Source organism: Pseudophryne corroboree, chromosome 2, assembly GCF_028390025.1.
Source record: "Pseudophryne corroboree isolate aPseCor3 chromosome 2, aPseCor3.hap2, whole genome shotgun sequence".
NCBI lineage: Eukaryota > Metazoa > Chordata > Amphibia > Anura > Myobatrachidae > Pseudophryne > Pseudophryne corroboree.
Window position 1 is genome coordinate 345,545,954 of NC_086445.1, and position 144,179 is coordinate 345,690,132.

Genomic DNA, 144,179 nt, shown 5'->3' on the forward strand with positions numbered 1-144,179 from the left:
GTACACACAGTTATACCCCTTTTCCACTAGCTTTTTTAAACACGGGTAAATGCGCGGGGGCGCGCATTTACCCGTGTTTTTCCTTAGTGGAAACGGGTCCCCCGGCAAATTCCCGGATCAAGTGATCCGGGAATCCTACCCTGGTAGCTAGCCGGGTTGAACACGTGTTCACCCCGGCTAGCTGTCTAGTGTGAACGGGAGCCGTGTCGAGGCGACACGGCTCCCGTTCACAGTGCATAGGGAGGGCAGCGCTGGGAGATCATGTTTTGACGGGTTGGTGAGCGCTGTCTGCAGGGGGCTGTAGCACGGGTCGCAGCCGTGTCAGGCGACACGGCTGCGACCCGTGCTACGCTAGTGGAAAAGGGGTATTACACTGCACACACCATAGAGTGCTAGCAAACAGGGTTACACCGCACTGCTCCAGCACACACAGGGTTACACCGCACTGCTCCAGCACACACAGGGTTACAGCATACAATGACAGCACACACAGGGTTACACCGCACCGCTCCAGCACACACAGGGTTACAGCATACAATGACAGCACACACAGGGTTACACCGCACCGCTCCAGCACACACAGGGTTACAGCATACAATGACAGCACACACAGGGTTACACCGCACTGCTCCAGCACACACAGGGTTACAGCATACAATGACAGCACACACAGGGTTACACCGCACTGCTCCAGCACACACAGGGTTACAGCATACAATGACAGCACACACAGGGTTACACCGCACTGCTCCAGCACACACAGGGTTACAGCATACAATGACAGCACACACAGGGTTACACCGCACTGCTCCAGCACACACAGGGTTACAGCATACAATGACAGCACACACAGGGTTACACCGCACTGCTCCAGCACACACAGGGTTACAGCATACAATGACAGCACACACAGGGTTACACCGCACTGCTCCAGCACACACAGGGTTACAGCATACAATGACAGCACACACAGGGTAAATCTGTACAGTGGCAGCACACACTGTGGAGACCCACAAACACTAGAGATGTAAATAAATCATCAAGGTCACATACATCTCTGAATAAGGCCCTGGTGTTCTTAAATTACCATATGCTGCTCTGCAGACAACTTCAGGGATACAACCACGTAGGGAAAAAATCAGTGTACAGTAGTACTCACTAATCCTGGGTTGCAGAAATACAAGGCTGTAGTTGGTCCAGGCTCCGGGGTATCAGGTACTGGGATTAAGTTCTGGTGTAGTCCAAATGGGTCACACCAAACCATAGATTCTTTGGATGGCTGGGTAAGGGGTGGGGTGGGCAGTGCAGAGCTATATAGATCAAACAGGGGGCTCCAACATTGGTGACTGACACAGGTGAACAGGGGTGGAGTTTAGGGTGATTGGGAGTGGAGCTAAACACAACAAGGGGGCTCCCACCCACATGACACAGCTTCAGATGACTGGGGGAGGAGCTTAGCGTGGTCAGGGGGCGGAGCTTAGAGCAGTCTGGGAATTCCACACTGGTGACACTGCTTCTGATGGCCAGGGGCGGAGCTTAATGTAGCCAGCAGGCGGAGTTTAGCACCTCCAGGGGGCAGAGCGTAGAGCAACTAGGGAGTTCCACACTGGTGATGCAGCTTCTGATGGCCGGGGGCGGAGCTTAGTGCGGCCAGGGGGCGGAGCTTCGGGCGGCTGTGTTGAGGTGATCGGCAGCTGGGGGTGGGTGTTCAGTGGGCACTGGCACTGCTGGCAGTGATTCGAGCAGACAGGCTGCCAGGAGAATCATGTGCTGGCCTGTGCTGTTGGTCAGTCACAGTTGTGACAGTAAAAAAGTTTTTTGTTCTGTCAACACTGGCTACACTGCAGGGAATCCCATGGGCCTATTTTCAATGGGGGGCTTGGAGCTGCAGCTCCATCCGCCCCATTGTTAATCCGGCCCTGGGGGTGGTACATCCCTGTATATCCTGGGTACAGCTGTGACCGTCCATACCAGGATCGTGGTGGAGCAAGGGCAGGAGGCGTCAGTGTGGCTTGTGGTGGCGGATGTTGTGTGGTTCACCAGCGTGTTGTTGAGCTGGCTCTGGGAGCTTATCTTAGATCATCTGTAGCGTTGTTGCGATGATCTGGTGGCTGGATGCGGAATGTTGTTGGCTCTCCGACATGTTGTCACCGCTGTGTGCCAGGCATGATGTGTTATCCACCAGCCGGTTGATGGATGTGGTCAGAACGTGAAGGATGTCCATAGTCTCCCTGTGATCTTCTCGTCTGGTCTTTTGCGTTTCTGCCGTGCTGTTGGCAAGAGCCTTTTGCATGTCAACCAAACCGTTTGCCATTTTATCCATTGTCTTCTCAATGGCATCCAGTTTGGTTCCAACGACAACCCGAAAACTATCCTGGCTGGCATTCATCTCTGCTGCCAGGGTGTTTACCCTCTGAATATTTGAGGGATCCTGCTCTTGCTGTACGTCTGCCACCAATTGCATTTGTGAAGCTGAAAAGAAAATTAGAAATTAGTATACACATTCATACATTTGTTTGAAGGTTCACAATTTCATAAATACTCACACAGGGATGTAGAAACAGCGGACTGCTGCACTTCCACCTCGTCGTCCGACGAATCCTGTAGGAGATCCGGCCTGAAGAAGGGACCAATCCGCGACGCAAGTCCACTGCTGGTCCGTGGCACCTCTGTTTGCAAAAGAAAAAAAATAAAATAAAGTTAATAAACTATACAAAAATGGCTTCCTCCTGCGACTGATCCTCTGGCTGGCTTCTTGCCTTTAGGGATAAAAAAAAACATGCATTTAATAAGATCGGTATGTACCTGTGAGTGTGTCAGTATCCCTGGCAGTGCGCAAAGATACCTGTAGGTGTGCATGGCAGTGCGCAAACTAGGGTGTGTCAAGTTGGATGCTATTGTGTCTGCAGGTGTTGTCAGTATTTACCTGTCTAGGCCTTTTCTTTTTCTTTTGCTTCTGTCTTTGGTCCCTTGACGACCGCGGCTGGTCACTGTATGCCTGGTCGGTCGTATCCTCCTCCTGGGTCGGCTCCCACTCCTCATTGCTGTGCAGGGAAAATGCTTCTGAGGGGTGGGGGGAAGGGGGGGGTCGGGGCCGCTTGTCCCTAGACATCTCTGTTGTAAAAAGAAAAAAATATATTTTTACAAATTTCACACATAATTACATGCAACCACACGTCGTGCTGCTGGGACCCCAGTGCTCAAGCAGGACCAAACACAACCAAGAAAAAATGAAAAATTGAAAAAAACCTCAGCCAAACAAGCCAAAACCCCCCGTACAAGCATCCCTGCATATGCTGGAGGTCAACCAGTGCTAAAAAAGGAGCAAAAAAAATGTTTTGGAAACAAACTACAGCACATCGGCCACATGGCAGATACCGACACAGTCAAAGTCAGCCCAAACAAGGCCAAAATTACCTCCAGCATGTGCAGGGATGCACCAGTGCTAAAATAGGAGCAAAAAAAAAAAAAAAACATGTTTTGGGAACAAACAACGACACATGTCGGCCACATGGCAGATACCGACACACTCTAAAATCACCCCAAAACAAGCCAAAAAGCATCCCTGCACATGCTGGAGGTCAACCAGTGCTAAAATAGGAGCAAAAAAACATGTTTTGGAAACAAACCACATCACATGTCGACCACATGGCTGATACAAACACGATGAAAATCACCCCAAACAAGCCAAAAAGTACCTCCAGCATGTTTAGGGATGCACCAGTGCTAAAATAGGATCCAAAAAAAACATGTTTTGGAAACAAACGACGTCACCTGTCGACCACATGGTGGATACCGACACGGTCTAAAATCACCCCAAACAAGCCAAAAATCATTCCTGTACATGCTGGAGGTACACCAATGTGAAAGCATGACCCAAAAAAACATTTTATGAAAAAAAAAAACGTGAAAAACTACCCCCAAATACAAAACTCCAAAAAAAAACATGCAGCAATACAAGCAGGAGCTATATACACATACCTGCACACATATACATACCCCAAACACCCCAAAGCAACGCCATATGTACACCTCATGGCACCCCCCCACTACACAAACACATACATGCAACGCCAGACCACATGTGGTACTTACCTACAAATGTAGAAATCGCTCCAAAAACGACTCTCCTCCAGGGTAACAGGTATCCTCCTGTCCGTCCTGGATTAAAGCCTGCTGGGTGTCCAAACGATACCACAGCAAACAACCAATTTGCTAGCTCTGCAGCACCTCCACTCCACTCTGCAGGTTCACAAAATGGCTGCTGAGCACGCAGCAAACAAGCCCTATAAAGGGCTCCAAACGGCGGGAAGTCGAATCCAGGACGCCCACTACTCGACGATTGGTCCGTTATTCGACAAGGGGAGTGTCGAATGTGTTTTGTATTGAATATGTCGAATTCATGGTCCCGGGTGGAGGGTTTCGGCTGTCGAGTACAGTCGAATCCTAAAACGGTCGAAAAAAGACGCAATTCGGCCAGAATTGCATATACACCATAGTATCACCAATAAGGATCCTTATTTGGAGATCACACACAGCCATCTCAAGGATCTCAATCTCAATCTGTAGTTTCTGCTGTTCTTATATATTAGTGCCAACCTTACAGAGATCACATACAGGGGTTTATTCAGATGTGTTTGGAGTTGTTTTGTATGGCGTAATGTACAGATTATCAGTACTTTGCGCATGTACAGGACCCATTTTGCGCATGCACAAACAGGTTCTGAGAAGTTGGAAGCAGTCCTGCATCAGACTGTCAATGATATCCAGTCTGATGGTGTTTGGGGTAGGGAGGGGGCAGCGATAGCCTGCTTTTCTCGAAACTGAGGCGTATTGCCACTGTTACATGGGAGGGTTGAGGCCAGGTTCTCCATCAAAGGACAGAGATTCCCTGGCCCATAGGTAGGACTTCTGGAGGATGGCTTGTGCAACCCCATGGGTCATGCAGCCGGCCAATGGTGCCAGGGAAGATACAATTCTGCATCCTTGGATGCAGCTCGGATCAGTAATACAGTAAGAGGCATTATGCCTCCTGCTGCATTTAGATTTTAGAGCTATTGCTGCTGCTTCTGTGTAAGCAGCAGCGATAGCTCCTCCATCCACATCCGATCAGGCCCATAGTGTTGTACAAAGAGTTGCCAATCACAAACATCTTCCATATTGCTAAATCTAGATGATAAATTAAAATAAAGTACTGCAAGAACTCCCTCGTTTCAACTTCCTGCTGAGCTACAGTATCACATTCAAAGAGAAGGGTAACTGGAGAACTCTTCAGGCCTTTGATTTGTTACATGGATTAAGAGCCCTTGAGGATTCCAAAACTGTCCAGTATCTCCTCCAAATATGAGTAACTTACCAAATACTGCCCTGCACCACACCACGTGCCAATTGCCAATATTGCAGCCTACTTAGTAAAATGATCAGATTTGACCTGTTTTATACTGCTGGGATTACTCCTCTCCTCATTCCAACCATTTTATATTATTTACTGCCCAATGCTTAATACTGTTTCTTCACAATTTCACTCATTTGTCCAAATTCAAGGGGCAGGATTTCTTACTGTTCAATAACTGCTAAGTTGCTTATCTTCTTTATAATTATTTTTATTGGGACTACTCTGCAGAGTGAGAGTTATCTTTTACAATACTGATAAGAGATATTTTTCAGTGTAAAAACCCCACGATTTTGCAAGTCAGAGATTTATTAAGGGTCTAATCGCATGGAAATCGCATGTATGTTGAAATAATTCCAGTGGGAAGACCATGGAGTTTGAGGATTTCAGAGATGAACAGCTGGGATAACTGCAGAGCAGAGGGAGGACCAACCAATGTAACAAAATTAGCCATTTTAGAGAAGTAATCCACAATTACCTAAATGGTATTATGACTAGGGATGTGCGCCGGCCCAAATCTTGTTTTTTTGGGTTCTTGTTTTGGTTCTCTGTATCTCCTTCGTGTTTTGGATCTGTATTTGTTTTGCCAAAACCTCCCTTGCAAATTTTGGATCTGTATTTTTTTTTAATCATAAAAACAGCTAAAATCACAGAATGTGGGCCTGTTTTTGTACCTACAGTATTATTAACCTCAGTAGTATTCATTTCCACTAATTTCCAGTCAATCTTGACCACCTCACAATATTGTTTTCGTCCGGTTTAGGCCAAAAGGTTGCACCAAGGAAGCTGGATGACTATGCTAAGCGACAGCAGTGGGCGGCACAAACATGTGGCACTTAAACTTCCAACATGGCACATCTAGAAAACAGAATGGCACTGCAGTGGCAGACAGGGTGGCAGTTTAACAATACTAATGTTTGTCGTCACAGTCAGCAATGCTCCAAACACCACATCATGCAAAGAAAAGAGGTGCAAGATGGAATTGTCCTTGGGCCTTCCCACCCACCCTTATGTTGTATATATTAAACAGGACATGCACAGTTTAACAAACCAATCATATCAGCGACAGGGACTGTCACTTGTGGATGAAATGATTGGTTTCTTTGGGCGCCCACAAAATTTTCTTTAGAAGGACTACCTTCAATAAGTAATGACTCTGGATGTTAATGATGAGGTGTTAATTACATTATAACCTTGTAAAATAAATGTCATGTCTTCGCCGCAAATGATGTAACGTAGAGGAGGTGCCTAGATGGCTAACAATTCTACTCTACTAACTTTGGCACCACAAATGGTGCAGATGCTTTCACAAACATTGTCAGGATTGGGGTAAAAATAATTTCTCTAAAGTCCTAGTGGATAAGGGGAATGTACTCTAGTACCATGGCGTATAGATCGGGTCCATTAGTGTGTGCTGGCCCCTCCCCTCTATGCCCCTCCAACAGACTCAGTTAAGAAAAATGTGTCCAAGGAGCCGGGTGCATTCCTCTGGAGCTCCAGAGAGTTTTCTCCAAAAGTTTTATTTAGTTTGTTATTTTCAGGTAGTACTGGTTGGCAACCACTCTACCTGCGTTGTGGGACTTAGGGAGGGGACCGAACCAACCTCCCTAGGGTTAATGGTTTGTAATCCCTGCTGACAGGACATTAAGCTCCTGAGGCGCTGTTTCACATACCACACTGTGTGTGCACACGCCGGCAGCACGCTGCCACCCCCTAACAAATGCTAAAGTAGACGCAGGTGCGGTGAGTGATCATACCGGGGTCTCGGTTAGCAGGTCCCTGGTGACATTTGGTGGCATAAAGGGCACGGTGGTCACAGGCTGCGAGCTGCAGTGCCCGCCGCAGACCACAAACTGGCGCTGACAAAGGGGGTTATTAAATTTCCTTTTACACTGTAAGGGGGTTATTAAATTTCCTTTTATATACATAAAACCAGTATAATCTTGTGAGGGACTGCACGCCATGGAAGGGGCGGGGCTTACCCAGAGAGCCGGACCAGAGGCTGAAAGGCGCCATTTCCTGCTGCTGCTGACTGAAAGGCTGCATGTTGGAGCTGCTCCTCCACAGACCCTGCTGAACCACTAATAGTACTGGTACCAGGGGGTTTTATAGGAAGGGGGAGCATATCAGCGGTGGTGACACTGCTGCAGTACAAAATTGAATTATATTGAATATATCCAGCAGAGTGCTGCTTTGCCTGGGTATTGTGTGCTGGTCCCAACCATCTCTGTGTCACTCCATTCAGACTGTCTGGGGTTGCTGTGGTGTTTCACTATCTGTGTTGTCACTGCACTGTGTTTATTCACATAACTCTGTGTTTCTATATTAGAATGTTTGGGGAAAAGACTGTATGTCCCTTATGTAACACTAAGTGTATTCCTTCCCAGAAGGGTCGTTTAGAATCATTCAAAAGCATGATTCATAATATTAATACAGAGTTAGCTACTGCTAGAAAAGAAAGGCAGACACTTAAACAATCTGTTGATAACATGTTTGTTATAGCTGCTGACCACTGTTGGCCTCGTATAAACATGCACTCCCACAGGCACTCCAGTCTACCTCTGATACTGAATTACCAGAGCTGGATGAGGGGTAGGTTGATAAGGAAGAGGACAATTCTCTGCCCTGGGTGTGGAGGCCCTGATTTATGCTATTAGAGAGGTCCTCAACATACTGGATAAGGAGGCAGAACCAGAAGAGGAATTGTATTTTAATGTAAAACCAAAATCCTCTGCCACTTTTCCTATATCAAAAAATGTAAACTCCCTTTCCAGGGAGGCATGGGTCAATCCTGACAAGAAATTTAAAACTCCTCAGTGGTTATTGAATTCCTTTCCGTTCACTCCTGAGGATAGGAAATTATGGGAAAATCCCCCGTCAGTGGATACTTCAGTGTCCAGGCTGTCATGTAAACTGGTACTGCCTGTACCTGGGCTATCTCTTTCAAAGATCCAGCTGACCGCAACATTGAGACAACACTTAAATCAATATATACTGCGGTGCGCGTAGCATAAAGGCCCACTATTGCATGCGGCTGGATTTCAAGGGCCATGGTAAAATGGTCTAATAATATAATAAATGGATTTGACTCTCTGCCTCAGGAGGTGGTCTTTACACTGCTGCATCCTATACAGGATGCTGCAAACTTTATGAGTGAAGCTATTAAAGAATTGTGTCACATTAATGGCCGTACCATGGCTATGGTGGTTAGCAGATGCTGATTCCAAGAAAGGCATGGAGAATCTTCCTTTTACAGGCAAGGCCTTATTTGGGGAAGAACTGAACAAGTGGATTTCACAAGCGATGGCTGGTAAGTCTACCTATCTACCGTCTGCTGAGCTTCCTGCTAGACGTCCCTACCCTGGGCCTTCTCTGCAGTCTTTTCGTGGGGCCAGATTTAGAGGCAGAGCTAGAGGAGCCTCAAATGCCACCAGAGGAAATCGAGGTAAGTCCCATAAACCAGCGGCTGCTGGATCTCTGGACCAGACCCCCGGATCCTCATCCACGAAGCCCACTGCGTGTCGGTTGGCCCCAACAGCAGGGAGACTTTCAGGTAGGTGCTCGCCTTCAACACTTTGTCCATGTGTGGGCACAGTCCTGCCACGATCCCTGGATGAGGGACCTCATATCCCAAGGATACCGGTTGGAATTTCAAGCACTACCTCCTCCCAGATTCTTCAAGTCAAACTTACCAGCTTCACCAATAGCAAGGGTTAACTTGCAAGACGCCATTCAAAAATTGCTACGAACGGGGGTTGTGGTCCCAGTACCTGCCCTGTTGCACAACAGGGGTTTTTACTCCAGTCATTTTGTTGTACCAAAACCGGATGGTTTGGTACGGTCCATCTTGAACCTAAAATCTCTGAACCCATATCTATGCATGTTCAAATTCAAGATGGAGTCCCTGAGAGCGGTGGTCTTTGGGCTGGAGGGGGGAGTTCCTAGTATCCCTGGATGTCAAGGATGCTTACCTACATGCCCCCATATGACCTCCTCATAAGGCTTACCTCCGGTTCGCTGTACTGGACCACCACTTCCAGTTTCGGGCCTTACCCTTTGGTCTCTCCACAGCTCCCAGGGTATTCACAAAAGTTATGGCGGAGATGATGCTGCAATTGCACAGGATGGGAGTCAATATAGTCACCTATTTGGACGATCTCCTGATAAAGGCAGTCTCCAAGGAACGTTTGCTACACAGCATAGACTTGACTACTCATCTGCTTATGGACCACGGGTGGATCCTAAATTTCCAGAAGTCTCACCTGGAACCGTCACAAAGAATCCAGTTCCTGGGCATGATACTGGACACGGTAGCTCAGAAGGTATTCCTCCCCTCGGACAAGGCCTTGACAATCCAGGCTATGGTCCACTCGGTGCTCAGACCTCGCAAGATCTTGATTCATCTTTGCATTCGCCTACTGGGCAAGATGGTGGCTTCCTACGAGGCAATCCAGTATGGCAGGTTCCATGCCCGCCCATTCCAGCTGGATCTGCTGGACAAGTGGTCAGGGTCTCACCTGCACATGCACCGGAGTATAGCTCTGTTATCAAAAGCACAGATCTCCCTGTTATAGTGGCTACAAGTCTCTCACCTTTTGGAGGGTCAGAGTTTCAGTACCCAGTCCTGGACGCTACTGACAATGGATGCCAATCTCTGAGGTTGGGGGGCCGTGACCCAGGTGGCTCAGTTCCAGGGAAAGTTGTTGTGTCAGGGATCTGCACTACCGATAAATGTTGTGCAATTTACAATGCTCTTCTGCAGGCCTCCTATCTTCTCCGAAATCATGCCATTCAGGTACAGTCACGGTGGTGGCGTACTTAAACCGGCAGGGAGAAACAAAAAGCAGTGCCGCAATGCGAGAGGTGTCACGGACACTCCTCTGGGCAGAAGCCAATGCCAGAGCCATCTCAGCCATATTCATTCCAAGCGTGAACAATTGGGAAGCGGACTTCCTTAGCAGGCACGACCATCATCCAGGGGAATGGGGCCTTTACCCTGAGGTGTTTCAACAACTGGTTCACCGGTGGGGCTGTCCACAGATAGACCTGATGGCTTCTTGTCTCAACAAGAAGCTCTGTCGTTACTGTTCCAGGACAAAGGATCCGCAGGCTGCAGCAATGGACACTGTGACAGCTCCGTGGTCTTTAGAACACTGATAGTAAAAATAATTTAAATAAACTCTCACAATTAAAATGGAGTATAATTGAAGTTCTTAGCACACATTTGCACAAATATGCGGGCCCATGTACCGCGGCCAGGTGACACATTGGGCCCGCATATTTGCGCAAATGTGTGCTAAGAACTTCAATTATACTCCATTTTAATTGAGAGTTTATTTAAATTATTTTTACTATCAGTGTTCTTAGTGCTAGGAGTGTGCATCTGCATCTCTCTTCCTCCAGCATAGTATTAGAAGCCTCAGCATGATAGCACCTCTTGAAATCTTTAGTATTAGGGTGTGCAGTCCAGGCCCCCCTTTTTTAGCTCCGTGGTCTTACCAGTTCGTGTACCTGTTTCCTCCAATCCCCCTCATTCCCAGAGTTCTAAAAAGACTAAAAAGGGAAAGAGTGCATGCAATTCTGATTGCCCCGGATTGGCCTCGACTGGCCTGGTATACAGACCTCCTGACCATGTCCCTGGAGAAACCCTGGCCTCTGCCACTTCTCAAGGACCTTCTTCAACAAGGGCCGTTCGTTTATCCAGACTTACTGTGGCTACGTTTGACGGCTTGGAAGTTAAGAGGGTCATTCTAGCCAGGAAAGGTCTTTCGTCCAAGGTTATCTCCACTATGGTCCAGGCCCGTAAGGTGGTCACGTCTAAACATTACCACCTTATCTAGAAGAAATATGTTTCCTGGTGTGAGGGTAGAAAATATTCTCCTGCAGAGTTTTGGCTTGGCCTTTTTCTGCTCTTCCTGCAAGCAGGCGTGGATATGGGTCTAAGGTTTATCTCCATCAAGGTTCAGATTTCGTCTCTCTCCATATTCTTCCAGAAACAGCTTGAGGTGCTTCCGGAAGTACAGACATTTCTGAAGGGGGTTCTCCGCATTCAACCACCCTTTGTCCCTCCCACGGCTCCGTGGGATCTAAATGTGGTCTTAAACTTTCTCCAGTCAGACTGGTTTGAACCCTTGCACAGGGTGGACCTGAAATATCTTACTTGGAAGACCGTCATGTTGCTGGCTCTAGCCTCTGCTAGATGGGTGTCTGAATTGAGGGCCTTATCTTGTAAGCCCGTATTTGATATTTCATGAAGATAGGGCGGAGCTCAGGACTCGCCTGCAGTTTTTGCCAAAGGTGGTTTCGGCCTTTCACATAAATCAGCCGATTGTGGTTCCGTTACTGTCGGATAAGTTGGTTGCTCCAAAGTCCTTGGATGTTGTGAGGGCTTTGCAGATTTACGTCAAGAGGACAGCCCGTCACAGGAAGTCTGACTCGCTATTTGTCCTTTATGACGCTACCAAAATTGGATGTCCTGCCTCTAAGCAGTCCATTGCTCGTTGGCTTAAATTGACCATTCAACAAGCCTATTCTTCGGCAGCGTTGCCACTGCCGAGTTCTGTCCAGGCCCACTCCACAAGATCAGTGGGTTCTTCCTGGGTGGCTGCTTGGGGTGTCTCGGCCCTACAGTTGTGCCATGCAGCCACCTGGTCAGGGTCGAACACGTTTGTTAAGTTCTATATGTTCGACACCTTGGCCAGTGATGTCCTTCAGTTTGATCATGCGGTTTTTCAGGGGTCTCAGCACTCTCCCACCCGTTCTGTGAGGTTTGGGACTTCCCCATGGTACTAAAGTACATTCCCAGTATCCACTAGGACATTAGAGGAAATAGGAATTTGATACCTACCGGTAATTCCTTTTCTGGTAGTCTGTAGTGGATACTGGGCGCCCGCCTCAGTGCTTCGTATTCCTGCTTACCGGGTTGTAAGTGTTCTTGGTTGGGTCTGCTGTTGCTGTCGCTGTTCCGTGTTTGGTTAGCATTGCTATCCTTGTTATAGTTAGCGTGGATATCCTCTGTTCTGGTTAGCGCTGCTATCTTTTGTTACTGTTGTGTGTTGGTTCGTGAACCTCACTGCTATCTTGTTGTATATTCCTTCTCTCATGGTATGTCCGTCTCCTCTGGCACAGTTTTCCTAGACTGAGTCTGCTAGGAGGGGCATAGAGGGGAGGAGCCAGCACACACTAATGTTTTCTTAAAGTGCTAGGCTCCAGTTGTCCTGATCTATACCCCATGGTACTAAAGTACATTCCCAGTATCCACTACGGACTACGAGAAAAGGAATTCCCGATAGGTATCAAATTCCTATTATCACACCCAAGAGGTGGCTTTTTTAGTCTTATGCCCAGGCATCGCAATGGCTTTCTTTTTATCACGGTCAACAACTGCAGCCACTGGTGGCTGACTTACAAAACCAACATCATCAACATCCCCAGTGTCAGATAGTATTAGTACACACATATGACGGTGTGAGAAATATCAAATTCACATATAGCTGACGTGGACACCCCTAAACGTTCCTCAAGAGTGTCTGATGGTTTTGATTCTGAATGCACAGTTTGTCTTACTGCCTCTGCTAACTTTCTTTTTGATGTTTTTTCTTTACCACTGTAAAATTAAATGATTCTACATGCCCTGACTTAAGTCCTCTATGCCCCTGGCAGTGGCGTAACTAGAAATTTTTCTCCCCCCCACCCCCTTCATAATTGGCGCTAGTAAAGTGATGAATCTGCGCGTGCCGCAAAACGGGTGAGGCCTTGCTGAAATGGGCGTGGCTTTGCATAAAGGGGCGTAGTATTGCAGGAAAAGACTACCTTATACCCCAGTTTTGCAACCTGCACGCCCAGATGTTGGCCACCACAGGAAAAAAAATAATCCTGATTCATGTCCCTTACATTATTTGTCATTTTTCTTCCTTATAGTAATGCCCAGTATACATTATGCCACATACTGCAATGGCCCTTAGACATTATGCCACATACAATAATGCCCACAACACATTATGCCACACACCGTAATGCCTGTGACACATTATGACACGCATCGCAATTCCCATTATACCTTATGCTACACACTGCAATGCCCCAGATACATTATAGGACATACAATGCCTGTGACACATTATGACACACCGCAATGTCCGTGATACATTATGCCACACACTGCAATGTCTGTGATACATTATGCCACACACTGCAATGTCCGTGATGCATTATGCCACACACTGCAAAGTCCGTGATACATTATGTCACACACTGCAATGACCCTGAGACATTATACCACATACCACAATGCCCGTGATATAGTATACCACACACCGTAATGCCTCTGACACATACCGCAATGCCCGTTATACCCCATGCCACACACCGTAATGCCGTTATACATTATGCCACACACTGCAATGCCCCTGAGACATTATACCACATACCACAATGCCCCGTGATATAGTATGCCACACACCGTAATGCCTGTGACACATTATGACACACACCGCAATGTCCATGATACATTATGCCACACACCGCAATGCCCATTACACATTAAGCCCTACAGTAAGGCTTCTAATTACTTTTAAATTACCTGCTCGTTTCCAGGGGTTTCATGCTCTTGGTTCCATGCACGGTGCCAGGGGTTTTCATGCTCAGGGTGTCATGTTCGTTACCTGGAGTTTCATGTGCTAGGTGTTATGCTTGTTGCCAGAGGTATCATGTGCTGGGTTTCAAGCTTGTTGCCAGGGGGTAATATTCTTTGCCAGGGGTTTCATGCATTGGGTGTCATGCTCGTTGCTAGGGGGTAATGCTTGTTGCCAGGGATTCTTGTAACCAGGGGGTAATGCTTGTTGCTAGGGTTGTGCTCCCAGTGCCACATGTGCCCCCAGTGCCAGATATTCCCCTACAGTGCCAGATACACATATGCCCCCAGTGCCCCATATGCCACCCCCCAGTGCCAGCTACACACATACCCCCTGTGCCAAATATGCAGGGCTGTTTCTAGCCAATTTGGCTCCCATTGCGAGATTTAAAAATGCGCCCCCCCCATGACATTAAAAAATGTGCCCCCCCCCCCCCACACACACCTAGATAAAAAAAATATGCACGCGCACCCGGCAAGGAGGCGTGGCCTCATCTAAATGGGTGTGGCCTCATTTAAATGGGCATGGCCTCGTCTGAAAATATTACCTCACAATCCAGTTTTTGACCCTGCTCCAACAGATCACGACCACCACAGGAAAAAAAATTCTACCATATTAAGCCCCACACAGTAATGCCCCCTGCACCATATTATGCCACACACCACAATGCCCTTGATACATTAAATCCCCACACTACGGCAGGCAAGAGTCCCCATTTCACAAATTACGGCAGGTGTCCCCATTTTACACATTGAGAGAGAGAATACTTACAGAGGCGATTACCGCTCTTCGGCCGGCCTCACCAGTCGCGCCTCGCGCCGGCCTTTCCCTCTTCCTAACTTGGATCCCCCTCTGTACTCCGCTCGGGGGGGGGGGGGGGGGGAGTTTCGCGGAGTGACGGGGTTGCGTCGTGACGTAACGACGCAACCGCGTCATTCCATGAAGCTCCGGCCCCTGAGCGGGTTACTTGGGGAGAAATAGGAGGGGCAGTAGGGAGCCACAGTTAGTGCCGTGGCGGGCGCCCAGTGCGGTTGCACTGCTCGCCTGCCCCAAGAAACGGCCCTGCAAATATGCCACCCCAGTGCCAGGTACACATATACCCCCAGTGCCAAATATGCCCCCCCCGTGCCAGCTACACATATACGCCCAATGCCAAATATGCCCCCCCATTGTCAGGTACACATATACCCCCAGTGCCAAATATGCCCCCCCATTGTCAGGTACACATATACCCCCAGGGCCAAATCTGCCCCCCCAGTGCCAGGTACACATATACCCCCCAATGCCAAATATTCCCCCCCCCCCCAGTGCCAGGTACACATATACCCCCAGTGCCAAATATGCCCCCCCAGTGCCAGGTACACATATACCCCCAGTGCCAAATATGCCCCCCAGTTCCAGGTACACATATGCCCCCAGTGCCAAATATGCCCCCCCAATGCCAGGTACACCTATACCCCCAGTGCCAGGTACACACCCTCCCCGGGCTCCCCGAGATCCCCAACTGCTGTTTTGGGAAGTAGCAGGAGGGCACAGCGCGCGCCTCTCCTGTGTATCCCTCCTGTGTCTCCAGCGGCGAGTCTGTCAAATGAAGTGCCGGTTCGTGAGCCAATCAGAGCTCATGATCGGGCACTTAATTTAACAGACACGCCGCTGCCGCCAGAGACCCAGGAGGGACACACAGCGCTGTGCCCTCCGGCTTCTTCCCAAAACAGCAGCAATCAGTGGTGGCGCTGGTGGCCCTGCAGCCCTGCGCCTCCAAGCCATTGCAGTGGCTGCGGGGGCAGTAGTTACGCCACTGGCCCCTGGGTATCTGCCTTAGTAGATGATGTTGACAGACTTGTATAGTGGCTGGTGGCAGCACCTGCACCACTAGTATGTGTTTCCTGCTCTCCTCTTAATTGTTCGTCCTCCATGTCTATCCAAAAACATGAATGAAGTGGGGTACAGTATACACCACAATTTCTACAAAAAATGTACCACCTTCAGTGTCACACAATACAAGTATTAGTCAGAAATAGTAATCAAACAGTGCGGCTTAATTTCACCTACAGTGTTGCACAATACATGTATGAGTATGAAATAGTAACCAAACACTGTGGTTTAATTTCACCAACAGTGTTACACAATACGTGTATGAGTCAGAAATAGTGATCGAGCACTGCGGTTGACCTTCACCAAAGGTGTCGCACAATACATGTATTAGTACGAAATAGTGATTGAACACTGTGGTTGACCTTCACCAAAATGTTGCACAATACGTGTATGAGTAGAAAATAATATACTGGCAGTGTCACAGTACTAAATAAATAAGTACTAAAATAAATAAAAGCTGTATAGTATATTTTTTTATAATTATATTTTTAGGATTTTTTATTTTTAGTTTTTATTATTCAAATTTTACACTGGGGAGGAGACTCTGGATGGGCACACAGATCACACCCTTACAGATACAGCAGACAGAGCACCCCACCTGGACTGATACAGCAGAGCACCCCTTTCAGATACAGCAGACAGAGCACCCCTTTGAGATACAGCAGACAGAGCACCCCGCCTGGACTGACACAGCAGACAAAGCACCCCGCCTGGACTGATACAGCAGACAGAGCATCACTTTCAGACACAGCAGACAAAGCACCCCGCCTGGACTGATACAGCAGACAGAGCATCCCTTTCAGATACAGCAGACAAAGCACCCTGTCTGGACTGATACGGCAGAGCACCCCTTTCAGATACAACAGACAGAGCAACCCTTTCAAATACAGAAGACAGAGCACCACGCCCGGACTGATACAGCAGAGCACCCCTTTCAGGTACAGCAGGCAAAGCACCCTTTTCAGATACAGCAGACAGAGCACCCCTTTCAGATACAGCAGACAGAGCACCCCTTTCAGATACAGCAGAGAGAGCACCCACGCCAGACAACACAGTACTGAGAAGGACACATCGTCCAGTACAGTCTCCACAGCCAGGGTTGTAGAGGGCACCAATCACAGGGGACCTTTATAGAATCCAAAACCTGTGAGAATCCGACAGTGGGATGATGACGTTCGACCTCGATTTGGGATCCGAGTAAGGCTGGGAAATCCCGAGCCAGACTCGGATCCGGACTCGGAGAACCGGATCTGCTCATCTCTAATTATGACCTTCGGAAGATGGAAGATCTGTGACAAATTCAATAGAAATATGGGACCGAGGGTGATTTGGAATAGCAAGATGTTAAAGAGTTCCAGTAGGAGCTTGGTGAGATATTTTATGCTGAGCACATTTGACACAGGAAGAAATGAACTCTTGATAATTTTCCTCATAGTTGGCCACCAGTAAGATCTTTGAATGAATTCTAAAGTCTTTTGAATTCCAGCATGTCCAGAAAATTGAGAAGCAAACACTGCAGGATTTAAAGGAGAGTATTGTTCGAGAACAACAGCTTTCTCATCAGTACACATAGAGTGTGAAAGGGCATCTGCCATAGCATTTTGTGACCCAAGATGAACAGTCAGTTTAAAATCGAACCTAGAGAAGAGTTATGCCCATTGGGCTTGTCTAGGTGAAAGGCATTGTGCCATCTTCAGATACAAGAGGCTTCTGAGGCCTGTGTACACTGTGATGGGAAGTTGTGCGCCTTCCAGAAGATAATATAGAGGTGGATAATCTGCGCACTGAGGAGGTGTTACTTTTACTGTTCGAGGCGTGCTGCACGTTCTAAGGGGTGTCCCGACCCACTCAAATTCTAAATACACACAATGTGGTTGAATCCACGGGGAACCACGCTCAGCTTCTGTTGTTGGTAGTGTATGTGTATTCATTTATCAGAAATTAAATATAAATGAAATGCTAAGCGTGCTGGAATGACCGTACAGATGAGTGTAAACGGTGCAAAGTTCTTTATTGAACTAAATTCACTGCAAAAGCATCTTTTTAACGTCAATGTTAAAGGAGTTCATGCGTCCAATGGGTGCTTGGGGCATTGGCGTGGCCTCAATGCACTAAGGGGCAGCAAGAAGTCCTAGGCCTTTAAACTATATAAAAGTTTGTGCAAGAAAAAAGAAAAATGAAAAAAATCACTGTCCAAGAATCTTTAAAATAGTGCAGACTGCGGCGTCCCGCTGGTCTGTGCTGAAAAGCTAATCTATGACATGCAGAATTTAGTGAGTGTTCACAGAGGGCAGGGTGCAGTGCAGGCTTTGGTCAGAAATAGGGTAGTAAGTCCTCCGGACTGGTGCGCTTCCTTCGGCCTCCCGCCCTCAGCAGTGCGTCTGGTTGAGACGGACTCTGAGAGGCTTGCAGCTTTTGGTGCGCACCTGTCTTGGAGGTGAGACGCTGACAGCCGGAGCTCTCCGAGCGGCTGGCTGTGCCCCTCCACCTCCTACAGAGGCTTACCTTTCCTTTCCCCTCCGCCGTCCACCGCGTACTCCCCAGGCTTATTTCATCTCCTGTCGCCTGGCAACCAGTAGCTTCCGGGATTCCGGGTCACATGACTGGGTTGATGTGGAGGTGTGAAACCGCGCTGTTCTTCTTTGCGCTGTGCACTCGTACTGAATCCCAAATTGTTCTGTATGCTGTCCAACGCGTTTCGACCTTCGTGATCTTCCTCTGGGAGTCATTAAGTTATCTGAATTGCAGGATTTTAAATGTTCTAAGGAGGCGGGACCGTTTCCTATTGGTCATGTGGTCAAGACTCCGATTGGCTCCTGTACTGTCAGTCAGGATTTTTGCAGGGTTTAATGGGTGGATGATTCTGTGTCTTTTAAATGCACATTAATGTATTAAAATTGCATGTATCTGTCTAGCCGAATAGCAGTAACCTAAATGTCGATGTTGAGACCTTTGAGGGCCAATGTCCCTAAACTTATGATCATGCATAGCTCTTCCTTATTGATCCTATGAATAAACTCACCTCCTCTCCAATTCCTTTTGACCTCTTTCAATCCCGTGAATTTGAGTAATTCAGGGTTTGAGTTGTGGTATTCTTTGAAATGTAGGGATAGCGGGTGTTCTTCTGTGCCTTTCCTGATGTTGCGTTTGTGTTCACTGATTCTAACTTTCAATTGTCTTATTGTTCTTCCTACATATTGTTTAACACATGGGCACTGAAGGATGTATACGATGCCCTTACTGTGACATGTTATCCTGTCTCTGATCTTATACTTATACGTATTGCTCACGGAGCTAAGGCTACAAGTGGGTGTGGTGCTCCTTGCATTTGTCACTGTGCATCCTACACATGTTCCACAATGGAAGATACCTCCTCTGTTGTGTGTGCCATCCATTGTCGTTTGTATTAGGTTTGTTGGTGGTATGCAGCTATGTGTCAATTTCTGTTTGATGTCCGGTGCTTTCCGGTACACCACCTTCAGATTCTTCGGTAGGGTTCTTGTAACAGTATGGACCAGTGTTTTTTTAAAATCTTTTTCACCTTGTTTGCTTGGTCTGAGTATTGTGTGATAAAGAGCGGTTATCAGTATTCGTCCCCTGTTTTGGCTTTTCTCTATACCCTAAGAGTGATGTTCTCTCATCTTCTCTTACTGTGTCAAATGCTTTTTGTACTAGTTCAGGGTGATACTTTCTTTCTTTGAATCTTTCACTAAGAGTGATACCCTGTGTGTTATACACCCTGAATTAGTACAAATCGGACCAACAGGAAACGGTCCCACCTCCCTAGAACATTTAAAATCCTGCAATTCAGATAACTTAATGACTCCCAGAGGAAGACCACGAAGGTCGAAACACGTTGGGCAGCATACAGAACAATTTGGGATTCAGTACGAGTGCACAGCGCAAAGAAGAACAGTGCGGTATCACACCTCCACATCAACCCGGTCACGTGACCCGGAATCCCGGAAGCTACTGGTTGCCAGGCGACAGGAGGAGAAAGAAGCCAGGGGAGTACGCGGTGGACGGTGAAGGGGAAAGGAAAGGTAAGCCTCTGTAGGAGGTGGAGGGGCACAGCCAGCCGCTCGGAGAGCTCCAGCTGTCAGCGTCTCACCTCCAAGACAGATGCGCACCAGAAGCTGCAAGCCCCTCAGAGTCCGTCTCAACCGGACGCACTGCTGGCGCCGGGAGGCCGAAGGAAGCGCACCAGTCCGGAGGACTTACTACCCTATTTCTGACCAAAGCCTGCACTGCACCCTGCCCTCTGTGAACACTCACTAAATTCTGCATGTCATAGATTAGCTTTTCAGCACAGACCAGCGGGACGCCGCAGTCTGCACTATTTTAAAGATTTTTGGACATTGATTTTTTTTTTTTCATTTTTTTTTTCTTGTTTTTTCTTGCACAAACTTTTATATAGTTTAAAGGCCTAGGACTTCTTGCTGCCCCTTAGTGCATTGAGGCCACGCCAGTGCCCCAAGCACCCATTGGATGCATGAACTCATTTAACATTGACGTTAAAAAGATGCTTTTGCAGTGAACCTATTTAGTTCAATAAAGAACTTTGCACCGTTTACACTCATCTGTACAGTCATTCCAGCACGCTTAGCATTTAATTTATATTTAATTTCTGATAATTGAATACACATATACTACCAACAACAGAGGCTGAGCACGGTTCCCCGTGGATTCATCCACATTGTGTGTATTTAGAATTTGAGTTGGTCGGGACACCCATTAGAACGAGCAGAACGCCTCGAACAGTAAAAGTAACACCTCCTAAGTGCGCAGATTATCCACCTCTATATTATCGTACGACCTGTTCCTTATCTGCAGCAAGAGGTACCTCTCACATTCATATGGGTATTCTGTATAATCAACAAGATAGGGAATTAAGAGCCCATACATTATTTTCACAATTTAACGACACCCCTACTGATGTGCCCAACACTATCAACTTCTTTAACAAGTTCACTCAGTTAGAGAAACTAATCACGAAAGAGAACAAATTATGGTGGGACGTACAAACATTAAACTGGTATCAGGTGAATAAAGTTATACCAAAGGGACTTAAACTTGAGAAGGCCCCAGCAATATGCAATCCAGATTCAACATTCACCAGCAAATGGACTACCATATTAAATGATTGTTCACATCAGTTAATGCAGCTCCTGATAGACACACACACAGAAGAATTGGTCAAATTAGAGGTGGGCATTAAACAACTAAATACAGACCTTGAACTATTTGAACATGGTCAGGAATTCCACACACTGGCTGAACTTACATTAAAAAGGGTTAGGCAAGGGGAGGAGAAAATTATATCTGTTAAAAGAAACAAGACACTCAGGGACAAGTTTGGAGTGCATCAAAAGATCCGACAACAAAATACAAAAAAAGGGACACTGAAACAGTACCATACAGACAGTAAGAACAAGGGCATATTAAACAATCCCAAAACAGCACAGTCCAGGACACCAGTGTACAAGAGACTCAAGTTGACTTATCAACAGTACATGACCAAGCTACATTCACAAACCCCCAAAAAAACACATTCGAGGACACAGCTTAATGTCATTGACACATCACTAGATTCCACCACAAGTACAGACTACGACACCTCCTTCTCTGTCTATGACATAGAGGAGGACCTGCCACATGACCTAGCCAGGCAATCCCTGGAACAAGGGTGGCTTAATACCGAATTGTCAACCCTAAATACAGTACCGTTACAGATAACAGACCAGAGTACAGCCACTGCAACCACTCCGACAAACATTGAAATAGCAAAGACTGACGCACAACCATTATGTGGAGATCCTCATTTTTTTTGAACACGCAACATCCTATAATACCTGTATTTTACTATCTACCAAAAGTACACAAACATCCAACCAAACCACCAGGGAGACCAACAATTTCGGGTATAGGTTCCATCAGCTCCAACTTATCTCAGTACATTGACATTTTCCTAACGCCATATGTCAAACAACAAAGATCATACCTCAAAGACACTACCGATATTTGACAAAAATTGCAATCCACTCCATGGGAGAACAACTACTGGCTGGTTACCAGCGATGTCACATCTTTGTACTAGATCATAGACCACACACAGGGACTATGCAGCATACAGCATTTTCTAAAAAATTATCTCAGCATGACAACAGAACAACAAGACTTCATTTTGGGAGGTATAGAGTACATACTAACCCACAACTATGTATGGTTCAATAACGACTTCTATCTTCAGGTCACAGGGACCGCCATGGGGACGAGATTTGTGCCAAGCTATGCCAACCTTTTCACGAGTAAATGGGAAGATGACACCATCTGGTCGGACCCGGAGCTTGGCGCAAATCTCTTCCTATGGACCAGGTATATAGATGACATATTTTTCATCTGGCAAGGTAACGAACAATCACTCAAGACCTTAATTTCACACCTCAACAATAATTTACAATTCACCACCAATTACAGCCAAAGCAAGGTAGAATTTTTAGATCTCAACAACTTCATCCATGAGGGAGAAATACATACAAACACATTCAATAAAGCTGTAGATGTAAACAGCTTTATTTTAGCCTCAAGTGGACATCATCCCACCTGGCTCAACGGTATACCAATGGGCCAGTTTAAAAGACTCAGACGGAACTGCTCTAGGATTAGGGACTATAACACACAGGGTATCACTCTTAGTGAAAGAGTCAAAGAAAGAAAGTATCACCCTGAACTAGTACAAAAAGCATTTGACACAGTAAGAGAAGATGAGAGAACATCACTCTTAGGGTATAGAGAAAAGCCAAAACAGGGGACGAATACTGAAGAACCGCTCTTTATCATACAATACTCAGACCAAGCAAACAAAGTGAAAAAGATTTAAAAAAACACTGGTCCATACTGTTACAAGAATCCTACCGCAGAATCCGAAGGTGGTGTACCGGAAAGCACCGGACATCAAACAGAAATTGACTCATAGCTGCATACCACCAACAAACCTAATACAAATGAAAATGGATGGCACACACAACAGAGGAGGTTTCTTCCATTGTGGAACATGTGTAGGATGCACAGTGACAAATGCAAGGAGCACTACACCCACTTGTAGCCTTAGCTTTGTGAGCAATACGTATGAGTATAAGATCAGAGACAGGATAACATGTCACAGTAAGGGCATCGTATACATCCTTCAGTGCCCATGTGTTAAACAATATGTAGGAAGAACAATAAGACCATTGAAAGTTAGAATCAGCGAACTCATACGCAACATCGGGAAAGGCACAGAAGAACACCCGCTATCCCTACATTTCAAAGAATACCACAACTCAAACCCTGAATTACTCAAATTCACGGGATTGAAAGAGGTCAAAAGGAATTGGAGAGGAGGTGAGTTTATTCATAGGATTAATAAGGAAGAGCTATGTTTAGGGACATTGGCCCTCAAAGGTTTCAACACTGACAATGAGATCAGGTTGGTCATTTGCAAGTAATGAGTATTCAATTATACTAGCCGGATTCACGCTAGACATGAGAGAGACAGTTTGTTTAACCTCCCACTAGTCCCATTCAGGAGAAATAAATCTATTTATTTCTTCAACCACGAGAATAGATCACCCCCACACAAGATCTATAATATCCATAACATTCAGATATATACATCAGAGAGACAGTGTATGTAACCTCCTACTAGTCTAATTTATGAGAAGTGAATTGAGTTATCCCTTCAACCATAAGGCTATATTCACCTCGATATATAATCTGCATTATCCACATATATGTATACATATGTATGGGGGGACTACATACACCCGCGGTTTTATGGGGGGTTAGTAACCCTTGGTGTGATCAAACACCATTAGAATAAACAACAAGGCAGACAGTGATTAAGAGGTTAATTCATGAATCACATTTATAAAATACAGTCTTTGTGCTTTATTCAGTTCATACATAGGATGCATGATGTTATGTCGACATTTAGGTTACTGCCATTCGGCTAGACAGATACATGCAATTTTAATACATTAATGTGCATTTCAAAGACACAGAATCATCCACCCATTAAACCCTGCAAAAATCCTGACTGACAGTACAGGAGCCAATCGGAGTCTTGACCACATGACCAATAGGAAACAGTCCCGCCTCCCTAGAACATTTAAAATCCTGCAATTCAGATAACTTAATGACTCCCAGAGGAAGATCACGAAGGTCGAAACACGTTGGACAGCATACAGAACAATTTGGGATTCAGTACGAGTGCACAGCTCAAAGAAGAACAGCGCGGTTTCACACCTCCACATCAACCCAGTCACGTGACCCGGAATCCCGGAAGCTACTGGTTGCCAGGCGACAGGAGATGAAATAAGCCTGGGGAGTACGCGGTGGACGGCGGAGGGGAAAGGAAAGGTAAGCCTCTGTAGGAGGTGGAGGGGCACAGCCAGCCGCTCGGAGAGCTCCGGCTGTCAGCGTCTCACCTCCAAGACAGGTGCGCACCAGAAGCTGCAAGCCTCTCAGAGTCCGTCTCAACCAGACGCACTGCTGGGGGCGGGAGGCCGAAGGAAGCGCACCAGTCCGGAGGACTTACTACCCTATTTCTGACAAAATCCTGCACTGTACGCTGCCCTCTGTGAACACTCACTAAATTCTGCATGTCATAGATTAGCTTTTCAGCACAGACCAGCGGGACGCCGCAGTCTGCACTATTTTAAAGATTCTTTGACTTTCATTTTTTTTTTCATTTTTCTTTTTTCTTGTTTTTTCTTGCACAAACTTTTATATAGTTTAAAGGCCTAGGACTTCTTGCTGCCCCTTAGTGCATTGAGGCCACGCCAATGCCCCAAGCACACATTGGATGCATGAACTCATTTAACATTGACGTTAAAAAGATGCTTTTGCAGTGAACATATTTAGTTCAATAAAGAACTTTGCACCGTTTACACTCATCTGTACGGTCATTCCAGCACGCTTAGCATTTCATTTATATTTAATTTCTGATAATTGAATACACATACACTACCAACAACAGAGGCTGAGTGCGGTTCCCCGTGGATTCATCCACATTGTGTGTCCTTCCAGAAGATATTGACACTCTTCGAAAATTAATTTTATAGCGTGAAGCTCCTGTTCACCTACAGAATAGTTTTTTCTCCGCCAAAATAAATTTCGTCTACAGGGATAGAGCTTGTTCCCTTTGAGTTTCTTAGAGAGCAACACCCCTACTCCTTCAAAAGATGCGTTCACCTCAAGAATAAAAGGTTGCACAACATCTGCCTCAGAACAGGTGCAGTGATGAAAGACTGTTTGAGAATTTTAAAAGCTAGCTGGCTTCTTTAGACCATGAGTAGGATCTGCTCCCTTGGTGCTGCCAAGGTGGAAAACTCTTTAATAAATTGGTGATAATAATTGTAAAAACCAAAAAATCTCTGGATGGCTTTCAGGAGGAGGGTACAGACCATGAAAGAATTGCTTACACTTTTCAGGCTCCAACTGGAGACCACATCTGCAGATGATATAACGTAAGAACAGTATGGAAAATACCTCAAAAACAAATTTTTCCAATTTACAAAAAAGATGATTGGAGAGTAATCTCAAAAGAACCTCTTTCACTTGTGCACGGTGAGATTTCAAATGTTATATATCGTCCAAATAGACTACTATTAACTTATGCAGAAGATACTGAACAAGTTTGTTTACAAAATGCTGAAAGATGGCTGGAGCATTACTCAATCCAAATGGCATAACTAGATATTCAAAATGTCCGTCTCTGCTCTGGTATTGAAAGCAGTTTTCCACTAATCACCCCTCCAGATCCGTATCAAGTTATAAGCTTCCCTTAAATCGAGTTTTGTAAACACTGTAGCTCCTTTCACATGGTTAAAAAGCTATGCAATTGTTTTTTTTTTTATAGTGATCTCATTCAAACCTTTATAATCAACACAAGGTCGAAGACCACTGTCTATTTTTTTATTTAAAAAAAAACCCACTCCAGCAGGCGGAGAGGTAGGCTGGATGAAACCTTTTTGTAAATTTTCTTTAATATTTTTGGACTTTGTCTCTGGTACAGATAATGAAGGTCATTCCGAGTTGATCGCTAGCAGAAAATGTTTGCTGCGATTAAGTAAAAAAACGGCACTTCTGCGCATGCGTATGCGGCATAATGCGCACGCGCGATGTACTTTCACAACGGCCGATGTATTTTCACACAAGGTCTAGAGAAGCTTCTCAGTCGCAATGGCTGCCGCAGAGTGATTGACATGAAGTGGGCGTTTCTGGGTGTCAACTGTCCGTTTTCAGGGAGTGCTCAAAAATATGCAGGCATGCCAGGAAAAACGCAGGCGTGGCTGGGCGAACGCAGGGCGTGTTTGTGACGTCAAATCCTGAACTGAACAGTCTGAAGTGATCGCAAGCGCTGAGTAGGTCTGAAGCTACTCAGAAACTGCACAATATTTTTTTGTAGCCGTTCTGCGATGCATTCGTTCGTACTTCTGCTAAGCTAAGATACACTCCCAGAGGGTGGCGGCATAGCGTTTGCACAGTTACTTTACTCCCCCCGTCACATGGCTCCATAGAAGTGCAGGCAGATATGGACGAGATCGACCATATTGGCCTGCATGCACAGCCGACGGGGCACCAGCGATGAACGACCGCGGGGCCGCGCATCGTTCATCGCTGGTGACTCCACACTCAAAGATATGAACGGTATCTCGTTCAATAATGAACAAGATCGTTCATATCTTTGAGGATTGTCGGCCAGTGTGTAGGGCCTATTAGATTTTGGTGGGGTGTGTTCAAACTGAAATCTAAATTGCAGTGTAAAAATAAAGCAGCCAGTATTTACCCTGCTCAGAAACAATGTAACCCACCCAAATCTAACTCTCTCTACAAATGTTATATCTGCCACACCTGCAGTGCACATGGGGGGTAATTCCAAGTTGATTGCAGCAGGAATTTTTTTAGCAGTTGGGCAAAACCATGTGCACTGCAGGGAGGTAGATTTAACATGTGCAGAGAGAGTTAGATTTGGGTGTGGTGTGTTCAATCTGCAATCTAATTTGCAGTGTAAAAATAAAGCAGCCAGTATTTACCCTGCACAGAAACAAAATAACCCACCCAAATCTAACTCTCTCTACACATGTTTTATCTGCCTCCCCTGCAGTGCACATGGTTTTGCCCAATTGCTACCAAAATTCCTGCTGCGATCAACTTAGAATTACCCCCATGGGGCCTAATTCTGAGTTGATCGCAGCAGCAATATTGTTAGCAGTTTGACAAAACCATGTGCACTGCAAGAGGGGCAGATATAACATGTGCAGAGAGAGTTAGATTTGGGTGGGGTGTGTTCAAACTGAAATCTAAATTGCAGTGTAAAAATAAAGCAGCCAGTATTTACCCTGTACAGAAACAAAATTACCCACCCAAATCTAACTCTCTCTGCACATGTTATATCTGCCCCCCCTGCAGTGCACATAGGGGGGTCATTCCGAGTTGTTCGCTCGTTGCCGATTTTCGCTATACTGCGATTAGTCGCTCACTGCGCATGCGCAAGGTTCGCAGAGCGCATGCGCTTAGTTATTTTACACAAAAGTTAGGTATTTTACTCACGGCATAACAAAGCTTTTTCATCGCTGTGCTGATCGTAGTGTGATTGACAGGAAGTGGGTGTTTCTGAGCGGAAACTGGCCGTTTTATGGGAGTGTGCGGAAAAACGCAGGCGTTCGAGGTGCAAAACGCAGAAGTGGCTGGAGAAACGGGGGAGTGGCTGGGCGAACGCTGGGTGTGTTTGTGACGTTAAACCAGGAACGAAAAGGACTGAGCTGGTCGCAATGGCTGAGTAAGTCTGGAGCTACTCAGAAACTGCGGAGTAATCGTTACGAGAAAATTAGCGAAGCTTTCGTTAGCAATTCTGCTATGCTAAGATACACTCCCAGTAGGCGGCGGCTTAGCGTGTGCAATGCTGCTAAAAGCAACTATCGAGCGAACAACTCGGAATCACCCCAATGGTTTTGCCCAGTTGCTAACAAACTTGCTGCTGCGATCAACTCTGAATTACCCCCATGGTTTTGCCCAACTGCTAACAAATTTGCTGCTGCGATCAACTCTGAATTATCCCCAGAGTCAGGCTTTTGTGGAGATTGGGTAAGTGTTCCCAATCTAGACTCTCCATAATAGTTTGGGAGCACCCATTTCCCTGCAATTTAGAGCAGGAGTTGACTGCATGTCCAGACTCCCCACAATACAGACAGACAGAGGTTTGCTTGACAAGTCTCAAATGCTCCTTTGGAGAAAGGCGAGATTTATTAATTTGCATAGATTCACATTCGGTGGATGATGGACTAGTACTAGAAGAAGGAGGAAATTTGAATTTATCCCTTTTTCTTTTCTCTACAGATTGCTCCCTAAGACACAAATACACATTATTACAAACAGAATGAGATCATCAAATTTGGTAGGCTAATATCGAGTTGCTAGCTCATCTTTATGTTTATCAGATAGTCCATCCCAGAACATTCCACTGCAGCTCAGATGCAAAGGTCTGGAACAGAACTACATAACATAACTACTGTAAGCAACTCACATCTTGGCAGTTGGGAAGTTAGTAGGCTGTATTGTAAAATGAACAACACATTGATTTAAAAGTACATGACACTCTTAGAACGGGTGTGGTATGGAAGGTAGATAGTAACTAGGTCAACAGTGTCTAGGTCGACCACTATTGGTCGACAGGGTCTCTAGGTCGACATGGTCTAGGTCGACATGTCAAAAGGTCGACATGAGTTTTTATGGTTTTTTGGTGTCGTTTTCTTCGTAGAGTGATCGGGAACCCCAGTTAGTGCACGTGTCCCCTCGCATGGCTCGCCATGCTTCAGGCAAGGTGCCTCGCTTCGCTCGGCGCAGGTTACCATTCCAATCGTAGTCCACGTGGACCGTTAAGTATGAAAAGGTTCAAAAAAATAAAACAATTGTGAAAATCTCATGTCGACCTTTTGACCTGTCAACCTAGAACATGTCGACCTAGAGACCCTGTCAACCTAGAAACCCTGTCGACCTAATTACTGTCGACCAATAGTGGTCAACCTAGATAGTGTCGACCTAGTTACTGTCAACCTAGAGACCGGATCCCCTTAGAACTTATAGCAAATTTATCAGGAGCTGATAGCACAAGCCGAGACATCAGCATGGAGAAATTAATCTTGTAGATGAGACTTTTATAATAACGTTAGATACTGTATACTGTACAGCAGAGCTGGCCAAACCAGTCCTCTAGATCTACCAACAGTTCACATTTTCCAGACCTCCTAGCTGGTGCACAGGTGTAGTCATTACTAATTAAGATGTGCTGCATTCATTCCTAACTGACAATTCTACAGATCTCCAGGAGGCCTGGAAAACATGAACTGTTGGTAGATCTCGAGGACCGGTTTGGCCAGCCCTGCTGTACAGTATGGTTTTACATTTTTCATTTTTACATACGCACTTAGTGAACTAATATGATTGTTGCTACTTTGTTTTTATGACAGGTGTGTAAAGTAAGGTGGTTCCGATCAGTCGTTTAACCTGCACATCTGAAACTTACAGTGCTGTTACTAATATTATAAATAATGGGGCATGTGCAGATTTTGTATCCCCAGAGCCGGCCCTATGGTATGCCTAGGGGCACAAGCAGCTTCTGCTTATTAAAATGATATGTTGCTTGCCTATATTCTGTGTGTGACTGCGGCTGTATCTGCATACGGAATGCTATGTTACAGTGTATTCCTGAAAATCACTGTAACATAGCATTTTGTATGCAGATACAGCCACAGTAGGACACAGAATATAGGCATGCAGCATATCATTTTAATCAGCAGAAGCTGCTTGTGCATCCTAGGCACATAGTAATGCAAATAAATCGAAATTTTCGTTAAATAAGGCGCCCAACATTAGCAGAGCTGCCAGCTGACTCACGCCAGGCATCTACTGCTGCATGGCGTATTGAGGGAAGATGTATAGGGTCACATCTGTATCCAAGGAGAGGCAGAGGTCACAGTGTTAGCACCCATGTGAGTGCTGTGTATGGGTGAGTTGGTTGTGCAGTTGTGTTCGACATATGTGTAAGGGGCATTTTGTGTGTCATGTGTATAAATGCATTAATAATGTGCAGCATATGTGTAAGGGGCACTATGTGTGTCATTATGTGTATAAGTGCACTATTAATGTGCGCCATATGTGTAAGGGGCACTGTGTGTCATTATGTGTATAAGTGTACTAATAATGTGCGGCATATGTGAAAGGGACATTGTGTGTCATTATGTGTATAAGGGCATTAATAATGTGCGGCAGATGTGTAAGGGACATTATGTGTACAAGGGCATTACTAAAGGTTGGCATAATGAGTAAGGCGTATTATGTTTATAAGGACATTAATAATGTGTGTCATATGTGTAAGGGGCATTGCTGTGTGGTATTATGTGTATAAATGCATTACTAATGTGTGGCATTATGTGTATAAGATGCTCTACTGTGTGGTGTAATGTATAGAAAGGGCACTACTGTGTGGTCTAATGTGAATAAAGAGCAATATGGTGTGGTGTAATGTGAATTAGGTGCACTACTGTGAGGAGTAACGTATATAAGGTAAAGTGGTACAACTGTGTGATGTAATGTGAATAAGGTACACTATCGCATGATGAAATGTGAATAAAGTTGCAGTACTGAGTGGCCTAATTTGAATTGGGGGTACTATTGCGTGGCCATGCCCCTTTGGAGCAAAAACACACCCCTTTTTGGGCTGTGTGCACTGTGCCTATTTAAAATATAGGGGGTAGGAACACCAAAATAAAGACTGCTATGGGTGAGGGGTGATGGTGCTGGGAAAGGGGTGCAGGGTCAGAAGCGGAACTAGCGGTGGTGTTAGGGGGCACCAGCCAAAATCTTGTCTAGGGCATCATATTGGTTAGGGCTGGCTCTGTGGATCCCCACATACCTTGACAGAATGTGCTCCTAACGTGAAAGGGACATTGGGTGGGGGTCTCTCTTGGTTACCATTTGTTACTTTATGGTTTTCCACTACTGAATGGAACATTACATAGGTTCTATGTATTTGCGTATGCAAATACAAATAAAAGGTTATATTAAGTGTCTGAAATAATTTATAGGTTGAGGTTTCTGTGTTCTGGAAGGCTGATGTAATTATAGGATTGTTATCGCAGCTGAAAGCCTTTCATGCAGAAAAATTCACCCCTTCTAGTCAAGATTGTAAAATAGTGTAATGCCATGATTTCTAGACCATCTGAATTGTAATATTATGCATACTTTTTATATTTGAACATTATCCATGCTTGCCTTGTATATTAATATAATATATTTGATGCAAGAGTCATCTCTCGTAGATTATCTGTTGTTTCGACAGACTGCCAGACTCTGTGTTAATTAGCTGCATAATTATAGATTGCAATTTCCCTTTTCCTAATGTGCAATAAGTATTTTGTTCTTAACGATCCAATTCTATTTTGAGACACTTGGAGTCAACTCCAAATTAAGATTGTTTTCCAGTGCTATTTAGTACACAAAGCTATCCTCATGTGTTGTTGTTTATCTGTGCTTATGGACTCTGAGGGTAATTCAGAGTTGATCGCAGCAGCAAATTAGTTAGCAGTTGGGCAAAACCATGGTGGTCATTCCGAGTTGTTCGCTCGCTAGCAGTTTCTAGCAGCCATGCAAACGCTATGCCGCCTCCCACTGGGAGTGTATTTTAGCTTAGCAGAAGTGTGAACGAAAGGATTGCAGAGCGCGGCAAAGTTTTTTGTGCAGTTTTAGAGAAGCTCAATACCTACTCAGCGCTTGCGATGACTGCAGACTGTTCAATCAGTTCCTGTTTTGACGTCACAAACATGCCCTGCATTCGCCCAGTCACGCCTGCGTTTTTCCTGGCATGCCTGTGTTTTTTCGAACACTCCCTGAAAACAGTCAGTTTACACCCAGAAACGCCTCCTTCATGTCGATCACTCTGCGGCCAGCAGTGCGACTGAAAAGCTTCGCTAGACCTTGTGTGAAACTACATCTGTCGTTGTAATAGTACGTTGCACGTGCACATTGCGCTGCATGCGCAGAAGTTACTTTTTTTTTCATCATCGCTGCACAACGAACGAATGCAGCTAGCGATCAACTCGGAATTACGACCTATGTGCACTGTAGGTGGGGCAGATATAATATGTGCAGAGAGAGTTAAGGGCCCTACACATTTAAAGATCCACCGCCGAGCTGCTCGACGGCGGATATGGCCAACGGGCGACCCGGCGGCGGGGGAACAGTGACGGGGGAGTGAAGTTACTTCACTCCCCCCGCCACATGACTCCATAGAAGTGCAGGCAAATATGGACGAGATCGTCCATATTGGACTGCATGCACAGCCGACGGGGCACCAGCGATGAACGAGCGCAGGGCCGCGCATCGTTCATCGCTGGTGCCTCCATACTCAAAGATATGAACGGTATCTCGTTCATTAATGAACGAGATCGTTCACATCTTTTAGTGATATCGCCCAGTGTGTAGGGCCTATATGATTTGGGTGGGTTATTTTGTTTCTGTGCAGGGTAAATAATGGCAGCTTTATTTTTACACTGCAATTTAGATTTCAGTTTGAACACACCCCACCCAAATCTAACTCTCTCTGCACATGTTATATCTGCCCCCCCCCCCCCCCCCCCCCCCATCCTCTGCATTGCACATGGTTTTGCCCAACTGCTGACAAATTTGCTGCTGCGGTCAACTCTGAATCAGGCCCAATATACTTTGATTTAGACAGTATAAGGGTGCTGTCAGGTCAATGAATTGACCTCTAGAGCTTTTACAACAGCAGTATTGCAAGTGTTATTATTACAGATGTGTGCGCTCAGATTTACCCAGATTTACCCGGATTTACCTGGATCTCGAAACGGCATCTTATTGGTTCTCGAATGTCACGTGTTTTGGAAAGCCATTTCTAGCTGGAGTTCAAAGTGCACAAATGAAACCATAAAAAAACAAAAAAAAACATAACTGCATATATAGGCTTACCATACTATCCCTTTAAACTGTGACACTCATGAATTGCACAGTGTCAGGTAAGGCTTGAGAGAGGTCTCCAAAGAGCGGACCAAAGCTGGGGAAGTTGGGGCCTCAGTAGGATAAAAGCGAGGCCAAATGTAATTCTTTAGCATGGACCACAGGATTCACCTAAAGTACGTGAAAGGCCTAAAGATAAATTCAGGCTTTTTAACAGCTGGAGAGGAGCTGGACACTGGAAGAAATGGAACTTGAAAAGATGAAACTGGACAACTGATACCTGAAAGATTGCAGCTGAAGAGACCTGGATTTTTGAGCGATTACAATTTGAAGAACAAAACTGTAGAAGACTGGATACTGGAGTAACTGCGACTTGAATGAACAAGAGTGAAGAAAACTGGATACTGGAGCAGGTGGACAGATTACCAAAGGAGCAACCAGCGGCACCGAAGCAACAGGTATACCTGCCCAGATGCGACACTGTACCTCTGCACCAATTAGGAGTGAAGCAGAACGCGGCAAGGCGCTGAGTAAGGAACCTCTGGGAGATACAGCAACTAAGAGCAGTAGCAGGAGCACCTACTGGAGCACAGAAATGAGACACCTGCCATAGGCAGCAACGGTCTCCGTTCACATGGTCAACCATGTTATGGTCGACAGTCATTAGGTCGACCACTATTGGTCGACATTGACATGGTCGACATGGACACATGGTCGGCACATGAAAATGGTCGACACGTGAAAGGTCGACTCGTGAAACGGTCGACATGAGTTTTTTTACTTTTTTTACTTTTGGGGAACTTTTCCATACTTTACAATCCACGTGGACTACGATTGGAACGGTAATCTGTGCCGAGCGAAGCGAAGGCACCATGCCCGAAGCATGGCGAGCGAAGCGAGCCATGCGAGGGGACGCGGTGCACTAATTGGGGTTCCCAGTCACTTTACGCAAAAAACGACACCAAAAAAAGTTTTAAAACTCATGTTGACCTTTCCATGTGTCGACAATTTTCATGTGGCGACCATGTGTCCATGTCGACCATGTCAATGTCGACCAATAGTGGTTGACCTAATGACTGTCGACCATAACATGGTCGACCATTCATACCGGAACCGGCAGCAACATAAAACACTGGCAGCATCCAACACAAGCCTAAACCCTTTTAAAAAGGATGGAGCACAGCAATTGGCTGAGGAACCCTTGCTAGACCACAATTGTGCAGAGTTTGGTCTCCAACATGGCGGCGCCCTGCATTTTAGACAAACGGGGAGTGCCCACCTGTGAAACGCTGTCCCCAAACACAGCCTCAGCCAAACCTTCCAATACCGCTAACCAGACACGGAGGCCAAATGCATGCTGCCGCAGCACCGCCAGCACCCAGACTGGCAGCCCCTGACCCTCAGCACCGCGGGTAAGACTCCGGGACATGACCCACAGGTCCTGTGGCTGATTAAAACTAGGTGAAATGCAGGCTTAAAGTTGGCCAGCCACAGAACCTGTGTAATTAATGAGTGTCCCAGTTTAAAGGGATAGTATAGTAAGCCTAAGCACTTGTGGGCTTTTGAAAGAATATGATTCTAAATATGAAACTTCCTCATCTTAAGGGTAGCCCTCGCATTTCTAGCATTTCAGTGGGGGGAGGACCCAGCATGCGAGGCGGCCTTGCTGTATGTTTGCGAATTTTAGCAAAACTACAACTCATGCTAAATTAGGCCCTATGTACATAAAAAGGGGCTCGGCTTGGCAGGAAGATGACATTTGTGTTTAACAGCATACCTTCTAACATTTTACACATAAAAATCGGCAAAAAATTAGGAAAGGTGGCATGGCCACGTCCCTTTTCCTGTACTTTCAATGGAAAAATGGAGAGTCAGAAATTGGTACAGACCATAGAAAAAGGGTTCTGTACCTGCCAAAAAGGTACATTTGGAGGGTATGTAACATCAGCTATAAAATTAATAGCAAAATATAATCTGCTATCATCTGGGGTTTCCTCTATACCAGGGCTGGCCAAGCCAGTCCTCGAGATCTACCAACAGTTCACATTTTCCGGACTACCTAGCTGGTGCACAGGTGTAGTCATTACTAATTAAGATGTGCTGCATTCATTCCTAACTGACAATTCTACAGATCTCCAGGAGGCCTGGAAAACATGCTGTCACAACTGGGGGTTTTGGCTGACAGGAGAAAGCCTCAGTTGTAGGGGCTGAGAGGAACTTAAACCGGGGAGGTTTAATCAGACCCCTGGACATGTAAGTGTTAAAAGGAAACCCGAAGGTGTGACCATGACAACCAGGTAAAAGTCAAAATAAAAGTTTATTAACAGACTCCGTGTAAACAAACAGCATTCAAGGTAAATAATGGCAATGATAAATAATATGATTCCTGGAGCACTCTGACCATGAAATGGTTACACAGGAAACTGGTAGGTAAGAACAGCTGTTACAGTCCTTAGATGGAATAACCTTACCAGGCCTGGCTGTAGTAGTGAAGATATCCAAGGAACATGCCAGTAGATGGAACAGAAGAAGTTGGTAACTTGAATCAGCTGTTGTAATTGCTGGATGGAACCAGCCAGGTGGTAAGACACGGAGTGGATGCGGAATGGAATCAGCCAGATGATAAAGTCACTGAATGAATGCTGGGTGGAACCAGCCAGGTGATGAAACACGGAGTGAATATAGTAAGATGCTAGGGAGCGTGGAAACAGAGGAATTGAAGGATGATTACCGGTGGTAATGGACACTGCTGGAAGCAGATGAAATAGCTGGAAGCTGGAAACCGGATAAGCCACGGAGGACTGCAGAGTCAGGCTGCACCGCAGGATGGTAGGCAGGTGCGGGTCTCTTGGTGGATGCTGGAGACAGGAGCTGGAACCTGGAAACACAACCACAGGAGAGAGACTGGAACAAGGTATGACAAACAAAGCACTGACGATTTCCTGGCCCAGGCACAGGATACTTATACCTGCAGCAATGCAGGCATTGGCTGGGCAATTATGCAGATTTCCAGAGGCAGTGGATTGGAGGAACTGAGACATGTGATTAGATCCAACATGGCTGCGCCCATGTTAGAACTTGGAGGGAAAACTGGCTTGGGAAACCATGTGGAAACATTACTGTAATGGCGGCGCCGACCACAGAGGACAGGAGACGCCAGACTGACAAATGTATGCTGAGACTCGTGGATGACAACGGAGGCCGCGGCAGGCATGGAACACCACACTGACAACCTGCACCTATAACACAGGAACGGCGGCGGAGGCCGCGGAGAACGGGAGACGCCATGCAGGATTCAAACATGGCGCCGCTGTGACAGCATCTCAGCGTGACAGGAGGAATGTGCAGTATGTGGACACAGATGAGATCCGGCCTTGGAACGCTGAGCGAGCCTCAGGAGACATCTGAAAGGCAGGTAATGGCGTCCAGATACCCGGATCGTGACAGCACCCCCCCCTTTAGGAATGGCCCCAGGACGCTTCTTAGGCTTTAGAGGAAACATCGAGTGGAAATTCCGGACCAAGGCAGGAGCATGGACATCAGACGCATTGGTCCAAGAGCGTTCTTCAGGACCATAGCCCTTCCAGTCAATAAGATACTGCAACTGACCGTAACGGAAACATGAGTCCAGAATCTTGGCCACCTCATACTCAACTCCCCGTTGAGTCTGAACTTTAGGAGCTAGAGGAAGTGCAGAATGAAACCGATTTAGGATCAGCGGTTTCAACAAGGAAACATGGAATGTCCTGGGTATTTTTAAGAAGGGAGGTAACTGGAGTCTGTAAGCAACAGGATTGATGACTTGTTCAATTTTAAAAGGACCGATGTAACGAGGAGCAAATTTCATGCTGGGAACTCTCAACCTCAAATTCTTCATGGACAACCATACTCGATCACCCACCTTGAGAGCCGGAAGCGCTCTACGCTTCCTATCGGCAAACTTCTTATACCTAAATGAGGCTTTAAGCAGGGCTGCGCGGACATTCTTCCAGTTGTTTGAAAACTGACGCAAGGTGACATCCACTGCTGAAACAGAAGTTGCTGGAAGCGGTTGGAATTCTGGAACCTTACGGTGAAATCCATAGTTGATGAAGAATGGTGTTGAGGAGGATGAGGAATGGTATTGATTGTTGTGGCTAAACTCGGCCCAGGGAAGGAGTTGAACCCAGTCATCTTGGGAGGAAGACACGTAAATGCGGAGGAAGGCCTCCAAGTCCTGATTCACCCTCTCGGTTTGACCATTGGTCTGAGGATGGTAAGCTGTGGAAAACTTTAACTTGACTTGGAGGGCTTGACACAAACTTCGCCAAAATTTGGCTACAAATTGTACTCCACGATCGGAGATGATTTCTTCAGGGAGACCGTGAAGTCGAAAGATCTCTTGAATAAAGGCTTGAGCCAGCTTGGAAGCTGAAGGAAGACCGTGATGGGTATGAAATGTGCCATCTTGGTGAACCGGTCAACTACCACCCAGATGGTATTAAACTTGTTGCATATAGGCAGATCTGTAACAAAGTCCATCGACAAATGGGTCCATGGTCGACTGGGAACAGATAATGGAACCAGTTGCCCCGCAGGAGACTGGCCAGGAACTTTATGTTGGGCACACTTTGGACAAGAGGCAATAAACTCCTTGACGTCCTTCTTCAGAGTTGGCCACCAGTAGGACCTAGAGATAAACTTGAGGGTTTTCTGAATGCCTGTATGTCCGGCAAAACGAGAAGCATGGGCCCAATGCATGAGCTTCTTCCTTAACACCGGCTTCACAAAACTTTTCCCTGGTGGGGGCGTAGAGTCCATCCCTACCGTGGAGAATGCCAACGGATTAATAATAGGATGCTTGTCTGAAGACTCTGACTCGTTTTCTTGCTCCCAAGAGCGGGAAAGGGCATCGGCCTTGCGATTCTGCGAGCCCGGACAGAACTGGAGTTTAAAGTCGAACCTGGAAAAGAAAAGTGCCCATCTGGCCTGACATTGTGCGCCTTTCAGGTATAAAAGATTCTTGTGGTCGGTAAGTATCGTGATTGAATGAGAAGCTCCCTCCAACAGATATTTCCACTCCAAGAGCGAGCTTGATGGCTAGCAATTCCTGGTCGCCAATGGCATAGTTGCGCTCAGCTGGGGAGAACTTCCGGGAGAAGAAACTGCAGGGATGTAGATAACCATCTTTAGCCCTCTGGGATAATACTGCTCCTACTCCAACGGAGGAGGCATCCACCTCTAAGATGAAAGGAGAGTCGGTGTCGGGCTGTTTCAGAACTGGTGCAGAGACGAAACGTTGTTTTAGAAGATGAAAGCTTGCGTAGCTTCTTCAGACCACTTGGATGGGTTAGCACCCTTCTTGGTTAATGCAGTGATAGGCGCCACAATGGTGGAAAAGTCTCGTATGAACTTTCTGTAATAATTGGCGAACCCTAAGAACCTCTGGACCCCTTTGAGGGTTAAGGGTATCGGCCAATTCCGGATTGCTTGTAGTTTCTCAGGATCCATCTCTAGTCCGGAACCGGACACAATGTAACCTAGGAACGGAATGGATTTAACTTCAAAGACACATTTCTCCAATTTGCAATAGAGATGATTGACACGGAGACGGGACAGAACCTCCTTTACCCAAAAACGATGTTCCTCCAGATTATTGGCAAAGATGAGGATATCATCTAGATAAACCATGACATGGCAGTATAAGATGTCTCTGAAGATCTCATTCACGAAATGCTGGAAGACAGCTGGAGCGTTGCTCAATCCGAAGGGCATGACGAGGTACTCATAATGTCCATCACGGGTGTTAAAAGCGGTCTTCCACTCGTCGCCCTCACGGATCCGGATGAGATTGTAAGCACCCCTCAAATCCAACTTTGTAAAGATGGTTGCTCCGCTGACTCTATCGAAGAGCTCTGTAATCAAAGGTAAAGGATACCGGTTCTTGACGGTAATGTCGTTCAGACCTCTGTAATCGATGCACGGTCGCAGACCACCGTCCTTCTTCTTAACGAAGAAGAAGCCTGCGCCAGCTGGAGAAGAAGAAGGTCGGATAAAACCTTTCGCCAGGTTCTCTTTGATGTACTCCTCCATGGAGTGCGTCTCAGGCAGAGACAACGGGTAAGTTCGGCCTCGAGTTGGAACCTTCCCTGGAATGAGATCAATTGGGCAGTCCCATTCTCTATGAGGAGGAAGGATATCAGCAGAAGCCTTACTGAACACGTCCGTGTAGTCTTGATATGGAGGAGGTGGAACATCAGACGACCTGGGGAAAGAAGAACAAACAGGAAGCACTTTGGACAAACAAGTCTTAGCACAGGAGGGACCCCATGCTAGTATTTGCGTAGTCGTCCAGTCAATCGACGGATTGTGGAGATGGAGCCATGGAAGGCCCAAAACCACTGGATGTGTGGCTCTTGGAATCACTAGGAAGGAAATAAATTCTGCATGAAGAACTCCCACTCTCAGACGAACTGGTAGAGTCCTTAGAGAAATAACTGCGTCGAAAATCTTGCTGCCATCTACTGCAGTTAAGGAGATGGACAAAGGAAGTCTCTCGGTGGGTAGGGACCACCGTTTAACATAAGCTTCGGTTATGAAATTCCCAGCTGCTCCGGAATCAAGGAGGGCAATGACGTTCCTGTAACGTTGAGCAATTTGGAGCGAGACTGGGAGATTACAATCATGAGGAGATGGAGAGGAGATCATTACTCCTAGCCGGCCCTCTCCTTGGCGAGCTAGGATTTGGAGTTTCCCGGACGTTTGGGACAGGCATTGATAATGTGAGACGGAGCTGCACAATAGAGACAGAGAGACTCAGAGAGACGTCTTCGGCGCTCAGCGGGAGATAGACGGGAACGGCCAATTTGCATGGGCTCATCCTTGGATGGAGACGGTTGACGAAGAGGAGGAGCAGAAGGTTTTGGAGCAGACGATCTTCCTCGCTCGGTTGCTCTCTCTCTGAAACGTAGATCAACCTTCGTGCAAAGAGAAATTAGCTCATCCAACTTAGAGGGCAAGTCTCTGGTATCTAACTCCTCCTTGATGCGTTCTGATAAGCCATGCCAGAATGCAGCATACAGGGCCTCGTCGTTCCATGCCAGTTCGGATGCCAGGATTTTGAACTGTATGAGATACTGTCCCACAGTACGTGTTCCCTGGCGTAAACGGAGAATCTCAGATGAAGCAGAGGTTACCCGGCCTGGCTCGTTGAAGATGCGCCTGAATGTTGCCACAAAGTCCGTATAGGAGGACAGCAGGGGATCAGACTTCTCCCATAAAGGTGATGCCCAGTCAAGGGCTGAGCCGCTGAGAAGGGAAATGATATAGGCAATTTTAGTACGGTCGCTGGGGAAATTGCCAGGCTGAAGCTCAAAGTGGATTTCGCATTGGTTAAGAAATCCCCTGCAGAACCTTGGAGATCCGTCAAACTTTGCTGGCGTTGGGAGATGAAGACGTGGAATGGAAATGGGTAAGGTGGGTGGGGTTACAGCTGGTGTCACAGTAGTGGACGCACCGGACGTGCCAGGTCCACAGAGGGTTGTTTGAATCCCATCCAGCCGCGTAGAGAGATCCTGGACACAGCGGATGATGTGGCCTTGTGCAGCCTCCTGATGTTCGAGTTTAGCTGCCAGTTCTTGCATCGGCCTAGCCGCTTGATCCTGGTCTCCGGCTGGATTCATATGGTCAGTGCTTACTGTCACAACTGAGGGTTTTGGCTGACAGGAGAAAGCCTCAGTTGTAGGGGCTGAGAGGAACTTAAACCGGGGAGGTTTAATCAGACCCCTGGACATGTAAGTGTTAAAAGGAAACCCGAAGGTGTGACCATGACAACCAGGTAAAAGTCAAAATAAAAGTTTATTAACAGACTCCGTGTAAACAAACAGCATTCAAGGTAAATAATGGCAATGATAAATAATATGATTCCTGGAGCACTCTGACCATGAAATGGTAGGTAAGAACTGCTGTTACAGTCCTTAGATGGAATAACCTTACCAGGCCTGGCTGTAGTAGTGAAGATATCCAAGGAACATGCCAGTAGATGGAACAGATGAAGTTGGTAACTTGAATCAGCTGTTGTAATTGCTGGATGGAACCAGCCAGGTGGTAAGACACGGAGTGGATGCGGAATGGAATCAGCCAGATGATAAAGTCACTGCTGGAAGCAGATGAAATAGCTGGAAGCTGGAAACCGGATAAGCCACGGAGGACTGCAGAGTCAGGCTGCACCGCAGGATGGTAGGCAGGTGCGGGTCTCTTGGTGGATGCTGGAGACAGGAGCTGGAACCTGGAAACACAACCACAGGAGAGAGACTGGAACAAGGTATGACAAACAAAGCACTGACGATTTCCTGGCCCAGGCACAGGATACTTATACCTGCAGCAATGCAGGCATTGGCTGGGCAATTATGCAGATTTCCAGAGGCAGTGGATTGGAGGAACTGAGACATGTGATTAGATCCAACATGGCTGCGCCCATGTTAGACCTTGGAGGGAAAACTGGCTTGGGAAACCATGTGGAAACATAATTGTAATGGCGGCGCCGACCACAGAGGACAGGAGACGCCAGACTGACAAATGTATGCTGAGACTCGTGGATTACAACGGAGGCTGCGGCAGGCATGGAACACCACACTGACAACCTGCACCTATAACACAGGAACGGCGGCAGAGGCCGCGGAGAACGGGAGACGCCATGCAGGATTCAAACATGGCGCCGCTGTGACAGCATCTCAGCGTGACAGGAGGAATGTGCAGTATGTGGACACAGATGAGATCCGGCCTTGGAACGCTGAGCGAGCCTCAGGAGACATCTGAAAGGCAGGTAATGGCGTCCAGATACCCGGATCGTGACACATGCACTGTTGGTAGATTTCGAGGACCGGTTTGGCCAGCCCTGCTCTATACCATGTACAGTAAAAAGCCACAAGATTTATGGCACCAGTTGGAGATAATTGGGGTGCTGGAGCCAATGTTATAGGAATCCTAGTCGCAAAGCCTAACTCCCACCACTACCCAGTGAGGCAGCCAAGAAGGACTAAAGAAGCAAGGAAAGAAGCTTTGGGGACCTGTTAGGCAACTTCACCAGTACATACTGAGTGCAGACTCATAGGTGCTGCTGGGGTGCTGTGCCTACAAACATACTGCTAGAAAACCTCACACATTCCTTAGATAAATTGTCATAACTGCTATTTTTTATGAGGTCTTCTCCTTAATACAGTTGGATAGGGTATTTAGTGGCATGGCTTCCACTGCATAGTACTGACCAGAACAAAGATATATTTCCAGTGTTTGCAAGGATAAATATCATGGCACTATGAGGATTGGGAATTTGGTCACAGTGCTATTGACTAGCTGTAGCAACTGGAACTTTGATGAGGCAAAGGAGACTGTTTAAGTCTCTATGCTAGCTGGTTGTAGTAGGCGTGAAATCCCATTAATATAAGGCCATTTTGTAAAACAGTGTAAAGGACAATGCAGGGACGGACTGGGGTCCAAAATCGGCCCTGGCAAGCGTGTGCGCACATGTGCCTGGAAAGGGGGCACGCGCTCTAGTTACGGGGGCATGCCGCGAGTCAGGGGGCGTGGACTCACGGCACGCCTTCATTCCCATGGAGACGGGCAGGGGGGCGGGGGAGCGTCTACAACAGAGAGACGGAGGCAATTTTGACTATGTGTGCTTGCGATTTTGGCTATGTGCGATTTTGACTATACTTTGTACTAGATATTCAAAATTGACTTGCCTGCACAGTCTATCTAACCTCGCGGGAGTGTACATTGGGATCGAATCAGTATCACAAGCTGGATAACACCTTGTGATATGCACTAACTTACCTTGCGATTTTGACTATATAGTCAACATTGCAAGGTAATATCGCACTGTGTACACACCTTAAGAACGGTTTGACACCCTCAGACAAGAGAGCGCACAGCAAGCGTCAGAGACTGGAGAGTGTAAAGACTTTATACTAGAGATGTGCACTGGAAATTTTTCGGGTTTTGTGTTTTGTGTTTTGGTTTTGGATTCGGTTCCGCGCCCGTGTTTTGGATTCGGACGCGTTTTGGCAAAACCTCCCTGAAAATTTTTTGTCGTATTCGGGTGTGTTTTGGATTCGGGTGTTTTTTAAAAAAACAACAACTCAAAAACAGCTTAAATCATAGAATTTGGGGGTTATTTTGATCCCATAGTATTATTAACCTCAATAACCATAATTTCCACTAATTTCCAGTCTATTCTGAGCACCTCACAATATTATTTTTAGTCCTAAAATTTGCAACGAGGTCGCTGGATGACTAAGCTAAGCGACCCAAGTGGGCGGCACAAACACCTGGTCCATCTAGGAGTGGCACTGCAGTGTCAGACAGGATGGCACTTAAAAAAATAGTCCTCAAACAGCACATGATGCAAAGAAAAGAGAAAAAGAGGTGCACTGTGGTTGCTGGACGGCTATTCTAAGCGACACAAACACCTCAATATCACAGGAATTATTTGTTCTAATCAATGGTATTATTGGTCCAAATCACTGGAAGAAAATGACAAAATAACAGGAATTATTCGTTCTAATCAATGGTATTACTGGTCCAAATCACTGGAAGAAAATGACAAAATCACTGGAATTATTCGTAAACATTTGTAGAAAGTCGCTGCTTTCTGATTACAGAAATGCTCAGATATTCCTGCGAATCCACAATCCCTTCCCAGAGGAAAAAGAAATTGAGAAACCGTTGTTTGAGAGCGTTTGTTCTCTTTCCCTTACAAAGGAACAAACCACTTTCCAAGAAGACTGACGTTTTTCGGGATTATGGAGACATAATGTTGTTGAATATAAATCCTAAAGCAGGTGGTGTATTAGAGCAAAAGAGTGCAAGAGACCAGCCATGCAGTTTCTGAAATATTATGACAAAATGTTACTGTATTTCATAAGCACTCATTCCTAACTCTGCTAAGTACTGTTTGGTATACTGTATCTGGCTTCCATGAGGTAGTTGTCCATTATTTCAGCTTCCATTGACCTTTTTGAAAGCGGTAGAAGTTATCGATTCTTTTTTTTTTTTCCCTATTTTTAATTTTCTCCTGCATAGCCCAGTAAAATGTTGCAATGTTAAGTATTGACTTGTGCCTTCTGGGGGTCCACTTCTTCACCAAACCCAGCCAAATCTCATCCTAACCCTCTGTTCCACGTTCTCTATGTACCCCATCTGTGTCACCCATGTCTGTCTACCCCTCCCCTTTAGATTGTAAGCTCTCACGAGCAGGGCCCTCTTCCCTCATGTGCTTATCCTTTGTCTTACTTTATTAATCTTCAACTGTACCACATCCAGCAGTCTTCTGCCACCTGATACTTATTCCAGTGTCATCTGCTGATGTAACTATGTTTATTTACTCTGTACTTGTCCTATACTGTCATCAACTGTAAGTTGCTGTTTTCCTGTTTGATTATTTATGTACTCTGTAATTGGGCGCTGCGGAACCCTTGTGGCGCCATATAAATAAAGGATAATAATAATAATAATAATAATATAGGGTATATAATCCCCAGGTGTATCTCACACATCGCTCAGTACAGATTACAGGATGTATAATCAGTAATCACCAGGTTTATAACACACGTCGCACAGTACAGTATACATACTGGTCACAACAATGCAGCAGATATTGAGCACTGATCAAGATACTAGAAGTGACACAGAGCTGCAAGATACAGCAATGGACTACTGTACTGTACTATATATGTATACTGCTGGCCACCAAAATGCTGCACTGTCCTACTATATACTGGTCACAATAATGCAGCACAGATATGGAATGGATACTTGCAGTGACACAGAGCTGCAAGATACAGCAATGGCCTACTGTACTGTACTATATATGTATACTGCTGGTCACCAAAATGCTGCACTGTCCTACTATATACTGCTCACAATAATGCAGCACAGATATGGAATGGATACTTGCAGTGACACAGAGCTGCAAGATACAGCAATGGCCTACTGTACTGTACTATATATGTATACTGCTGGTCACCAAAATGCTGCACTGTCCTACTATATACTGCTCACAATAATGCAGCACAGATATGGAATGGATACTTGCAGTGACACAGAGCTGCAAGATACAGCAATGGCCTACTGTACAACTATATACTGTTGGTCACCAAAATGCTGCACTGTATATACTGTTTACTGCTTACAAAAACGCAGCACAGATATGGAATGGATACTTGCAGTGACACAGAGCTGCAAGATACAGCAATGGCCTACTGTACAACTATATACTGTTGGTCACCAAAATGCTGCACTGTATATATACTGCTCACAAAAATGCAGCACAGATATGGAATGGATACTTGCAGTGACACAGAGCTGCAAGATACAGCAATGGCCTACTGTACAACTATATACTGTTGGTCACCAAAATGCGGCACTGTATATATACTGCTCACAAAAATGCAGCACAGATATGGAATGGATACTTGCAGTGACACAGAGCTGCAAGATACAGCAATGGCCTACTGTACAACTATATACTGTTGGTCACCAAAATGCGGCACTGTATATATACTGCTCACAAAAATGCAGCACAGATATGGAATGGATACTTGCAGTGACACAGAGCTGCAAGATACAGCAGTGGCCTACTGTACAACTATATACTGTTGGTCACCAAAATGCTGCACTGTAATACTATATATACTGCTCACAAAAATGCCGCATAGATATGGAATGGATACTTGCAGTGACACAGAGCTGCAAGATACAGCAATGGCCTACTGTACAACTATATACTGTTGGTCACCAAAATGCGGCACTGTATATATACTGCTCACAAAAATGCAGCACAGATATGGAATGGATACTTGCAGTGACACAGAGCTGCAAGATACAGCAGTGGCCTACTGTACAACTATATACTGTTGGTCACCAAAATGCTGCACTGTAATACTATATATACTGCTCACAAAAATGCCGCATAGATATGGAATGGATACTTGCAGTGACACAGAGCTGCAAGATACAGCAATGGCCTACTGTACAACTATATACTGTTGGTCACCAAAATGCTGCACTATACTACTATATATACTGCTCACAAAAATGCAGCACAGATATGGAATGGATACTTGCAGTGACACAGAGCTGCAAGATACAGCAATGGCCTACTGTACAACTATATACTGTTGGTCACCAAAATGCTGCCGAACCCGCTCATCTCTACTTTATACCAATGCTCATTTGTCATTGAGGGGAAACTGCCGCAATAACATCCATTGGCCAGAGTGATATAAATCCATATTTATACTGAAACATTTGCTATAGCTATACAGCGAATCACAGGGGAAGCAGCTCCTGTTTGTTTGAAACAATGATCTTTAATACACAGAGCTGCAATATTTTTTTCATGACTAAAGGAGATAATATATGCATATCACTATTTAACAAGATAATTTAGTTATATTGCCACTTGTGTAATGACTTAAAGTGTATATGATGTCTGTGATTTTATGTTCAAGTTGCTTGAATCAAATCTTTCCCTTCCCTACTGTAATCCCAGTTACTTTTCCAGGTTACGTAGTAAACCATTTCATTCTTTTATGCAAAGCCCTGTCTGCTTTTCTTTGTGTCTGAGGAAAACCTTGCCTCTCTGCCAGGAATAGGGAAGAGCAGTGGCGTCACAAGGCGGGTGCGGAGGGTGCGGCCCGCACCCGGGTGTGACACCAAATGTCAGCTCCGCCGCAGTGACAGGAGCCAGGTGCTGCAGTGTGAAATTCTGCTACAGCACCCGGCTCCTGTCATAGCAGAGGAGCCGACAGCGCACTGAGACCGTCTCTGGGGGAAGCCCAGCATCTCCGGAGATGCCGGGCACGCCCCCAGAGTGACGATTCCAGGATCCGTGAAGCCACGCCCCATAACTGTTAGACCATGCCCCCTTTTTGCCGCGATCAGGCAGGAGGGGGTGCGCAGGAGATCAGGGGTGCGCACCGGGTGTCACCACACCCGGTGACGCCTCTGGGGAAGAGCTACTGCTGAAGGAGGAATATCTCAATACCCCTGACCTGTACCACATAGTTTACACACTTGTTATACCAGGGTATTACATAGGGACTGCTGGGTGAGATACTCTGAAGTAAGGAAATAAATAGTAGTATTCCTGTAATAGTATCTGTGATTGTACAGATGGCTTTAGGGTAGCAGAAGCAGCGTATAGCCAGAGCCAGCCCTAGGCATAGGCAAACTAGGCCGGTATGCCTAAGGGCACAAGCAGCTTCCGCTGATTAAAATGATATTTCCTGCATGCCTATATTCTGTGTGTGACTGTGGCTGTATTTGCATACGAAATGCTACGTTAAGGCCAGTACTGATGGGGGAGATGTGTGCTGAGCAATCTTAACACAGACCGCTCAGCACACATCTCTCCCCGCGCTCAGCACAGCGCGATGTGCTGAGCGAGGGAAGATGCCGATGGGGGCCGCTCGCTTCACACAGCGCTGAAGTGAGCGACCCACTAGATTGAGCCTGCATGCTAGCCAATCTAGCACCGGTGATAGCGATGTACGGGGCCGTGCTGTCGCTATCGCTGGGGGGCATACACACGGCAGATCCGTGCTTAAAATCTAAGCAATCTAGTCAGATTGCTTAGATTTTAAACACGGATCTCTCTGTGTGTACCCCCCTTTACAGTGTATTCCTGGAAATCACTGTAACATAGCATTTCGTATGCAGATACAGTCACAATTGCACACAGAATATAGGCATGATGCATACATTTTAATCAGCAGAAGGTGCTTGTGCATCCTAGTCACATAGCAATGCAAATCACAGTGTTAGCGGCCATGTGAGTGGTGCGTTTGAGTGGGTTGGTTGTGCAATAGTGTTCAGCATATGTGTAAGAGGCATTATGTGTGTCATGAGTATAAATGCATTAGTAATGTGCAGCATATGTTTAAGGGGCATTAGGTATGTCATTATGTGTATAAGGGCACTAATAATGTGCAGCATATGTGTAAGGGACATTATGTGTGTCGTTATATGTTTAAGGGCATTAATAATGTACGGCATATGTGTAAGGCACGTTATGTTTATAAGGACATTAATAATGTGTGTCATATGTGTATGGGGCATTACTGCGTGGTATTATGTGTATAAGGTTCTCTACTTTGTGGCACAACGTATAGAAAGGGCACTACTGTGTGGTCTAATGTGAATAAAGAGCAATATGGTGTGGTGTAATGTGAATAACGAGCAATTCAGTGTGATGTAATGTGAATAAGGGGCACTACTATGAGGCATAACGTACATAAGGTAAAGTGGTACTACTGTGTGATGTAACGTGAATAAGGGACACTATCGCATGATAAAATGTGAATAAAGTTGCAGTACTGTGTGGCGTAATTGAATTGGGGGTATTATTTTGTGGTCATGCCCCTTCCCAGCAAGAACACCCCCCTTTTTGGGCTGTGGAGCTGAATGTGCGCACTGTTCCTATTTAAAATATAGGGGGTAGGAACACCAAAATGAGGACTGCTAAGGTTGAGGGGTGATAGTGCTGGGAAAGGGGTGCAGGGTCAGAGGTGGAATTAGCGGCTGTGCTAGGAGGTACCAGACAAAATCTTGCCAAGGGCATCATATTGGTTAGGGCCGGCTCTGCGTATAGCTGCACAGAAGATAGCAGGTGAGGATCTGCCGATATGGAGTATGCAGAGAGATGCTATTTCCCTGGAGACTGAACACATGCATCAATGCTAAAAATGTGACCAAACCTCAGAAAATGCCATTTTCAGTGGTCTGGCCATATACTGCATATGCACCAACCTTGCAATACATTCCGGAGCTTGGATGTGTTAGGTAACTCCATCTTATGATGTTACCCTATAGAAGCTTGTGGGCTTCTATCGCATTGCCTCCAGAGAGGGAACCAATTAGATCCCTTTCATCATTTCCTGCAGCGTATGCATCACTCGATGCATGTGTAGACGGATTTCCAGGTCCTAAGGGGGTCATTCCGAGTTGATCGTACGCTACAACCGCTACAACTTTTTGCAGCCTGTGCGATCGACTAGACGCCGCCTATGGGGGAGTGTTTTTTTGCATAGCAAGGCTGTGATCGCTTGTGCAGCCCTGCTATGCAAAAAAGGTTTTGTGCAGACCAGGGTATGAGTTACTTACCCAGTACGATGAATCCAGCGTTGATGGTTCCAGAATTGACGTCATACATCCGCCCTCCAAACGCCTGGACACGCCTGCGTTCACCGCACCACTCCCAGAAAACGGTCAGTTGACGCCCCGGAATGCTTTCCTCCTGTCAATCTTCTTGCGTTCGCTGCCTTGACCGATTTCTTCGCTAGCGGCGTCGCTGCCCTGCCGGGCAACGACGCATCTGCACAATGCGGCCGCAGACGAAGCGCAGTGTGCGATCTGGTCGGAATGATCCCCTAAACCCGGAAGTCCCCACAACACAAAGGATAGTTCCCATCGGGAGAGCTGTCCTTTGCTGAACTATTCATGCATACGGTAGTAAACACCGACTTGCATGCGATGAGTGGTGGGATCTAATGCGATGCGTCATGCATCCTGTCTGTAGTGAGTTGGTATTGCAGTGGTGAATGAAACACAAAGTGGGCTGGTATACACTGGAGACTGGTATTTACAGAGAGCTGGAACAATGCTGAAGATGGGTATGCACAGTGGGTGGGAACAAAACTGGAGACTGGGATGCATACAGGCCGGAACATATGGAGTTGTCATGGCTCCACAACCTTTGTGAGGCTATTTGTGTCCCCACAGTGGCCACCTGTATCTCCACATCTGGGAACACTCCCTGAGCGGGGTAAAAAGAAGTAAGCAAGAGTACATATGCATGACATCTGCTCAGTACTGTGCTACTGTTTCCACGTTGCTTATTAGTATACATGTTAGGTTCCTATGATAGTTATGAGTTATTTGTATCTGTAAGGAATTATAGGAAGGATATTATGGAGGGAGGAAATTTCTGGTGTCCTGGTTTTTTTATTAATTAAGAATTAGACAAGCCATACCTGCTTTGCAGCAATTAAGGATAATTCAGACCTGATCGCTAGGCTGCGTTTTCGTGCAGCGGGCGATCAGGTCTAAACTGCATATGCGTATGCACTGCAATGCGCAGGGGCATCGCACAGGTACAAAGCGGATCGACGCTCAGTGATGAGTTTGTGCAAATGATCCATTCGCACGGGCGTTCGCAAGGAGATTGACAGGGATAAGGCATTTGTGGGTGGCAACTCACCGTTTTCCTGGGAGTGTTTGGAAAAACGCAGGCATGTCCAAGCATTTGCAGGGCGGGTGTCTGACGTCAATTCTGGACCTGAACAGGCTGAAGTGATCGCGGCGGCTGAGTAAGTCCTGGGCTGTGTAGACACTGCACAAAATCTGTTTGTACAGCTCTGCTACACATGCGTTCGTACACTTTCACAGCTAAAATACACTCCCCCTGTAGGCTGCGACTATCTGATTGCAGCAGTGCAAAAATCGCCTGCTAGCGATCAGGTCTGAATTAGGCCCTCAGCCTCAAACTCAGGTACATTGAGTATCTCAGGGGTGTCAGTGTCACCAATGAGCTGTAGATATCAGTTGTGTACAGTGGGTGCCTACTTTTTACATATCCTTTTATCATTGTATGCGCTATCTGTGCCCAGTACTGACTACACATGCTCACTATACCCTATAGTATAAACATACACAACACGCTGAACAGTGACAGATACATATTGGGCCTACTTCATGGGGGTAATTCCAAGTTGATCGCAGCAGGATTTTTTTTAGCAGTTGGGCAAAACCATGTGCACTGCAGGGGAGGCAGATGTAACATGTGCAGAGAGAGTAAGATTTGGGTGGGGTGTGTTCAATCTGCAATCTAATTTGAGGTGTAAAAATAAAGCAGCCAGTATTTACCCTGCACAGAAATAAAATAACCCACCCAAATCTAACTCTCTCTGCACATGTTATATCTGCCTCCCCTGCAGTGCACATGGTTTTGCCCAACTGCTAAAAAAAATTCCTGCTGCGATCAACTTGGAATTACCCCCATGTGTGTAAGCTATGACCGATGTTCACGCAATGAAGCAATTATCATCAAACTGCGCATGTGCTGCAATCGCAATGCTATCTTTGTCACAGAGGGATTGACAGGAAGTGGCCATTTGGAGGTGTTAAGGGGAGTGGTTGGGAAAACCCAGGCGTGCCATGGTCGTTTTCGGGTTGTGTATCTTCCGATAGCTGCATGATTGTATGTATAAATACATGGCATGTGAGTCGCTACTGCTGTGGCCAGTCTGCGTAGCTATAGACCAACCCTTAGCTTCGATATTCTCTGTAATTGCGTATAGGGCCTAATTCAGAGTTGTACGCTATACAGATGTTTTTGCAATTCAGTGAATATCGACAGACTGTGCATCTGCTGCGATCACACTGCGCATGTGTAAAGGTACCTTTGTGAGCCTGCTCGCAGTGAAGATTTGTTTGCAGGGCGATTGACAGGTAGTGACCGTTTGGGGGTGGTAACGGTGAGTGACAGCAAAAACAAAGGGGTGTGTCATGGCCATTTACGGAGCATGTATGTGACGTCAGCTGCGATCATGTACACAGAGAAACATGGTACCTGCATCGTTACTGCCTCGGCCAGTCTGCGTAGCCATAGACCTACTCAAGCGGCCTATGTTCCCCTTGTTGCGCTTATGCTGCGAATATGTATGCAGTTGCGAATGGGTTTGCGATGTCTCTGGTGTGCGTCACTTTTCATTCCTGGGTGACAGCTTCACTTGCTAACATTAGCAGCGCCGTAGCCTAGAGAATCGCAATTGCATTTGCATACAAACATGAATTTCTATCTTACATGTATGCAGTGCAAACACAAAAATGATGCCAAAGACTTAATATAAATTCACATGGGAGTGGTTGTACACAACCAAAAAAATACAACATGGCAATAATTAAAATTCCACAGCTGCCTGAAGCTCTAGTAGACAGAATGCCACCAAATTTAGTAAGTATACTATTCAAGGCATATAAGGAGCCATATCTTATCAGTGTGTGCAGTCACATGCTACATAGATCTGCTTAGCTGTAATGGTTTAAACTAAAAATTCCAACTAGCGTCATATAGTTATGCTGGGCATACGCAGTTCAATTCTCAACCTGATCTGCCAATAATCAGCTGATGGGACCGATAATTGAACAATGGATTGCTGCAACTGAGCAGTAATTATTGGGGAATCGGTATGCGATCCGGGATGCCAGCGGCCACAATACAGACGCTTGTATCCCGATAGTCACAATCCCAACAATGGTGAGGGAAGTATTCTACCTCCCCCTCCTACCCCCTAAACCTACCTCCCCTTTCCACAGCTTAACCCTAACCCTCCCCCTTGGTGCTAAAACCTTACTAGGTAAGGTCCTTGCAAGTTCATGAGAACCAGTGGCGGATTTGAACTATGGTCTGCAGGGCTGAGGTCCCCCCAGTAAAATCCACCACAGCAGGAGAGTCAGTTGCAGTTCGTTACTGCACTGGTTACACTGTGACTGTGAGTGACTTCCCATTAGAAGTACTTCCTGCCAATCACACACATGCATACCTCCCAACTTTTCCCTTCTGTAAAGAGGGACACACGCGCGGCGAAGGGGCGCGCGCTCCCGAAAAGGGGGCGTGATCTAAGAAAATGGGGCGTGGCTTCGCGGAGGACCCGCTATCGCGAGCCACGCCCCGTTTTCATCACTGAAGGGGTATGCCCAGTGCTCTGTGAGCTGCTAGCATGCCCCCTCTCCCTCTGTCTCCAATGAATAGACGCTGTGCGCATGCGCACAGCGTCTATTCACCGCTGCTCTGCTAAGTAGGGCAGCGAGAGACAGAGCCTCCCAACTGCCCCCCCACCACCACCGCGGGACACTGCGGCCCGCTGGTGGGACAGCGGGACAGTCCCCAAAAAACAGGACTGTCCCGCGAAAATCGGGACAGTTGGGAGGTATGCACATGACAGGCAGCCCAAGGGGGAGTTGTTTCCTCCCTTTAGGTCTGCAAGGCCGAGCTGCGATTACCAGCGAGCGTGGAGCCCAACCCAGCTTCTATGGGCTGCAGCCGATTCAGTACATAGAAGCCGGTGTTTTGTTTTTGTATAGGCACTGGTTCCAGCACCTTCCAGATCCATTGCATAGGTGCCGGAACCATGGCAGCCCTGAGCTGTAAACTACTCTCCTACGGTCCCGCTGGCAGCATGGACAGCGACAGTCCCCCTCATCAAAGCGGGTAGGGGTCAGGAATAACAGTTGTGCTTTGTAGGTGTTTGGCAAATCAGGCACATGTGTGTAGCACTGAGCCACTGTCTTCAGGAGATGAGGACAGAAGTAGAAAACTAAATACACTTGTTATATATCACAGAAGAATGGACATAGGAGAACCATAAACCAGAGAGCTAGAAGATAACCATAAAATAGTCTCTGCAGATAATTAGTGTTCCCTTGTGCTCAAAGCCTGCCTTAGGCATAGGCAAACTAGGCAAATGCCTAGGGCATTTGGTATGCTTAGGGGCACCAGCAGGTTCTGATGATTAAAATGATATGCGGCATGCCTATATTCTGTGTGTGACTACAGTTGTATCTGCATACGAAATGCTACGTTGCAGTGTATTCCTGGAAATCACTGTAATGTAGCATTTCATATGCAGATACAGCCACAGTCGCACACAGAATATAAGCATGCTGCATATCATTTTAATCAGCAGAAGCTGCTTTTGCATTCTAGCCACATAGTAATGCAAATAAGATGTATTTTCATAAACAAAAGGCGCCCGACGTTAGCAGAGCTGCCAGCTGACTCATGCCAAGCATCTCCTGCAGAACTAGCGGCGGTGCTAGGGGGCACCAGCCAAAATCTTGCCTAGGGCATCATATTGGTTAGGGCCGGCTCTGCTTGTGCTACTGTTATTCCAGGACAGTACTTTTTTTTTCTAGAAATTTTTAATGTACTATGTTTTATTTTCTTAAAATTAAAAATTCTGATTACACTGAATAAGACACTTCTTTAGAAACTTATGTGCCAAAAGGAAACAGTTGTGGCTTTTATATACCATTGGTATATCGGGGGTCATTCAGACCTGATCGCTCGCTAGCGTTTTTTGCTGCGCTACGATCAGGTCAGAATTGCGTATGCACCGCAATGCGCAGGCGCATCACAAGGGTACAAAGTAGATTGTTGCAGTGCGATGGATTTTACGAAGAATCCATTCGCACAGCCGATTGCAAGGAGATTGACAGGAAGAAGGCGTTTGTGGGTGACAACTGGCCGTTTTCAGGGAGTGGTTGGAAAAATGCAGGCATGTCCAAGCGTTTGCAGGGCGGTGTCTGACGTCAATTCTGGCCCCGGACAGGCTGAAGTGATCGCAGCGGCTGAGTAAGTTCTGGGCAACTCAGAAACTGCACAAAGTTTTTTTGTACCGCTCGGCTGCACAAATGCGATCGCACACTTGCACAGCTACAATACACTCCCCAATGGGCGGCGACTATGCGAACACAGGACTGCAAAAAATCCCTAGCGAGCGATCAGGTCTGAATTAGGCCCATCATCCTAATGTGACATTTCTCTTGGTCAGACTCACCCATTTCTTCACCATCTTGTGCTGAAGCCTAAAGTACAGCTTACTTTATGGGTAGCTTCCTACATATACAGTACATCAAATCATACATTCATCACATGCCTATTCTTACTTGGAAAATTGTTATTTTGACTATATTCTGTGGCTTAACAGGTTTACATATAGAACTATACAGTCAGAAAACAGTGACATCATGTGGTGAAAATGTTCAAGTACAATAAGAAGTGTTCTTCCCTGCAATGTAATACAGTGTGATCTTGTTGCCATGGGAACATTACTAATTCTTAATGCTCTCATTTTTTTTTTTTTTATGTTCCACAATGAAAAGAGCATAATGATGTTCTCTGTTGTGCATTAATACATAAATGCAAGATAATAACTATACAGTACGTTTAACATTGGTTAGAAGAACTGGTACAAACGAAACGTTAATTCTTCTATAAAAAGACAGAATACTAGTTACAGGTACAATTTAGGCCTAATAATTATTTCATCTCTATGAGGTAAATTTACTAAAGCTTCTAAAAAAGAGAATAGATGCTGCCTATTATTTTCTAAAAGGCAATAGGGAAATGATTAGAGATGAGCGGGTTCGGTTCCTCGGGATCCGAACCCCCCCGAACTTTACCTATTTTACACGGTTCCAAGGCAGCCTCGGATCTTCCCGCCTTGCTTGGTTAACCAGAACGCGCCCGAACGTCATCATCCCGCTGTCGGATTCTCGCGAGATTCATATTCTATATAAGGAGCCGTGCATTGCCGCCATTTTCACTCGTGCATTGGAGATTGAACGGAGAGGACGTGGCAGCGTTCTCTCCCTGAAAAGCTCCGTAATCTGTGCTCAGTGTGCTGCAAATATCTGTGCTCAGTGTGCTGCAAATAATCTGTGCTCAGTGTGCTGAAAATATCTACGTTCTCTGCCTGAAAACGCTCCATATCTGTGCTCAGTGTGCTGCAAATATCTGATCGGTGTGCTGCATTGTGGGGACTGGGGACCACCAGTATATAATAATTATAGTAGTACAGTACAGTAGGCCATTGCTGTATCTTGCAGCTCTGTGTCACTGCAAGTATCCATTCCATATCTGTGCGGCATTTTTGTGAGCAGTATATAGAGTATTACAGTGCAGCATTTTGGTGACTAACAGTATATAGTTGTACAGTAGGCCATTTCTGTATCTTGCAGCTCTGTGTCACTGCAAGTATCCATTCCACATCTGTGCGGCATTTTTGTGAGCAGTATATATAGTATTACAGTGCAGCATTTTAACAGTATATAATTGTACAGTAGGCTATTGCTGTATCTTGCAGCTCTGTGTCACTGCAAGTATCCATTCCATATCTGTGCGGCATTTTTGTGAGCAGTATATATAGTATTACAGTGCAGCATTTTGGTGACTAACAGTATATAAGCACATGAGGGAAGAGGGCCCTGCTCGTGAGAGCTTAAAATCTAAAGGGGAGGGGTAGACAGACATGGGTGACACAGATGGGGTACATAGAGAACATGGAACAGAGGGTTAGGAATCAGGATGAGATTTGGCTGGGTTTGGTGAAGAAATGGACCCCCAGAAGGCACAAGTCAATACTTAACATTGCAACATTTTACTGGACTATGCAGGAGAAAATTAAAAATAGGGGAAAATAAAAAATATAAAAAAGAATCGATAACTTCTACCGCTTTCAAAAAGGTCAATGGAAGCTGAAATAATGGACAACTACCTCATGGAAGCCAGATACAGTATACCAAACAGTACTTAGCAGAGTTAGGAATGAGTGCTAATGAAATACAGTAACATTTCTCGTACGTCCTAGAGGATGCTGGGGACACCAAAAGAACCAAGGGGTATAGACGGGATCCGCAGGAGACATGGGCACTTTAAGACTTTTAAGGGGCGTGACCTGGCTCCTCCCTCTATATCCCTCCCCAGACTCAGTTTTAGAAATGTGCCCAGCGAGACTGGATGCACTCGGGGGAGCTCTACTGAGTTTCTCTGAAAAGACTTAAGTTAGGTTTTTTATTTTCAGAGAGGCTGTTGGCAACAGCCTCCCTGCTTCGTGGGACTGAGGGGAGAGAAGTATGACCCACTTCTGATGAGTTCCAGGGCTCTGCTTCTGCTAACAGGATGCCTCCTGCACCTGAAGGGAGATGATCGCCGGGTACGCTCGGATGCTCGCTCCCACAGCCTGCCGTCACCCCCTTTCAAAACCAGAAGTCAGAAGACAGGTGAGTAGAAGAAGAAAAGAAGACTTCTCTTCAGTTTGACAGCATTCTGAGGTACTTCGTAGCGAGGAAAGCACAGTGCGCGCCATGCTCCCACACACATCACCACCGCTGGGTGCAGGGTGCTGGGGGGCGCCCTGGGGCAGCATTTACCTCACAAATCACTGGCCAGAGGGGACATAAGTGCCTAGGCACTGTCCTAACCCCCGCCAGTATAAATACATACAAGCCACAGATCCAGCTGGTCCTTCCTCATCAATAGCAAGTACAAGGGGGCTAAAAACAAGTGTGGAGGGGCACAATTGTTCAATATAACAAGCACTGCAGCTCTTGGGCACTTAGGGGTGTTTTCAGATCTGTGTTTTGGCGCTGGGGTGTGAGCTGGCTTTTTCCCTCTGTGTTCCCTGGCAGGCTTTATTTTGTGTTCTGTCCCCTATAGGCGACATGTCTGAGGCAGATTATTCCTCTCAGGGGGATAATATGTTAGGGACACCAAGTATTATGGGGGCGGCCATGTCGGCACCGCCGACTGTTCATTGGTTGACTACTTTAAATGCTTTGAATGCTAATATCACTCTTCTTAGTCAGAAGTTTGATCAGTCAGAATCTCAAACCCAGGTGTGGAAGAGATCAATGGAGGATGCGTTATTACAGGTCCAGGACCCCTCAGGGTCACACAAACGTAGTTTTGACCAGTCACTTGACACAGGTACCGACTCGGACTCTGATGCCGATGTCGACTATGCTGATTCCAGATTAGATCCAAAATTAGCAAAGAGTATTCAGTACATGGACGTATTGCATATCACAGAGGAGCCTATTACTCCTGAAACGAGGGTCCTTATATATAAGGAGAAGAAGCGGTCAGTTACGTTTCCTCCTTCCTTTGAACTGAACGCTCTCTTTGATAAAGTCTGGGACAGCCCTGATAAAAAAATTCAGATTCCTAAACGGATCACGGTGGCGTACCCCTTTCCCACTGCAGATAGGGAAAAGTGGGAGACGCCCCCCACGGTAGACAAAGCCCTCGCGCGCTTATCTAAGCAGGTAGCTCTCCCGCCGTCTACCACGACGGCCCTTAAGGAGCCTGCTGATCGTAAGCAGGAGTCTACCTTAAAAGCTATTTATACGACCACGGGTACGCAGCTCAGGCCTATCATTGCGTCGGCGTGGGTAAGTAGCGCTATTGAGAAGTGGGCAGAAAATTTGTCTTCTGAAATGGATACTCTCGATAGGGATAGCATCTTAGTGACGCTCAGTTATATCAGAGACGTGGCTGCGTACTTGAAGGAGGCTGCAAGAGATGCTGGCCTGCTGTGTGCTAAAGCCAATGCTATGTCGGTTGCAGCTAGGCGAGCGCTTTGGATTCACCAGTGGAATGCTGATGCTGACTCCAAGAGAAATATGGAGTCTCTTCCATATAAGGGTGGTGAGTTGTTTGGTGATGGCCTCACTGATTTGGTGTCTACGGCTACCGCGGATAAGTCGTCCTTTTTGCCCTATGTTCCTGTGCAACATAAGAAAACACACCACTATCAAATGCAGTCCTTTCGGCCCAATAAATATAGGAGAGGCCGAGGTAATTCCTTCCTTGCTACCAGAGGTAGGGGAGGACGTAAAAGGGAACCCGCCTCCTCGGGTTCCCAGGAGCAGAAGTCCACACCGGCTTCTTCAAAGTCCACCGCATGACGCTGGGTCTCCCCTCCAGGAGACCGCACCGGTGGGGGCACGTCTAAAGCTCTTCATTCAGGTCTGGGTTCGCTCGGGCCTGGACCCTTGGGTTGTACAAATTGTGTCCCACAGGTACAAACTAGAGTTCCAAGACGTTCCACCTCGCCGTTTTTTCAAATCGGCCTTAACAGCTTCGCTTCCAGACAGGGATCTAGTCTGTGGAGCGATACAAAAATTGTGTCAAAATCAGGTTGTGGTCCCGGTTCCCCTGGCACAACAAGCCTGTTTGTGGTACCGAAGCCGGATGGCTCGGTCAGACCGATCCTAAACCTAAAATCTCTCAATTTCTACCTAAAACAATTCAAATTCAAGATGGAGTCTCTCAGAGCGGTGATCTCCAGTTTGGAGGAGGGAGAGTTTATGGTGTCATTGGACATAAAAGATGCATACCTACATGTCCCCATCTATCCCCTCATCACATTTTCCTGAGGTTTGCAATTCAGGATTCTCATTACCAATTTCAGACGTTGCCGTTTGGCCTGTCCACGGCTCCGAGGATTTTCACCAAGGTGATGGTGGAGATGATGGTTCTCCTCCGCAAACAAGGAGTCACAATTATCCCGTATTTGGACGATCTCCTGATAAAAGCGAGATCCAGGGACCGGTTGGTACAGGATATTACACTATCCCGGTAGATTCTTCAACCAGTTAGTCCCGACAACGCGGTTGGCGTTTTTGGGTATGATACTGGACACAGTCCAGCAGCGAGTGTTCCTTCCTGTGGAAAAGGCTCTGGAAATTCAGAGTCTGGTCAAACTCATTCTGAAGCCAGCAACAGTTTCTATCCATCAATGCATTTGGTTGCTGGGGAAAATGGTGGCGGCATACGAGGCCCTCCCCTTCGGGAGGTTCCATGCCAGAGTGTTTCAGTGGGACCTGTTGGACAAGTGGTCCGGATCCCACCTTCATATGCACCGGAGAATAGTTCTATCTCCAAAAACCAGAATCTCACTCCTGTGGTGGCTCCACAGCTCTCACCTCTTAGAGGGACGCAGGTTCGGGATCCAGGACTGGATCCTAGTGACAACGGATGCAAGTCTCCGAGGCTGGGGGGCAGTCACACGGGGAAAACTTCCAAGGAAGATGGTCAAGTCAAGAAACTCATCTTCACATAAATGTTCTGGAGTTGAGGGCCATTTACAACGGGCTTCTTCAAGCGGAACATCTTCTTCGAAAACCTGCCAGTCCTGATCCAATCGGACAATATAACAGCAGTAACGTACATAAACCGCCAAGGCGGTACAAAGAGCAGAGCGGCAATGGCAGAAACCACGAAGATCCTCCGCTGGGTGGAGAAACATGCAAGCGCTCTGTCAGCAATATTCACTCCAGGAGTAGACAACTGGGAAGCAGACTTCCTCAGCAGACACGATCTCCATCCAGGAGAGTGGGGACTCCTTCAGGAGGTCTTCACTCAGGTGACAAGTCTTTGGGGGGTTCCCCATATAGACATGATGGCTTCTCGCCTCAACAAGAAACTTCTGAGATATTGTTCCAGGTCCAGGGACCCTCAGGCTGCAGCAGTGGATGCACTGGCGACGCCATGGGTGTTTCCGTCGGTGTACATATTCCCTCCACTTCCTCTCATTCCAAAAGTTCTGAAGATTTTGAGAAGAACAAAGGTTCCTGCGCTCCTTGTGGTGCCAGACTGTCCAAGGAGAATTTGGTACCCGGACCTTCGGGCATTACTAGTCGACGATCCTTGGCCTCTTCCTCTTCGCGAGGACCTGCTGCAGCAGGGGCCGTTCGTCTATCACGACTTACAGCGGCTACGTTTGACGGCATGGCGGTTGAACGCCAGATTTTAGCCCGGAAGGGTATTTCCAGTGAAGTCATCCCTACCCTTATCTTGGCTAGGAAGGGTGTGACGTCGAAGCACTATCACCGTATTTGGAGGAAATATATTTCCTGGTGCGAGTCCAAGAAGGCTCCGGTGGAGAAATTTGACCTTGGACATTTTCTCCATTTTCTACAAAATGGAGTGGATGCGGGCCTTAAATTAGGCTCCATAAAAGTGCAGATTTCTGCTTTGTCAATTTTCTTTCAGAAACAATTGGCCTCACTTCCTGAGGTGCATACGTTTGTAAAAGGGGTGTTGCACATACAACCTCCTTTTGTGCCCCCTGTGGCACCTTGGGACCTTAACGTGGTGTTAACATTCATGCAATCACATTGGTTTGAACCTTTACGTAAGGTGGAGTTGAAATTCCTCACTTGGAAAGTTGTCATTTTGTTGGCATTGGCATCCGCAAAGCGGGTGTCAGAGTTGGCGGCCTTGTCTCACAAGAGCCCTTATTTGGTCTTCCATGAAGATAGAGCAGAATTGAGGACTCGGCAACAATTTCTGCCGAAGGTGGTTTCCTCTTTTCATATCAACCAACCTATTGTGGTGTCAGTGGCTACTGGCTCTTTGGCTGAGTCAAAGTCTCTGGATGTGGTCAGAGCTTTGAAAATTTATGTCGCCAGAACGGCTCAGATTAGGAAAACAAAGGCTCTGTTTGTCCTGTATGCTCCCAATAAGATTGGGTGTCCTGCTCCTAAGCAGACTATTGCCCGCTGGATCTGTAACATGATTCAGTAGGCTTATTCTACGGCAGGATTGCCGTTACCGAAATCGGTAAAGGCTCACTCCACTAGGAAAGTGGGCTCGTCCTGGGCGGCTGCCCGGGGTGTCTCGGCATTACAGCTTTGCCGAGCTGCTACTTGGTCGGGGTCAAACACGTTTGCTAAGTTTTACAAGTTTGATACCTTGGCCGATGATGACCTAAAGTTTGGTCAATCGGTGCTGCAGAGTCATCCGCACTCTCCCGCCCGCTCTAGAGCTTTGGTATAACCCCTTGGTTCTATTGGTGTCCCCAGCATCCTCTAGGACGTATGAGAAAATAGGAATTTAATACCTACTGGTAAATCCTTTTCTCTTAGTCTGTAGAGGATGCTGGGCGCCCGTCCCAGTGCGTACTGTATCTGCAGTTTAGTTGAGGTTGCACACAGGTTGTGTTTTTCAGTATTTTTAGCGTGTTGCTGAATTTTGTTCATGTCTGTTGACATGTATTCAGTTGAATGCCATGTTGGATGGCATACTTATGGCGTGAGCTGGTATGATGCTCACCTTGGTTTAATTGTTAATTCCTTTCCTCGAAATGTCCGTCTCCCTGGGCACAGTTCCAAACTGAGTCTGGGGAGGCATATAGAGGGAGGAGCCAGGTCATGCCCCTTAAAAGTCTTAAAGTGCCCATGTCTCCTGCGGATCCCGTCTATACCCCTTGGTTCTTTTGGTGTCCCCAGCATCCTCTACGGACTAAGAGAAAAGGATTTACCGGTAGGTATTAAAACCCTATTTTTGTCACAATATTTCAGAAACTGCATGGCTGGTCTCTTGCACTCTTTTGCTCTAATACACCACCTGCTTTAGGATTTATATTCAAAAACATTGTGTCTCCATAATCCCAAAAACGTCAGTCTTCTTGGAAAGTGGTTTGTTCCTTTGTAAGGGAAAGAGAACAAACGTTCTTAAACAACGGTTTCTCAATTTCTTTTTCCTCTGGGAAGGGATTGTGGATTCGCAGGAATATCTGAGCATTTCTGTTATCAGAAAGCAGCGACTTTCTACAAATGTTTACGAATAATTCCAGTGATTTTGTCATTTTCTTCCAGTGATTTGGACCAATAATACCATTGATTAGAACGAATAATTCCAGTGATTTTGTCATTTTCTTCCAGTGATTTGGACCAATAATACCATTGATTAGAACAAATAATTCCAGTGATTTTGTCATTTTCTTCCAGTGATTTGGACCAATTGTTAGGCGCCAGGGTCCGCTCGTCGGTGCGGCCCGGCGCCTAGCAACCAGGGACGCCGTGCGCGTACAGCCGCCGGCTCCCTGGCAACGCTAGACGCCGGGCGCACGGAGCCGCTCTGACCTTAGCAACGGGGACGCCACGTTCAGCCGCGTTCCCCGTTGCTGGGTCTGTCCTGATTACCTCATGGTGTGCTGGCCGTGCAGCATGCAAGCTGCACGGCATTTCAGTTGATTACCCTGTCTGGATTTTGATTGGAGGGTTCCTGAATAAAGGCACCCTCAGGACTCCTTACAGACGCCGGTGATAGCTTCCTGTTTGCCTGTGTCTGCTACAGAGAGTTTCCAGTCCTGCTCAATCCGGTTGTTCCTGTCCTCAGAGATCCTGTACTCGGAAGTTTGTCATCTGTTCCTGGAGTCTGACCGAGCACCTTTAACATCTTGTGGTGTTCGTGAGTCGCGGCTCAGCCGTGTGTTGCGGCTTGTCCGCTTACTGTTTATTATTTAGTTTACTTGTGTTCTGGAGCTTTTGCGGAGGATTCCGCTCCCACAGATCCACTCTGGTATCCAGCGGTGCTGGATAGGAGTAACGGATCAGGGGATCTTTGGTTGTCCTTTTCCCTGGCGGCTAGTCCGCACATACCTTTGGTTTAAGTTAGTTAGCTTGTAACCCCTGGCCTGGTTGCTTAGTCAGAGGGCCCCTTGTTATCACCCTGTCTCGGACTTCCCCTTGTCTCCCTTTAAGACCTGCGGGGGCATCGGGGTTGGGCAGACATAATCCGCCCTTCGAACGCGGCTGCCATGGGCTCAAGCAACCATAGTCTCGCAGGGGATTTCTGATAACACGGGCGAGACAACGGAGTTAGGGTGCCAGGGGTTACTAGGCTCTCCTGCTCCCACAACCAGCTTATTTTCCCTGTACTCAGACCTCTGCCATAAGATCTCCTCCGGTCTGGAGTACAGGAATCATAACATTATCACCGGCCAGACAAAAGAAAAAATTTTAATTAACAGGAGTTAATTTTTTCACTTATTCAGTTGGGAGATTTTGTCGGCCTCATGAATCCCGCCGGTATTGGGCCAAATCCTGGCCAGCTTCTAGTTAGTCAAATTCAAGAACTTACTCAGATGGTTCAGGATCTGTCCCTCCGGGTGAGGTCACAGGAAGATCTGTTACGGACTTCCCCGAGGGTCATCCCTGAACCAAAAATGCATCTGCCTGACCGTTTTTCTGGGGATAGAAAACAGTTTTTTAATTTTAAAGAGTCTTGTAAACTTTATTTTCGTTTAAGACCAGTCTCCTCAGGTACGGAGGCTCAGCGGGTTGGAATTATTATTTCTCTGCTTCAGGGGGATCCTCAGACCTGGGCTTTTGGTTTAAAGACAGACGATCCGGCCTTATCGTCTGTAGACGCCTTTTTAAAATCTTTAGGGCTATTGTATGACGACCCTGATAGAGAGGCGTCCGCTGAGAGTCAGTTGCGTGCTCTTAGACAGGGTAGGAATCCCGCAGAGAATTATTGTACGGAGTTTCGCCGTTGGTCGAACGACTGTGGATGGAATGACCCAGCTCTGCGCAGTCAGTTTCGCCTCGGCTTATCTGAATCTATAAAAGACAGTCTCCTTCAGTATCCCGCTCCTGAGACTCTCGATAAACTCATGGAGCTCTCTATTAAGATAGATCGTCGGCTCAGAGAGCGGAGGGCTGAAAAAGGGGCATCTGTCGGGTCTACTCCTTGTGTGCTTTCCATTCCTGTAGACATGGAGGAGCCTATGCAGATAGGTCTCTCCAAACTGTCTCCTGAAGAAAGAACCAGGAGGCAAAATTCTGGTCTTTGTTTATACTGTGGAGGTAAGGGACATTTTGCCCGTAGTTGTCCGAACAAATCGGGAAACTTCCTGACCAAGTGAATTGTGAGGGGGTTCACTTTGGTCTGCAGCTCATCTCCTCAAATAACTCACTGTTAGTTCCTGCTAAAGTTTCCTTTGGCAGCCTCTGTTCCTCGGTCTCTGCTTTTGTGGACAGTGGAGCTGCAGGGAACTTTATGGATTTAACATGGGCCAAGGCCTTAGGTATTCCTCAGTTAACCTTGGGTAGGTGTGTCACCATGCATGGTTTAGATGGGAGTCCCTTGTCCAATGGGGTTATTTCTCTAGGTACACCTCCTGTTTTACTCTCGGTGGGAGCCCTGCATTCTGAAAAGATTGAGTTTTTCCTTACTCATTGTCCAGCAGTTCCTGTGGTTCTGGGTCACCCTTGGCTGGCCTTTCATAATCCCATCATTGATTGGCAGTCGGGGGAGATCTTACAATGGGGTACCATCTGTAATAAAGAATGTATTACGCTTCCTATCCGAGTAGCTGCCGCCGTTCCTGCACCCATTCCTGAGGAATATCAGGATTTTGTTGACGTGTTTTCCAAGGGCAATGCGGATATTCTGCCTCCCCATAGGCCTTACGATTGTGCCATTGAGCTAATTCCTGGTGCCACGTTGCCTAAAGGAAGGTTATATGCATTGTCTGGTCCTGAAACTGTGGCCATGAATGAGTATGTGAAAGAAAGCCTTGGGAAAGGTTTTATCAGGCCATCTAAATCCCCTTTAAGTGCAGGTTTCTTCTTCGTAGAGAAGAAGGATGGTTCACTCAGACCCTGCATTGACTTTAGAGCTTTGAATAAAATCTCAGTAAAGAATACTTACCCTCTGCCGCTGATCTCTGTCCTCTTTGATCAGCTACGTTTGGCTGTGATTTTTTCTAAGATTGACCTTAGAGGAGCATATAACCTCATCAGAATCAAGTCAGGGGATGAGTGGAAAACGGCATTCAGTACTCAATCAGGCCACTATGAGTATCTGGTTATGCCATTCGGCCTGTCAAACGCTCCGGCAGTTTTCCAGGATCTCATTAATGATGTGCTCCGTGAATTTCTTGGAAGATTCGTTGTAGTCTACTTAGACGATATTTTGATACATTCTGACTCTGTAGAACAACATGTTACCCAGGTGCGTCAGGTGCTAAAGAAATTACGTGAAAATCACCTATATGCCAAACTGGAGAAGTGTGAATTTCATGTCACGGAGGTATCCTTTTTAGGGTACATTATTTCCCCTCGGGGATTCCGTATGGAACCAAAGAAGCTCCAAGCCATCCTTAGTTGGGCGCAACCCACCAACTTAAAAGCAATTCAGCGCTTTTTAGGGTTTGCGAACTACTATAGAAGATTTATTCACTCTTTCTCTGACCTAGTTGCTCCCATTGTGGCACTTACTAAGAAGGGAGCAGATCCTACCAATTGGTCATGTGAAGCTGAGTTATCTTTTCAGGCCTTGAAACAAGCCTTTGTCTCAGCCCCTGTCCTTAGACATCCCAACCCAGAATTGCCTTTCATTGTTGAGGTTGATGCCTCGGAGGTTGGAGTTGGGGCTATCCTTTCTCAGAAGGATCCAGATTCCCTTGAATTACATCCTTGTGCCTTTATGTCCAGGAAATTCTCATCTGCAGAATCCAACTACGATGTTGGTAACCGGGAATTGCTGGCTATTAAATGGGCTTTCGAGGAGTGGAGGCATTGGCTTGAAGGAGCGACCCATACCATTTCAGTTTTGACTGATCACAAAAATCTTCAATACATTGAATCTGCTAAACGACTGAATGCCCGGCAGGCTCGTTGGGCTTTATTTTTTACTCGTTTCAAATTCATTATCACCTTCAGGCCAGGTTCCAAGAATACTAAGGCAGATGCCCTGTCACGCAGTTTTCTTCCAGTTCAAGACAATAGTCCTGTTACTCCCATACTTCCGTCTTCAGTCATTCGGGCAGGCCTCACACAGGATGTATTTACCCAGTTAAAGCTGCTTCAACATCAAGCTCCTGGAAATACTCCTGCTGGTCGTCTTTTTGTCCCTGAGTTTTTGAGAGCTACTGTTTTGGCGGAGTTTCATGATAGCAAGGTTGCCGGGCATCCGGGAATCGCTAAGACTTTGGAATTAGTCTCCCGCTCAGTATGGTGGCCTGGTCTTTCCAAAGACATTAAAGAGTTTGTTTTTTCTTGTCAGGTCTGTGCACAGCATAAAGTTCCCCGTTCTTTGCCTATAGGTCAACTTATGCCCTTGAATGTTCCCCTTAGGCCATGGTCGCATATCTCCATGGATTTTGTGGTGGACCTCCCTCTGTCAGCCGGATGCCGAGTCATATGGGTGGTAGTGGACCGTTTTAGCAAAATGGCCCATTTCATTGCTCTTCCCCGATTGCCATCTGCCCAGGGATTGGCAGTCTTGTTCCTCCGCCATGTTTTCAGACTCCATGGCTTACCCACTGATATTGTTTCTGATAGGGGTCCACAATTCATTGCACAATTTTGGAAGTCTTTTTGTGCTTCGTTAAAGATGAAATTATCTTTAACGTCCGGTTATCATCCCCAATCCAATGGGCAGACTGAGCGAGTTAACCAATCTCTAAAACAATATTTGCGTTTGTACTCGGCCAAACTCCAAAATGACTGGTCTGAGTTTCTTCCTTTGGCGGAGTTTGCTTATAATAATGCCTGTCATTCCTCCACCAATGTGTCTCCATTTTTTGCAGTTTTTGGTTTTCACCCCAGAGCTAATTCATTTTTTCAACATTCCTCTGTCTCCTCTCTGGCCCTGACCTCTCATCTTAAACTTATTTGGAAAAAAGTGCACTTGGCTCTCGGAAAAGCAGCATTCCGGGAAAAAAGATTTTCTGACAGGATCCGGCGGCCGTGCACTTTTAAAGTAGGAGACAGGGTGTGGTTGTCGACTCGCAACATTAAACTTCGACAAACCTCAGCCAGATTGGGTCCTAGATTTATTGGACCATTTCTCATTATCAAAAAAGTCAATCCAGTTGCTTTCCGGTTACGTTTACCAAAAACTTTACGGATCGGAAATACCTTCCATTGCTCATTACTGAAACCATATGTTTCGTCCAGTAGATTTCCTCGTAAAATATCTCAGGGGAGATCACCAATAAATGTACAGGGTCAGCAGGAGTTCTTGGTGGAGAAGGTTCTCGATTCCAAGTTGTCCCGGGGTCGGCTTTATTTTTTGGTACATTGGAGAGGTTATGGGCCAGAGGAAAGGTCTTGGGTCCTGGATGAGGATCTTCATGCCCCGAGGCTCAAAAGGGCATTTTTTCGAGAATTTCCTCAGAAACCCGGCTTTAGGGGTTCCTTGACCCCTCCTCAAGGGGGGGGTACTGTTAGGCGCCAGGGTCCGCTCGTCGGTGCGGCCCGGCGCCTAGCAACCAGGGACGCCGTGCGCGTACAGCCGCCGGCTCCCTGGCAACGCTAGACGCCGGGCGCACGGAGCCGCTCTGACCTTAGCAACGGGGACGCCACGTTCAGCCGCGTTCCCCGTTGCTGGGTCTGTCCTGATTACCTCATGGTGTGCTGGCCGTGCAGCATGCAAGCTGCACGGCATTTCAGTTGATTACCCTGTCTGGATTTTGATTGGAGGGTTCCTGAATAAAGGCACCCTCAGGACTCCTTACAGACGCCGGTGATAGCTTCCTGTTTGCCTGTGTCTGCTACAGAGAGTTTCCAGTCCTGCTCAATCCGGTTGTTCCTGTCCTCAGAGATCCTGTACTCGGAAGTTTGTCATCTGTTCCTGGAGTCTGACCGAGCACCTTTAACATCTTGTGGTGTTCGTGAGTCGCGGCTCAGCCGTGTGTTGCGGCTTGTCCGCTTACTGTTTATTATTTAGTTTACTTGTGTTCTGGAGCTTTTGCGGAGGATTCCGCTCCCACAGATCCACTCTGGTATCCAGCGGTGCTGGATAGGAGTAACGGATCAGGGGATCTTTGGTTGTCCTTTTCCCTGGCGGCTAGTCCGCACATACCTTTGGTTTAAGTTAGTTAGCTTGTAACCCCTGGCCTGGTTGCTTAGTCAGAGGGCCCCTTGTTATCACCCTGTCTCGGACTTCCCCTTGTCTCCCTTTAAGACCTGCGGGGGCATCGGGGTTGGGCAGACATAATCCGCCCTTCGAACGCGGCTGCCATGGGCTCAAGCAACCATAGTCTCGCAGGGGATTTCTGATAACACGGGCGAGACAACGGAGTTAGGGTGCCAGGGGTTACTAGGCTCTCCTGCTCCCACAACCAGCTTATTTTCCCTGTACTCAGACCTCTGCCATAAGATCTCCTCCGGTCTGGAGTACAGGAATCATAACACCAATAATACCATTGATTAGAACAAATAATTCCAGTGATTTTGTCATTTTCTTCCAGTGATTTGGACCAATAATACCATTGATTAGAACGAATACATCCTGTGATTTTGTCATTTTCTTAGTGATTTGGACCAATAATACCATTGATTAGAACAAATAATTCCTGTGACATTGAGGTGTTTGTGTCGCTTAGCTTAGCCGTCCAGCGACCACAGTGCACCTCTTTTTCTCTTTTCTTTGCATCATGTGCCGTTTGGGGCCAATTTTTTTAAGTGCCATCCTGTCTGACAGTGCCACTCCTAGATGGGCCAGGTGTTTGTGCCGCCCTCTTGGGTCGCTTTGCTTAGTCATCCAGCGACCTCGGTGCAAATTTTAGGACTAAAAATAGTATTCTGAGGTATGAGGTGTTCAGAATAGACTGGAAATGAGTGGAAATTGTGGTTATTGAGGTTAATAATACTATAAGATCAAAATTACCCCCAAATTCTATGATTTAAGATGTTTTTGAGGGGTTTTTGAAAGAAAACACCCGAATCCAAAACACACCCGAATCCAACAAAAAAAATTTCAGGGAGGTTTTGCCAAAACGCGTCCGAATCCAAAACACGGCCGCGGAAACGAATCCAAAACACAAAACCCGAAAAATGTACGGTGCACATCTCTAGAAATGATAGACAGCGTCTGATTGGTTGCTATGGGCAACATCACCAATTCTGTGTTTTAGAAACTTTAGCAAATTTACCCCTATTAGTGAAAATGATTAACTTAGACCGCAGAGTGCATACATGTCAAGAGTTGAGGTACATTATGAGGCGCACTTTGGCGCACAGCACACAACACTTTTGCTTTGCCTAAATTTCTATATCATTTGTTCTGCACACATCAAGGTATATGACTTCTCTTGGCAAACTAGAAGTACATCTGTGTGACTAGATGGGTGGAACATTCAGTAGAAGAGCACTATTCAAATACCAATGTTACATAAATGGTTCGACCGTCTACCACATTATTATTATTATTATTATTATTATTATTATTTATTATTATCCTTTATTTATATGGCGCCACAAGGGTTCCGCAGCGCCCAATTACAGAGTACATAAACAAATAATCAACCAGGAAAACAGCAACTTACAGTTGACTACAATATAGGACAAGTACAGGGTAAATAAACATAGCTACATCAGCAGATGACACTGGAATGAGTATCAGGTGGCAGAAGACTGCTGGATTTGGTGCAGCTGAAGATTATTAAAGTAAGAAAAGGGTAAGCACATGAGGGAAGAGGGCCCTGCTCGTGAGAGCTTACATTCTAAAGGGGAGGGGTAGACAGACATGGGTGAGACAGATGGGGTACATAGAGAGCGTGGAACAGAAGTTTAGGATGAGATTTGGCTGGGTTTGGTGAAGAAGTGGGTCTTGAGAGCCCGTTTGAAGTTTTGTAGAGAGGTGGAGAGTCTGAGGAGGAGAGGTAGGGAATTCCAGAGAAGTGGTGCAGCACGTGAAAAATCTTGGAGGTAGGAGTGGGAGGAAGTAATCCGTAGGCAGGAGAGTCGGTGAGCATTAGCAGAGCGAAGAGGACGGGTGGGGGTTTAAAGCGAGATAAGATCAGAGATGTAGATGGGAGAGGAGTGGGTGAGGGCTTTGTAAGCAAGTGTGAGAAGCTTGAAATGGATTCTGAAAGGGAAGGGGAGCCAGTGAAGGTCTAGTAAGAGAGGAGAGGTGGACGTAGTGCGTTTGGTGAGGAAAATGAGCCGGGCAGCAGCATTGAGGATAGATTGGAGTGGAGAGAGGTATTTGTCAGGAATGCCAGTCAGGAGGAGATTACAGTAGTCCAGTCTGGAGATGACCAGTGAGTGGATAAGAGTCTTAGTAGCATCCTGGGTCAGAAAGGGTCTGATCCTGGAAATATTTTTTAGATGAAAACGGCAGGTTTGTGAGAGGTGCTGAATGTGTGGTTTGAAGGAGAGGGAGAAGTCAAGGATTACTCCAAGACAGCGCACTTGGGGGGTAGAGGAGATAGTAGTGCCATCAATAGATAATGAGATTGTAGGAGGTGAGGTTATGCGGGAGGGAGGGAAGATGATCAGCTCGGTCTTAGACATGTTAAGTTTAAGAAAGCTCTGGGACATCCAGGAAGAGATAGCAGAGAGACAGTTAGAGATACGAGTGAGGAGAGTAGGGGAGAGGTCTGGAGAGGAAAGATAGATTTGAGTGTCATCAGCATAGAGATGATATTGGAAACCAAAAGAACTAATGAGCTTACCTAGTGAGGACGTATAGAGAGAGAAGAGAAGAGGACCAAGGACAGAACCTTGGGGTACCCCTACAGTTAGTGAAAGTGAGGGGGAGGTGGAGTCATGAGAGGAGACAGAGAATGAACGGTCAGAAAGGTAGGACGACAACCAAGAGAGGGCAGTGTCACGCAGACCAATGGAGTGAAGGATTTGCAGTAGGAGAGGATGGTCCACAGTGTCAAAAGCAGCAGAGAGATCAAGTAGAATAAGTAGAGAGTAGTGTCCCTTAGATTTAGCAGCATGGAGGTCATTGCATACTTTTGTAAGGGCAGTTTCAGTGGAGTGGAGAGAACGGAAGCCAGATTGGAATGGGTCAAGCAGTGAGTGTGAGGAAAGAAAGGAAGTAAGGTGGTTGTGAGCCATCACTTTTGTTAAATGACACTTTACCCTCCATGCTTTCTCAATTTAGCTTTATTTATATCTTAAAGTAATAATTACAATCAAGGAGACAGAGATCAGTACAACTGTAAGGTGCAACATTCTCAATATTGTGTTGGTGATATGTCTTTGTGGCCCACAAAGTAGAAAGCAGTGGCTCTAAAAATGTCCACTCTCCAATCCACTATCTCATTTTAATAATCCACAAGTTAACATCACATATTTCCACTACCTCAAATTTGTAGAAGCACTGTGGCATTTAATCAATACTTTGCACCAGCCAATGAAAGTCAAAAAACACCTTGAAAACTTCTACTCTTCCACATATACCAACTTCTTGCTGAGCTTGCTCAATAAATCTCTGTGCTGAATGTCTAGGACAATTTGCGTAAAATGAGATGCAGAGTATTAATTTGCATAAAATGAGGCACAGAGTACCGCCAAAGAGGCTTCAGTTATTTTGTGCTCTGTAAATGAGGACAGGGGGATGTTCATCAGTGTGGATGTCATGTGCTTCTGGGTTCCAAATGTCAGATTCTGAGGTGCTTTCTCCATAATTGGCATTGATACTAGTGATGAGAAACCGAACCCCCCCGAACTTCACGCTTTTTACACGGGTCCGAGGCAGACTCGGATCTTCCCGCCTTGCTCGGTTAACCCGAGCGCGCCCGAACGTCATAATCCCGCTGTCGGATTCTCGCGAGGCTCGGATTCTATCGCGAGACTCGGATTCTATCGCGAGACTCGGATTCTATATAAGGAGCCGCGCGTCGCCGCCATTTTCACACGTGCATTGAGATTGATAGGGAGAGGACGTGGCTGGCGTCCTCTCCGTTTAGAGTAGACTAGAGAGTAGTAGAGACACTTGATTTACTAATTTTGGGGAGCATATTAGGAGTACTACTTGCTGATAGTGTGACCAGTGACCACCAGTTTAATTAATCCGTTCTCTGCCTGAAAAAAAACGATACACAGTGTGACACAGTCACATACCATATCTGTGCTCAGCCTCAGTGTGCTGCATCATCTATGTAATACTGTATATCTGACTGTGCTGAGTGCTCACTGCTCACACAGCTTAATTGTGGGGGAGACTGGGGAGCAGTTATAGCAGGAGTACATATTTTAACAGTGCACACTTTTGCTGCCAGAGTGCCACTGCCAGTGTGACTGACCAGTGACCACTGACCACCAGTATATTGTGATTGTCTGCCTGAAAAAGTTAAACACTCGTCGTGTGGTGTTTTTATTCTATAAACGCATTCTGCTGACAGTGTCCAGCAGGTCCGTCATTATATAATATATACCTGTCCGGCTGCAGTAGTGATATATATATATTTTTTATATCATTATCATCCAGTCTATATTAGCACTGCAGCAGACGCAGTACGGTAGTCCACGGCTGTAGCTACCTCTGTGTCGGCAGTCGCTCGTCCATCCATAAGTATACTAGTATCCATCCATCTCCATTGTTTACCTGAGGTGCCTTTTAGTTGTGCCTATTAAAATATGGAGAACAAAAATGTTGAGGTTTCTAAAATAGGGAAAGATCAAGATCGACTTCCACCTCGTGCTGAAGCTGCTGCCACTAGTCATGGCCGAGACGATGAAATGCCAGCAACGTCGTCTGCCAAGGCCGATGCCCAATGTCATAGTACAGAGCATGTAAAATCCAAAACACCAAATATCAGTAAAAAAAGGACTCAAAAATCTAAAATAAAATTGTCAGAGGAGAAGCGTAAACTTGCTAATATGCCATTTACCACATGGAGTGGCAAGGAACGGCTGAGGCCCTGGCCTATGTTCATGGCTAGTGGTTCAGCTTCACGAGGATGGAAGCACTCAGCCTCTCGCTAGAAAAATGAAAAGACTCAAGCTGGCAAAAGCACAGCAAAGAACTGTGCGTTCTTCGAAATCACAAATCCACAAGGAGAGTCCAATTGTGTCGTTTGCGATGCCTGACCTTCCCAACACTGGACGTGAAGAGCATGCGCCTTCCACCATTTGCACGCCCCCTGCAAGTGCTGGAAGGAGCACCCGCAGTCCAGTTCCTGATAGTCAGATTGAAGATGTCAGTGTTGAAGTACACCAGGATGAGGAGGATATGGGTGTTGCTGGCGCTGGGGAGGAAATTGACCAGGAGGATTCTGATGGTGAGGTGGTTTGTTTAAGTCAGGCACCCGGGGAGACACCTGTTGTCCGTGGGAGGAATAGGGCCATTGACATGCCTGGTGAAAATACCAAAAAAATCAGCTCTTTGGTGTGGAAGTATTTCAACAGAAATGCGGACAACATTTGTCAAGCCGTGTGTTGCCTTTGTCAAGCTGTAATAAGTAGGGGTAAGGACGTTAACCACCTCGGAACATCCTCCCTTATACGTCACCTGCAGCGCATTCATCATAAGTCAGTGACAAGTTCAAAAACTTTGGGCGACAGCGGAAGCAGTCCACTGACCAGTAAATCCCTTCCTCTTGTAACCAAGCTCACGCAAACCACCCCACCAACTCCCTCAGTGTCAATTTCCTCCTTCCCCAGGAATGCCAATAGTCCTGCAGGCCATGTCACTGGCAATTCTGACGAGTCCTCTCCTGCCTGGGATTCCTCCGATGCATCCTTGCGTGTAACGCCTACTGCTGCTGGCGCTGCTGTTGTTGCTGCTGGGAGTCGATGGTCATCCCAGAGGGGAAGTCGTACTCGTAAGACCACTTTTACTACTTCCACCAAGCAATTGACTGTCCAACAGTCCTTTGCGAGGAAGATGAAATATCACAGCAGTCATCCTGCTGCAAAGCGGATAACTGAGGCCTTGGCATCCTGGGCGGTGAGAAACGTGGTCCCGGTATCCATCATTACTGCAGAGGCAACTAGAGACTTGTTGGAGGTACTGTGTCCCCGGTACCAAATACCATCTAGGTTCCATTTCTCTAGGCAGGCGATACCGAAAATGTACACAGACCTCAGAAAAAGACTCACCAGTGTCCTAAAAAATGCAGTTGTACCCAATGTCCACTTAACCACGGACATGTGGACAAGTGGAGCAGGGCAGGCTCAGGACTATATGACTGTGACAGCCCACTGGGTAGATGTATGGACTCCCGCCGCAAGAACAGCAGCGGCGGCACCAGTAGCAGCATCTCGCAAACGCCAACTCTTTCCTAGGCAGGCTACGCTTTGTATCACCGCTTTCCAGAATACGCACACAGCTAAAAACCTCTTACGGCAACTGAGGAAGATCATCGCAGAATGGCTTACCCCAATTGGACTCTCCTGTGGATTTGTGGCATCGGACAACGCCAGCAATATTGTGTGTGCATTAAATATGGGCAAATTCCAGCACGTCCCATGTTTTGCACATACCTTGAATTTGGTGGTGCAGAATTTTTTAAAAAACGACAGGGGCGTGCAAGAGATGCTGTCGGTGGCCAGAAGAATTGCGGGACACTTTCGGCGTACAGGCACCACGTACAGAAGACTGGAGCACCTCCAAAAACGCCTGAACCTGCCCTGCCATCATCTGAAGCAAGAAGTGGTAACGAGGTGGAATTCAACCCTCTATATGCTTCAGAGGTTGGAGGAGCAGCAAAAGGCCATTCAAGCCTATACAACTGACCACGATATAGGAGGTGGAATGCACCTGTCTCAAGCGCAGTGGAGAATGATTTCAACGTTGTGCAAGGTTCTGCAACCTTTTGAACTTGCCACACGTGAAGTCAGTTCAGACACTGCCAGCCTGAGTCAGGTCATTCCCCTCATCAGGCTTTTGCAGAAGAAGCTGGAGACATTGAAGGAGGAGTTAACACAGAGCAATTCCGCTAGGCATGTGGGACTTGTGGATGGAGCCCTTAATTCGCTTAACAAGGATTCACGGGTGGTCAATCTGTTGAAATCAGAGCACTACATTTTGGCCACCGTGCTCGATCCTAGATTTAAAACCTACCTTGGATCTCTCTTTCCGGCAGACACAAGTCTGCTGGGGTTCAAAGAACTGCTGGTGAGAAAATTGTCAAGTCAAGCGGAACGCGACCTGTCAACATCTCCTCCTTCACATTCTCCCGCAACTGGGGGTGCGAGGAAAAGGCTCAGAATTCCGAGCCCACCCGCTGGCGGTGATGCAGGGCAGTCTGGAGCGACTACTGATGCTGACATCTGGTCCGGACTGAAGGACCTGACAACGATTACGGACATGTCGTCTACTGTCACTGCATATGATTCTCTCCCCATTGAAAGAATGGTGGAGGATTATATGAGTGACCGCATCCAAGTAGGCACGTCAGACAGTCCGTACTTATACTGGCAGGAAAAAGAGGCAATTTGGAGGCCCTTGCACAAACTGGCTTTATTCTACCTAAGTTGCCCTCCCACAAGTGTGTACTCCGAAAGAGTGTTTAGTGCCGCCGCTCACCTTGTCAGCAATCGGCGTACGAGGTTACATCCAGAAAATGTGGAGAAGATGATGTTCATTAAAATGAATTATAATCAATTCCTCCGTGGAGACATTGACCAGCAGCAATTGCCTCCACAAAGTACACAGGGAGCTGAGATGGTGGATTCCAGTGGGGACGAATTGATAATCTGTGAGGAGGGGGATGTACACGGTGATATATCGAAGGATGATGATGAGGTGGACATCTTGCCTCTGTAGAGCCAGTTTGTGCAAGGAGAGATTAATTGCTTCTTTTTTGGTGGGGGTCCAAACCAACCCGTCATTTCAGTCAGTCGTGTGGCAGACCTTGTCACTGAAATGATGGGTTGGTTAAAGTGTGCATGTCCTGTTTATACAACATAAGGGTGGGTGGGAGGGCCCAAGGACAATTCCATCTTGCACCTTTTTTTTCTTTCTTTTTTCTTTGCGTCATGTGCTGTTTGGGGGGTGTTTTTTGGAAGGGCCATCCTGCGTGACACTGCAGTGCCACTCCTAGATGGGCCAGGTGTTTGTGTCGGCCACTAGGGTCGCTTAGCTTACTCACACAGCTACCTCATTGCGCCTCTTTTTTTCTTTGCGTCATGTGCTGTTTGGGGAGTGTTTTTTGGAAGGGCCATCCTGCGTGACACTGCAGTGCCACTCCTAGATGGGCCAGGTGTTTGTGTCGGCCACTAGGGTCGCTTAGCTTACTCACACAGCTACCTCATTGCGCCTCTTTTTTTCTTCTTTGCGTCATGTGCTGTTTGGGGAGTGTTTTTTGGAAGGGCCATCCTGCGTGACACTGCAGTGACACTCCTAGATGGGCCAGGTGTTTGTGTCGGCCACTAGGGTCGCTTAGCTTACTCACACAGCTACCTCATTGCGCCTCTTTTTTTCTTCTTTGCGTCATGTGCTGTTTGGGGAGTGTTTTTTGGAAGGGCCATCCTGCGTGACACTGCAGTGCCACTCCTAGATGGGCCAGGTGTTTGTGTCGGCCACTGGGGTCGCTTAGCTTACTCACACAGCTACCTCATTGCGCCTCTTTTTTTCTTTGCGTCATGTGCTGTTTGGGGAGTGTTTTTTGGAAGGGCCATCCTGCGTGACACTGCAGTGCCACTCCTAGATGGGCCAGGTGTTTGTGTCGGCCACTAGGGTCGCTTAGCTTACTCACACAGCTACCTCATTGCGCCTCTTTTTTTCTTTGCGTCCTGTGCTGTTTGGGGAGTGTTTTTTGGAAGGGCCATCCTGCGTGACACTGCAGTGCCACTCCTAGATGGGCCAGGTGTTTGTGTCGGCCACTTGGGTCGCTTAGCTTAGCCATCCAGCGACCTCGGTGCAAATTTTAGGACTAAAAATAATATTGTGAGGTGTTCAGAATAGACTGAAAATGAGTGGAAATTATGGTTATTGAGGTTAATAATACTTTGGGATCAAAATGACCCCCAAATTCTATGATTTAAGCTGTTTTTTAGGGTTTTTTGAAAAAAACACCCGAATCCAAAACACACCCGAATCCGACAAAAAAAATTCGGTGAGGTTTTGCCAAAACGCGTTCGAAACCAAAACACAAAACCCGAAAAATTTCCGGTGCTCATCACTAATTGATACTGACCTGTTGCTTCCACATAAAAGTCTTGTAGAGTAAATTAATTATCATCATATTTCATATGTGTCATGCTATTTAATTCTGAATAATCAATTGCGTGCAAACATAATATGGATTGTGGGGCATTATGTATTAATTATTAGGTTTTAGACCCAATAATTATACTTAAAAAAAAATAAACAATTATCTGGGTACAATGTTGCCGCCATCTCGTGGAAATAAACAAAACAGATCTTATTTATATTGCAGCACACCAGCCAGCAAACCTGTATTGCCAAAAACGATATATTCCTATACTTCAAATGGTAAATTAATTTACCCAGGGGGTGCAGAAGAACAATAGCTTTAAATATGCATCTATACAATATCTCAATTTATTCATTATACATACAGTAGGCACAGATCATTAATAAAACAATGATTCACAATAAAAACATAAATTACAATATGAAATTATCAAAGGCTCTAATAAATATACTGTAGGAAAGTTCATCTGGAAATCACTCCGCTCCAGTATATACTTTAATGATTCTGATAGCTGTGAGCCAGTGTTTTGAAGCGCAGTAATATTAAATAGTGGTGTTCTGGTACTCCAAGGTGGCGGTTTGCAAATAATAGATCATTTTTGGGGGGATGCAAAGGTAATATGCAAATTGCAGGAGCTGGTTATGCAGGGAAGAATGTAGGACCGCTTTCCTTTTGGGTTGAGCTGCACTATGGGGGTCATTCCAACCCGATTGCACACTGCAGTTTTTCGCAGCGGTGCAATCGGGTCAGAACTGCGCATGCGCCGGCGCCTTAGTGCACCGGTGTATGCCAGATGGCCGTCGTTGCCTAGCGATCGCCTCTGCCTGATTGACAGGTAGAGGCGGTTGCTGGGCGGGAGGGGGTGGGCCCCGCGTTAAGAGCCGTTTTCTCTCCGTTTACACTCACCGCTCCGCTGCCCGCCGCTTCACCTTAGCTCCCCCGTCTGCTTTCTCATTTCCCTCTCCCTCCTCTTCACCGCTGCAGCCGCTGAGTTCTCCTCTCGCAGCGCTCCCCATGGCCGTTGGTGGCCGTTGGCACATGCGCAACACTCACTGTGTTTTCCGGGCATGCGCACACAGCCTTCCTGGATGGATCCTGGAGGCTTCCTGCGCCGCAGTTGCAGCTTCCGGCATTGCGCATACTCCAATGGCCATGAGGAGCGCTGCGAGAGGAGAACTCAGTGGCCGCGGCGGTGAAGAGGAGGGAGAGGGAAATGAGAAAGCAGACGGGGGAGCTAAGGGGAAGCGGCGGTCAGTGGAGCGGTGAGTGTGAACGGAGAGAAAACGCACTTAACGCGGGGGCGAAGGATAGTACATACCACCCTTAGGGGTCTATTCATGTAGAAAACGAAAACAGAATTGCTACTTATCACTATACATCGCATCTCTTCGATGCGATGTATAGCTGTGATAAGTAGCAATTCATGTATACTCACCCTTCCGACGATGCGCTGCGGTGTCTGGGGCTCCTGCGGTGAGGTCTTCTCCAGCGGTCCCTCCCTGCGATGCGCGGAGTCCAGCGGCGGGTCCCTTTGCGCATGCGCAGCTTGATGACCTCCCGGCAGGCCGCAGTGGTTGCTGGGAGGTCGGGGGGCGGAGCCAGCACGAGGTGCCGAGCAGCGATCAGGGAAGCATTGAGCTTCCCTGACGTCTCCGCACTACAGTTCAGGTTACGCCGTCCTCAGATGGCGAACCTGAACTCCATGGAGAAGCGGAAAGCAGAGCTTTCCGCACCTTCATGAATTGCACTCACCATACAAAGGTATGGTGATGCGATTCAGGCACAGAGCGGGGGTACCGCTGGAGAAGTCAGAGACTTCTCCACGGTAACCGGCTCTGTGAATTGCGGTAAGCAGAGAAAAGCCCTGTTTAACGCAAAACAGGGCTTTTCTCTGCTGCATGAATAGACCCCCTAGTCTGCTGGCTGTGGGCCTCAGCTGCCTGCTCACACTGGCAGGAGTGCCTCTTCTACCTCAGACTGTGGCCAGAGCTCCAGCTCAGCCTGCGGGTGTCTCTGGCCGAGGGGATGCACCTGGACATTCTCTTGCGGCGGTGGATGGTGCCTTTGCAGCTTGGTGCCATTCAACTGTTGTTACTGTGCGGAATGACTGCAGCCATGCCCTCAGGCCGCAGCGCCCCGGGAGGCTGCCCTTCTAGTCTGCACCCAAAACCGCAACTGATGGGGAGGACTAAGGGGGTTATTCAGAGATGGATGCCAATCACTGCATATGCAGCAAGATCTGCGTATCAGCGTCCGGGGTCTTACCGGTACGCTGGGGCCGCGGGGCTGGCTTTGCAGGCAGCTTATGGGCAGCGGCGGAGTAGGGCTGCCACGCTGGGTCCCTGGGCAGCGGTAGCAGCGGTGAGGGGGTCCACTCGTGGTGGCGGGACACCGCTGCAGCGGGTCTCTCCTTGACATGGGGCAGTGCACTGTGTGACCTTACAGGGAGTTCTGCATTACTGGGCACCGCCATGTTGGAGACCAAAGTTTGAGACATAGTTTTGGCTTCCTGTCCCTTCCAGCCAATCCAGGGAGAGTTCTCCTTATAAAAGGGGGCTGGTTTATGACAGGGAGGCCAGTGCTTCAAGTTACAACCCTGTTGTAGGTGCTTTAGCCCTGTGCTCCCAGGATTCTTGCTGTATTCTGGTTACTCCTAACCCTGCTTAGCCGGTTCTCAGTTGCTGCTGCAGTCCTGCCGTTCCTAACCTACTGCTGCCTGTGGAAGCGCTCCTGGAAACCCTGGTCCAGTAAGACCCTTTGGGCATGGATGGCCCCAGGCTTTCTGCCTTGTCTTTCAAGCCACAGTCCGCAGATCTTTGTCTCCAGCCACGTCTCTGAAACACCGTCCACAGTCCGCAGTTCATTATCTACAGCCTCGTCTTTCAAGTTACAGTTCACAGTTCTTTGTCTCCAGCCACGTCTTTAACCACCATTCACAGTTCCGCAGTTCATTATCTACAGCCTCGTCTTTCAAGTTACAGTCCACAGTTCTTTGTCTCCAGCCACGTCTTTAACCACTGTCCACAGTCCGCAGTTCATTATCTACAGCCTCGTCTTTCAAGTTACAGTCCACAGTTCTTTATCTCCAGCCACGTCTTTAACCACCATTCACAGTTCCGCAGTTCATTATCTACAGCCTCGTCTTTCAAGTTACAGTCCACAGTTCTTTGTCTCCAGCCACGTCTTTAACAACCAATCACAGTTCCACAGTTCATTATCTACAGCCTTGTCTTTCAAGTCACAACCCACAGTTCTTTGTCTACATCTACGTCTTTAAATCATCGTTTACAAGCCACAGTTCTCTACCTCAGCCTCATTCTCAAGAACTACAACTCACTGACTCTTAGCTCCACCTGCCTTCTTCATTGCCCCTTGTCCCATGAGAAGGAACTATATCCAACCCCCTCGTCTTATTCATCCGCAGACAACTACTTCCTTGGGCAAGTCTCAGCCGCCGGATCCTCATACCTTGTTAGGCGTAACACTGCGTCCATCTCCTCACATGGTGGGGGCCACCCAACACAGGGCAAGGCTGCCCAGCACGTGTGTCGCGCATAAAATTAAGATAGACCCCTGGCAGCACAGCCATCCCAAAAATGCTCCCAGCACACCCCTGTTCGGCCGCCATGCCCTCAAAATGCTGCGTCGCCGCTCCCCGAGTGCCCACCACTGTCAATCATCTTGTGGCCAAATTCTTCCAGGAGAAAGGCTGCACACGCTGTGGACAGATGGACGCAGCTGCTGCATACATACACATGGCTGCGTCCATCTCTGAATCAGCCCCTAAATCTTGATAGTTCAATGGAAGCAAAATTTGATGTTTTCTTCTCCCATCTGTCCATGGCTGGTTCTGATATTGGGCCTGATTTAGCAAGGATAGCAAATTCTGCTAATTAGCAGAATTTGCTATCCTTTGGATCCCATGCTGGGGGCCGCCCATCGCTGGCAAGGCCGCCCAGCATGCTGACTGCCGCCGCCCCCCCCCCCCCCCCCCCCCCCCCCGGTTCAACAAGCACAAATTGTGAATGTTTTGCAATTTCTGCTCGTTAGCAGTATATGAGGAAGCTTCCTGCCGGCGCAGCTTAGCTGTACCCGCAGTAGTCCTGCCGCCATGTTCGCAATTGCAGCAGATGCGTGTGACATCACGTAGCCGCCATGATCATGCCCCCGACACGCCCTCATTTGCCCGGTTCCCGCTGCACCGTCCCAGCAACTCTTCGTCTCCTCCCTGGAAACGGAGCGTTGAGCACCCACCCCCTTCCTACGTGACCGCCTCTGCCTGTCAGTCGCAGGAAATGCGGGTGCATGCGCAGGACGGGATCCAACCTGAATTAGGCCCATAGTAACCTTTTTTAAAGAATACATTTTTCCTTTGCTTTTCTAAGAGATGAGTATCCTTAGCCCATCTCTGAGGCTTTGAAGCAGTTGCAGCTCTGATCATCTTAGCTATAATGTATCCTATACAGGGGTCTTGCCTTTGTTCCATACTGAACTTTAGGTATTCCTTCAAGACAAGTTCAATTGTACTGAGCCAGCAATAGTATAATGGTATAACCATTTCAGAAGCTCTGAAACTACTTAGCAATTCATGGTTATCACTGCTTATAATATGAACTTTATGACACGCAACGGAATTTGCTGCGCTATATAAGAAACTGTTAATAAATAAAGAAATAATGACACATGCCTTTGCATACCTCCCAACTGTCACGATTTTCGCGGGACAGTCCATTTTTTGGGGGATTGTCCCGCTGTCCCACCAGTGCCCCGCAGTGTGCAGCGGTGTGTGGGGGTGGGGGGTGGGGGGGGGGGGCAGTTGGGAGGCTCCTGTCACTGTTACTCTGCTTAGCGGAGACAGGGGGGGCTGGGGGCATGCCAGCAGCTCTGGGAGCACTGGGCATGCCCCCTCACTAACAACAACGGGAGGCATGGCTGTCGCATAGAAGTCCCTCTTCTTTGATTTCAAGTGTTGGGAGGTATGCTTTATTCTCACATGCGGGCATGTCTACTCACTCCTCTTCTGCTTCATCAGTTAGCTCATTAGGTATCCTTGACAGTGAATCAGCATCTACATTTGCATTTCCAGGCTGATATTTAAGTTTGAAATTGTACAAAGTCAATGCAGACAACCAGCGGTGTCCAGTGGCAACTAACCTTGCCGTTGTCTGTATATAGGTTAGTGGGTTGTTGTCAGTGTGTACTTCGAAAAAAGTGCCATATAGTCATGAAACTTTTCAGCTATACACCATTACACCATTCTAAAACCTCAAGCTTGTGAGTGGGATATCTTTTTTGCACTTAGCACTAGAAATTAGGGATGAGCGGGTTCGGTTCCTCGGAATCCGAACCCGCCCGAACTTCATGTTTTTTTACACGGGGCCGAGCGACTCGGATCTTCCCGCCTTGCTCGGTTAACCCGAGCGCGCCCGAACGTCATCATCCCGCTGTCGGATTCTCGCGAGACTCGGATTCTATATAAGGAGCCGCGCGTCGCCGCCATTTTCACACGTGCATTGAGATTCATAGGGAGAGGACGTGGCTGGCGTCCTCTCCGTTTATAGAGAAGAGAGTGAGACAGTAGAGAGAGACACAGTAGTAATTTTGGGGAGCACTAGGAGGAGTACTAGTTAGTTACTTGCTGAAGTGATAGTGTGACTGTATATTATCTGACTTGTGGGGGAGACACTGACAGTGGGGAGCAGTTAGAGTCTGAGAGCAGGACTCAGGAGTACATATAACGTACAGTGCACACTTTTGCTGCCAGAGTGCCACACTGCCATTGTAATATATATTGTGATTGTCTGCTTAGTATAATATATATTGTGATTGTCTGCTTAGGAGTACTACTTGCAAGTTGCTGATAGTGTGACCAGTGACCTGACCACCAGTCACCACCAGTTTAATATATATATATATATATATATATATATAATTGTATATAATATATATATAATATTGTATACCACCTACCCGTGGTTTTTTTCTTTTTCTTTCTTCTTTATACATACTACTATAGTAGCTTACTGTAGCAGTCTGCGGTGCTGCTGAGCTGACTGTGTCCAGCAGGTCCGTCATCAGTCATTACATAATAAATATATATACCTGTCCGGCTGCAGTACTAGTGATATTATATATATATATATTGATTTCATCTCATTATCATCCAGTCTATATTAGCAGCAGACACAGTACGGTAGTCCACGGCTGTAGCTACCTCTGTGTCGGCAGTCGCTGGTCCATCCATAATTGTATACCACCTACCCGTGTTTTTTTTTTTTTTTCTTTCTTCTTCTTTATACATACTACTATAGTAGCTTACTGTAGCAGTCTGCGGTGCTGCTGAGCTGACAGTGTCCAGCAGGTCCGTCATCAGTCATTACATAATAAATATATATACCTGTCCGGCTGCAGTACTAGTGATATTATATATATATATATTGATTTAATCTCATTATCATCCAGTCTATATTAGCAGCAGACACAGTACGGTAGTCCACGGCTGTAGCTACCTCTGTGTCGGCAGTCGCTGGTCCATCCATAATTGTATACCACCTACCCGTGGTTTTTTTTTTTTCTTTCTTCTTTATACATACTACTATAGTAGCTTACTGTAGCAGTCTGTGGTGCTGCTGAGCTGACTGTGTCCAGCAGGTCCGTCATCAGTCATTACATAATAAATATATATACCTGTCCGGCTGCAGTACTAGTGATATTATATATATATATATTGATTTCATCTCATTATCATCCAGTCTATATTAGCAGCAGACACAGTACGGTAGTCCACGGCTGTAGCTACCTCTGTGTCGGCAGTCGCTGGTCCATCCATAATTGTATACCACCTACCCGTGGTTTTTTTTCTTTTCTTTCTTCTTCTTTATACATACTACTATAGTAGCTTACTGTAGCAGTCTGCGGTGCTGCTGAGCTGACAGTGTCCAGCAGGTCCGTCATCAGTCATTACATAATAAATATATATACCTGTCCGGCTGCAGTACTAGTGATATTATATATATATTGATTTCATCTCATTATCATCCAGTCTATATTAGCAGCAGACACAGTACGGTAGTCCACGGCTGTAGCTACCTCTGTGTCGGCAGTCGCTCGTCCATCCATAAGTATACTAGTATCCATCCATCTCCATTGTTTACCTGAGGTGCCTTTTAGTTGTGCCTATTAAAATATGGAGAACAAAAATGTTGAGGTTCCAAAATTAGGGAAAGATCAAGATCCACTTCCACCTCGTGCTGAAGCTGCTGCCACTAGTCATGGCCGAGACGATGAAATGCCAGCAACGTCGTCTGCCAAGGCCGATGCCCAATGTCATAGTACAGAGCATGTAAAATCCAAAACACCAAATATCAGTAAAAAAAGGACTCCAAAATCTAAAATAAAATTGTCGGAGGAGAAGCGTAAACTTGCCAATATGCCATTTACCACACGGAGTGGCAAGGAACGGCTGAGGCCCTGGCCTATGTTCATGGCTAGTGGTTCAGCTTCACATGAGGATGGAAGCACTCAGCCTCTCGCTAGAAAACTGAAAAGACTCAAGCTGGCAAAAGCACCGCAAAGACCTGTGCGTTCTTCAAAATCCCAAATCCACAAGGAGAGTCCAATTGTGTCGGTTGCGATGCCTGACCTTCCCAACACTGGACGTGAAGAGCATGCGCCTTCCACCATTTGCACGCCCCCTGCAAGTGCTGGAAGGAGCACCCGCAGTCCAGTTCCTGATAGTCAGATTGAAGATGTCAGTGTTGAAGTACACCAGGATGAGGAGGATATGGGTGTTGCTGGCGCTGGGGAGGAAATTGACAAGGAGGATTCTGATGGTGAGGTGGTTTGTTTAAGTCAGGCACCCAGGGAGACACCTGTTGTCCGTGGGAGGAATAGGGCCGTTGACATGCCTGGTGAAAATACCAAAAAAATCAGCTCTTCGGTGTGGAAGTATTTCACCAGAAATGCGGACAACATTTGTCAAGCCGTGTGTTACCTTTGTCAAGCTGTAATAAATAGGGGTAAGGACGTTAACCACCTCGGAACATCCTCCCTTATACGTCACCTGCAGCGCATTCATAATAAGTCAGTGACAAGTTCAAAAACTTTGGGCGACAGCAGAAGCAGTCCACTGACCAGTAAATCCCTTCCTCTTGTAACCAAGCTCACGCAAACCACCCCACCAACTCCCTCAGTGTCAATTTCCTCCTTCCCCAGGAATGCCAATAGTCCTGCATGCCATGTCACTGGCAATTCTGACGAGTCCTCTCCTGCCTGGGATTCCTCCGATGCATCCTTGCGTGTAACGCCTACTGCTGCTGGCGCTGCTGTTGTTGCTGCTGGGAGTCGATGGTCATCCCAGAGGGGAAGTCGTAAGCCCACTTTTACTACTTCCACCAAGCAATTGACTGTCCAACAGTCCTTTGCGAGGAAGATGAAATATCACAGCAGTCATCCTGTTGCAAAGCGGATAACTGAGGCCTTGACAACTATGTTGGTGTTAGACGTGCGTCCGGTATCCGCCGTTAGTTCACAGGGAACTAGACAATTTATTGAGGCAGTGTGCCCCCGTTACCAAATACCATCTAGGTTCCACTTCTCTAGGCAGGCGATACCGAGAATGTACACGGACGTCAGAAAAAGACTCACCAGTGTCCTAAAAAATGCAGTTGTACCCAATGTCCACTTAACCACGGACATGTGGACAAGTGGAGCAGGGCAGGGTCAGGACTATATGACTGTGACAGCCCACTGGGTAGATGTATGGACTCCCGCCGCAAGAACAGCAGCGGCGGCACCAGTAGCAGCATCTCGCAAACGCCAACTCTTTCCTAGGCAGGCTACGCTTTGTATCACCGGTTTCCAGAATACGCACACAGCTGAAAACCTCTTACGGCAACTGAGGAAGATCATCGCGGAATGGCTTACCCCAATTGGACTCTCCTGTGGATTTGTGGCATCGGACAACGCCAGCAATATTGTGTGTGCATTAAATATGGGCAAATTCCAGCACGTCCCATGTTTTGCACATACCTTGAATTTGGTGGTGCAGAATTTTTTAAAAAGCGACAGGGGCGTGCAAGAGATGCTGTCGGTGGCCAGAAGAATTGCGGGACACTTTCGGCGTACAGGCACCACGTACAGAAGACTGGAGCACCACTAAAAACGCCTGAACCTGCCCTGCCATCATCTGAAGCAAGAAGTGGTAACGAGGTGGAATTCAACCCTCTATATGCTTCAGAGGTTGGAGGAGCAGCAAAAGGCCATTCAAGCCTATACAACTGACCACGATATAGGAGGTGGAATGCACCTGTCTCAAGCGCAGTGGAGAATGATTTCAACGTTGTGCAAGGTTCTGCAACCTTTTGAACTTGCCTCACGTGAAGTCAGTTCAGACACTGCCAGCCTGAGTCAGGTCATTCCCCTCATCAGGCTTTTGCAGAAGAAGCTGGAGACATTGAAGGAGGAGTTAACACAGAGCGATTCCGCTAGGCATGTGGGACTTGTGGATGGAGCCCTTAATTCGCTTAACAAGGATTCACGGGTGGTCAATCTGTTGAAATCAGAGCACTACATTTTGGCCACCGTGCTCGATCCTAGATTTAAAACCTACCTTGGATCTCTCTCTTTCCGGCAGACACAAGTCTGCTGGGGTTCAAAGACCTGCTGGTGACAAAATTGTCAAGTCAAGCGGAACGCGACCTGTCAACATCTCCTCCTTCACATTCTCCCGCAACTGGGGGTGCGAGGAAAAGGCTCAGAATTCCGAGCCCACCCGCTGGCGGTGATGCAGGGCAGTCTGGAGCGACTGCTGATGCTGACATCTGGTCCGGACTGAAGGACCTGACAACGATTACGGACATGTCGTCTACTGTCACTGCATATGATTCTGTCACCATTGAAAGAATGGTGGAGGATTATATGAGTGACCGCATCCAAGTAGGCACGTCAGACAGTCCGTACTTATACTGGCAGGAAAAAGAGGCAATTTGGAGGCCCTTGCACAAACTGGCTTTATTCTACCTAAGTTGCCCTCCCACAAGTGTGTACTCCGAAAGAGTGTTTAGTGCCGCCGCTCACCTTGTCAGCAATCTGCGTACGAGGTTACTTCCAGAAAATGTGGAGAAGATGATGTTCATTAAAATGAATTATAATCAATTCCTCCGTGGAGACATTGACCAGCAGCAATTGCCTCCACAAAGTACACAGGGAGCTGAGATGGTGGATTCCAGTGGGGACGAATTGATAATCTGTGAGGAGCGGGATGTACACGGTGATATATCGGAGGATGATGATGAGGTGGACATCTTGCCTCTGTAGAGCCAGTTAGTGCAAGGAGAGATTAATTGCTTCTTTTTCGGTGGGGGTCCAAACCAACCCGTCATTTCAGTCACAGTCGTGTGGCAGACCCTGTCACTGAAATGATGGGTTGGTTAAAGTGTGCATGTCCTGTTTATACAACATAAGGGTGGGTGGGAGGGCCCAAGGACAATTCCATCTTGCACCTCTTTTTTCTTTCATTTTTATTTGCGTCATGTGCTGTTTGGGGAGTGTTTTTTGGAAGGGCCATCCTGCGTGACACTGCAGTGCCACTCCTAGATGGGCCAGGTGTTTGTGTCGGCCACTAGGGTCGCTTATCTTACTCACACAGCTACCTCATTGCGCCTCTTTTTTTCTTCTTTGCGTCATGTGCTGTTTGGGGAGTGTTTTTTGGAAGGGCCATCCTGCGTGACACTGCAGTGCCACTCCTAGATGGGCCAGGTGTTTGTGTCGGCCACTAGGGTCGCTTATCTTACTCACACAGCTACCTCATAGCGCCTCTTTTTTTCTTCTTTGCGTCATGTGCTGTTTGGGGAGTGTTTTTTGGAAGGGCCATCCTGCGTGACACTGCAGTGCCACTCCTAGATGGGCCAGGTGTTTGTGTCGGCCACTAGGGTCGCTTATCTTACTCACACAGCTACCTCATTGCGCCTCTTTTTTTCTTCTTTGCGTCATGTGCTGTTTGGGGAGTGTTTTTTGGAAGGGCCATCCTGCGTGACACTGCAGTGCCACTCCTAGATGGGCCAGGTGTTTGTGTCGGCCACTAGGGTCGCTTAGCTTACTCACACAGCTACCTCATTGCGCCTCTTTTTTTCTTCTTTGCGTCATGTGCTGTTTGGGGAGTGTTTTTTGGAAGGGCCATCCTGCGTGACACTGCAGTGCCACTCCTAGATGGGCCAGGTGTTTGTGTCGGCCACTAGGGTCGCTTAGCTTACTCACACAGCTACCTCATTGCGCCTCTTTTTTTCTTCTTTGCATCATGTGCTGTTTGGGGAGTGTTTTTTGGAAGGGCCATCCTGCGTGACACTGCAGTGACACTCCTAGATGGGCCAGGTGTTTGTGTCGGCCACTAGGGTCGCTTAGCTTACTCACACAGCTACCTCATTGCGCCTCTTTTTTTCTTCTTTGCGTCATGTGCTGTTTGGGGAGTGTTTTTTGGAAGGGCCATCCTGCGTGACACTGCAGTGACACTCCTAGATGGGCCAGGTGTTTGTGTCGGCCACTAGGGTCGCTTAGCTTAGTCATCCAGCGACCTCGGTGCAAATTTTAGGACTAAAAATAATATTGTGAGGTGTGAGGTATTCAGAATAGACTGAAAATGAGTGGAAATTATGGTTTTTGAGGTTAATAATACTTTGGGATCAAAATGACCCCCAAATTCTATGATTTAAGCTGTTTTTTAGGGTTTTTTGAAAAAAACACACGAATCCAAAACACAACCGAATCCGACAAAAAAAATTCGGTGAGGTTTTGCCAAAACGCGGTCGAACCCAAAACACGGCCGCGGAACCGAACCCAAAACCAAAACACAAAACCCGAAAAATTGCAAGTGCACATCCCTACTAGAAATGCTGCTTAACTAGACTTACTGTAGTATGGGGTTATTCAGGTTTGTTAGCAAACCAAAAAAGTAAGCAATTGGGCAAAACCATGTTGCACTGCAGGTGGGGCAGATGTAACATGTGTAGAGAGAGTTAGGTGGGTTATATTGTTTCTGTGCAAAGTAAATACTGGCTGCTTTATTTTTACACTGCAATTTAGATTTCAGTTTGAACACACCCCACCCAAATCTAATCTCTCTACACATGTTACATCTGCCCAACCACATGTTTTTGCCCATTAGAGAAATATTTTACTTTTGCTGTCAAACCTTAATTAGGTCCATAGTTCAGCAGGAAAAAGGAAGAGCTTGTCCAATCAATATAATTTTTATTATATTTGAAATAGGCTAAAATAGCACACAGTAATATATCACATATAAAACATATAAAATAACCCTTTTCATTCACACACTGAACTGTATGACTGAAAAGGGCTATTTTATATGTTTTATATGTGATATATTATTGTGTTCTATTGTAGCCTGTTTTAAATATAATAAAAATGATATTGATTGGACAAGCGCTTCCTTTTTTTTCTGCTGGACTATGGCCCTCATTCCGAGTTGTTCGCTCGCTAGCTGCTTTTAGCAGCATTGCACACGCTAAGCCGCCGCCCTCTGGGAGTGTATTTTAGCATAGAAGAATTGCGAACGAAAGATTAGCAGAATTGCGAATAGAAAATCTTAGCAGTTTCTGAGTAGCCTCAGACTTACTCAGCCATTGCGATCAGTTCAGTCAGTTTCGTTCCTGGTTTGACGTCACAAACACACCCAGCGTTCGCCCAGACACTCCCCCGTTTCTTCAGACACTCCCGCGTTTTTCCCAGAAACGCCAGCGTTTTTTCGCACACTCCCATAAAACGGCCAGTTTCCGCCCAGAAACACCCACTTCCTGTCAATCACACTCCGATCACCAGAACTATGAAAAATACTCGTTATGCCGTGAGTAAAATACCTAACTTTTGAGTAAAATAACTAAGCGCATGCGCTCTGCGAACCTTGCGCATGCGCAGTAAGCGACTAATCGCAATATAGCGAAACTCGACAACGAGCGAACAACTCGGAATGAGGGCCTATGTCCATACAGGTTTCGCTCACTTTATTTTAGTGCAGTTGATGTAGCACTCCCCTATACCTTCTTGGGAGGCATCGATATATAAAGTGTATGGCAGTTTGGGGTCAGTGTATGCTAACACTAGAGCATTTGTTAAACATGTCTTTAGTTCTTCAGAGGTACTTTGCACTGCCCGCTAATGCTGCTCCCTAACCCCTCTGTGCACAACACACACCGGGGCTCTCCTTCCCTGAATCGGCTGCACTTCTCTAATCTCCATCCGCGCTGAAAGCATAGGAGTGAGCGCCACCAAGGGGGGTCTTCAGATTAACCTCCGCTGCTGTCACTTCTCCCTATTTATACTATTTCAAAGAGTATGCACAAGATCCCCCTTCTGTTCCCGCTCAGGTCTCGTGCTTTACCCGTTTGACACTTATCAGGTGTGAGGCTTCTAGAGCCTTCTACAGCACTGTCTACCAATGTAATATATATGCAATCTCTCCTGTGTAAATATATGAACTATATAAATATATATTATTTTACAATATGGTCATATGAAATAATTCATCAACTTTAACATCTCTACCTCACACATAGCATTTTTATAAATAGATTTTGATTTAACCCATACATGAATTTTGGTTATAACACTATACCATATCCTTCCCTGTATATACATATTTCATATAGATATCTTTTAATATATTTTTAGCTCACATTGCTATGATTATAATATAAATAATTACCAGTTCATCATAACCATACTAAGGCTACATGTATTATAATTCTTGGTCGTGGGATTATTATACTGCTATGTTGTGTTTTATTTTTAAATGTTTATGTTTTGAATTATGGTGATTATATTCAATTTGTTGTATGTTATTTGTCACAATTAGCAAGTGGGCTGAAAGCGGTGTGCAAGGCATAGTAACTGGGTGAAGGCAGTAGAAGTTACAGAATCACCCATGGTGAATGGACACTCACTTGGCTTCAGCTTTGGACAGTTGGGCCACACAGGCAGCATACCAGGTGTGGGTGCCTATGGACCAAAAGGCTGGCAGGACCGACCCAAATGATCTGTAATGGTTTAAGAAATGAGTGTAGCCTTTGCCCACTGTGCGTCATTCTTTGCTCTGTTATTTCTTAAATACTGTTAATAAATCAAATTGTGACCTAACTTTTTGGCATATACACTGTCTCTGAGTCATTTATGGTTTGACCATGCCAGTGGGGTCCAGGCAAGGTTGACCTCTATCCCTTATAGGCTCTCATGAGAAAAGTTCCTCTTGTGTTCTTATCTGCACCATCCTTGTCCAGCTGGGCATCTTTGTTTCTTGCCCTCCATTTATTCTTTATGACACCTGATATACACTCATACACTGACTATAATGTCCTAAGCACAATATGACACTGTACTTCCTGTGTATACATTACATTGCCTGCTGGTATGTCTTTGTTATGTGCTATTTTGTACGGCACTACACAATTTTGGGGTCACATTATAAAATTGTCAAAATCACCATTTTCCAGTGTTTTCTGATGGAATTTAAAGAAGCAATTGTATTATAGATGAAACACATGTATAATAAATTGCCACTTTAAGGGGAGATTTAATTGTTGGATGGGAATTTAACCATTCAAATAATTCCCACTGGATTAGTTGATTTAAGCATAGGTTTACCATACTATCAGAGCCGGTCCTAGGCATAGGAAAACTAGGCAAATGCCTAGGGGCACAAGCAGATTCTGCTGATTAAAATGATATGCGGCAGACCTATATTCTGTGTGTGACTGCGGCTGTATCTGCATACGTAATGCTACGTTACAGTGTATCCCTGGAAATCACTATAACGTAACATTTCATATGCAGATACAGCCACAGTTGCACACAGAATATAGGCATGCTAATTCTCATTTAAATCAGCAGAAGCTGCTTGTGCGTCCTAGTCACATAGCAACGAAAATAAGATGCATTTTCTTAAAAAAAAGGCACCCAATGTTAACAGAGGTGGACGGGAGCTGCATGGCATATTAAGAAAATATGTATGAGGACACATCTTTATCCAAGCAGAGGCAGAGGCCACAGTGTTTGTGGGTAACAATAGTGTTCAGCATATGTGTAAGGGGCATTATGTGTGTCATGTGCATAAATGTATTAATAATGTGCAACATGTGTAAGGAGCATTATGTGTGTCATTATGTGTATAAGGGCATTAATAAAGCTAGGCGTAATGTGTAAGGTGCATTATGTTTATAAGGACATTAATAATGTGTGTCATATGTTTAAGGGGCATTACTGTGTGGTATTATGTTTATAAAGGCATTACTTATGTGTGGCATTATGTGTATAAGGTGCTCTACTGTGTGGCGTAATGTATAAAAAAGGCACTACTGTGTGGTCTAATGTGAACAAAGAGCAATATGGTGTGGTGTAATGTGAATAAGGATCATTTAGTGTGATGTAATGTGAATAAGGAGCACTACTGTGATTAGTAATGTATATAAGTTAAAGTGGTACTACTGTGTGATGTAACGTGAAGAAGGGACACTATTGCATGACATAAAGTGAATAAAGTTGCACTACTGTGTGGCATAATGTATAGAAATAGCACTACTGTGTGGCATAATGTATAGAAATAGCACTACTGTGTGGTCTAATGTGAATAAAGAGCAATATGGTGTGGTGTAATGTGGGTATGGAGCAATTCAGTGTGATCTAATGTCAATAAGGGGCACTACTGTGAGGAGTTACGTATATAAGGTAAAGTGGTACAACTGTGTGATGTAACGTGAATAAGGTACACTATCGCATCATCATATTGATTAGGGCCGGCTCTGCATACTATCCCTTTAAACTGGGACACTCATGAATTACTCAGGATCACTGGCTGGCTGACTTCAAGCCTGCATTTCACCTGGTTGTAATCAGCCAAAGAACCTGTGTAATTCATGAGTGTCCCCATTTAAAAAGATAAGACCTTATTCTGGTGTGTTAACAAGGTGGGGCAAGATGTAACATGTGCAGAGAGATTAGATTTGGGTGGGGTGTGTTCAAACTGAAATCTAAATTGCAGTGTAGAAATTAAGCAGCCGGTATTTAGTATTTACCCTGCACAGAAACAATATAACCCACCAAAATCTAAATCTCTGTGCACGTTACATCTGCCCCACCTGCAGTGCAACATGGTTTTGCCCAATTGCTTACTTTTTTGGTTTGCTAACAAACCTGAATAACCCCGTGGTACAGTAAGTCTAGGTAAGCAGCATCTCCCATGCTAAGTGCCAGAATGTTGGGAGAAGCACATAGTTGCCTACCCTCCCTCATTCTGCAGGAGACTCCCTGAAACAGCAGCAATCTCCCTCACTCCCTCAATAGACCATCAATCTCACTGATTGCACATTACCCCCATTATGCAGCTATTACATTCTTGGGAGAAAAATAAATCAGAGTTACATACATTCAAATGGGATCATCAGTGCCATTTCCCTGCATTGGTTATAAGCATAATGATCCCTATGCATACTTACCTACTTTGGATACGTAATATAGATATAAGAAAATGTTTCTATAAAAATTAAAATTAAAATAATGATCGTTTACCATAGGCCTAATAGCTATATCTAAGTAAGAAAACAAGATCAATGAAATAGAAAAAGGTTTTAGATGGATATGATCTATCTCCCCTCGGTGGGAGACATCTGAGTGGCGACTATATAAATAAATGACCAGATACATCTGTATTTTTATATATATTTGTTTAAGTACACACATATATTATATGTACATATTTTTTTATATATGTTTTTATATATACCTAATTGTCTCCGTATGGTTAGTAATACTTACTATGAAAAAATTCCCATGTATGGAATATTAACTCTCAAGTGTATGCGATTATACCTATTTATGATCTCAAGAGCATAAGATAAATAGATTCTAACTACATTAAATTATAATCCGGAAGATGTGTGGAACGCATCTTTGAAGTGCAGCCTGTTAACGGCTAAGGAGCGTCATAATCCGAAACTGAGGCGTGAAAAGCAAACACGTGATCGAGAGAGGTCACGTGTATGTGACAATGCACATACGTATGCGCTCCACTCGGAAACGAAGTCTGGTAAGGAGACGCTACGTACATCTGCAGGCGGGAGATGTATTTAAATACGGCCACGGAGACATGGGGCTATACTTCTCTGAGGAAGCCGCTGAATGCACTAAAGGCAGAGAAACGCGTAAGAGACCCCCAATACTTGTCCGGTATCGGTCGGACTTTGCAATTACCTGCAGGCATCTTTCCAATTACTTGGACACTCCAGATATGGCACCGTTAATGGGATGATAAAGCACCAGGAGCCGGGAGACACCAATACACGGAACCAGAGGTTAAAACAGGTTTTTATTTACCTACTTGTGTGGATCACTGCCATTGTTCCAAAGTTAAAGAGAACAGCATGCTGTACTAACTACTAAACATTAACTCTAAACAATTGTTGCAACTAATCAGTCAATATCAGTGATACTAACTACTGCACCGCTAATTATTTCTAACCATTTAAAGTCAAGAGACTGACTAATCAGCTGAGTCTGAAAAGCCTATATACTAACCATACTAATAAGGCTGGGAGTTACAATCGCATTTGTGTTTAATGCTCTGCAGGATCGACCGGAACGCAGGATGAGATTGTTGTTATTATTAATTATTGAATTTTTTATATTGTATTAATAAAGGTACATATCTTTTTAACAAGCGCTGTGATTTGTGTTTTTAGTTTTTACCTACTTTGTGGCTGCTCCCTCCGGGAGGGAGCAGCCAGGTCACACAAGAGGGGGCGTGGAGGAGGCGGTACGGGGGCATGGTGATGAGTTTGCATCATCATAGCCACGCCCCTCCTCTGTAATGTCCACAATATCGGTATGGCAGGGGGCGGGGCTACGATGACGCGAATTAGCGCGATCGCATCATCGCCCCGCCCCTTTTTTCTGTTTAACGGGCTGAAAGTGGTGGGGGCCGTGGGGAGCAGCGGGAGGAGAGCGTGGTGCGGCGGGGGGGGGGGCAAGCGGGATGCGGGAGACTTGCCCCCTTCCCCGTGGGGCCGGGAGTGCCACCCTAATTTCGGGAGCCTCCCGGCCTTTCCGGGAGAGTGGGCAAGTATGTCCCTATGGCCACTTGCAGTATATGGAACCTCTTGTAAAACACAATACACAAACAAATCTTGCAAAATATTAGTGTCTTTTCTTCAACAAATAGATCTTACTGACTTTGGGGCTCATTTACATTTGGATGTAAGTCATTTTCGATGTAGCAGTACGCGCCCGCGCTGACAGGTGTTACTTTCACAATCTCCCTGAAATGCTTTTTCAAAAGTAGGCAAGTATGGAGAAGCATGACAAGTGGCCTGGTAACCGGGCACAGAAGAGTTAACATTTTTCTCTTTCACTTTCTTTGCTTGATGTGCGCATGTACTGGATGTGGGTGTAACCTTATTATTCATCTGATCTATTTGCTGCTAGCAGAACGAAAACAGTAAGCTTTTGTTTAGATATTCCGTCTTAACATAGTACATTAGTTTTATTTGTCTTTCAACACGCATTACTAATTATAATAACAATATCAGAGTTAATTGCTAGAACAAATCATATTTCCTGAGAATTAATGTTTGTCAGAGAACAGTGTCACAGAACAAAGAAAAGGAAATCTCACTTTGTGATGAGACAGCTAGAAGTTCCAGCAAGCTGAGAGCTCTGCTTTTGCTATGGAATTGTAAAGAATGCCATTGTATGAAATGTCAGCAGCAGCCCACGTTGCATCATATAAATGACTATTTGGTGCAGCAGAGCAGGGAAAAGGACAGTGACTTCATGCTGCTGAGTGGTGAGCTGCTGTGGTGAATATATTGCAGCACGGTTTTGCTAAGGTTTTGTTAGTGTGACAAAGATTACATACTGTATGTAGTGTATGTATCTGAGAGATGCAAAGAATGGTGCACCTTTTTACACTTTGAGACAGATTCTGAGTCACATGTAGGTCTGGATGCAGCCTAGTAGTTATAGCAAACTGCATATACGCTGAAAGGGAACATACAGTATGTACAGTAACTGTGTATCGCCAAGCGATTCTGAGACCTGTAGTCTCTGACATTTGTCTCCGTCCATGAAAGGCATTTGTGGGTGTCAACTGAGCATATGCACATATTAGAACCTTCTTGAAAAAGCAATGGGGTGTTGCCAGAGGTACACTATACCAAGGGGATGCCTATTTCAGATGGATCTCTTGCATCCAGCCAGAGCTGGATTAAAAGCTGCCTGGGCCTGAAAATGTACAAGTGCCTACACCAATGTTTTTCAACCACTGTGCCGTGGCACACTAGTGTGCCCTGAGCAGTCTCCAGGTGTGCCGCCATAGAAGCAGAGCCAGGCCCATCAGTGTTTTGCCGCTACTGAGGCCCTGGAACGATCAATACTGGTGGGCTTAGTGGTTGCAGAGCCAGTTCTAATTTTGGGCCCGGGCAGTGTTGGGCTCTTCTGGCTTTCTCAGATGTGGCTCAGGCGTTACCTATGGAGAAGCTGCGACATGACATCCTAGTACACGCAACTGCACCATGCATCACCATTATATTTGAATGTGCCTTGGCAATATTCACATCTTGTTCAGTGTGCCGCGAGTTGTAAAAGGTTGAAGATCTCTGGCCTACACTAATACCGCTTTCAGATCGCAAATGCCGGATCCCACCCGGTAAGAGAAACGTGTCCTTACCGGGTGGGATCCGGCATTTGCTCTGCTTTGCTGGCTTTCCGACCCGGCAATATACCGGGTCGGTTGCCATAGCAGCAAGGGGGGCGCAGCAGCAGCAGGGGCGGGGGTGGAGGCGGCGCTGGGAGATAAGCTCCTGCGCCGCCTCTCCTTATGCTGTGAATGGGAGCCGTGTCGCATTGAAACGGCTCCCATTCACACTGCGCCTGACCCGGTATTCAACCCGGTAATAAGCCTTCTTTTTTACCGGGTATAATTACCGGGTCAGGCGACCCGCTAATTCGGCCAAAGTGCTTTCACATCGCACACTGAGCCGTTTCGCAATATGCCATGTCAGTACCGGGTTATTTGTGCGATGTGAAAGGGGAATAAGAAGGGGAGGAGCTGTGACCAGTGCTGTGTGGGTGTCGCCAGTGCTGTGAAGTTGGGACTAGAGACATTTCAGCATGTATACCCATTTAACTATCAGCCCCGATGTCTCCCTAAATACACCGAAACAGAAACATCTTATAATGTGAGATAACAAGAAATACAATACTAATATTTGATTTACTGTATTGCAGACTGTGTGGCCATCTGGGCTGCTGGTCAACATCATGTAGTTATAGTAAGAGGACTATTTTTGTGTGGAGGCCTGGAGCGGAAGCTCCATCTGCCCCATTGTTAATATAGCCCTGACGGCGGTGTTAGGGGACTGATAAAGTGGAGACCGCACAGTCGCAGTAGCGTTCCATTTTGCAATTCATCTGCATTCCGAATGTGTCAGCATTCACATCTAAATTTCACTGAGAATGAAACCAATTCAGCTGAATCAAAGGAATAACACAAAGAAAATTTGTATGTTAACATTTATTTGAACAGAGTTGTGCGAACTAAACTATTGAAAATATTGTGTACTATGTATAATGCAATTTTAATTTGTTTATTAACACATGTTAAAAGTGCATTACAAGCTCTTACGGCATGATTCCGAGTAGTACGCACACCCAATGGTTTGCGTACTACTCCGATGGCGGACGGACTGTGCATGTGCAGAACGAGTCCTGAATTGTCGCTCGCTGTGCTCCCAAGCCGCAGCATGACTGACATGCCACGGCTGTTTGCGGGGTGGAGCAGGGCAGCGACAGGAACAGTCTACAAATTGGAGAGGTGACACCCTCATTTTGTAGGCAAGCTTTGCCCAGGGTCTGAGTCTTCCGATGCAGATTTCCTGGCCCCAGCGATTGAAAACACCGCCCATCCTGCATAACCTGAGGGTAAGTCAGATGGTCGATGTTTCTGCCCAGTGATCCGAAGCTGTGTCCCAGGGTCTGAGTCTTCCGATGCAGATTTCCTGGCCCCAGCGATTGAAAACACCGCCCATCCTGCATAACCTGAGGGTAAGTCAGATGGTCGATGTTTCTGCCCAGTGATCCGAAGCTGTGTCCCAGGATGCAGCAGCGGATGACAGAAGCTTGCAGATGGTGGCCAATGTTTCTGAAGCTTGCAGATGGCCGATGTTTCTGTACAGTGATCCGAAGTTGTGTACTAGGATGCAGCAGCAAATCACAGAAGCTTACATGAGGCGGCTGATATTTCTGTAGCATGCTGATGGCTGATATTTCTGTACAGTGATCTGAAGCTGTGTCCTAGGATGCAGCAGCAAATCACAGAAGCTTACATGAGGCGGCTGATATTTCTGTAGCATGCTGATGGCTGATATTTCTGTACAGTGATCTGAAGCTGTGTCCTAGGATGCAGCAGCAAATCACAGAAGCTTACATGAGGCGGCTGATATTTCTGTAGCATGCTGATGGCTGATATTTCTGTACAGTGATGTGAAGCTGTGTCCTAGGATGCAGCAGCAAATCACAGAAGCTTACATGAGGCGGCTGATATTTCTGTAGCATGCTGATGGCTAATATTTCATTTTCTGTACAGTGATCTGAAGCTGTGTCCTAGGATGCAGCAGTAAATCACTGAAGCCTGCATGAGGTGGCTGCACCCAAAGATGCAGCTGCTGTGTGTTCTGTATCCTTCTCTGAATCAGGCCCTTAGATAAGGATGAGCCCATGCTATACTGTATACCAATATGCTACTGTTCTTATAAGCTCAGAGTTGTTTTCCTTTTCCCAACACAACAGGTCATCTAGATATTATCTAGATATTGGCTCCACATTTATTGACGTTACATCCTGGTATGTCGCTGTTCCTCAAAAAATCATTATCAGAGGAAGAATTTGATGACAACTTTAACAGTGTGGAATGGGGGAAGAAAACTTTGGTATGCTTTGGCGTGGAGGACCAGCCACCACTGTGGAAACTTTGGGGTTATGCATACAACGATCCGCAAGTTGAACATGCTGAATTAATTATTTTACGTGAACTCTCCAAATTTGTGGATTCAAATCATTCAAAAAAGGATTTACAGTATAAAGTCACCTTATATACAAACTACAGCCCCTGTCTACCATGCTCTGAAAAAATGATCATGTTTCTCAATAAATTCAAAGGCAAAATGATCATGAATTTAAACATTTCCAAATTGTATAAATTTCATGATTACGACAATAAAAGAGCCTTACAAATTCTGAAAAACTCTGGAGTGGTAATTAAAATTATGGATCTGGAGGAATATAAAGAGTGTTTCTATCTCTTTGTAAATCCAGCAGAGAGATTCCAACCTTGTGAAGAGTTAGACATCCAAAGTCAGCAAAACAAACTTGAACTTGAGGATCTTTGGAGTGAGGTACAGTATTCCATGGCACCGAAAAATAAACTCACACAGCACAAACATGAAATGTGACAGCAGATAAGAACCACGTGGCCCATCTAGTCTGCCATTGTACACACACACTTACACATTAGGTTTCATTTTTTGTTGGGAGCCAATTAACCTACCGGTATATTTTTGGGATTGTGGGAGGAAACCGGAGTATCCTGAAGAAATCCACGCAAGTACGGGGAGAATATACAATCTCTACACAGTTAGGGCCGTGGTAGGAATCAAACCCATGACCTCAGTGTTGTGAGGTAGTAATGCTAACCATTACACCATCCACCTCAAAAGTAATCTTTTCAGACATTACCAGATAAGTCTAGATACCATCAGAACAGGAATTGCCACACTTAGGGGGAGATGTACTAAGCAGTGATAAAAGTGGAGTAGTGAGAAGGTGGAGAAGTTACCAATAGCAACCAATCAGCATTGATGTAACATTTATTTGCATACTATAAACGTATACAGAGCAGCTGATTGGTTGCCATGGGCAACTTCTCCACTGGCTCACTTCTCCACTTTTATCACTGCTTAGTACATCACCCCCTTAGTGAGATGTGCTAAGCAGTAATAAAAGTGGAGACGTGAGCCAGTGGAGCCCACGGCAACCAATCAGCATTGACTTACCATTTATAATTTGCATACTATAAAAATGTACAGAGCAGCAGATTGGTTGCTATGGGCAATTTCTCCACTTTTATCACTGCTTAGTACATGTCCCCATAAGCCAGTCATTCCCAACCACGGTCCTCAAGGTACACCAACAGTGCAGGTTTTAGTGATATCCAGGCTGCAGCACAGATGGTTAAATCAAAATAACTGACATACTAATTAAGTCACCTGTGCTGCAGCCTGGATATCACTAAAACCTGCACTGTTAAGGGCCCTACTCACTGGCCGACCCGCCGCCGAGCTGCCCGACGGCGGATACGGCCGACGAGCGACCCGGCGGCGGGGGGGCAGTGACGGGGGGATTGAAGTTTCTTCACTCCCCCCGTCACCCGGCTGCATTGAAGTGCAGGCAAATATGGACGAGATCGTCCATATTGGCCTGCATGCACAGCCGACGGGAGACCAGCGATGAACGAGCGCGGGGACGCGCATCGTTCATCGCTGGAGTCTCCATACTGAAAGATATGAACGAGTTCTCGTTCATTTATGAACGAGATCGTTCATATCTTTCCGAAAATCGGCCAGTGTGTAGGACCCTTTAGTGTGCCTTGAGGACCGTGGTTGGGAATGACTGCCCTAAGCAACATACAAATGAATATTTTTACTTTATCCAGTCTCACACATAATTATTTGAATAAAAAGGAGGGGTACAGACAACAGAAAATCTAAGGGGAGGGTACAAGCTTCATATTATATACATGAGTAAAAACAAAGCACCTCAAAAGTTATAATAGTCACAATATTATTCAAAGTCCCAAAGGGAACTATACAGTTTAGCCCATAAATCACACGCTTTCTGTTCACAGAACATAAAAAGTAGTATAAAAACAGGGACTACTTTACAAAACAGGGGAGTGCGACTCCAGTTTGGTAGGTGTGCTGAGGCCAGGATCTACATCTTCTTATGCAGAATTACTGCCCTGACAGCCAGGAATACATGCCCATGCTAAGTATCCTGAAGGTTACTCAGATGGCCGATGTTCATGCAAGTGATCTAATGGCTGCATCTTCGGACACAGTAGCGGATTACAGAAGATGGCAGGAGGTCTATTAGCATAATACGCCTCCTGTAGCAATAGCATATTTTCATATTGCAGCTATGTGAACTGTGTCCATCCCTGCACCCCATACTTGTGTGTTAGGTTGTTTTACATAATTTTTCCATCTAGGCATTATTACCTCCTTGCAATAATGTTTCTTAAGGAGGGTAGTTTGCTGGAACAGATCTTTAGTTAGGTCTGGGGACACTTGCAGATTAGTTAACTTGGACAATAAACAGAATGTCACTCTCCATTGTGGTATAACAAAAAATATAAACATATTCTAATTTAGTTGTTCTACCCAGGGCTGCTACCTGAAATTGTAGGGTACTGTACAAATGAAACAGACAGCCCCTTACACACACCTCCTTAACACACCGAGGCTCCACATTGGACCATCGGAAGCAAAGGTGTAGTGTGGATCCCTGTGGAAAGGAAACAGACAGCCCCTTACACACTGTACAAAGGAAACAGACAGCCCCTTACACACACCTCCTTAACACACCGAGGCTCCACATTGGACCATCGGAAGCAAAGGTGTAGTGTGGATCCCTGTGGAAAGGAAACAGACAGCCCCTTACACACTGTACAAAGGAAACAGACAGCCCCTTACACACACCTCCTTAACACACCAAGGCTCCACATTGGACCATCGGAAGCAAAGGTGTAGTGTGGATCCTTGTGGCTGGAGCATGCTATGAAGCTCCCTCCACAATATTAACATACACTAGATGCCCCTCAGGCCATCACATATGTCACCAAGCTTTTCCAACACTCCAGTAGACCCCTGATATGCCCTTTAGACCATATACGGTATATATTTTATATAGGCAAACAGGCATAAGTGGCACTTCAACAATAACATAGCTATGCCTAGGAAGATAGCTCAGTCAGATACTTGGGTATTATTATAACTTCCTCTTTTACATTCCTTTATCAAAGAATCACTTCCTAGATAACCTTCCTTATCTTATCCTGTGCGACATTAATATCACCATGGACAATACCATAAATGCACTTCTTCCTATCTGCTCTCCATTACTTCACTTCTCCTCCCCCTCCTATTTCAGAAGTCACTCACTTGACCTTGTCTTCTCCCACCATTGTTAAATCTGATTTCAGTAATTTCCTCCTCCCTCTCTTGTACTGCTATCTACTATACAAATATTTGGTGGGTGAGGACTCAAATTGGTGTTATACTGGTGCTGGAAGCTGCCTTATACATGCGCCAAGGGGGTCCCCTAGTGTGCCCCAAAATATAGGACTGATACCACCCTCCTACCAAGGGTGTACTCCACAAGTGCAACCTTAATGCGCTTGATTCGGTACGCCCTCGACCTATGCTTCGCTGTTTCTGTTGACAACATCTCCCTTGCTTCTGTCCCCCAAGTCCGCTGCCTTGGTGTCACCCTTGACTCTGCTCTCTCCTTAACACTCCACATTTAGACCATCTCTCAATTTTGCTGTTTTCATCTCCAGAACATTACCAGAATCTGGCGTTAGCTGATATCAGCCCGATAATTGCATAGGTTTGTAGGCAGGTGCTTTAGTTGATGAACGCTCCTGCAACAGTCACATCAAGAGGTCACATCTTATGAGCTGCTTAAAATTGAGAGTTGACCTTCTGATGCCCTTGAAGAAAGTGCACACCGAGCTAAACAAAAATAGCGAAGTGTGTACAGGATGCACACGGAGCAAGTAATTGTTCTAAGGATCGGATCATTTTTTCTAATCTGCAGAGTGAACGGCATAGTATGTATCCAGCTTTACTCTTGATGCAAACAAAACTTTAATTTGTGGTCTCATTTTCTGCTTAGACTACTGTAACATATTCCTCTCTGGCCTCTTCCTTTCTTGCTTCTCCCCACTTTAATCTCTATTCTTAACATGACTGCTCATCCTGTTCATCCACCATTTGTCATCTTTCTCTCCTCTCTGCAACCTGCTTTACTGGCTCCCTATCTCAATCAGAATCTAGTTTAAACTCCTACCCCCTCTACATCTCTAACCTCATCCACACTCTCTCCTGAAATCTCTACTCCCCTTCCAGACAGTGCTTCTCCTCCACTCTGGTCTTCTCCTCACATACTCACCTCCAACATTTCCTTTGTGGTGCCCAGTCCTATGAAAATGACTCCCTACAGATTCTCTAGCAGTTTCACAAGCTTTAAAAAATACCTTTGAATTAAAGCTACCAGGTATTTTCCTAACTTGCTACATTTCTCCTCTACCCATTTGTCAGACAACCTTCCCAGGTCACCCTTCATTGTTCATCCTTTCTCCTTTGTATGCAAGCATTGTAAGCTCTTATGGGTAGGGCACTTTTCCCTCTTATTCTTCGATAGTATACTCCATGGGGGTGTGGTATTGAAAGTCGACAGTAACTAGGTCGACAATGTCTAGGTCGACCACTATTGGTCGACAGTAACTAGGTTGACAGGGTATCTAGGTCGACATGGTCTTTAGGTCAACATGTTCTAGGTCGACAGGTCAAAAGGTCGACATGAGTTTTTAATGTTATTTTGGTGTCGTTTTCTTCGTAGAGTGACCGGGAACCCCAATTAGTGCACCGCGTCCCCTCGCATGGCTCGCTTCGCTCACCATGCTTCGGGCATGGTGCCTTTGCTCCGCTACTGCTTCGCTCGGCACAGATTACCGTTCCAATCATAGTCCACGTGGATCGTGGAAAAGTTAAAAAAAAAGAAACAAATTGTGAAAAACTCATGTCGACCTTTTGACCTGTCGACCTAGAACATGTCGACCTAAAGACCCTGTCGACCTAGACACCCTGTCGACCTAGTTACTGTCGACCAATAGTGGTCAACCTAGACATTGTCGACCTAGTTACTGTCGACTTTCAGTCCGGATCCCCTCCATGGGGTTGATTCAATTCAACGAGAATTGAATAGCACCTGCCACCGAGAAGGAGGTCCTGGAGCTATTCAATTCAGCGCTCTTTTAAGTACGACAAGTGGATTTCTGCTCGCACCCCTCATGGGAGTGGGTATGGGATCACTGAGTACTGAATCAATTTGCACTCATGAACTGCTGCCAGTTTCAACAAGTTTCCCTACTTGTGCTCCTGTTTCTGTTTGAATCAGTCTGTGATGTTACTTTAACATTACTTTTGCTGGAGTCTGCTGTTGTGTATTGCACTTATACTCTGATACTTTATTACTTCAAATTGTTTTGATCTTTATATTGCTGCTGTTAGCATGTGTGTTCAGGTCAATTTTCTTGAAAGTAATTAATTAAGGGCCTAATTCAGACCTGAGCAGCAACATTTTTCTCTAATGGGCAAAACCATGTGCACTGCAGGTGGGGCAGTTATAACATGTGCAGAGAGAGTTAGATTTGGTTTTGTCCATTAGAGAAAGATTTTACTGCTGCAATCAGGTCTCAATTAGGCCCAAGAACTCAGTATTTACGTTTTGACACTAGAGTGATATAATAGTTTTTTCTAATTTTGCTGACAGTGTAAGCACAGTGAAATTACACATTTCTACATTAAATGTAATAGTATAACCATTGCATCAGGGACTGCATATGCAACTTTAGAGCAAATATGGCCGATGCAGAGTGGTACGCATCTGTCATATCTCCACATGCAACAGTGGGTGTAACTGGGTAGCAGCCGGGTGTTCGCATGTAGGATAAGTATTCTGTGAACATGTCATACCTATGGTGACAGCATTGAGGGCTCTTCAGAGGAGAGCATAAGTGAACTTCAGACTGATCTTCGACATCAAGCATACAGTGGGGATTGAAAGTTTGGGCACCCCAGGCAAAAATTCATTTTAATGTGCAAAAAGAAGACAAGGAAAGATGGAAAAATCTCCAAAAGGCATCAAATTACAGATTAGACATTCTTATAACATGTCAAAAAAAGTTTGATTTTATTTCCATCATTTACACTTTCAAAAGAACAGAAAACAAAAAATGGCGTCTGCAAAAGTTTGGGCACCCTGCAGAGTTAATACCTTGTACTGCCCCCTTTGGACAGCTGAGACCTGGCAGTGTCATGGATTGTTCTCAAACATCGTCTGGAAAGACCAGGTGATGTCAATCTCAAAGGTTTTAAAAGCCCAGACTCATCTGACCTTGCTCCAACAATCAGCACCATGGGTTCCTCTAAGCAGTTGTGTAGAACACTGAAACTGAGAATAGGTGACGCTCACAAAGCAGGAGAAGGCTATAAGAAGATAGCAAAGCGTTATCAGATGCCCATATCCTCTGTTCGGAATGTAATTAAGAAATGGCAGTCATCAGGAACAGTGGAAGTTAAAGCAAGATCTGGAAGACCAAGAAAAATATCAGACAGAACAGCTCACAGGATTGTGAGAAAAGCAAGTCAAAATCTACGTTTGACTGCACGATTCCTCCAGGAAGATCTGGCAGACACTGGAGTTGTGGTACACTATTCCACTATAAAGAGATACTTGTACAAATATGGTCTTCATGGAAGAGTCATCAGAAGAAAACCTCTTCTACGTCCTCACCACAAAAATCAGCGTTTGAAGTTTGCAAATGAACATATAGACAAGCCTGATGCATTTTGGAATAAAGTTCTGTGGACCAATGAGGTTAAAATCGAACTTTTTGGCCAGAATGAGCAAAGGTACGTTTGGAGAAGGAAGGGCACAGAATTTAATGAAAAGAATCTCTGTCCAACTGTGAAGCATGGGGGTGGATCAATCATGCTTTGGGATTGTATTGCAACCAGTGGCACAGGGAACATTTCACGAGTAGAAGGAAAAATGGATTCAATAAGATTCCAGCAAATTTTGGATGCTAACTTGATGCCATCTGTGAAAAAGCTGAAGTTAAAGAGAGGCTGGCTTCTACAAATGGATAATGATCCTAAACACACCTCAAAATCCACGATGGATTACATCAAGAGGCGTAAACTGAAGGTTTTGCCATGGCCTTCACAATCTCCTGACCTCAACATAATTGAAAATCTGTGGATAGACCTTAAAAGAGCAGTGCGTCACAGACAGCCCAGGAATCTCAAAGAACTGGAAGACTTTTGTAAGGAAGAATGGGCGAATATACCTCAAACAAGAATTGAAAGACTCTTGGCTGGCTACAAAAAGCATTTACAAGCTGTGATATTTGCCAAAGGGGGCAGTACAAGGTATTAACTCTGCAGGGTGCCCAAACGTTTGCAGACGCCATTTTTTGTTTTCTGTTCTTTTGAAAGTGTAAATGATGGAAATAAAATCAAACTTTTTTTGACATGTTATAAGAATGTCTAATCTGTAATTTGCTGCCTTCTGGAGATTTTTCCATCTTTCCTTGGCTTCTTTTTGCACATTAAAATGAATTTTTGCCTGGGGTGCCCAAACTTTCAATCTCCACTGTAGGTGCAAATGGGTGCGGCTGCTGATGATGATGGCGGCTGCTTTCACCTGTGTGGTCACAAAGATGTGACTGTCTCTGAATTCATACAGAGATCTGCCTTTTCCAAAGTGGGCACTTTACATGTAATTGTATTATTCAGTTGTTGTTTGATTAGGGATCAAATGTGATCTAAGTAACTGAACGAGTAATATTTGATGCCATACAAAGTAGTTTGAGTACCCTCAGAAAGTGCCAATCTCCTGGGAATTTTACACACAACAGCTTCTAGCGTTAACAGAATTATACGCAAAACAAATAACACCCAGTGAGCAGAACTTCTTTGGTGAAAATGGCATGATAATCCAAGCTGTTAGAGGAGAATGGCCAGATTGGTTCAAGCTAACAGGAAGGCAATAGTAATGCAAATAACCACGCATTCAGCAGTATGCAGAAGAGTATCGCTGAATGCCCAACTCATCAAATCATGAAATGGATGGGCTTCCGCAGCAGGATACTACACTGGTTTCCATTCCTGTCAGCTAAGAAAACAAAACTGAGGCTACAGTGGGCAGTTGACAGTTGTACATTGGAATAGTGCTGCCTGGTTTGTTACATCTTGATTTATGTTGAGACTTGCAGATAGTAGTGTCAGATATACATGTGCATACCTTCATGGCCACCAGTCTACCGATCATCTATGGCTACTTCTAGCAGAATAAAGTGCCATGTTACAAAGCACATGCTATCTTAAGCTGATTCCATGAACATGACAATGAGTTTAGTGTACTCCAAGTGCCTTCGCAGTCACTAAATCTCAATAAAATAGAGCACCTTTGAGATGTGGTAGAATAGGTGTTTTGTCACATGAATGTTTAGCCAACAAATCTGCAGCAACTCAATGAAGCTATCATGCAAACTGAATCTGTAAGGATTGCTTCCAGCACCTTGTTAAATGTGTGCTACAAATAATTTGGGCTGTCCTGAAAGCTAAGGGTGTTCCTACAAAGTACTACTAATAAAGTGGCCATCGAGTATCAGAGTTGGAGCTTATTTGGGATAAAGTTGTTATTGCAGCAGGAGATATTTCCTTACAAGTTGTGCTATTAAATGTCCCTGAATTTGTTGAACCAGTTCCGGTGGCTATTTGCTTTTTGGCTACAAACATACAGCCTGATTTAACCAAACAGCTAAAGTGTAATGACACAAAACTTTTCTTGTCTTTCAGGAATTTGATAACTACATTTTCAAAACAAATGAAAACTCAAGTAAGTTGGTTCATATAATGTTATATATAGGGGTTGAGTACGGGATCCCAGTGCTCGGGCTCCCGGTGGTCAGAATACCGATGCTGGGATCCCGACCACCAGCAGGAGAGCGAAGCCCTTTGAGGGCTCAGCGGCTCACTGCGCTTGCCACAGGTTCTATTCCCACTCCATGGGTGTCGTGGACATCCAGGAGTGGGAACAGCCGTGGCGGTGCTGCCGGCATAGTGGCGGTCGGGATCCTGGCGTCAGTATTCCAATCACTGGGATGCTGACTACATCCCATATATAGACCGTTTTTAGAAATAGATTATAACTAATCATTTACAATTTAAAAGATACACACAATTTTGGTCGCTCTTCATTAATGAATAACCTACGTAGCTGTTTTGGTCAGAAAAATACATATAATGAACCAGAAAAGTGACTGACTGAACTGACCACTGAAAGCAATTCTTCCACAATGCTTTAGTTATAGGATAGCCATGTGAAAGTGTACACAGATTATTTTCTATTAGTTGGCTAACTTTTACTTTCCTTTTATCCTCTAAACAATCAGCACCTTTTGGGTCTGAGGAACAGTTTACAGGTTACAGCAACAAAGCTTTTAGGCGTGATATCGCAACACCGAAGAGGAATGAGCATGGGAAGGAAACACAGACAGAAACTCCAATGAAGTTACAGCCAATAAAAGATAAGGAGCAGCAAAGAGGATTTAAGCGAAAGCTTTTATTTGACTAACCAAATTCTTTTCCATAGACATTTACTATATTTACCTACTGTAATACACCATTGTTTTTAACTATTGTTCTCATTGAGAGATCAAGAAATACACATTAGGTTCTCAAACTTTTTTGAAACATGACACCCTAGAGCAGGGGTGGCCAATCAGTCGATCGCGATCCGCCGCCCAGCCACCCGAAGCCGCGCCTCTCCTGCCTGCCGCTCTGCCTCCTCAGTGACGGCAGAGTGTATAGCTCAAATCAGGTGCCGGTTCGTTAGCCAATGAGAGCTCGCGGACCGGCGCCTGATTTGAGCTATACACGCTGCCGTCACCGCCGTAGATTAGACTGAGAAGCAGGGCGGAAGACAGGAGAAGCGCGCGCTGCGCTGCGCTCTCCATTCCGGTGAGCTCTACTATGGAGGCATATCTGGCATTGTGGGCACATGGCTCAGTGGGGGCATATCTGGCAATGTGGGGCATATCTGGCACTGTGGGGTCATATGTGGCACTGGGGGCATATCTGGCTCTGCGGGCACATGGCACTGTGGGGGCATATCTGGCACTGTGGGGGCATATCTGGCACTGTGGGTACATGGCACTGTGGGGCATATCTGTAATCTGGCGCTGTGGGGGCATATCTGGCACTGTGGGCACATGGCACTGTGGGGGCATATCTGTATCTGGCACTGTGGGGGCATATCTGGCACTGTGGGCACATGGCACTGTGAGGGCATATCTGGCACTGTGGGCACATGGCACTGTGGGGGAATATCTGGCACTGTGGGGGCATATCTGGCACTGTCGGCACATGGCACTGTGGGGGCATATCTGTAATCTGGCGCTGTGGGGGCATATCTGGCACTGTGGGCACATGGCACTGTGAGGGCATATCTGGCACTGTGGGGGCATATCTGGCACTGTGGGGGCATATCTGTAATCTGGCACTGTGGGGGCATATCTGGCACTGTGGGCACATGGCACTGTGGGGGCATATCTGTATCTGGCACTGTGGGGGCATATCTGGCACTGTGGGCACATGGCACTGTGGGGGCATGTGTATCTGGCACTGTGGGGGCATATGTGTTTGAGGTTTTTACCTGTGGGTTCCAATGTGTTATTTCGTGTGAGGCAGTCATTACACTCTGCGCAGCAAGGCTACGTCCCTTTTTTTGTTATACCACGCCCACTTTTTGTTATACCATGCCCATTTTTGTTATGCCACGCCCCTTTTTTTGCGCACACGCCTGCGGCGCGCGCTATTTTTCCTCCTAGATAGATCACAAAAGCTTTTTAGCTTTCAAAGTAGATCGCCAACTCCAAAAGTCTGGCCGCCCCTGCCCTAGAGTATCAGGTTTTTTTCACTGCACCCCTAGGGCAAATTTTTCTTATTGAGATATTTAGAAATAAATATTACATTAATTTCAATTGTGTTTTATATGTCATCCTTAGGGTCAATTGTGTGGTGAGGGACAGGATTTGCTTCTGTTTGTCCACATATGATATGACTGGCAGCCACCAGCACTGGTTTTGCCTATTACATTGACCATAAATAATTTGAATTGGTCCTGGATCACCAACCTGAGGCACCTTTGCAAGTGTCCTGAGGCACCCCAGGGTGCCATCCAGGGGCGGAACTACTGGCGGGGCAGGCAGTGCATTGCACTGGGGCCCCGCCGCACTCAAGGGCCCACAGCCGCCGGCCGGCATTACATGAATGAGTCACAATGACTCATTGTATGTCATGCCGCAGCCGCACACCAGCGCTCCCGTGACCCGCCCGTCATAAGGAACGATTCTGGCCACCCGCACACGAAGGAGGGAGGAGGGTCCGTCCCTCCCTCCCTCATATACAAACAGGTCACAGTCTCTCAGTGAAGGAGAGAGCCGCAGCAGCGCTTTGTTACTGGTGGAGGCGCTGCTGCTGCTGCTCCTCTGCTTCACTATAGGCTGTCTCTGAGAACAGCCTATAGGGAAGCAGAGGGGCAGCAGCAGCAGCAGCGCCTCCACCAGTAACACAGCGCTGCTGCGGCTCCCTCCTTCACCTCCCTCCTCCTTCTTCTCTACTGCCCGGGAAGCTGCACCGAGGAGCCTGAGCCAACAGAGAGGGTAAGTATAATTCTTCCTTCTTTCTTTCTTTCTTTCTTTCTTTCTTTCTTTCTTTCTTTCTTTCTTTCTTTCTTTCTTTCTTTCTTTCTTTCTTTCTTTCTTTCTTTCTTTCTTTCTTTCTTTCTTTCTTTTTTTCTGTCTCTTTCTTTTTTTATTTGTTGGGACTGCCTGCCGCAATGTGTAAAAAGGGGGGACTGCCTGCCGCTATGTATAAAAATGGGGAATCTGCCTGCCGCAATGTAAAAAATGGGGAATCTGCCTGCCGCAATGTAAAAATGGGGAATCTGCCTGCCGCAATGTAAAAATGGGGAATCTGCCTGCCGCAATGTGTAAAAATGGGGAATCTGCCTGCCGCTATGTATAAAAATGGGGAATCTGCCTGCCGCTATGTATAAAAATGGGGAATCTGCCTGCCGCTATGTGTAAAAAGGTAGAATCTGCCTGCCGTAATGTGTAAAAAGGGCACGCTATCTGCCGTTATGTGTAAAAGTGTATGGTGTCTGCCGTAATGTGTAAAATGGGGACGCTGTCTGCCGTAATGTGTAAAATGGGGACGCTGTCTGCCGTAATGTGTAAAAAGTGCACGCTGTCTGCCGCTATGTGTAACGAGGGCACGCTGTCTGCCGCTATGTGTAACGAGGGCACGCTGTCTGCCATTGTGTAAAAAGTGTATGCTGTCTGCCGCTATGCGTAACGAGGGCACGCTGTCTGCCGTTATGTGTAAAAAGTGCACGCTGTCTGCCGTTATGTGTAAAAAGGGGAATCTGTTCGCTGTAAGGAGTAAAAGGGTCTCTACCTGGTGTAGTGGTGCTACTGTGTGGCGTAATTTGAAGAATGGAGACTACTGTGCACCGTTTTATGAATTGGTATTATTTTGTGGACACACCCCTTCCCCACGAAGCCACGCCACTATGTATTTTTGCGCGCGCCTACGGCGCGCACTGCCCATGGGGTGGACTTGGATGGGATGGGGGGGGGGGGGCCCAAAGCATTTTGTTGCACCTGGGCCCACCGCTTGCTTGTTCCGCCACTGGTGCCATCGCACACAGTTTGAGAACCACTGCATTAGGGCTAATGCAGAGTTGACCGCAAGTCGGTTTTGTTAAAATATCTTGTCTGTGGCTAATTCTATCCCTCATCTTAATCTGTCTTCATGGGTTGCTAAGGGCATTCATACTGTTTGAGATCTGTATTTAGCAGAGAAGTTAGTTCATACTAGGTGCACAGAGGCGAAATAGTAGGTGGTGCCCTCTCAGTGGCTTTGGCTTGAACATGTGCTGACATCCCAGCGACTTTCCAATGGTACATCTGGTAGAATAAAGAGTCTTTATTGCAGCTAATTGTGGCGATAAGGAATCTTTATTTTTGGGTGCTGGCTGCAAATGATAATAAATAGAGCCCTGAGGTGGGTTTTTTATTTATTTATCAAAGCTTGGAGAGAGATTCAGTTGTGAGAGATAAAGTACCAGGCAATCAGCTTCTGCCTTACATTTAACAGGCTGTGTTTGAAAAATGACAGGAGCAGATTGGTTGGTAAATTATGCATTTCCTTAAAACAACTGCTCTCCCTTCTTTTGTCATAGGGGGTCATTCCGAGTTGATCACAAGTAGCAACTTTTTGCTGCTCGTGTGATCAACTTGACGCCGCCTATGGGGGAGTGTATTTCTGCATAGCAGGGCTGTGAACGCTTGTGCAGCCCTGCTATGCAAAAAAAGTTTCCTGTAAAAGAAGACCATAGTAAGAGTTACTTACCCTGTGCGATCGATCCAGCGATGCAGGTCCCGGAACTGACGTCAGACATCCGCCCTCCAAACGCCTGGACACGCCTGCGTTGGACTCACCACTCCCAGAAAATGGTGAGTTGCCGCCCGGATCCGCCTTCCTCCTGTCAATCTTCTTGCGGTCGGCGCTGCGACTGCTTTCTTCAGTAGCAGCAATTGCCCGGCAATGACACGTCTGCGCAATGTGGCCACCGTTCATGCGCAGTTCCGACATGATTACAAAGAAGCGCAGCGTGCGATTGGGTCGGAATGACCCCCGTAGAGAGCTGTTAGGTTTAGGCACCACCGGATTAGGGTTAGAAGAGTATTGGGGGAGGGTAAGTATACTTACCTAGCCCCTGTTAGGATTCTCTCCATCGCGATGTTGTGGTCAGTCTTCTGACCAGTGGCATCTCGACTGCCATTAAAGGATATCACACCCTGTAAGCTTATAGACTTGAACCTTCTTTTGTTTCCCTTCTCAATTTTTTTTCTGTATCCCCATATTACTTGGAAAAAATGTAATAAAAATTATTGTAAAAAAAATATCTTGTATTTTTGCACAATGCACATTGTGGAGTGGAAAACCAGCAGCTAAAGCGGCATAACTGCCAATATCACACATAAAGTAGGGAAAGTTTAGTAAGGATGTCTAATCTGAAGGTGAACAAATGGTGAATTGCCATCACATGATATAAAGTCTACTACACACAAGTAATAAATTCAATTCAAACATTGAAAATGTCTGAACCTATTTCTTTTGGAATAAAAAAATATAATATATATCAAGTATATATATACAGGCGCAAAAAATGAGTGGTTTTTTCCTAGCTGCTGTGATTGGAGAAAGTCAATCTCCAGAACAAAGGAAAACAATAGAAGTAAATTACAGTGCTAATACAACTGATGCTAATGATATATAAATGTATTCATTAAAACAGACTGATGTTCAATATATATATAAAATTATAAAAATTGCTCTTAAACCAATTTATGGACATATAGTAGACTCCTCAGCAATGACCTTATCTAGGCAAAAGTCCATATGGTAATGTTTGGACAACAGGTCTAATTTTCACCAAGACCAGTTTAATTAGTTACCCATCAGGTGTTCCAATGCATAGATCCGGATCAAGGTCCTTATCAGTGGAATGGATTCTGGTTCACAGTTCGTTTTTATCTGACACCTCAATGTCCAGCACACTGTGTTCCGTTTGTAAATGAATCCTGGAGAGTTTTCCTTCCTTAGACCAAGTTGAATTCGGGATCCTGGTTCACAAATAGCATGAAGATGGGTGTTCCTGGGTGAAGAGCCTGATGAAGCTGTCTTGAGTCGCGTCCAATGGTTAAGAGCAGTGTTCCCTTACGCGTTTCGCCGCTCCAGGCAGCTTTCTCAAAGGGTAATATGTTGGTAAGAATTTGGCCCCTTTTTATAGGGGAAATGATGTCATCAGTCAATTAGCATAAACAATTAACTAAGATCAGGCATCAGATTTTTAATTTTCCATGAATACAGAAACAGCAGAGACTAATAGATGAGAACATATGTTTATTGATATTTAAATAACTACTGACAGATCGCCTGGAAAAATACATTATAAATTCCCAATTATTAGTCATGTGATCGGGTCACCGATCACATGACGTTACGTGTGACAAGTTCCTATAATACTATCCACTTATAGGGGCAGTCCTCTGTCAATCTACATCTCCCGCCCCATTTAGAAATCACATGTGTCTCTGACCTCTGAAGTGTATTGCTCCCCATGACTACGGAGCCGTCACTTCCTCAGTAACTCGTCACCATGACTACAACGCCGTCACTTCCTGAATGGTCCGTTGCTAGGTGACCGCAACATAACAGGAAACGTAATTCTCGGAGGGGACGGTTTGGCGGCCAGCGTGTTTACCGGAAGTGACTAGTTTCTATGGTAACAGGCCCGGCACATCCTGTTTTACTTAGCTAATAGCCGTATGTCTCATATATTAAAAGTAACCCATTTTCTTTACCTACAAAATGGTTACCTCATAACATGTATTTCTGCTAATTCACACAATATGTCAGAGGACTGCTTGAAAAACTTCATTATGATTAATAAAATATTTATCAATTACAAATACAATTACCGGAAGTGATGGTTTCCATATCAACGAAACCATCTCTACCCGATACACCGGAAGTGACCAATTTCTATGGTATCAGGCCCAGCGCATCATGTTACGTTTGGCTAATAGCCATTTATCCTTTATATTAGAAGTGACTCAATAATTCTGACTACAAGATAATTACACCATACCATATATTTCTACTGATTCATATAACATATCGGAGGACTGCATTAGAACTTAATTATAATTCATAAAGTGTTTATCAATTCTAAATACAATCACCGGAAGTGATGGTTTCTATAACAACAAGACCATCCCTACCTGGTATACATTAATACTAAACACCCACATGGATGAAAGGGACGATATATCAATTACCAAAATTGATAGCGGTTAATTGAATAATATAACAAAAACAAGGAGGCACATACAAAATATATATAAGTACTTTCCAATTGTAAATTTAGAGTTTGAAAAGGCAATAATTTAGGGATAAATTCAACTTATCTTTGGTGAACATCGATATTTTTTATTTGGTCTTGTTGTTATAGAAACCATCACTTCCGGTGATTGTATTTAGAATTGATAAACACTTTATGAATTATAATTAAGTTCTAATGCAGTCCTCCGATATGTTATATGAATCAGTAGAAATATATGGTATGGTGTAATTATCTTGTAGTCAGAATTATTGAGTCACTTCTAATATAAAGGATAAATGGCTATTAGCCAAACGTAACATGATGCGCTGGGCCTGATACCATAGAAATTGGTCACTTCCGGTGTATCGGGTAGAGATGGTTTCGTTGATATGGAAACCATCACTTCCGGTAATTGTATTTGTAATTGATAAATATTTTATTAATCATAATGAAGTTTTTCAAGCAGTCCTCTGACATATTGTGTGAATTAGCAGAAATACATGTTATGAGGTAACCATTTTGTAGGTAAAGAAAACGGGTTACTTTTAATATATGAGACATACGGCTATTAGCTAAGTAAAACAGGATGTGCCGGGCCTGTTACCATAGAAACTAGTCACTTCCGGTAAACACACTGGCCGCCAAACCGTCCCCTCCGAGAATTACGTTTCCTGTTATGTTGCGGTCACCTAGCAACGGACCATTCAGGAAGTGACGGCGTTGTAGTCATGGTGACGAGTTACTGAGGAAGTGACGGCTCCGTAGTCATGGGGAGCAATACACTTCCGAGGTCAGAGACACATGTGATTTCTAAATGGGGCGGGAGATGTAGATTGACAGAGGACTGCCCCTATAAGTGGATAGTATTATAGGAACTTGTCACACGTAACGTCATGTGATCGGTGACCCGATCACATGACTAATAATTGGGAATTTATAATGTATTTTTCCAGGCGATCTGTCAGTAGTTATTTAAATATCAATAAACATATGTTCTCATCTATTAGTCTCTGCTGTTTCTGTATTCATGGAAAATTAAAAATCTGATGCCTGATCTTAGTTAATTGTTTATGCTAATTGACTGATGACATCATTTCCCCTATAAAAAGGGGCCAAATTCTTACCAACATATTACCCTTTGAGAAAGCTGCCTGGAGCGGCGAAACGCGTAAGGGAACACTGCTCTTAACCATTGGACGCGACTCAAGACAGCTTCATCAGGCTCTTCACCCAGGAACACCCATCTTCATGCTATTTGTGAACCAGGATCCCGAATTCAACTTGGTCTAAGGAAGGAAAACTCTCCAGGATTCATTTACAAACGGAACACAGTGTGCTGGACATTGAGGTGTCAGATAAAAACGAACTGTGAACCAGAATCCATTCCACTGATAAGGACCTTGATCCGGATCCATGCATTGGAACACCTGATGGGTAACTAATTAAACTGGTCTTGGTGAAAATTAGACCTGTTGTCCAAACATTACCATATGGACTTTTGCCTAGATAAGGTCATTGCTGAGGAGTCTACTATATGTCCATAAATTGGTTTAAGAGCAATTTTTATAATTTTATATATATTTTGAACATCTGTCTGTTTTAATGAATAAATTTATATATCATTAGCATCAGTTGTATTAGCGCTGTAATTTACTTCTATTCTTTTGGAATAAGTCAGTTGTCTTCGCATACTTAACCTAACCGAGGTAGATGCTATCAAAAAGTTTATATAAGATATTTTCAAGTGAGCTAAATTGTTTGCAAGATTTTTATGGCAAGAAAGCAGAAGATAAGCTGTAGCGAAATACATACAAAAGGCAAAGAATAAGGAGGGAAAGTTTCCAGATACTGCATATTCAGCCATGTGCAGATACGTTTTAAGCAAGCTACTACTGTCGTCTAAAATTATTATACATACCAGGAATTAGTAATGGGCCGATCCTAACCTCATTTCCCAACAGCCTTATTCCATTTACACAGGTCTCTCCTTCTTACAACAATATTACAAAACACCCTTCTCAAATCTCAGTCTCTCTGTAGGTTACATCAGCTCCACCTGAAATGCAACATAGTTTTGTTAATGTGCAAGTTACTTACTTTATTTGCTTTGCGCTCAACTCTGAATCAGCCCCCAATTGCATGGATTATTATACATAGGGAGTTGAAAAAATCTTAAATAGCTACTAAGGGCCAGATTCAATTAGAAGCGGTAAAATACAGTGCAGGGACAAGGGTGGTAGCCTCTGGCTTTTACACCAGAGGGTATTTAATTACAGCCCCTTTTTCTTGCACAGTAAATTTGCCGCTAACGCAAGTTAACCCATAAGTTCCAGGAAAGCACCCAAGATAAGGTAATAAGGGTACTTACTTGTGATTACCCATCGTTTACACCAGTTAAGTAAAATAAGACATTTTACAATAGAAACGTTAGAGTATATTATCAATCAGGGATACCTTATATTTCTCATATGTCCTAGAGGATGCTGGGGTCACATTAGTACCATGGGGTATAGACGGGATCCGCAGGAGACAAGGGCACTTTAATACTTTGAAAGGGTGTGAACTGTCTCCTCCCTCTATGCCTCTCCTCCAGATTTCAGTTTTAGAATTGTGCCCAGGCAGACTGGATGCACTCTAGGGGAGCTCTACTGAGTTTCTCTGAAAAGACTTGTTAGGTTTTTTATTTTCAGAGAGGACTGCTGGTCACAGTCTCCCTGCTTCGTGGGACTAGGGGAGAGAAGTATGACCAACTTCTGGTGAGTTCAATGGTTCTGCTTCTGGCTGACAGGACACCATTAGCTCCTGAGGGTGATGATCGCTGGATGCTTCCGGATGCTCACTCCCGCAGCCTGCCGTCACCCCCTTACAGAGCCAGAAGTCAGGAGACAGGTGAGTAGCAGAAGATCAGAAGGCTTCTCCAGTGACAGCATTCTGAGGTATAGCGCAGCGTGCGGAACGCTACGCACCATGCTCCCACACATACACAGGCACTGCAGGGTGCAAGGCGCGGGGGGGGGGGGCGCCCTGGGCAGCATAAATCCTCATTAAAAGTTAACTGGCAGGAGGGGACATTAGTGCCTGGGCACTGTCCTAACCCCCGCCAGTATAATTATTTGTTTAATTTGAGAGGGACAGAAGCACGCCATTACGGGGGCGGAGCTTCTTCCTCACTCTCACAGCTCACTGCTCAGCGCCATTTCCTCTCCACAAGGCTGCAGAGGCGCTGGTCCTTACTTACACTGCTGACAAGTATCAGGGTGTAAAACAGGAAAGGGGGGGGGGGGGGCGCAGTGCATATTGGTGCAGTATTTTGACATTTAAAAGCGTTACAGGTCTGAGACATTTTTTAGTGTTTTCAGAGTTGTCAGTTTGGCGCTGGGTTGTGAGCTGGCAAATCCTCTCTGTGTCCCTCTGACAGACTTTACTGTGGGTCTGTTCCCTATAAGCCCGGTGTGTCTGTGGGTGTTTGGTACACGTGTGTCGACATGTCTGAGGCTGAGTGCTCTTCCCAGGAGGAGGCTGTATTAGGGACACAGACGACTGTGGGGGTGACCCTGTCGGCACCGCCGACTCCTGACTGGGTGAATGTCTTGAATGCGAATATGGCTCTTATCAGTAAAAGATTAGATAAGTCTGAGTCTCAGACCCAGGCATGGAAAAAAATCTGTGGAGGATATGTTATTGCAGGTCCAGGATCACTCGGGGTCGCAAAAACGTTCTTTTGTCCAGTTGATGCACACTGATACCGACACGGACTCTGATTCCAGTGTCAACAATAGTGATTCTAGATTAGATCCAAAATTGGCATAGAGCATTCAGTACATGATTGTGGCTATTAAAGATGTATTACATATCACTGAGGACCTTGCTGTTCCTGATAAACAGGTCTGTATGTATAAAGAAAAGAAACCGGAGGTGACGTTTCCTCCCTCTCATGAACTGAACGCTCTATTTGAAAAAGTCTGGGAAAGCCCTGACAGAAAGTTTCAAATCCCCAAAAGGATTCCGGTTGCTTATCCTTTTCCCACTGAGGACAGGAAAAAGTGGGAGTCACCCCTCATTTTGGACAAGGCCCTGTCACATTTGTCTAAAAATGTGGCTCTCCCAGCACCGGGCACGGCGGCCCTTAAGGACCCAGCAGATCGTAAGCAAGAAACTACGTTAAAATCCATTTATGCGACCACGGGTACGCTGCTCAGACCTGCCATTGCATCTGCGTGGGTTAGTAGTGCTATCGAAAAGTGGGCAGATAACTTGTCATCTGATATAGATACACTGGATAGGGATAGCATCCTATTGACACTGGGTTATATCAAGGATGCTGCAGCATACCTAAAGGAAGCTACGAGAGATATTGGCCTTTTGGGATCAAAAGCCAATGCCATGGCGGTCTCGGCTAGGCGAGCATTGTGGATTCACCAATGGAATGCTGATGCAGATGCCAAGAAAAATATGGAGTCTCTCCCATATAAAGGTGGTGTCTTGTTTGGGGATGTCCTCGATGATTTGGTATCTACGGCTACCGCGGGTAAGTCATCTTTTTTACCTTATGTTCCTCAGCAACAAAAGAAAACGCACCACTATCAAATGCAGTCCTTTCGGCCCAATAAATACAGAAGAGGGCGAGGCTCTTCCTTCCTTGCTAGTAGAGGGAGGGGAAGAGGTAAAGGATTAACAACCTTGTCAAGTTCGCAGGAGCAGAAGTCTTCCCCTGCTTCTGCCAAATCCACCGCATGACGCTGGGGCTCTCTTGCGGGAGTCCGCACCGGTGGGGGCACGTCTAAAACTCTTCAGTCAGTTCTGGATTCGTTCGGGCCTAGACCCGTGGGTTTTACAAATAGTGTCCCAAGGGTACAAACTGGAGTTTCAAGATGTTCCCCCTCGCCGATTTTTCAAATCGTCCTTACCAGTTTCTCCTCCGGACAGGGAGGTAGTAAGCGAGGCTATACAAAAGTTGTGTCAGAATCAAGTCATTATCATGGTTCCCCCGTCACAACGGGGAGAAGGCTTTTATTCAAGCCTTTTCGTGGTCCCGAAGCCGGACGGCTCGGTCAGGCCAATCATAAACCTGAAATCCCTAAAATATCTACCTGAAGAAGTTTAAATTCAAAATGGAATCTCTCAGGGCAGTGATCTCTAGTCTGGAGGAAGGAGATTACATGGTTTCGGTGGACATAAAGGATGCCTACTTACATGTTCCCATTTATCCTCCGCATCAGGCTTTCCTGAGATTTGCGATTCAGGATTGTCATTACCAATTTCAGACGTTGCCGTTTGGTCTATCCACGGCTCTGAGGATTTTCACCAAGGTGATGGCGGAAATGATGGTTCTCCTTCGCAAACAAGGAGTCACTATTACCCCGAACTTGGATGATCTCCTGATAAAGGCGAGATCCAGGGACCAGTTGGTGCGAAACATTGCACTCTCCCTGACAGTTCTTCAACAACATGGTTGGCTCCTAAACTTGCCAAAGTCACAGTTGCTTCCAACAACGCGATTGTTGTTTTTGGGAATGATACTGGACACAGAACTTCAGAGAGTTTTTCTTCCAGTGGAAAAGGCTCTGGAGATCCAGAGTCTGGTCAAACAAGTTCTGAAACCAGCAAGTGTGTCAATCCATCAATGCATTCGGTTGCTGGGGAAGATGGTTGCGGCCTACAAGGCCATTCAGTTTGGCAGCTTCCACGCCAGAGTGTTCCAGTGGGACTTGTTGGACAAGTGGCCGGGTCCCACCTACACATGCACCGGAGGATAATCCTGTCTTCCAAGACCAGGATCTCACTCCTGTGGTGGCTGCACAGCTCTCACCTCCTAGAGGGGCGCAGGTTCGGGATCCAGGACTGGATCCTAGTAACCACGGATGTAAGCCTCCGAGGCTGGGGTGAAGTCACACTGGGAAAAAACTTCCAAGGAAGATGGTCAAGTCAGGAAACTTGTCTCCACATAAACGTTCTGGAGTTAAGGGCCATTTACAACGGCCTTCTGCAAGCGGAACATCTTCTTTGAGATCTGCCCGTACTGATCCAGTCGGACAATGTAACAGCAGTAGTGTATATAAACCGTCAGGGCGGAACGAAAAGCAGAGCGGCGATGGCAGAAGCCACAAGGATTCTCCGCTGGGCGGAAAAGCATACAAGCGCTCTGTCAGGGGTCTTCATTCCAGGCATGGACAACTGGGAAGCAGACTTCCTCAGCAGACACGATCTCCATCCAGAAGAGTGGGTCCTCCACCAAGAAGTCTTCGCAGAGGTGACAAGTTGTTGGGGAGTTCCTCAAGTAGACATGATGGCATCTCGTCTCAACAAAAAGCTTCAGAGATATTGTTCCAGGTCATGGGACCCTCAAGCAATAGCAGTGGATGCACTGGTGACACCGTGTGTGTTTCAGTCGGTGTATGTATTCCCTCCACTTCCTCTCTTTCCAAAAGTTCTAAAGATCATAAGAAGAACAAAGATTTGGGCGATCCTCATTGTTCCAGACTGGCCAAGGAGGGCTTGGTATCCAGATCTTCAGGAATTACTCATAGGAGATCCCTGGCCTCTTCCTCTGCGCTGTCACAGCCGGTAGAATTTGTGAATCCATTGGATGTGTGCTAGCGGTAGAAGTGCATGCCTCTGCGAGGAGAAAACGAGGAGGACGAATGTAGTTTCTTCTCATATGCTTTTATTAACGGAAATACATATAAGAGCTAATATTCAAAGAACAAAGATGAAGAATTCCAAAAGATTAGGATGCAGAGTATTCATGGGCAGAGTATTGAAAAAGTCCGTAAAATAAACGACTGTCTGATATGGCTAGTGAATACTGCAGAATTTGCACGTTGGATAGTTAATTGTTGTGACTGAAGAACACTGAAGGGGTTTTGCAGAATGGATGATTGTTAGACATGACTGCAGAACACTGAAGGGGTTTTGCAGAATGGATGATTGTTAGATGTGACTGAAGAACACTGAAGGGGTTTTGCAAAGTGGATGATTGTTAGACGTGACTGAAAAGCACTGCAGAACTGCTGGGAAATCCTCTACAGATAGAACTCCAGGAGACACTGTCCTAAGTGGCAAGCTGTGACCCGCGAGGCCGGGGTAACCACTGGTAGTTGTGCAGCAAACGACAGCTGAGGTGAGAATTTCGTGGAGCTGAAAATCCAAGAGATACTGAAAGGCACACAGGTGGACCTGTGGGAGCGCAGAGCTAAAACACCTGTACTGGGACAGAAACATAAAGCACTGGCAAGGTTTGAAACCGGATTGCTCTCTTTTACCAGAGAGCTCAGCCTATGATTGGCTGGAAGAGACCAGAGACCAAGTCCCATTGGCATACTATGAATTGGTCTCCAACATGGCGGCCCCCAGTACTGCAGGCATGCCAGAGAAGGTGAGCTTGCTCAGGCAGCCTCCCTGCACAGTGCTCCAGAGCATGGGATCTTACACAGGCAGCCTCCCTGCACAGTGCTCCAGTGACAGCAGGCCGCACAGTCACCAGCTCCCTCTCAGCTGCAGCACACCAGCGGCCCTCACAGACCACCACCGCCACAGCGCTAGCCTCATGACAGAGAGCCCCTGGAGATCATCACCGGAGTTGAGTCCCTGGTCCATGACATGCGCGAGGACCTGTTACAACAGGGGCCGTGCGTGTATCAGGACTTACCGCGGCTACGTTTGATGGCATGGCGGTTGAGCGCCAAATCCTAGCCCGTAAGGGTATTCCCAGTGAAGTCATTCCCACACTTATTCAGGCCAGAAAAGGGGTAACGTCTAAACATTACCACCGTATTTGGAGAAAATATGTTTCTTGGTGTGAATCTAAGAAGGCTTCTACGGAAGAGTTTCAGCTAGGACGTTTTCTCCATTTTCTACAGGCAGTTGTGGATGTGGGCCTAAAATTGGGCTCAATTAAGGTACAGATTTCAGCATTATCGGTTTTCTTTCAGAAACAATTGGCCTCCCTTCCAGAAGTTCAGACTTTCGTGAAAGGCGTGTTGCACATCCAACCTCCATTTGTGCCGCCAGTGGCACCATGGGATCTTAATGTGGTGATGCAGTTCCTTCAATCACATTGGTTTGAACCTTTACAGAAGGTGGAGTTGAAGTTCCTCACTTGGAAAGTGGTCATCCTGTTGGCCTTGTCTCACAAGAGCCCTTATTTGATCTTCCATGAAGATAGAGCTGAACTGCGGACACGTCAGCAATTTCTACCGAAGGTGGTTTCCTCTTTCCACATGAACCAACCTATTGTGGTGCCTGTGGCTACTGACGCCTTCACTGAGTCAAAGTCTCTGGATGTGGTCAGAGCTTTGAAGATTTATGTCGCCGGAATGGCTCAGATTAGGAGAACAGAGGCTCTGTTTGTCCTGTATGCTCCCAACAAGATTGGGTGTCCTGCTTCCAAGCAGACCATTGCGCGCTGGATCTGCGGTACGATTCAGCTTGCTCATTCCACAGCAGGATTGCCGTTACCGAAATCGGTGAAGGCCCATTCTACCAGAAAGGTGGGCTCGTCCTGGGCGGCTGCCCGGGGGGTCTCGGCGTTACAGCTTTGCCAAGCAGCTACTTAGTCGGGATCAAACACTTTTGCTAAGTTTTACAAATTTGATACCTTGGCCGAGGATGACCTCAAATTTGGTTAATCGGTGCTGCAGAGTCATCCGCACTCTCCCGCCCATTCTAGAGCTTTGGTATAACCCCATGGTTCTAATGTGACCCCAGCATCCTCTAGGACGTATGAGAAAATAGGATTTTAATACCTACCGGTAAATCCTTTTCTCTTAGTCTGTAGGGGATGCTGGGCGCCCGTCCCAGTGCATACTGTATCTGCAGTTATCAGTTGTGGTTACACACATGTTGTGTTACGTTTATTGTCAGCATGTTGCTGCAATTGTTCATGCCGTTGGCTTGTGTTCTGTTGAATGCCACACTGTGCGGCATGCTTGAGATGTGAGCTGGTGTGAATCTCACCTTAGTTTAACAATAAATCCTTTCCTCGAAATGTCCGTCTCCTTGGGCACAGTTCCTAATAACTGGAGTCTAAAGGAGGGGTATAGAGGGAGGAGCCAGTTCACACCCTTTCAAAGTCTTAAAGTGCCCATGTCTCCTGCGGATCCCGTCTATACCCCATGGTTCTAATGTGACCCCAGCATCCTCTACGGACTAAGAGAAAAGGATTTACCGGTAGGTATTAAAATCCTATTATATCAGCAGCTGAATAGAGGTTTTTTAAGCAAAACACAGGTCTATCCACTGAGGGCCTGTTTCAGAGATGCACACTGCTGTGTCTGCAATAGCAGATGCTGTCGGAACAGTGGGAGCGATAATGTGCAAATTCTTTTATTAACATTCCACTGGTGCACCAGAAATGCTGAGGTGCCCACTTTCAGTGTCTATGGACAGTGCAACTATGTCAGTGGTTCTGGACACTCCACTATCAGCGCACCATTGACACTTGCGGCAGCCTTTTGCCTGCTCAGTGTATTTCCTTTCCAAATTCCTCTAATCATGGCCTCTGGAGCCATTGCTCACTGACATACCTATGAGACAGTCTTTTTTTTTTGCAAACACTTCATGCCACCTCCTACTCATCGACCCAGGAACGCCTATGGTTGTTGGAGGTCGCATCAGTGGTGCGACCATTAGCAAAATGGCTGCACTGATGAACTGTTCAAAGGCAAGTGTACCAGCAGACAAAAAACTGGGTCTGAGCGCAAGGCATGTGGCCGTAAACAGCTACTGGATGATTTAGGGGAATGGAGAGTGGGCAGACTTGTTCAGTCCGACAGGCAGACAACAGTGCATCAAATTACAGAAAAATGTGAATCAGGGACAAATTCAGATGGCCTCACAATCATCATTATCCCCACATTACATTGTTTAGGCTACAGAAGGCCTGTCTGTACGCCATTCCTATCTGCTGGAAACAGGGTGAAACACCTTCAGTTTGCTCAGGAAGACAGGAATTGAACAGTAAATCGATGGAAATGGGTTACGTAATCTGATTTTTAATTACACCATGCAGATGGTAAAAGAAGGATATGGAACCAACAACATGAAAGCATAGCTGCTTCTTGCATTGTCATGACTCTTCAGTCTAAAGCCCAGTACCCACGGGCCGATGCAGGAGAGATGTGTGCTGAGCGAACCGCTCAGCACACATTTCTCCTGCCGCTCAGCACAGCGCGATCTGTGCTGAGCGTGCGGGGGGAGACGGGGGGGGCCGCTCATTTCACCCAGCGGGTGAAGTGAGCGACCCGCTAGATTGGCCTGCATGCAGGCCAATCTAGCAGCAGCGATAGCGATGTGCGGGGCCGCGCATCGCTATCGCTGAGGGGGCTACACACGGAGCGATCATGCTGATATTCTAAGCAATCTAGTCAGATTGCTTAGAATATCGCTCCGTGAGTACCCCCCTTAATGAAGACAATGTTATTGAGATGCGTCTAATCACATTTGGGCTAATAATCCCCACAAAACGTACAATTAGTAGAATTCATACCTAGAAAAACATAAGCCATAATAAGGGCAAAAGGTGGCCCAACAAAGGGCCTAATTCAGAGATGGACTCAGACCACCTTGCTGCTGAGTCCAATGTGAGAAAATGCTAATTCAGCAGGAGACATCTCTAGGACAAAGATACCTCCTGATAGTATCTGCGATCCAAGTGCTGTGTTAAAAGATGCAGCATTGGATCACCAACTTGACCATGTTGGCAGCATCGGTCATCTGAGTAAGGGGAAGTTTACGCAGAATGACAGCCAGAACTGCTCAGCTGGGGTCAGGTAATCTGCATGACTGAAATGTAAGAGGGAAAACACTTCCTTATATCCTAATTTCTGGGAATGCTGGAAATTTATAGATTTTGGTATAAGATATTTTACTAACATGGACAATTTTGTTGGTACCCTTCCACAGAAAAAAGAAGAACCTTCAATATTTTCTGAAATAACGTGACAAAAGTAATTGCCATCCAGCTTTGTTTATTCCATTTTTGATAGAAATCAGACTTTTTTTTTATTTTTTATACAACAGAATATTTTAAATAATAAAACAAATGAAAATGTCATGGGCAAAAATGATTGGATCCTCAACCTGATATTTTGTTGCACAACCTATCATAACCAAGCAATCTCTGTAGATCTCAATGATCCTACCTATTGACAGTTGTAGACATCTCATTGAGATCTACAGAGATTGCTTGGTTATGATAGGTTGTGCAGCGAAATATCAGGTTGAGGATCCAATCATTTTTGGAGAAAGCACTCATCTAACCTAAGACAGCTGGAACCTGAGGAAGCTGTTCCAGCTGTCTCAGGTTAGATGAGTGCTTTCTCCAGACTGCATGTTTCAGCTCTTTCCACAGATGTTTCATAGGCTTTAGATCAGGGCTCATAGTTCACTCAGAATAATCCAATGCTTTGTTCTTACCTTCCTTGGGTACTTTTTGCTGTGTGTTGGGCCATTATTCTGTTGGAGGACCCATGACATGCAACTGAGACAGAGCTTTCTGACAATGGGCAATATGTTTCACTCCAGAATGCCTTACTAGTCTTGAATTAAATTGCATCTTGCATAGATTAATTCACCCCGTGCCAGACACAATAATGCAGCCCCAATACATAACCAAGTTTTCTCCAGGTTTCACAGTAGGTATGGTGCTTTTTACTGTGATTCATTTTTTCATCTGTGAACATAGGGCCTAATTCAAGGTTGATTTCAAAAGCAAAATCTTCCTCTAATGGGCAAACCATGTTCACTGCAGGGAGGGGGGCAGATATAACATGCGCATAGAGAGTTAGATTTGGGTGGATTATATTGTTTCTGTGCTGGGTAAATACTGGCTGCTTTATTTTTACACTGCAATTTAGATTTCAGTTTGAACACACCCCACCCAAATCTAACTCTCTCTGCACATGTTACATCTGTCCCACCTGCAGTGCACATGGTTTTGCCCATTAGAGGAAGATTTTGCTTTTGCGATCAACCTTGCATAAGGCTCATAGAGCTCATATGACTTGTAAAAAAAACATAAAGTTTTTACTAATCTGTCCAAAGGACATTCTCCCAGAAGCACTATGGCTTGTCAATATGCATTTTAGAAAATTCCAGTCTGTCTTTTTTTATGTTGCTTTTTCAAAAGTGGAGTCCTACTGGGCCTACTTCAATTAAGCCAACTGTTGCACAAAAAGCATCAGATGGTGCGATCAGACACTGACGTACCTTGATCTTGGCAGTCATACTGTATTTCTACTATTCTTACCAGGGCTTAAAGTGGTCCAGGAGAGGTGGTGGAACTAATTTCCTGTGCAATCTACCCCCCCCCCCCACACACACACACACACACACACACACCTCCCACAGAGCCACTATTGGGGTGTTCAGCATCCCCCTACAAACTATAAATTTGTGCATTAACTCCCATACTTTGTAAAGAGACAATGGTCTCACAAGGAAGAGGTGTGGTCACACAGTAGTACCCTCAATTCAAATTACACCACACAGTAGATCAACCTTATTCCCATTACACTGCATGTAATGCCCCTTATTCATATTACACCACATAGTAGTGTTCCTTCTTCACGTACTCCTTATTCATATTACGTCACTCAGTAGTGCACTTTATTTACATTATGCTACACAGTGTTACCACTTATACACGTTATGGAATTACTGTGCAAGGCCGTGGAGGAGGTGGAACTAATTCCACCTACAATTACAGGTGGTGGAACTCAGCATTTTAGCATATTTACAACTGTACAACAATAGCTGCTTGCAGATGTCTTATACGCTTTATCTTTAACATGCTTGTCTATAATTTTCTTTCTGATCTCATTTCTCTCCTTAGCTTTCTCTGGGCCATGTTCAGTAAGGTACATAGGAGGATACAAAACTGCAGAGTAACTACTTTTCTCAAATTAAAATAGGTTGCGTAACTTGATTAGAAGATTGTAAACATGTTTGATTCTATTTCAAGAAAGCATTTAGTTTGAAATATCACTATAATCCAATTATTTGTTATCATTTTTAAGGGCTACCAACAAATCTGCAATAAGATATCTGTTTTCACCGTTTCTTTGCTTTATTCTGTGGCATAGCAAAGGCATATACTGTAGGTATACAAGAGACAATTTCATTACTTTTCAGGAAGAATTTAGCATTGATTTCAATGAGCTGTAAGGGTACCAACAAATTTTGTCACATCTGTATAAACACAACATTAAGGATTAGACTACAGAAACTAATATTTAGCTGCAATTTTAAGAAATCGAAGTCAAATCTGCAATCCATAAACACTGTAGTAAAGCAATTTTGGAGGTAATTTTTATGGTCCCCATAAAAGCAATACTACAAAAATGCTCACCCATTTCTAGGGGGTAATTCAGACCTGATCGTAGATGTGCAAAAAAACCACAACCCCCCAGACATGCGGAAGCATCGCACGGCAGTGATGCTTTCACATGGTTCGAGTAGCCCTCTTCCTCTGCAGCCTAGCTGTGAAGGCAGACAGCTACCCGCCATGTTTTTGGTCGCAGAGGCTGTGTGTGTCATCATGCAGCCACCGCAACCCGCCGCAGCAACGGCCCGGCACGTCTGCGTTGTCCGTGTTAGGATATGGTATGCTCTGTACCTGTCTCCTTCTGTGTATAAATCTATGGGTGCATCATCTAGTGTTAGACCTCTAGTGTCAGGAGACACTCGGAGGTGGAGTTATATTATGTAGTTTCCTGTTCCTCAATCTCAGAGAGAGTGAGGAGAGTGTGACACACACAGAGACTGAGAGTCCTGGTGTGCAGAGCTGAGACCGGGAGCGGATCTCAGCTACAGAGACTCACAGTATTCCAGTGCATGCATCATCTTCTCTACAGCAGGAGTCGGCAGAGCCGGCCATAGCTATAGGCAAACTAGGCAATTGCCTAGGGCATTTGATATGCCTAGGGGCATCAGCAGCTTCTGCTGATTAAAATGATATGCGGCATGCCTATATTCTGTGTGTAGCATTTCATATGCAGATACAGCCACAGTCTCACACAGTATATAGGCATGCAGCATATCATTTTAATCAGCAGAAGCTGCTTGTGCATCCTAGCCACATACCAATGCATTGCAAATAAGATGCATTTTCATAAAAAAAGGTGCCCGACGTTAGCATTGATGCAAGATTTGTGAGGACACATCTGTATCCAAGCAGAGGCAGAGGTCACAGTGTTAGTGGCAGTGTGAGTGCTGTGTGCATGTGAGTGGGTTGGTTGTGCAGTAGTGTTCGGAATATGTGTAAGGAGCATTATGTGTGTCATGTAAAAATGCATTAATAATGTGCAACATATGTGTAAGGGGCACTATACATGTCATTACGTGTATAAGGGCATTAATAATGTGCGCCATATGTGTAACAGGGTACTACTGTATGTGTGTCATTATGTGTATAGGGGCACTAATAATGTGCAGCAAATGTGTAGGGGGCACTATACATGTCATTACGTGTATAAGGGCATTAATAATGTGCGCCATATGTGTAACAGGGTACTACTGTATGTGTCATTATGTGTATAGGGGCACTAATAATGTGCAGCAAATGTGTAGGGGGCACTATACATGTCATTATGTGTATAAGGGCATTAATAATGTGCGGCATATGTGTAAGGGACATTATGTGTAAAAGGGCATTAATAAAGGTTGTCATAATGTTTAAGGCGAATTATGTTTATAAGGACATTAATAATGTGTCTCATATGTGGAATTATGTGTATAAATGCATTACTAATGTGTGGCATTATGTGTATAAGGTGCTCTACTATGTGGCATTGCGTGTAGAAAGGGCATTACTGTTTCATCTAATGTGAATAAAGAGCAATAGGGTGTGGTGTAATGTGAATAAGGAGCAATTCAGTGTGATGTAATGTGAATAAGGGGCTCTACTGTGAGGAGTAACGTTTATAAGGTAAAGTGATACTACTGTGGGATGTAATATGAATTATGGACACTATTGCATGATAAAATGTGAATAAAGTTGTAGTACTATGTGGCGTAATTGGAATTGGGGTTACTATTGTGTGGCCATGCCCTATGCCATCAAATTCACACCCCTTTTTGGGCTGTGCGTCAAATGTGCAAACTGTTCCTATTTAAAATATAGGGGGTACAAACCCCAAAATAAGGACTGCTATGTGTGAGGGGTGATGGTGCTGGGAAAGAGGTGCAAGGTCAGAGGCGGAACCAGCGGTGGTGCTAGGGGGCACCAGTCAAAAGCTTGCCTAGGGCATCATATTGGTTAGGGCCGGCTCTGGGAGTCAGACTGCACGGCTGTGCAGTCATCCATGCTTCACCACCACAGACATCTCCTGATAAGTAACACTACCTAATGCTCTTACCTTGTGTGATATATGGGCTCCTGATTACCGATATAAGTGTTACATCTGAGTCACCTGTGTTCACTAAATAAACCTGCATTACTGTTTACTGTGGCTGTTTGGCCTCAAGAGCAACACAGATTAAACACTTATTTTCAGAGCCGTAACTACATGTGTGCCTGGCACACAGCGCAGTCACCCTGAGGGCGCACGGCCAGCAACTATGTCAGCGGCTTGTAATGAGTCAAATTGACTCATTACAAGCCGCCTGTGCTGTGTGCACCACCGGAGAAGAGGAGCAGCGTCAGGGGAGGACCCAGAGGAGGAGGAGGGACGGGGACTGGAGCCGCAGCAGCGCTATGTAATTGGTAACGGCGCTGCTGCAGCAATCCCTCTCCTTCCGCATTGGCTGGCCAGCGCTGCTGTGAATGCTGGGATGCGGGCAGCCAATGCGAAAGCAGAGGGACAGCTGCAGCGGCGCCTCTACCAATTACATAGTGCTGCTGCGGCTCCAGTTCCCCTCCCTCCTATTCCTTCTTACCTGCTCAGGATCTGCCAGCACCGAGGAGCCTGACTGCCTGAGCCAGCGAGGAGAGATGGTAAGTATCTGCCTGTCTATCTCTCTCTCTCTCGCACTCTCTATCTATCTCTTTATGTATTATGTCTGCCGTAATGTGTAAAAAGGGGGACGCTGTCTAACGTAATGTGTAAAAAGGGGGACGCTGTCTGCCATAATGTGTAAAAAGGGGGACACTGTCTGCCGTAATGTGTAAAAAGGAGACGCTGTCTGCCGTAATGTGTAAAAAGGGGGACTGTCTGCCGTAATGTGTAAAAGGGGCTCTACCTGGTGTAGTGGCGCTACTGTGCAGCGTAATTTGAATAATGGAGACTACTGTGCACCGTAGTATGAATTGGTATTATTTTGTGGCCAATCCCTTCCCCATGAAGCCAACGGCGCGCACTGCCAATATTTTACATAAGGGAGGAGGGGCGCCAATGCTGTTTCTTGCACACACCGCTAAAATGCCAAGTTACGGCACTGCTTATTTTCATATTTACTTTCATCCCTATTGTGTGTTTTGTTTCAATGTAACTCATTTCCCACCTTCACTTTTCACTACTTTACCTCTCACTACTTTATTTCTCACTTCGTTACCTCTCACTAATTTACCCCTGCTGTTTTCAGCAGCCTCTCTCACTAACCTATTTTCCCTTTTTCACTATATATTTTTTCACTTTAGTGCTGCCCTGGGGTCACTCAGCTGCTTCATTTTGGGGGTGTCCCACTCCCTAGATTTGTACCCCCCCAAAAAAAAAATGTTAGAGACTTGCCCGACTAATGAGGTCACCTGGACATGATGGGCTAGCCGTTACTTATGACCATAAATATGCGAAGAACCTCGCTCAAAATGCAAAATTTTATTGCAATGATTATTATTAATAAATTGGTAGTGTTTGAATCGTGCACCTGCAACCTTTTCTTTGTATGCAGTACTACTGAAAGGTCTCTGCAGGGTCACTCCTCTCATTACCGGTGTGCACCCCAGGACCCCTCCCCTGTATTACTGTTTAAGTTACAAAGTGTGTGGACTGACGTCACTGCACCAGATAACCCAGTACACTCTGCCAACAGGTTATGGGCCCAGTCCCGCACCCAGACCCGCATGTACTTGAAGATTAACCCCCTGAGTGCTTTTGAATAATCACAGTGACAGTTTAAAGTGATATTTTATACAAGTGCAGAAAAAATGTATAATACAGGACACAGCATGAGCTTTGCTAAGCTGAAAGGTTCAGAGAACTATGCTACCTGGAAGTTTGCCATGGAGATGCAGCTTAAGCGGGAAAAGTTGTGGAAGGTTACTATAGACCCAGAAGCAGGTCCAAACCCAGATGATGTAGACAGAGCCATCGGGGACGATAGGTTTAGCTGTGGAGCAGCATGTCTATTCAATAGTCAGTGGGAAAGTGTCAGCTAAGGACATGTGGGCAGCTCTGCAAAATGCATATAAAGATAAAGCTCTAATGAGAAGGATAAGTGTAAGATGCTTGCTATATGGAAAGAAATTGAGTGCCTGCAAGGACATGAACAATTACATTGATAAGTTATTGTCGATAACTCAGCAGTTGGTATCTGTGGGGGCACAGGTGGAAGAGGAAGAAGTTGAAATGGCTATGTTACAGAATCTGATGCCAGAATTAGATTTTTTTGGTGGTTGCGTTAGAGTCAAATGACACTAAATTGACAACGGAGATTGTAAGAGCCAAGTTGCTGCAATTCCAAGAACGTATTCCTGTCAAGACCATAGCTGAGGGTTCTGCCTTGATCACAAAGGGCACAAAGTCCAGAACTCACAAATTCAAGTGTTTTATATGTCACAAGATAGGACATAAAGCTTCAGATTGCAGAATGAGAAATTCCAGTGCTGCGCAGAAGCAGCGTGACAAACCAAACGAGTCAGCATTTAATGTAGCAGACAGTCACAGGAAGGATTGCTGGTAGATGGACTCGGGGGCCACTAGACATTTGAGTTGCAATAAGCATTGGTTCAATTCTTTAACACCGTGTGTTCCCACGCCAGTTACAGGGATTGGAAATAAGGCCCTTACTGCATTACAAGCTGGGACAATAACAGTACGTTTAAGAATTGGAGGTGAGACAGTTGTTACAGATATCCAAAATGTGTTGTAACTGCCTGATTTAGGAAGTAATCTCATTGCTATCAGTATCCTAGAGAAAAAAGGCTACAATGTCCAATTTCGGAAGGGCAAGTGTATGGTGCAGAATAAAAGAGAGACTGTTATTGCTTCAGCAAGCCGGTGCAAACAACTATATGTCCTGGACACTCAGGAGTGTACTACAATGATGGCTACTGAAGAAAAACAGTCAATGGGACAAACGCTTGGGTCATCTGGGATATGACAACGTCCAGAAACTGCTAGATGGGATGGTAACAGGGATCACCATGAGCAACGCTGAAAGACCCATGTGTGAGAGTTGCATAAAAGGCAAGCAAACTTGCAACCCATTCCCAAAGTCACTTAGTAGAGCAGAGACACCATTAGCTCTAGTGCACACAAACGTGTGTGGTCCAGTGGATGAAGAATCAAACAGTGACTACAGGTATTTCATGACTTTCATTGATGACGCCACAAGAATGACACACATGTACTTTCTTAAGGAGAAAAGTGAAGTTGTCAACAAAAATGTAGAGTACAAAAACCTGGTGGAGAATCAGACAGGTTTGAAACTAAAGATCCTGAGATCTGACAACATAGCGTATGATAACAAAGTCTTCGCCGCATTCCTTAGGAAATAAGGCGTAAAGCATCAGCTGACAAATGTCTACACACCAGAACAGAATGGCGTGAGTGAGCGGGCAAACAGCACAATTGCTAAGTGATGCTCGCCTGGAAAATAAGTTTTGGTCTGGAAAAGACGTTTTGTGCAGAAGCAGTATCTACTGCAGTATACCTAAAGAATCGTGCACCTACAGTTGCCGTCAAAGGTAAAATGTCACTGGAGGCGTGGTCCAGGAAAAAGCTAATGATCAGTCATCTTCGTGTCTTCGGGAGCAAAGCTTTTGCACATATACCAAAAGGAGAAAAGAAGAAAGCTAGATCAAAAATCCATAGAATGTTTAATGCTCGGATACTGCGACAAAAGCAAAGGATACAGACTTTGGGATGTTACAAGTAAACGTCTTCTTAAATCAAGAGATGTGGTATTCTACGAGACAGCACCACAAACTGGAGCAGTGGAGCAACAAGAAAATGTATCATTGGATGTACAGGCAGCAGAAAGCGTGTCTGAATCTGAGAGTGTCAATGCAGACAACAAGTCAGAGAACAGAAGTTCCATGAGGAGCAACACAGGTATTCCAGCCAAGAAATACAGTGAGTAGTATGCAAACATAGCTTACTGTGAACCTCAAAACATACAGGAAGCAAAGTCAAGCAGTGATTGGACAGAGTGGAAGTCATCAATTGATACAGAACTGTCAGCAGCAAAATGATAACAATACATTAACTATGCTTGATAGACCAATCAACCGTAAAACGATTAAGAACAAGTGGGTTTTCTGCAAGAAGTTGAATGCAGATGGGACAGTAGCTCTTTACAAAGCCCGCCTTGTTGCCAAGGGTATACCCAGGAGTATGGAATAGATTACGAAGAGATCTACTCACCAGTCGCAAGGTATAGCACCTTAAGGTTAGTGATTGCTGTTGCTACACTACATGATCTACTGTTATATCAGCTGGAATTTGATTCTGCATTCCTGAATGGAGAGTTAGTTGAGGAAATTTACATGGAACCACCTGAACATTATGCAAAACCAGTAAGTACTCCGATTGTCAGAAGTGCAAACATGGTCAAAGCCATGTCCCCAAGCAGCAAAGGGGAGATAAGGGATTTCTTCCATTTCCTCTATGAAAATTCCACTGGTAATTTGATGTATGCAAGCATGCGGACATGTCCAGACATCACACATGCTGTGAGTTGGTCAAGCCAGTTCGCAAATAATCCTGGGAGACAACACTGGATTGCAATAAAGAGAATACTAAGGTACCTCAAAGGTACAAGTTCACTAAAGCTTAAATCTACAAGATCATCAGATACCAGCTTAAAAGTATTCTGTGATGCCGACTGGGGATCAGATGAGGATGATAGACGTTCTTATACTGGATAACTGTTTGCACTGGCAGACGCAGCCTTAAGCTGGGCAAGTAGGAAACAACCCAAAGTTGCTCTTTCTACAACAGAGGCTTTGTATATGGCGCTCACAGAAACTTCAAAAGAAATGCTTTGGATAAGAGAGACTTTATGCAAATTAGGTCTTCCTTACCATAGTGACATCATCAACATAAAAGTGTGATAACAAGGGAGCAATTGATCTTTCTTGTAGCACTAAGCATCATGGATGGTCTAAGCACATTGCTATAAGACATCATTTAATTTGTGAGTTGGTGGAAAACAAGTCCGTCAAACTGAAGAAAATATTGCTGACATGTTGACATCACACTTGCTGCTTGCATTCCTGATGGAATTCCTGACTAGCATATGGTTAATGTTGATTTATTCTTACTGTTTTTGCTTCACGTTATGTTTTCAGTTACAGGAGTGACTTTATTGCTTTGTTTGATAAAATGTCATGTTCTTTAAACTTGTCACCGGAGACAGTCTTGAGCGAGGGGAAGTGGTAGGATATGGTACGCTATGTACCTGTCTCTTTCTGTATATGAGTCTATGGATGCATCCCCTAGTGTTAGACCTCTAGTGCCAGGAGTCACTCGAAGGTGGAGTCATATGATGTAGTTTCCTGTTCCTCCATCTCAGGGAGAGTGTGAGGAGAGTGTGACACACACACAGAGACTGAGAGACAGAGTCCTGGTGTACAAGTGTGCAGAGCTGAGACAGGGAGCAGATCTCAGCTACAGAGACTCACAGTGTTCCAGTGCATGCATCATCTTCTCTACAGCAGGAGTCAGTCTGCACGGCTGTGCAGTCCTCCACGCTTCACCACCACAGACATCTCCTGATAAGTACCATTACCTAATACTGTTACCTTGTGTGATATATGGGCTCCTGATTACCGCTATCAGTGTTACATCTGAGTCACCTGTATTCACTAAATTAACCTGCATTACTGTTTAAATTACAAAGTGTGTGGACTGACGTCACTGCACCAGATAGCACAGTACACTCTGCCAACAGTCCGGACCACGCCCGTTAAATGGAGTGTCGACGCTCACAAAACGCGGCACCAGCACTCTGTTCCCGCCCCCCTCCAGGTCTTAAACTGAGTTCTGAAGAGAACGCAGTTTAGGACCTTGCACATGTGCAAAAACCGCATCATATCGATTTTTGCACACTTGCGACAGGGTCTGAATTAGGCCCCTTGACTGAGGTCAAAGTTGGAAAGCTGGGAATCATATTTTGACAGAAAGGCAACATTCCCAGATCTAAAATAATTGTTTCATTTTAGACTAAATGGGGCACATACATGGAAACCTTTGATGATGTTCAAACCAACGGTAGGATGTAATGGAGTCTGAGACAGCCGGAGGTACGGGATGCTGTCTGATCTTGGATGTTTTTTTAAAGGGGCAAACACTTACAAGGCAAAACCATGCATCCCACACCGCCGAGATCTTGGACTTCATTACATCCCACCACAACATTTTTAATGTATATATATATATATATGTACACAGTCAAGTCACAATAATATTATTATGACCACCTCCTACATTTGACGTCGGCAGTGTGTAGCCCATGAAATAAGTCACATTGCGTGCTGTCTTGGTGTATATATAAGGTGTGCAATAGGCCTTCTGCACACATACAGTATCACTTGTTGCTGTCATGGGGATGATTATCGGCTTTTGGGCCAAGGGTGGCAGTATTTCTGAAACAGCGCAGTTTGTGAACTGTTCGTGTGCTGCTGTGGTGAAGGTGTATTGTGACTGCGCAAATGGCACCATTGTGAATAACTGACATGTAAATTGTGGAGCACCACATGCCATTGATTTGAGAGGTGAATGTCTGCTATGAAGGTGCATGAGGGCTGACCGACACGCTATAGTGGAGCAGCTCACCATAAAAATGAACCTGGGGCTACCAGACGTGTGTCTAAAACAACAGTTCAGCCCGTCTAGATGCTGTCCGTGCTCTGCATATGGTGGTTACTCTCGCTATTAACTGGTGGTCATAATGATGTGACTCGACCATGTATCTATCTAACAAATATACATATATATATATATATATACACACACACACACACACACAGTGAGTGTGTGTGTGTGTGTGTGTGTAAACATCAGAGATTCTTCAGTATGGGGACAACCAAGAAGAATGGTTGGTCTACTGAAGACAAAGATTCACAACTGTGAAATTACTGCTGTACCCAGGTTGAGTCCCTGCTCCATTCCAAAATAGGGCAACACTCAAGGAGGTAATTCATGACATCACCCAGAGAACATCCAATAAACTAAACAAACATGATGAGTACTAATTTAACTAATATTAGTAATGGTTGGTTCAGTTTTTGCTATATTTTATAATAATAATAATAATTATTATTATTATTATTATTATCATCAACTTTAATTTATTTAGTGTCGCAAAATGATTGTAGCACCATATATGGAGAATTACAACAGAATAAACAATACATTATGAAAAGGGATCAGATATATTTTTTATTTATTTATTAACAGTTTCTTATATAGCGCAGCAAATTCCATTGCGCTTTACAACTGGACACAATTAGAAGACAAAACTGGGTAAAAACAAACAGTCAGAGGGAGGAGGTCCCTGCTTGCAAGCTTAGAATATATGGGGAAATAGGCATTGATACACAAGGATAGGTGCTATCTATTGCATAGTTGTTCACCAGATTGTAAAGGTTCTTGGTGGGCTGCATGATATCACATCACAGCAGTGATGAACCAAGTTCAGGGGAAAGGAGAGTGAAGAAAGAAAATATGTGGGGGATGTGTGGACTATACTGTGAGGATATAATTGGATATGAGAGCTATGAAGGTAGGCACTCATTCCGAGTTGATCGCAGAGACTCATCGCATCGCAAACGGCCCGAAAACAAGTAAACGCGCATGCGCAAAAGCGTAAATACGTATGCGCGAGCAGAGCGATACGACACTTGTGCAGAAATACAACAAAGAAAACTGCTCGTAACACAGAAACGAAAACGGGGAGTGGCGAAGGCGTGACAGAGGCGCGACTTCGCATTCTGACGACATGGGTGTGAAAGTGGGCGTCTAGTGTGGGAGTATGCAACTAGCAGTAGGCGTGTTTTTCGCAAAACTGCTTTTTCGCAATGAAATTTAACATAGCAAAGCCTTGCTATCTTGCTGTAGCAGCCGAGTAGGTCTGCATTTGCGAACTAGTGTTACAAGTGTGTATGCACTAATTACCAGTTAATTGGAGAGCACATTCATCTGTTGTCCAATTACTTGCTAAACACTGCTCTGCTGAAGTACTTCAAACAGCAATTCTAAGCACCTAAAAATCTGTCACGCTGCCAAATATGGCTTTTATTTTTGTGCAAGTTTTGTTTTTTAAAAATTATGTTAAGTGCATTCTTTAATGTTTTAAATACTACAAAATGCAAACAACTGAAATTAACCAAACTTATAAACTACATCAGCAACATCTAAACTACATAAAATGTTACCTTTGTATATCCCAAATATCAGGACCAACATAATGCAGCATACACTTAACATAAATCTTTTATATTTGTTTTGAATATCTGTCAAGGTTTAAATTTCTGTCCTGTTGCCCATAGTAATCCCAAACCTGAGTTGTGTCTTTTTTTGTAATATGGCAATTAAAGTGTATTGCAAGTCAAACCTGTTGCATTTTTCAAGATGCAATTTTTTTATTTATTTTTTATTTTCCTTGTTCCCCAAGTGTCTATATGCTTTGCTAAACTTTCAAGGACTAAGATTAACATAATGCATTAACTTAAATAAAGGACACATTTTTTTTTGTAACAATAATTTATTACTACTGTAATATATTTCGATATCAAAACAACATGGCTACAGGTGAGTATCACAGGCAAAGATGGACCAAGCAGCAAGCAGATGGCATTGACACAAATGACATAGCAGAACTCAGTACTAGGGAAACTCCAGCTTCTGACAAAATAATATATATATTTTTTTAAATAATATGGTGTAAACACCCTGCCAGACAAATATATTTGGGGAACTGAGAAAGATTCATGAGCCACCACACACACACAACTATACACAGCACACTAGGATGAGGAAGATGGCTCTGGTGTACTTGGAAAAAAGCTCACAGGCTACAAATATCTCAAAAAACAAATAATACATTTCACTAAGAGGGAGTTAGCCATTCTGGCCACACAAGCCTACACAAAAAATACATAGAGACAACATGTAAAACATGGGTGCTGCCCATCTGGAGAGACATCACTTTCTTCTTTTTCCCCCCGCCTGATGCTGTTCTTCTTGGCTTGGTCTGCGGAGCGACCTTCGTGGGCCCTGCCCAGTGGGATCTTCTTCATGGGCAGGGGCAGGGGAGGGAGCCGATGTGGCTGGCTCTCTGCCACTGTGGGCAAGGGAGACAGCGATGGCCTGGAGACCTTGCAAGATGTTATTTGCAAGGCTTTGGAATGAGGAGGCAAGTTGATCTTGTCCCTGCCTGATCTCTGCCAGACCTTGGCAGAGTTGAGTCACACCTTGCTCCACACTGGTTCTGTGCTCAGTGAGCCGGTCAGCTATCTGGCTTACCTCCCGGATCATCCTGTCCTGAAATGCATTTAGGCTCTCACCATACCTAGCAATTTCAAGCAGGATCTCCGGGATAGCAGAGGGTTGGGTGGGGGGGCCAGTTGGAACCTGGATAGGTGGGATTTGGGGTCCCACACTACCCGAGCCACTAGGTCCCTCTACCTCAGCCTCAGCCACATAACCCTCCTGTGACTCGACCTGATCACCCCCCTGTGCTGTGTTATGTGCAAAGCAAATAGAAGAATGTGTGGGAAAAAGAGTAGAAAAAAATAATATGAGACTTTTGTATTTTTCAAAAAATACAAAATAAAATATGTGTGCAAACTTACCTGGCAAGTCATGTGCCGTCAGGATTTCAGGCAGGTCCGTGTCCATATGAGATACTCCTTGCCCCTCCTCATAACTCAGAGTCCATCGCTATCTCCTCCAACTCTGTATACTCCACAGCGACAGCTGGTCCTCCACCTGTAGCCCTTGAGGCATTCCACTCCGCAGCCCTCTTGCCCTTCAGGCGGGATTTGAAGTCGGCCCAACTACATATGTTTTGAAAAATAGGGGCAAGGTAGAGTATTAATCTTTTTGGTAATAATATATAGGACACATGTTCTGCTTTTGTTTGCTATACACAACATCACATGTAACTACCTTTTGAAGACTACTTAGCACAGATAATGGACTGCCAAGATGCACTTACCGTCGTCTAACTTCCTGTGATGTTCGGACGATAGAGCCGACTTCATTCACAGAATGAGTGATGTCCCTCCAGATGCGTTCTTTCGTAGCAGCACCCATGTTTTTCGGTCATCTATGTATTTTTGACATGGCCTGCGTGACCAAAACACGCAACTCCCTCTTAGTGAATGCTGGCTGCCTTTTTTTACGTCTTGAAGTAGCCTGTGAGCTTTGGTCCTGTTGCTCCTCACCATCTTCCTCGTCACTAGCAGCTTCTGTATGTTGTTGTTGTGTGGCTAATGCTGAATCTCCCTCAGTTTGCCCAGTATGTGTGTCTGGAAGGGTAACCCCACTTAACTGTTGGGTATCAGAAGCTGGAATGTCTCTAGAACTGAGTCCTGCTTCTTCAGAATCCGCCTCTGCGGATTCCAGCATTCGCCGCTGCAATGCGATACGTCTTTGTGCCAATTCTGCCTGCTGCCGCTGCAAGCGGTCCATCTCTGCTGCTAAAAACTCACGAGTAGCCATGTTGGTAATGACATGTTTGTACGCACAGGTGTGTAAGTTTTTATAGGTACGTGCGCAGCGTAAATTCACACAGGTGTAAATTATGCTAATAGTGTGACTGATTGTACTGCTTATTTAAGGGCCTGGTTTGCAAGCTGTGTGAGTGGGTGTATGATGAAAGTAGCTGGTGTGTTTTGTCAGAGAAGGTGGTCGTCTTTTGTACTTTGCAGAGTGAATATTTTTTGCATTGTCAAGCATACAGATGTCCGTTTATTAGCTTATAGCATGTAGAACGTAGTGTGCTTTTTTTGCGAAGTTTCGTTTGTGAGTATTCCTACATTAGTCATTTGTAAAGGCAAGTATGTTTGGTGGTGCAATGGAGGTGGGTTTCTGTATTTGGGAGGATATATGTTTGTTATTTAAATGGATTAGTATGCCATATGTTTTTTTTTTAACCTGTACTTTACAGTCTGTATGTTATATTTGTTAGCAAGTTTTTTTCTGCTATTAGCCTCCTTGTGTGTCTCTTGTAGGTGTCAGTTATTTGGAGAAAGTATCCTTATTTTGTTTGCGGGCAATTAGCCATTTTTATTTTTTGAATTATCTGCAGCAAGTGACTTGCCATTTATTGAGCAGGTAAGTACCCTATCCCTGTTTTTTATTCTTTTTGGTAATTGGCTATATGATCTCTTAGCCTCCTTGTGTGTCTCTTGTAGGTGTCAGTTATTTGGAGAAAGTATCCTTATTTTGTTTGTGGGCAATTAGCCATTTTTATTTTTGGAATTATCTGCAGCAAGTGACTTGCCATTTATTGAGCAGGTAAGTACCCTATCCCTGTGTTTTTTATTCTTTTTGGTAATTGGCTATATGATCTCTTAGCCTCCTTGTGTGTCTCTTGTAGGTGTCAGTTATTTGGAGAAAGTATCCTTATTTTGTTTGTGGGCAATTAGCCATTTTTATTTTTGGAATTATCTGCAGCAAGTGATTTGCCATTTATTGAGCAGGTAAGTACCCTATCCCTGTGTGTCCTGGAGTATGTGTGTGTAAAAAGTGTGTATCTTATGATTTTTGGCACAGTAATGTTTTTTAAAATATGATTTTGGATGTTTCCAAGTTTTTATTATGCTCAAAGTAGGGCTGGTCTTGGCTGTAATAGCTACTAAAGGGACCCCTTTTTTTAATATTTATGATCTAATTATAAAACTCAGTTACATTATTCATACTTAGTTGTTATAATATATATTGTTGCTGTTATTATATGGGTATGTTTGTAATCTTTCAAACTTTTGTAATTGTGATGTTAACCTATGTTTGAAATACTTAGCTAATTTTTTTTTCACTTTTGTTTCCAATTTTGAAATTTTGTCCCGTCATTTATTCCTGAAGAAATGTCGTATGCTCCTGGAGTAAGTTAACACCCATACACTTTGACTTTGATTATGGATGACAATGTGTGTTTTAAATTTATGTTTTTTAAAAAATATTCTTACCTTCATTTTAAGTTGGTGATGTCGATTTTTGTGGTTGCTGAAGCCCTCCCACCCCAACCCACGGAACCACTCCCACCCCAACCGCTGCCAGCCCTCCAACCGCAACCGGCTCCTCATCAACCAAGGCAACGGAGGCGTGCTAGGCCACCAATTTTCCGTACCCGTGTCCTCCTTTTTGGGATGCCTGATGATGTGGTTTTGCGAAGATACAGGCTGCCACCTCATCTAATCCTAGACACTCTCTCCATAATAGAGAGTGATCTTGAATCTTCAATTCGGTATCCTACAGCAATAACACCATTGACACAATTCCTTGCTGTGTTACATTTTGTTGCCACTGGTTCATACCAGCATGTGGTGGGAGATCTGGTTGGCATGTCGCAGGGCCAGTTCAGTAAGGTCCTACGGCGTGTCAGCCAGGCTTTCATCAAGCGTGTAAAGCAATTTATTGCTATGCCTTTGGATGTTGGTGCCCTAGATGTGGTGAAGCGGCAATTTGAGGAAGGTGGTAGTCGCTTCCCACATGTTATTGGGGTTGTGGATGGCACACATGTAGCTATTGTGCCACCAAGACATAATGAAGAAATTTATAGAAACAGGAAACTGTTTCAATCTCTGAATGTAATGGTTGTTTGTGGGCCATCCCTCCAGATCCTGTCCCTGAATGCGAAGTTCCCGGGAAACTCCCATGATGCCTATGTAATTAGACAATCAGGGATATGGCAGAGATTAAGATCGAGGCAAGGACAAGACATGTGGTTATTGGGTGAGTTCTTTTTAATTTTTTTGAACAAAAATATTTTTCAAATATAATATTATACTTAAAATATTTTCTTTTCATCAAACAGGAGACCGTGGATATCCTTGCACCCCCTGGCTCATGACTCCTTACCGTAAGCCCAGGCCAGGACCACAGACGGCATTTAACTCTGCGCTTACTGCCACTAGACAGCTGGTGGAGCGCACAATTGGTGTCCTTAAAGGACGCTTTCGTGTGCTCCACCGCACTGGTGGCGACATCATGTATTCGCCGTAGATGGCAAGTAAAATAGTGGTCCTGTGCGCTATCCTCCATAACATCGCTGTAAGGAGTCGCGTGGAGCTTCCTCAAACAGAGGAATTGCCTGATGAGGAGCCAGGGGTTGGGCGGAGATACGGTGGGGGGAGTGTTTCCCGGAGGGGCAGTGAAGTAAGGGCACGCATTGTGCAAGAAAATTTCAGGTATAGTTTATATTATTTTATACATTTTTAAGATAGAAAATCACTGTCTGTTTGTGTTTATTTTGCTATGATGTTAAGGTAGCTATTAAAAGCTCATTGTGTAATTGTTTTGGTGTGTGTGAATATATTCTTATTTGTTTATGTAAATATTCTAACATGTTAACCTTACAATGTGTGTTTTTGCTTTCATTTTTTTTAATGTGGTACAAAATTTTAGACTAAAATTTTTAATTACCATTTCTGTTTTCTTGAAATTATCAAGCAACATATGATACTAAATGTTGAACACTTCGTGACTGTGCAGCTGATTGCTCATACAAAAAGTGGTGAGTACACTGGTTTTTGTATTTTTATCATAAAAGTGTGTGTGTGTGTGTGTGTGTGTGTGTGTGTGTGTGTGTGTGTAATTGGTGCGTTTATTGTCATACACTTCCGCGACTGCGTATTACCGCTCTAGCGAACACCCCTCTACTCTTCACAGCACTGCAGCCAGCAATAAAGTTTTGTCAATGCACACATCAATAAAGTTTATTTAGATGACAGCATATATTTTCGACCAATCACATGCCAACACACACTAT

At 45.5% G+C, this 144,179-nt stretch overlaps 1 protein-coding gene across 2 annotated transcripts; it reads left to right on the forward strand.

The window, feature by feature from the left end:
* Positions 1-24,078: 24,078 nt before the first annotated feature.
* On the forward strand, positions 24,079-110,109 carry LOC135018839 (DNA dC->dU-editing enzyme APOBEC-3G-like). 2 transcript variants are annotated; one of them, XM_063953054.1, is made up of 4 exons: positions 24,079-24,300; positions 99,009-99,613; positions 107,924-107,963; positions 108,520-110,109. In XM_063953054.1, the coding sequence occupies exons 2-4, from the start codon at positions 99,065-99,067 to the stop codon at positions 108,699-108,701; spliced, it is 771 nt and encodes a 256-aa protein (XP_063809124.1). In that variant the 5' UTR covers positions 24,079-24,300; positions 99,009-99,064; the 3' UTR covers positions 108,702-110,109. The 2 variants fall into 2 exon arrangements, with proteins under 2 accessions (XP_063809124.1, XP_063809123.1); XM_063953053.1 differs by lacking the exon at positions 24,079-24,300 and adding an exon at positions 95,594-95,658.
* Positions 110,110-144,179: the final 34,070 nt, after the last annotated feature.

Coding starts and splice junctions, on each gene's coding strand:
- LOC135018839 (XM_063953054.1), top strand. CDS start 99,065: ATGTCGCTGTTCCTCAAAAAATCATTATCAGAGGAAGAATTTGATGAC. Junction 99,614..107,923: donor TTGAGGATCTTTGGAGTGAG/GTACAGTATTCC, acceptor CTTGTCTTTCAG/GAATTTGATAACTACATTTT. Junction 107,964..108,519: donor CAAAACAAATGAAAACTCAA/GTAAGTTGGTTC, acceptor CTAAACAATCAG/CACCTTTTGGGTCTGAGGAA.